Source organism: Schistocerca piceifrons, chromosome 8, assembly GCF_021461385.2.
Source record: "Schistocerca piceifrons isolate TAMUIC-IGC-003096 chromosome 8, iqSchPice1.1, whole genome shotgun sequence".
NCBI lineage: Eukaryota > Metazoa > Arthropoda > Insecta > Orthoptera > Acrididae > Schistocerca > Schistocerca piceifrons.
Genome location: NC_060145.1, coordinates 316,086,098 through 316,225,974, shown reverse-complemented (window position 1 = coordinate 316,225,974; position 139,877 = coordinate 316,086,098). Strand labels below are relative to the sequence as shown.

Here is a 139,877-nt window from a genome sequence, read left to right as displayed (position 1 = left end):
TCACTTTTGATGCATTACTAATGGCATCATCAGCAAACTGTCACAGATGGTCGTTCACTCTTCCATCAAATCATTTATATCTATAGACTGGCTTGCCATACATCCAAGATTAGCCTGAACAGTCACACATATATTATTACAAGGGAGACAGGGCAACCAAGAGTACAGGATGACGGCATCACCATCAAAGCAATTGGAAACTTGATAAACAACAAGCTGGAAGTCGAAAACATTTTCAATAATCATTTTTTAAATGTTGTAGAGAAAATAGGATCTAAATGTTCATTAGAAGACGCAAGGCAGTTAATGGAAGAGGCCTTACCCACACCATTTGATACAATTGAAATTTCACCCACCTCTCCTACTGAAATTAGGAAGATAACAAACTCTCTCAAGAAGAAAAGCTCACATGGAATTGATGGCATTTCCAGTAGGATAATAAAAGCTTGTTCCCAAGAAATAAGTGGGATTCTTAGCCACATATGTAATAGCTCTCTGAAGCAGAGTATTTTTCCAGATAGACCGAAGTATGTCATTGTTAAACCACTGCATAAAAAAGGGGATATGTCTGATGTCAACAAATACTGCCCAATATCTCTTCTGACTGCCTTATCCAAAATTCTTGAAAAAGTAATGTATTGTAGAGTAGCTTCACACCTTTGTAAAAATGAAGTTTTAACAAAATGTCAGTTTGGTTTCCAGAAGGGTTTTTCAATGGAAAATGCTACATATACTTTCACTAATGAAATATTAAATGCTCTGAGTAACCAGAAGTCACCCATTGGGATTTTTTGTAATCTATCAAAGGCTTTTGATTGTGTAAATCAGGGAATACTTCTAAATAAGCTCAAGTACTGTGGTATGGATGGGACAGTGCTTAAATGGTTTAAATCATACATAACTGGAAGAGTGCAGAAAGTTGAAATAAACAGTTCACATAATATACAAAAAACTGGTGATTTCTCAAACTGGGGAACAATCAAGAATGGGATGCCGCAAGGTTTGGTCCTGGGTCCTCTGCTGTTCTTAATATACATTAATGACTTGCCATTCTATATTCACGAAGATGCAAAGCTGGTACTTTTTGCCGATGATACAAGTATAGCTATCACACCCAACAGACAAGAATTAACTAGTGAAATTGTAAACGATGTTTTTCAGAAAATCATTAAGTGGTTCTCTGCAAATGGGCTCTTATAATTTGCAAGAAAGGGAGTAAGAAGGATTGTCATTTGACAAAACACAGTATATACAGTTCCACACAGTAAATGAAATGACACCATTAATAAACACAGACTTCGATCAGAAATTGGTAGCAAAGGTAGAATATTCAAAATTTCTAGGTGTATGCATTGATGAGGGGTTGAACAGGAAAAAATAAACTGAGGATCTGCTGAAACGTTGGAATTCAGCTGCTTATGCTATTAGGGTCATTGCAAATTTTGGCGATATACATCTGAGTAAATTAGCTTACCACACCTATTTTCATTCTCTGCTTTCGTATGGCATCATACTCTGGGGTAACTCATCATTGAGTAAAAGATTGTTCATTGCACAAAAGCATGTAATCAGAATAACTGCTGGAGCTCATCCAAGATCATCCTGCAGACACTTATTTAAAGAGCTAGAAATCTTCACTGTAGCCTCACAATATATATATTCACTTATGAAATTTGTTATTAACAATAAGAATGAATCTAAAAGTAATAGCAGTGTACATGGCTACAACACTAGGAGAAAGGATGATCTTCACTACTCAAGGTTAAATCTAACTTTGGCTCAGAAGGGGGTAAATTATGCTGCCACAAAAGTCTTTGGTCACTTACCTAATAGTGTCAAAAGTCTGACAGATAGCCATATAGCATTTAAAAGGAAATTAAAAGCATTTCTTAATGGCAACTCCTTCTACTCATTAGATGAATTTTTGGATATAGTAAGTGGGTAATTTCCCAACCACAACCGACCACACAGCCCCCCCCCCCAAAAAAAAAAAAAAAAAAAAAAAAAAAAAAAAAAAAAAAAAAAAAAAAAAAAAAAAAAAAAAGTGTCATGTAATATTTTGTGTAATGTAATATCTTGTATGTTGTTGTGGTCTTCAGTCCTGAGACTGGTTTGATGCAGCTCTCCATGCTACTCTATCCTGTGCAAGCTTTTTCATCTCCCAGTACCTACTGCAACCTACATCCTTCTGAATCTGCTTAGTGTATTCATCTCTTGGTCTCCCTCTACGATTTTTACCCTCCACGCTGCCCTCCAATACTAAATTGGTGATCCCTTGATGCCTCAGAACATGTTCTACCAACCGATCCCTTCTTCTGGTCAAGTTGTGCCACAAACTTCTCTTCTCCCCAATCCTATTCAATACTTCCTCATTAGTTATGTGATCTACCCATCTAATCTTCAGCATTCTTCTGTAGCACCACATTTCAAAAGCTTCTATTCTCTTCTTGTCCAAACTATTTATCGTCCATGTTTCACTGCCATACGTGGCTACACTCCATACGAATACTTTCAGAAATGACTTCCTAACACTTAAATCAATACTGGATGTTAACAAATTTCTCTTCTTCAGAAACGCTTTCCTTGCCATTGCCAGCCTACATTTTATATCCTCTCTACTTCGACCATCATCAGTTATTTTGCTCCCCAAATAGCAAAACTCCTTTACTACTTTAAGTGCCTCATTTTCTAATCTAATTCCCTCAGCATCACCTGACTTAATTAGACTACATTCCATTATCCTTGTTTTGCTTTTGTTGATGTTCATCTTATATCCTCCTTTCAAGACACTGTCCATTCCATTCAACTGCTCTTCCAAGTCCTTTGCTGTCTCTGACAGAATTACAATGTCATCGGCGATCCTCAAAGTTTTTATTTCTTCTCCATTAATTTTAATACCTTCTCCAAATTTTTCTTTTGTTTCCTTTACTGCTTGCTCAATATACAGATTGAACAACATCGGGGAGAGGCTACAACCCTGTCTTACTCCCTTCCCAACCACTGCTTCCCTTTCATGTCCCTCAACTCTTATAACTGCCATCTGGTTTCTGTACAAATTGTAAATAGCCTTTCGCTCCCTGTATTTTACCCCTGCCACCTTTAGAATTTGAAAGAGAGTATTCCAGTCAACATTGTCAAAAGCTTTCTCTAAGTCTACAAATGCTAGAAACGTAGGTTTGCCTTTCCTTAATCTTTCTTCTAAGATAAGTCGTAAGGTCAGTATTGCCTCACGTGTTCCAGTGTTTCTACGGAATCCAAACTGATCTTCCCCAAGGTTGGCTTCTACTACTTTTTCCATTCGTCTGTAAAGAATTCGTGTTAGTATTTTGCAGCTGTGACTTATTAAGCTGATAGTTCGGTAATTTTCACATCTGTCAACACCTGCTTTCTTTGGGATTGGAATTATTATATTCTTCTTGAAGTCTGAGGGTATTTCGCCTGTTTCATACATCTTGCTCACCAGATGGTAGAGTTTTGTCAGGACTGGCTCTCCCACGGCCGTCAGTAGTTCCAATGGAATATTGTCTACTCCGGGGGCCTTGTTTCGACTCAGGTCTTTCAGTGCTCTGTCAAACTCTTCACGCAGTATCATATCTCCCATTTCATCTTCATCTACATCCTCTTCCATTTCCATAATATTGTCCTCAAGTACATCGCCCTTGTATAGACCCTCTATATACTCCTTCCACCTTTCTGCTTTCCCTTCTTTGCTTAGAACTGGGTTTCCATCTGAGCTCTTGATATTCATACAAGTCGTTCTCTTATCTCCAAAGGTCTCTTTAATTTTCCTGTAGGCGTTATCTATCTTACCCCTAGTGAGATAGGCCTCTACATCCTTACATTTGTCCTCTAGCCATCCCTGCTTAGCCATTTTGCACTTCCTGTCGATCTCATTTTTGAGACGTTTGTATTCCTTTTTGCCTGTTTCACTTACTGCATTTTTATATTTTCTCCTTTCGTCAATTAAATTCAATATTTCTTCTGTTACCCAAGGATTTCTACTAGCCCTCATCTTTTTACCTACTTGATCCTCTGCTGCCTTCACTACTTCATCCCTCAAAGCTACCCTTCTTCTTCTACTGTATTTATTTCCCCCATTCCTGTCAATTGCTCCCTTATGCTCTCCCTGAATCTCTGTACAACCTCTGGTTCTTTTAGTTTATCCAGGTCCCATCTCCTTAAATTCCCACCTTTTTGCAGTTTCTTCAGTTTTAATCTACAGGTCATAACCAATAGATTGTGGTCAGAGTCCACATCTGCCCCTGGAAATGTCTTACAATTTAAAACCTGGTTCCTAAATCTCTGTCTTACCATTATATAATCTATCTGATACCTTTTAGTATCTCCAGGGTTCTTTCATGTATACAACCTTCTTTCATGATTCTTAAACCAAGTGTTAGTTACGATTATGTTGTGCTCTGTGCAAAATTCTACCAGGCGGCTTCCTCTTTCATTTCTGTCCCCCAATCCATATTCACCTACTATGTTTCCTTCTCTCCCTTTTCCTACACTCGAATTCCAGTCACCCATGACTATTAAATTTTCGTCTCCCTTCACAATCTGAATAATTTCTTTTATTTCATCATACATTGTATAGACACCTTTTATTAACCTGACACATTCCACATCATTACAAAGTGTCGTATTCATGATCTATGGAACAAGTACTAATCTAATCTAATCTAATCTAATCTAATCTAATAGTCTTTTCGTCATCTGGACAAACGTCTGTGGTTGTAAAAATGTCTGAGAGTTGAGAATTTCATGACTGACAAGGACCTTTTTTTAAATTTTAAGGCTGTATGTTTACACCGCATTTTTAAACATACTTTTACAGTCGTGCCTCTCTCAGGCAATCTTGGAGCAAATGCTGCTGTCAATGCAGAGGTGTGGCTACTGCTTGCACCACAACATTTCACTTATGTTTGTCATTTGGTAACACAACAGGGGCAATGTGTTTATGTTGTTCTTTTGTGTGAAGTGATTCATACACATGTTATCGATCATCTGTATACATTTTTTGTCTGTGTGTGTAGGAATGGATAAACTATAGTGTGTGTTTAATTATAACCTGCAACAGGAATACAAATTTTTTAGATTGTGTAAAGACAGTAGCAATGAATGTGTCTGTTGCACACAATCTATTGAAGAATTTTCTATTGTACAGTAAGGAAAAGGTGATATTAAAGATCACATGAAAATGGCTAAACATAGGACTGCTATTAATGTGACTGCTTCACCAAACAATAGAGGTTTTTAGGTCAATGATGAGAATTGTGATCAGGAGAATACTGTTAAAGATGATACATTTTCATACCACCCGCTTACATGTGAATTCAGTTTCAGAACTTCAGACTGCACTGTTTAAACACCTATCATCATCTTGAATAGTTGCCAGCCCCAGGCTGGGTCTGTTTGGAACATAAGCCTCACCATCTGCCCTATTTTCTCACCATCTTTCTATGGTGACCTGCTCCAGTGCTTGCCTCTTTTTTTTTCAAAACACTCCTCAACATCTTTCAGCCATCTATCCCTTGTTCTTTCTCTTGGTCATTTCCTTCACATCACCATTTGTTCTATCTTCGTAGATATCCTCTTGTTTTCCAATCTCTTTAAGTGCCCATACCATCCTGCACTTGATGTTTCTATCCTGCTCTACAAAGGTTCCTCTTTCACTATTTCCCATGCCCTTATGTTTCTCACATTTCACAGGAATTCTTCTGCCTGTCTGATACATTCACGAACCTCTTTCTCATTTGTTCCACTTTCCCCTATCACACTTCCCATGTACTTGACACTCTACGCCTTTTTCAACAGCTCACTCCTGATCCTTATTTCACCAGTTGATCTATCTTTCTTTCTAATAGTAACCAGGATTACACATTTGTTTGCATCAAATTTCTTCCTCTCCATGAAAATCAACTATTTCATCCTGTCTTCTCCAGTTTCTTATGCCACCTTAGTCTTTATCTCATCCATTGCTGGAACCTTTCATTTCCCACTTTCTCACAATTCAGACTTCCACTGCACATCTTCTCCACTCTGCTTGTTGTCTCTTTTTCCACTCCCTTCTTTTCTAGTGCTTCCCAGACCTTTGTTCTACATATGCTATGAAATGCCTTTTTTTATACCAAGGAACACCCAGATCCACAGTGGCGCTCCTAGAGCTGCCTCACCGCAAATATGATGTCAACAGTTGGCCTCTCAAGTCTGAAGCCATGCTGTTCCTCTCTCAATTTTCTGTTGACCCTTGTTTGGATTCTGGTCTCCAGCATCTTTTCACATACCTGAGCATGTGTGGTATCAGTTGGATTCCCCTGTAGTTTCTACAATCCTTCTTACTCCCTTTCTTGAATAGAGGGACAATTAGTGCCCTCCTTCAATCTTCTGGAGTTGTCTTATGATTCCACACCACCCTGATCATATGATACAGCCACAGTTTCCCAATACCCCCTGTTGCCTTCACCAGTTTGAAACTTACTTCATCCATAAATGGTGTCTTTCTCCTTTCATCTTGTCCAGTGCCATTTCCATTTCTTACTTCACCTCCCCGCCACTGCTGAGTTGTTTACTTCTAATCCTTTAGTCTATTATCCTCATCTCCTGTCCATTTGGATTTAGCAGGTTCTCAAAGTACTCCTTCCTCACTATCTTCAGTGCCTCCTTATTATCGACCTCTTTCCCATTTATATCCATCATTCTTACACCCTCTCTCAAACCTCTTCTCATACTTCTGACCATTCCATATAGTACTTTCTTACTTTCTCTGTTATCTTCCTTCATCAGGTTTATCCATTCTTCCATACACTTGTACTATAAATACATATAGAATCCAAAATTTTCATATGCTAGAACCAAACTTGAGGTAATTATTTTTAATGTTATTTTGATATTTATATTTGGTAAAACAGTTTGATCTCTGGAAAAAATTAATTATGTACCATTAATTATGGACAGCTCAAACAGAAGTGAAGTGAAACTCTGAAGGAGGGAATTCAAGTTAAATTTTCAAATTTCGATAAAGTGCCATGTGTAACTGCTCAAATTTTGATTCAGTATGGTTTGCAGTGTGTGAAAAAATACAAACTTCAAGAAAAATTGGTTCGTTACATTGGTGATAATACTCAAGTAATTTTGTTGGTATGAAGTGAAAGAGAAATAAAAATGAGATAAGAATTGTTCATAGTTATTTAATCAGATCTATTTTTAATTTAGAGTGTGCACAAACTATCTCTGAAAAGTTGTAAAGGGACATCCTCCTCTAGCATTACTTTACCTCAACAGTAGTGGTCGATACCAGTAACATTTTTCAAATTTTGGACAGGTCAATATTATCTCAGCTGTTTTTCTGAAAACTATAATCTAAATGTATACACAATATGTTATATTTCAAGTTAAAATTTATGAAAAGGAATTACTTTATTTTGGATGTTATAATCGATAAATACTAGTTCTGAATGTACAGTTAAAATTATTTGTTTCAGAAACATTTCATCACAAATTATTTGGCACACTTAAAATTCCTATTTTTAATTATGCAATCTAGTTTTGTTTATTATGTTTATTTCTGTATTCATTTATAAAATAATAATCTAAACTAATAGAAATTCATTTGTCAAGAAAAATTGTAGCCCTTTGGAATCTTGTTATTGCCGCAGAGTGAAGTAGTAGTAGGCATGCCTCTGATGTGATCGGACGTATTTTTGTACTTTGGATTAACAATGTAATTTCAGCTTTGTTAAAGTGAAAATTCAAAAGACAGTGTGATGAAGTAAAATGTGAGACAATAAATTATCACAAAAACAAAAATTCTGCAACGACACTCTTCAAAATTATTTAGATCAATTGAACCATGAGAACCTAAAATGTGAGAATTTCAGCTTCAAGAATCAGACCCCTAGACATAAAGAACTGGAACCAACTGTACGGGAAAAGATAAGCAAAAAGTTTATAGTAAATCTTACTCCTCTCCAATCTTCTGAAAAGACTTTACCATAGTGGACAGTAACAACATCAAGAAAGGAGGGGTAGATTCTATCTATCTGTCTATATCCAAATCCCGCTCCAGCTACTGCCGGTTCTGGGTGCTGATGAGTCCTCTCCATTTGGCTCGGTGCTCCACCACTTTTCTTCCTCCACTTGCTGCCAGGTCACTCCTCTCCTTTCTGCAGATATTCTCACTCCCATTTTCCACCGTGTTCTTTGGGTGCCCTCTAGGTCTTTTCCCATCCATCTTTAGTTCTTCCATAATTTTGGGGAGTCTCTGCCCATGTTTCCTCTTAACATGCCCATACCATCTTAATCTCTTTCTTTCAATTTCTTCTCTCACACTTACTTGTTTAAGATCCTTTCTAATCTCTACATTCCTTATTCTGTCCATTCTTCTTTTTCCCTTAATTGCTCTGAGAAATTTCATTTCCTCTGCTTGCAGTCTGCTCCAGTCCCTTTCTGTCATTGTCCATGTTTCTCCACCATAGGTGACAATAGGGATGTAATAATTCTTATACATAAGGAGTTTTGCTCTTTCTGAAACTTAATTATTCCAAATCAGGTGTTTTATTGTTTGGTAGAAATTGCCTCCCTTCTGTAACCTCCTATTAATTTCGTTAGTTATTCTTCCATCCCTAGATATTTTACTCCCTAAATAAGTGGAACTTTCTACCACTTTGAGGGGTTCTCCAGTCAAGGTAATATTTCCGTTGATCCCTTTCTCTCTTCCACATACCATTACTTCACTCTTATCTTTATTTATTTTTAATCCATACCTTTTCGTTACTTCCTTCCACGCATCAAGCTGTAACTGTACATCTACCTCTTTATCACCCCATATTACCATATCATCTGCAAAAATCATCTTTTTGTCTTTTTCTTTTACTATATCTTTAACTGCCCTATTCATTCCCACCATCACAACATTAAAAAGTTGATTGTGGCACCATACACAATCATTAACCCGGCTCCAGGGAGGTAGGGTGCCCTTCCCTATTCCTCCATTGGGGTAATTCTTGTCTGGCGCGTCCACATCGCGGGGGTGGGCATCCTACACTTCAGTAGGCCGGAGTGCCAGGATGGCTGAGTTCAGGCAGGGACCCAATCCCGTGGGGTATAACACGGAACCCATGCCCAGGGTTACGGGTGAAGACCTTAATGGCAGTGACGGCGGAGAAGGAAGACTTCAGAACGGCGTAGCTGGCAGATGAGGCAACCCTCCTTTCTGGGGATTAAATGAGAAGGGAACCACTGCCTTGTGGTGGAGGAGAAACTCCAACGGCTAAGGGAGACAACCCCAACAGAAAATCCTTCCTTGCGTTAGGCCTAGCAAGCCAGTAGGAAAGTCTTCATATATTGCTTTCAAAACACAGACGAGCCTTGGAACGAACCGCTCAGGATTTGACCCCACTGCTTCTTCAAGTACTGGTGCAAATGATGGGAGACCTGATTATATTCATCAGTACAAGAAGATGAAACCAACTGGACTAAAAAATAACCTAAAAAAAGGGGTAGATTACATAGTGAAAAGTACAACTGAACAAATAAAGTTTAATGTTTCAATACAGTGTTAAGATATTTAAGTAATTTCAAAACTATATTCTGGGTTGGATCTCAAGAATGTAGTAATATGTCCTGGATTAGACCCAATGAATGTGGTACACCTATTCATAGAGAAAAAGAGCAGCCTATCACACTTTCCCCTAGGTTACTCCAGGTGATACCCTTGTCTCTGATGAACATTCATCATTGAGGACAATGTATGGGATTCTATTACTCAAGAAGTCTTCAAGCCACTCACATACCTGGGAATCTATTCTGTGTGTTTGCAACTTCATTAACCATCTGCAGTGGGGCACATGTCAAACACTTTTCAGAAGTCTAGGAATCTCTTGCCCTTCATCCAAGGTTCACAGGATATGATGTGAGAAAAGGGCAAGCTGAGTTTTATACAGAAATACTCTCTAAAGCTGTGCTGGTTTGTGGACAGAAGCTTTTCTGTCTCAAGGAATTTCATTGTATCAAAATTGGAATATGTTAAAGAATTCTGCAGCATACCGATGTTATAGAGATGCATCTGTAATTTCATGGGTATGTTCTTTTTTCCTCTAGCAGATACAAACAAATACAAATCAGTTTCTTGGAACAATAGCCAGTAGTACAGGTTTAACAATCACTGAGGAGAAAATCATATTTATAAGCAACATAAAAGATGTACCTAAATTATACAAACAGACTTTTGTCAAATAGAAAAGGACAAAAATTTCCAGTATCTAGAATTAATAACTCAAGAAAATTATGGTTTAGAAAAATCTGCCATAAATGAAAGGAAACACAAAATTGAAAGGCCATATGGAATAACGAAAAAATATTTACAATACACGGTGCCACACAAAAATGCAAAAACAAGCATTACAGTATGGTGTTGAAACAAGAATGTCTCTATGCAAGTGAATGCCTAACATTGAGTTATAAATTAAACGAACTATAAATATTAGAGAGACGAAACACAAGGAAAATTTTAGACCGAATAAGAAGCACAGAAGTCTGGAAATTAAGATGCAGGTATTAAGTATATCAAAATATATAAAAACTAACAGGAACAATAAGCAAAAGAGGAATTATATTTTTTGGACATTTATTCAGGATGAATGAAAAGAGGCAGACAAAACAATTCTTCAAATACCTCTGGGAAAAACAATTAGTAACCAGCTGGATCTGAGAATTTAAAAAAGATTTAAAAATACATGATGTCAAAGTATAAGAAGCAGCAGGAGGGGATATTTTTAGAAGCAAGTGTTAAATTTAGGATTCCAAGGCAGAAGCAATAAAAGAACACATGCAATGTCGTCTGAAGTAAACATGATGAAAAGATGAAAGATTGCTGTAGGAAAAGAAAAGAACAGAGGAAAAGAATTTGAAATTGTGACGTGGTCTCTAGTTCAGCAACATGGAAACTTCAAAAATATAAAAATTAAAAAAGTAGAGATTACCAATATTATTTGAGATTTGTTTACCATAAAAGAAGAAAATATGGGACCATGACACACAAACAAAGGCAAACATTCACAACCATATTTTGAAACTTACACCACTTTGCTTTTAACAACCTCAGTTTTACTTTGAACTTACATGGATATTTAGTAACAATAACTTTATTATTATTGCCCCCATCTGTACTCTGCAAATGACTGCAAAGTGCATGGTAGAGATTACTTTCCACTCTACCGACACAGGTGATATGTTGTGGTTCACAGTGTATTCCTGGATTTCCCAGTTAATGATGGTTCTTGATGCTTTTAAGTAGGCTTTCATGGAACAGCAGTGTCTACCTTCAAGCACCTACCAGTTCAGATTTTCCGGCATCTCCTTGACGCTCCGCTATGGGACAACAAAACTGTGACCCTACATATTACTCTTGACTACAGCTTGCACTCAGAAATAGAGTCTTCTTTACGTACAAGATGCTTAGAGCTCAGAAATTATCCATGCCTTGTCCCCAATTCTGTCAAATTTTTACTTTGGTTTGGTTTTGTTACTTTTTGTATGTTCCATGCATCATATTTTTACAATTCACTATGATGTGTGACAGGACTAAGTTAAGAAATATAATATAATTTCTGTGTAAAAATGTCTAGATGCTCACCAGTTACATAACTGCATTTATTTCTTTTTATCTTCTTTAACCTTAATCTACAACAAAATTTGTGTACTTTGGTGGACAGCATAATCCCATTAACACTGTCTACAGCTGCTTCATGTATCATAAGGCATTTTCGGCCAGTGGCTGGTAATCTATCAATACTACTGGCTTCTTCTAGCAACATACATATGCCTAATTACAGTAATTTCCATGAAATATTTGGATAAGTACTACACTTTTGCTGACATTGTATCTGCATGCTCATTTTTTTTCCACTGTTGTTAACAAAACTCAGTGTTTATTTATGAGGCTTGAGGTATTCTGATAGCAGACACAAAATAAGGGTTCTTTATGATCCACAGCTTTGTTTTCAAGTCACAGTATACTGATTTGTTAGTTGTTCCAACTGAAACCATATTTATTCTGCATCTTTGGTTCCTGACAGAATTCTTCTCAAATATTGCATGTAGAATACTTTGGAAATGACTGGAGATAGGATGAATGCTGCTTTGGTTATAAATGCTTCTTGCAACCAGTCATCAAAATAGCCTGTTACCAGAATCTTTCGGAAGAAAAGCTCAATGCACATATGTGACCAAAAAAAAGGTAATGTATTAATCATACCCATGTGTGAATGCCCCTGTCTCCAGAGCAATTAACCAATCTCTGGATGAATGCATTCCATAGAATGCTTCACCAAGGGCTTATAATACTACTGAAAGAATCACATAATCTTCCCAAAAGTGCAAGGAGCCTGAGCAAATGGATCTGATTCATCATTGATTGTGTAATTGACATTACAGTGCAAACCAGTGGCTGTGCACCTACTATTACACACATCCTAACACGTAACCTTTTTTGCCAAGATTCATCATGAGACATCACTCAGCATTGCACACAATTTTAAAATACTGTTTATCTTGTCACCCAAAGAGTTTGGTATCTTATGACTACAATTTAGCAATAATACATTCTTGGTCTTCATCCTTCCCTTTATAGCCTGAGCTAGCACCACTTCTGAACCTGTAGGATGGTCTGCATGCTTTTGTCCATAGCCTCTGAAGAACTGAAACTACTGCAGATGTTTAAGCTGAATCTATTACGTTTGTATCATCTCCTAAATATTTTCACTGATTTTGGAGGCTTGTGTGTAAATCCGGTCCTCTGATCTAGCCAAACATAACTACTGTAAATTGCTGATCAAAATTGTGCTAACTGTTTTGGTAATGGCTTCTGAAGTTTAAAGATTTACTGCTCTTTTCCCAGTATTGTATAGCTAGAGTAATGCCTCTATGCATGTGACGTACACCATTCTGCATATAGTCTGTCATACAACATTCTCCATGAAAATACTAGGGATATTTATCACAGTGATTGCCATACCTGCTGATACTGACAAGTTTTGCATACTGGAGCATTTTGACAATAAAATATCCAGGGCTGGTTTAAGGTACAACTAATGAACTGTGAGAATTCTATAAAGCATAGGTACTCTCTGTTTTCCCCCATGAACCATGGACTCCATGCCAAGATTGGATGGCCTGTGTGGCTCACACATATGAATATGGTAAGTGCAACCACAATGGTGGGGTATCTGAGGAGAAGCCAGACTGATATGTATTTTCTGATGAGAGACAGCAGCCCTTTCAGCAGTTTCAGGAGCAACAGTCCGGATGATTGATTGATATAGGCTGGCAATATTTAGTCAACATGGACTTACTATGTTTGCCCTGCAAACAGATGATATCATGGGAAACATATAGATGTTATTTTTCTGAGACTTGCAGCTCTACTATGCAGCATAATGATGGTGATATCCTCTTTGGTAAAATATTCCGAAGGAAAGATTCCCCGATTCAGATCTCCAGATGGGAACTACTCAGAAGAATGTCATCATCAGAAATAATAAAACTCACATCCTACAGCTCAGAGTGTGGAATGTTAGATCCCTTCAGTGGGTAGGAGAAATTGAGAATTTGAAAAGGAAAATGGGTAAGATGAAGTTAGACACAGAGCGAATTAGTGAAGTGAGATTTCTGAAGGAACAAAACTTCTTGTAAGGTGAGCAAATGGTCATCACAAACAAGGGGTGATGCGGCAGTAAGTGTAACACTGAATATGAAAATAGGGACACGAGTAAGCTGCAATGAACAGCATAGTGGAAACATTATCGTACACAACATAGACTCAAAACCAACACTCACCTACTAGCTCCACGTGTGACAAAGAAGATGATAGCATGATGAGACAGGAGAAATTATTTACATCCTTACAGGAGATGAAAATTTATTTATATTGGGGAACTGTCACTTGGCACTAGAAAAGGGAAGTGGATGAAAAATAGTAGGAGAATAAAGACTGGGTGAAAGGAATAAAAGAAGAAGCTCCCTAGTAGAATTTTACACAGAGCACAATTTAACCATTGCAGACACTTGGTTTAGGAATCATGAAGGATGATTGTATGAGGGATGCTGAAAAAAAAGTGCGTCTGAATTTTTTTATGTGAAAACTGTTAAAGTCTTTTAAATATTATTTGGCATTCTCAGGATTGCCACAAGTTTCCCCAAGTGAAATTTCCTGATTTCCAGACAAGTTGTAGCATTTTTCCCTGACAAATTTTGAGATATCAAGGGTAAGTAAAGGCATAAGTTGACAAAAAAATGTAAGGACTTCTGCATTTCTAAACATGTGAGCAAAAATCTGAAGTACTAACAGCAACATCTTTTGTAATGAACTGTTTTTGGGTAAAGAAAGAAAGCTAAATGGTATATGTGTTTCATTAAGACCACTGATTCTTTTATTTCAATAAAACTAAACATGTCTGGTGACAAAAATACGCATTTCATTGGAGTTGCAAGACAGATTTAAAAGACCTTCACTGATTTCAGAATTACCTCAAAAAAAGCAACACTATATGTGACCACAAATAAAATTTTGGTTCTACTATGTTCGTTACTGTCGGTTATTACCCACTTTGTTATGTCTATTATTTTACAGGTATTGTGTTGTGTGATTTTTCTTTCAAGAAATACATGAGTACATAGCATACAAACTGCTAATGACTGCCACAATTTTCTTCTTCTTATCGTCCATACTTTCTAATATAAAAACTACTACTGAAGTGCCAAAATATACTAAAATAAATAAAATGTCTATAAAATGCCGCACTGTAAAATGTACTTGCTGTGAGACAGTTGCAATTCCTGAAATCCATCATTCATGCCATCTGGCCTGCTGAGGAGCACCACAGTCCTGGGTCCATGGATAAACCATGTAAATCCACCACATTATGCCACACACAAACAGACCTGGCCTGTAGGCAGATCAGTGAGACTAGATCCAACAGGCAGGGCCCACACATTCGTGGGAAACTATGGGCCCGATCCATTAGAGATACCCACAGAAATGGTCTGTGGTTTTAGCCCGTCATGGAAGTCCACTCATGTGCTCCTCTGCTCATATTCCACAGACACCATGTTGATAAAATGAGACCACAGTGATCAATCCATGCAACAGATAACTGGCACAAATACTCTGATAATCACTACTAATGAGGATATGTAGCAACTCTCTGTAAAGATGGTTGCTGCACCACAGACAAGCACGTATAAAAGACAATCACATTCTCACAACTAAATTTTTGGCCATAGCCTTTGTCAGAAAATGAGAGTGCACATCTATTCACACAATTACTCAGACAACTCATGCAAACATGACTGCCATCTCCGGCCACTGCATCAACAATCTCTGAGGATTAGATCCAAAAAACCAATTATCATGCCTCCCTGCCTCTCATTGGCAGCTGCTATGCTAGCAGCAAGAAGTGCTGGCAGCACTGACAGCAAGCAGAGGGGAGTGGTAAAAAGGGGAGAAGCAGCAAGAATGAGGGAGTAGGGAAGTGGGGCTCCCAGCCACCGACAAAGTGTGACATCTCAGTAAACAAGCCATTTCATCTACTGAGAGAAAAACAAGGTTTTCCCAGTGTTTTTTCAGATTTCCCTGATACATTTCAAATTCCCTGATATTCCCTGATTTCCAGAACTTGTGGCAACCCTGATTCTATATCTTTATTTCTCATGTCTTCTTATTCACAGCCCTGGGAAACACTGTGCTATAATCTAGTACTGAATTCAAAAATTTCATCCACAGATGCCGCACCCTCTCCTTCAGCAAGACAAAGCCTGACCACCCAAGAGTGCAGTGATATCTGCAACAATCTGATGGATGCTTTGGGTTCACTGTCATCAATAATCCTCCATACAGTCCTGCTTGGTCCCATCTAATTTTCATCTGTTTCCAAAGCTTAAAGAGCAGTTTTGAGGGCTCCAATTTGATACTGATGAAATGGTGAATGCAGAGATGAGGTTGTGGCTCTGTCAACAAATTCAAACATTTTACAGTGGCAGTATCAAATTACTGGTCCCTTGTGAGAAATATGCTCATCGGCAGGGTGACAATGTTGAGAAATATGTACTTACATATGAGGAATGAAGATGTATAATGTTAATAACATTTGTTTTATTTAAAAAGCTTTAGGTGTTGTCATATAAAAAATGTGAAAGCATTACTTTTCAACATACTCTCATACAAGCGGAAGAAACCCGGAGACACCGGATAGATTAAATATAATGGTAAGACAGAGGTCTAAATTCAGATTTTAAACAGCAAAACATTCCCAGATGCATATGTGGAGTCTAGCCGTAACTTATTGGTTATGGACTGTGGACTAAAACTTAATAGTGGTAAAAAAATCAAGAGATGAGGCCCGCATAAATTGAAAGAAGCACTGGTTGTTGAGAGTTTAAAAGGAAGCATTAGGCAACAACTGACTGAAACAATTAAAATGAATACAACAGAAGACAAATGGGTAACTTTGAGGGACAAAATAGTGAAGGCAACAGAGGAGCAAATAATAAGAAAGACAAAGCTCAGTAGAAGTCTGGATAATACATGAGGTACTGAATTAAACGGATGAAAGAAATAATACAAACTTGCAGCTAATGATGCAAGCAAAAGGGAACATAGACATCTAAAACCTATGATTTTGTCACTTGGACTGCAAAATAACTCACAATGAATGAAGTAGAGACAATATAAAAAGCAAATTTGCAATACTACGAATAAAGTCTGGAACATAACCAGTTTACAGAAAAAGAGAATGGAAGCTTCTGAAATACAGTATACAGAAGAGTACTAAAGACTGGATGGTTAGCTTCAATGTCTTACGAGGAGCTACTAAGTAAAATTGAGAAAAATAAATAAATTTATGGAGCACTCTGACTAGAAGAAGAGACTGGTTGACACATCACCTCATGAGGCAGCAAGGAATTGTCAGTTTGGTAATGAGGGAAGTATGGGGGATAAAAATTGTAGAGAGTTTGGGCTCGAATGCAGCAAGCAGCAGGATCAAATGGATGTAGGTTGCAGAGATGAAGAGATCTATACAGAATAAGTTAACATGCAAAGCTGCATGACCACAACAACAACACAATTCCTTAAATGTATTATTTTACTTGCACATAATGTGTACAGGTAGCATCTAGTAATACTTTATTTCTTTAATTTATGTATTACAGATGTTATGCTTATTGATGTCTGAACTGTTATTTGAGTATCTGTACCATAATGAAATAGTGAAGGCAGCAAAGGACCAAATAGAAAAAGGCAAAACCCACTAGAAGTCACTGGATAATGTTGTATCTGCTAGTTAAGCTGGCAAAGGTACCTAATTTTAAGCTTCCTTCCTAAAATCAAGGGAATTTTAGCATAAGACAAGAAATACATAATCATGACACTCGCTGTAAGAGGAACATTGAAGTACCAAGGTGTCACCTATCAAGTACACAAGACAGCTTTCCAATAGTCACCCTAAAAATGTACAATCAACTGCCTCCAGAAGTGAAATCCCTGCCACCTGAATTATTTCGGAAAAAAACTGCTCAGGACTTGAAACAACATCCACTATATTCATTGGAAGAGTTTTTCAACAGCGGTTCTACTGAATGGACAAAATAATAAATATTGTTATGTTTTACATATAATTTTGCCTAAATGTAATCTTCTTCTTATGTTAACTACACATTTAATTTTGTGTTTTACTTAAAGTACATATTTTGCCAAAATGAAACTTTGTGTGTGTGACATTTTGCTTTATGGTATTTTCATTTGCTGCTATGAAGTTTTACTTTCCTGTTTAGTTATATTTCATTCCTGCTATATTCTATGTGTTTTTGTGCACTGCATAAATATTTTCTTTTATTTGTAATATAAATTTTGTATATGGTGTTGTATAAATGTTAGTTGATAAGCATTGTATTTGTGACGCAGTCTGTCCAGCCATGGCTGGTAAATGACGAAGATATAGTAAAGTAAAGTATGTTCTTTGCTATGATGTTGTCATCTGTATTGTAGTCTTTCGTATGTATACAAACATGCAGTTAGTGAAATAAAGTGTGCAGTTTTTGTATCCATGTACTACTGAGTAATCCAATACAAAGCCTAAAATTAGCAATGAGAAATTAATGTGAAACTCACTGTAATTGCCTTTGTGTATAAATTTTAACTGATACAGTGGTGTGTCGGAAAAATTATCCAAATTAGCCACTGACTGCAGCATGTCAGAGACCGACAGTGAACACAAGCAACAAAGATGATTACAGCATCTGTGGCTAATCCTAGTGGCATTGTGATGCCCAAATTATCAAAACAAATACAGTGGGGTGTGTATATCTCAGTTATGAAAAATAAGTTAACCATGCACATCATTCCAAACAATCTGCGAATGAACTACCTATTGGGTCTTGTTGGATCTGAGTAATCAGCTCTCATCACAGACCTAGCATACCCTCAGAAGCCAGAGGACATGACTTTCGATGAAATAGTAAAAACAGTGAAAGACCATATAGAACCTGCACCTTCAGTGATTCAGGAGTGCTATAAGTTTCACACGAGAAACCAACTTCCATAAGAATCTATTCCAAAGCACATATCTCAGCTGAAATCTTTGGCACAACACTGCAACTTTACCATCTGCAAGAAGAGACAGATTAGTCTGTGGTTTAAGAAGTGAAACAATTTCAAAATAACTGTTTGAAGAACACAAACTGACATTCAATAAACATCAAGAAATTGCAGTGACTATGGAGACTGGCACAACTGAGCCTGCAATGGCTATCCATGGCTATAGAGGGCTTCTTCAAGCAGAGAGCATCAGCTGAGCTTGCAGTTTGGAAACCCACATTGTTATTGTTGTGGCAAACATGGACACATGAAGCCTCAGTGCTCACTTGAAGGTTCCACTAGTAAAATATGTGGTATCCATGGGCATGTTCCACAAATATGTCACAGAAGCAGTCCACAGTCAACCAGTTGTGGCTCAAAGGAAACCTGTGAGAGGAGAAGAAAGATGACAAACCAGGGAACAAGATAAAACCCAAAAAAGTCTACAAGTTGGTGTTGGAGGGTTCTGACATTGATTCAGAGGAATCAAATTCAAACAGTGGGGTAGATGAGGGGGAAGTAGTGTTATAAAATATCATACTTAGAAAATTGTGCATCGAATCAAATGTGTATCAAAAAATTTATCTAAATTAAGAAACTGTCAGTGTGTGCAAGTAGTATTGCAGTGCTGCAGTGTGTTCCACTGTAGCAGCGCAAGCTCCAGTGTGTAAAACTGGTGTCATTAAACAAGTAGATAATGATGCCTGACTTGTAGAGCTAGTTGTGGAAGGAAAGAAAATTTATTTTGAAGTGGTTACAGGTGCATGTGCCACTTTAAGTTGTGTAAATTCAATAGGCTACAAAAATTATTCAGTATGATAACACACATGTGAAGGGCTCTGTTACTTGGTTAATGTCACTGTTTCAAAGTAAGCTATTCAATGCCTTTACATGTTGTAAAGTCATCATCCAGTTCCACTATACTGGAAAGAAACTGACTAAGATTCATTCCACTTAACTGGGGCAATACTGTCAAAATACAAGGACTGAAACAATTAGGAGCTTTCCACCCAGAAATATACTCAGCAGAAATACTTATGAAGGCATATCCTGAGCTTTTCACAAAAAAGCCAGGGACCTTGAAAGGTACCAAAGGTACCATAACGGTAAAATAAGGGGCTCAACCCATTGCCCTCCAAGCCAGGTCAGTTCCTCTAGCTCACCAACTATTTTTAGAAAATAAAATACAGAATATGGTTGAGGAAAAAGCCCTTGCCAAGTTATCAGTTGAGGAATTAGCCAAAGCCAGGGATTTTAAGGCAACTGTCAATCCAAAGCTTTTCATTCCTGGGTCTACCTTAACAAAGATAGATGAGACTTTTGCTAAGCTAGGAGGAGGTGAGAAATTACAATAAGCCATTTCAAGATTTGCAAACCATTGTGACTCCTTGGGGGCCATATAAGTTTACTAGACTTGCTTTTGGAATTGACTCTGTCCCAGCTGTATGGGAACCAAAATCAGATAACAATCACATTGGTCTTGAGAAAACATATTGCTATCTTGATGACAGGCATACTAACATCACATGCTTCTCCCTGGCATAGCATTGGTTCCATTTAGTTGTATTAATGAAAAATATAAGAATGCAGAAATAACTGTGAAACTAAAGTTTTTTTTTTTTTTCCAAAATGATGCAGAATATTGTGCTCACATTATTGATAAAAATGGATTGGACAACAGTGATAGAAAAGTAGAAGCTGTGCAGAAAGACCAAAAGCCAACAAACCAAACTCACATCTTGTCATTTTGTGGTATGATGAACTATAATATAAATTTTTTATCAAATTTCTCTAGAGTTCTAAGTCCTCTGTATTCAACAGACAACAACACAAAGTTTGAATGGAATGCAAAGTGTAATAAAGCATTTAAAGAAGCTAAATGTATGTTGCTGTCACACACAGATTTCTGCCATTATGACTCATAATTGCCACTAGTTATAGCTTGTGATGCTGCTGAGTCAGGCACGGGTATATGTCTTTCTTGTGTATTTCCTCTGATATCTGTTAGTTCCACCTAGAGAAAAGCAGAACAAAATTATTGTATCTTGGATTAAGAACTTAGAGCCTTTTTATGGAGTGTAAAAAAGGTTGATCTGTACCTAAGAGGACGTCACTTCACTGTGATAACGATCATAAACCACTCATCTATTATTTCAGTCCCAGAGCTTCACTGTCTTCCATTTGTGATAGGAGGCAGCAAAGATGGGCTGAATTTTTATTCCAGTATGATTATGATATTAAATATCATAAAACCAATGTCAGTTGTAATGATGACTGTTTATCAACACTGCTGTTACCTGGACAGACTGGACCTGATGATTGTGCTGTACACATAAATTTTCTAATGCTTGTAGTGCCCTTGTTACAGCTAAAGACATTTCCAAAGAGACAGTCAAAAATAAAATACTATCTGTTGTATTGAACTGTGCCAAAAATAAACAATGGCCAAATAAGGTGCCACACATTCTTAAAGAGTATTCAAGGCACTGTAATGCGTACTCTATTGCTCATAATTGTACTGTTAGAGGGGGAAGAGTTATAATTCCAAATAATCTAGGACCTTGGATTTAAAGAAAAATACAGTTGGGCTGTTTAGGATCCACAAAAACAAAATCTGTAGCTTGAAGTTCATATGGTTGCCTCAATTGAATGATGGGAGAGAACAAATCACAGCTATTTGCAATATATGTTATAGACACAGAAGAGCTCTAGCCAAAGCCCTTAGCACTCACAGGAATGGCCTAGACAACTGTGGAAGAGGCTTCGTATTTTGCAAAGTTTTGGAAGGCAAAGTATCTCATAATAGTGGGCACACACAGCAAATGGCCAGAGGTAATCAACATGCCCTCTATCGACACTTCTACCATTGTGGATGTTTTAATCCCTTTGTTTGCTCAGTGCGATCTGCCTAAAGTGATTGGGTCAGACAATAGTCCCCAAATGGTTAATAAAGACGTATTATTTTGCGTAAAAATGGAATTAGGCATTACCATCCCAATTCGAATGCCCAAGCTGAGCAAGATGTCCAAAGTTTCTAGCAGGCACTGAAGGTAATTGTATGTTTTCTGAAACTTATATATCGGAATGCAGAACATGTATTTGCAAGCCAAAGCCCAGCCTTGTTTATTTTTGGGAGGGATCTGACGATTCTATTAAACCTAACCAAATAATTTGACATCCAGCAAAAGATCAGGCCTAAGTTGATATACATGAATCGTATAATCAATGTGGGAGATTTTGTATGTATGACGAATTGAATCAACTCTGGTGCATAGAAAGGGGACAGTTCTTAAAAGAGAAGGAAATGTAAAAGATCTTACTGGTAATATTCATAGGAAACAGGTGGACCAACTCCTGTCATCCATTTCTAGTTATAAGAGTGGCGTTTCTGAAACTAATGCAGTGGCAACAACTGATGATGTTGCAGCTGATTTCAACTCTGATTCTAAAACTGACAACACTTCTGGGACTGATCCATTAACTACCTCTAGTTGTAAATGAGCCACCTGTTGCCGTGCAGATTAATGAAACTGCTGTGACAGCAGATGCCCAGCATGAAGGCCAGGACGTTCCAGTGTTGCGTCGTAGCTCCTGGATTATTAAAAATCCAGCAAGACGATTAAGTTGTTCCTGGCTTAAGACAGGGCAGTTGTTATATCTGCTGGTTAAGTCGGCAAGTTTCGGTTGCCTCTTCTCATTTTTTTTCTATGGTACTATCATCTGTGTCGTCGTCTTTTGTGTATAGTAGTGTGTACAAGGATGTAGCAGCGGTATAAGATGTGTTGTTTTTTATTTACGTGTATTACTTAACAATCCAGTACAAAATCTGACAGCTAAAACACGTGATACTGAATTAAATCGACGAAAAAAATAATAAACATGCAGCGAATGAAGCAGGCAAAAGGGAATTCAGACATCTAAAACGTGGGATTTTACACCTGAGATGCAAAAGCACTCACAATGAATAAAGTACAGACGAGATAAAAAAAATAGATTGGCAACAGCGTGAATGACACTGAAACTAACCACTGCAGTTGACTTACGAGGTTCATTCACGCAGATAGGTGTAGTCGTTGTTTACATATTTATAAGTAACTCCATATAAAAGTTGAAATAAAATGTTTGGGCCAGTACAGACTGTGTATAAACTAGCAATGTCGGCTAGCGGTTCCTGCTCTTGTAAGATAAGCGCCATCCCATTGTCATCGCTCGAATTAGCGCCAAGCATAACTGATAGTTCTCAACATTTTAGGCGCTGACTTGTGCAAACGGTTTCTTATCGTTATTAAGTAAAATGCATTGTGTTGCAAATTTTATAACTCTAGATACAAAATTTCACTACAGTTTCTATAATTCTGTACTAACACTAGCCTAATATGTTCTATACGGTATCAACAAAACATTTTTTAAGAGAACATAGTTAACAATGGCAATAACAGAATCTATGTCGATAATACACTGTAGTGGCGCAAATTTGTAGCAACGTTCAGCAGATCGTGGTTGGGCAGAACACGCAAATGAAACTTTTGTGCCAGTTTGTAGTACGCAGAATGTGAGTAAAATAAAATTATGTCGATGGTATTCTTCGAACATTCAAAAATACACAATATTTTATGTCAGTGAGCTATTATTTCAGTACTTTAAAAAAACTGCATAAACATGCGCACAGGATCCTAAACACTGTTACTGTTTTTAATTCAAAATTGCTACTGCTTAATCTTCCGCGGAAGAAGTACCGTACGCTACACGCAGCTAGAGGACTGAAGTTGCGAGATATGGATTACCGCATCTGTTTATATTCGTAAGTCAGTTTTTTGGCCTTCTCTAGTACTAGTATCAACAAGAATAGGATACTAGTACTAGCGAAGGCAAAAAACGACCTATATAGGTCAACTGAACAAAAGGATATAACCGTTGTAGTTCAATTGAGATACAGAATGCCAGTTTTAGTAGGCTACGTCGCATTTTTTCTTTCGCTAATAAAAGCATCCTATTCTTCAGTTGGCCTACATTGTACGAGATACGAGTCTATTGCAGAGGAAACAGCAATTTCAACAACTAATAATATTTCTCTCTTAATAACGCTATCTTTTATTTCTATTTACGATTGTGATGCTTCGCCATAGAAGATAACCGATTATTATCTATGGCTCGAAAATAAAGAAATTAATATCTATTACAAAAATATGAGGTCACTGGTCAAAGCTGATGAGTTGTATCCCATTCTTTAGTTGAACCGATCTTTTGATAAAATACCGGTGGATGGCCTAATTGTCAGTGATAAAAGCATTAGGCAATTTAAATGTATCTTTTACGGATTACATGTTTCAAGTAGGCCTAATGAAACTTGTTTACGTGACAAAGCTAAAATCATTTAACAAAGATAATTTCATTTACGAAAGAAAATGAAAGCTATTTAGGGAGGATAATGTTCACGCTATCTGTAGGGTAATAAGGCTTATTCAGCAGACGAAAACGACTACTGCCACAGACGCGAATTTAGTGACTACGGTACCGCGCCATAATTTATAATCATTGAAAACTCGAGATAAATCATAATAATTTGTCACTCAGATCATATAAACTAACTTTGTGGACATTCAGGTGACGTAAAACTAGTAATTGCTTAAATAACATACCACTATCGTATGTAACAAAATAATCCCTAAACTGAAATTTCATCTTAGTCTTGGCTGTTGTGGCGTATTCTCATATTAGCTGTTATTTGCCATTTAAAGGTACGTTACAATTTCTACAGCTGTAGATGCACTTCAGTAAAACTTATATAAATATTGCATTGTCTACAGCGGCATCTAAACTATTAATTTAGCTATTGATAATCTGAGCAGGACATCAATAATAACACGTGATATCTAGTAACAACACTGATTATAAACGCTATACCAAGTGTTCCAATCGATCAATCTCTTTATTCAGCCATTAAGAAAATGTAAATTATGCATATAGTTAATTTCTAGCCAGGGTTAGTTACAATAAAACTTCTTATTTTAAGTTATTTACTATCTTACAAATAATCACTTTACTTCGATAATTGTAAATAATTTTTCTTTTCGACATTTAGAATGATGTTCTTTAATGTTATTAGAAGCTATGTATTGTTAAATATTGTTTTGGTTTTACCATCTGTTTATGGAATTCTGTAATTTTCTTTATTGTAGCGGGCAACGCGCGGAAAAATACACAGGGCGTGCAAAAATGAAACATTTTATTTGGTGTACCGAGATTAGGCCTACGCGTGACTTATCCATTGCTGCCCAGAGTGGTGCAGTTTCAAGCGGCGTTCACACCGATTGCGCCGCACAAAACCAAGGTGGTGAGACCCCGTTGGAAGTCAAACCACGCCGCTCTTTGCAGCAACAAGTTCCGCACCGTGTCGGCCGATTGTATGAGGCGCGCACCCATAGTAGAACATTGCTGCGCACCTAGGAACATTATTCGCTGTTCTGCCCTGTTCTGCGCTGTGCTTTTGTGCACTGAGTTCGATGTGAACGTGGCTTAAGCAAGCTGTTCGTTTCAGTGTAATAGGGACGCAATAGTGATTCCATGCTGCAACAGTTCCAAAGCATTCTTAGAACATAACATTTACGTAGATATTTTTTTTCAAACTCTCTAGATTGTAGTCACCATACTACGGCCCACGGGGTACATGCGTCCTGAATCAAGGGCGCTTGGTTCTCAGCCGTGTTATACACTGAAGAGCCAAAGAAACTGGTACACCTGCTTAATGTCGTGTAGGGCCCCCACGAGCATGCAGAACTGCCACAACAAGTGGCATGGACTCGACAACTGTCTCAAGTAATGCTGACACCATGAGTCCTGCAGAGCTGTCCATGAATCCGTAAGAGTACGAGGGGGTGGAGATCAATTCTGAACAGCACATTGCGAGGCATCCCAGATATGCTAAATAATGTTCATGTTTGGGAAGTTTGGTGGCTAGCGGAAGTGTTTAAACACAGAAGAGTGTTCCTGAAGCCACTCTGTAGCAATTCTGGACGTGTGGGGTGTCGCATTGTCCTGCTGGAATTGTCGAAGTCCTTCGGAATGCATTATGGACGTGAATGGATGCAGGTGATCAGACAGGATGCTTACATACGTGTCACATGTCAGAGTAATATCTAGGTGTGTCAGGGACCCATATCACGGCAATAGCACATTCTCCACACCATTACAGAGCCTCCACCAGCTTGATCAGTCCCCTGCTAACAGGCAGGATCCAGGACTCACGTGGGTGTCTCCATACCCGTTCATGTCCACCCTCTGGATGCAATTTGAAACGAGACTTGTCTGACCAGGCAACATGTTTCCAGTCATCAGCAGTCCAGTTCTGATGTTGACGGGCCCAGGCAAGGCGTAAAGCTTTGTGTTGTGCAGTGGTCGAGGGTACACAAGTGGGCTTTCGGTTCCAAAACCCCATATTGATGATGTTTTGTTGAATGGTTTGCATGCTAATACTGGTTGGTGGCCCAGCATTGAAATCTGCAGCAATTTGCGTTTTCTGTTACGGTGAACTATTCTCGTCAGTTGCTGTTGGTCCCGTTCTTGCAGGATCTTTTTCCGGCTACAGCGATGTTGGAGATTTGGTGTTTTACCGTATTTCTGATATTAGCTGTACACGGCGTCAAATGCTTGTATGAGAAAATCCACACTTCATTGCTATCTTGGAGGTGCTCTGTCCCATCGTTCGTGTGCCGACTATAACACCACATTCAAACTCACTTAAATCTTGATAACTGCCATTGTAGTAGCAGTAACTGATCCAACAACTGCGCCAGACAGTTGTTGTCTTATATAGACATTGCCGACCGCAGTGCTGTATTCTGCATGTTTACATATGTCGGTATTTCAATAGGCATGCCTATCGTAAGGAGTCAGCTGCCCCTTACGTATTGGGAAAAATATATCATTGCCTCATGCAGATCGCAGTAGGTAGTATCGATAGCCGAGCGCCCGGTGTGCCAGAGTAGTCAGTGTTGAGACTCCAGGCAAGTAAGTTGTTGGCTGCTAAGCAATCATGGCGGATTTTGGCGGGACGGCCGACCGGCAATTGTTTAACAGCTGTGTGTGCCACCCAGAACTGTGGGCCTGACCTCCAGAAAATACGTAAATGGTGTTGACCTCCAGCAAATACGTAAATGGTGTTAACTGAGTGATTTGTTGATGTATTTAAGTGTTCATTTGTGCACAGTGATTATGCAATAACTGCGCCGGGCACCCACGAGTTAGATTGCAGTGAGGATTGTGCATTCAGCGCTACATAAAGAATACTGGCTTTTGACAACATTAATAGGCGATCTGTGATGAGTTAACCGTTATTACTTTGTCAGATGAAGGGAGTAGCTGCCTCATTTTTGCTCTTTAAACAAAAGATAAAGAACATTAACAACAAGTATGCACCGATTATTTCTACCTGACATCCTAATTAGCTTTGTTGGATTTGATACGAAACAACTCCCATGCAAATATTAACCGATCAGCTTTTATCAGTTGCACATGGTCAAACGATTCCAAACTGTTCGGCTATAATCCATTAGTCAGTAAAGGTGGGTTATAAAGAAGTGTTTCACTATACCAGTTTCTTTGGTGCTTCAGTGTACAACGATATGCTTCTAGCATCTAACAGCAGAGTACAAAAGTATCAACTAATGTTAAGAGCACCTTAATCGCGTATTTTACTTGCTCAGCACCAAACAGAAATACTCGCAGAGACAATAATGTTTTGAGATGTGCTTTATATTAGTTGACATTGGTGAATTCGACCCACAGGCGGATTAATGAAGTTCTGTCGCTGGGGGTGGTTGCCTAGAAGAGAAATGATTCCTCCCATCGAAAATTAAGATAAAAACCTTCAAAAACTATTGTTTGAAGCTATTTTGATACTTAAAAATATCAAACTGCAAAAATGTGTTTTATTGTAGACATAAATGTTTTGAACTTTTTTATTGTGTAGCATTCACAACCATTTTCTGAGTAACTTCTTTCGTATAGTTGTTAACACATAGCAACAGGCTCATAAGAATTGATAAGCAAATTAAAAGCTAATAATGTTGCTTGACTAAGATTAATTCTGAAGTTAAGTACTATAGGAACAAAAAGCACTGGTCAACATAATACGCAAAGAGTCACTGACATGTTGTCTTCTGGTTTTAAGAGCACAAAGATGTTATTTCTGAAATTCGTTTCATGTCGCACAAAACAGAAAAACTCTACACCGTCAAGGCAATGTCCCCTTCACACTGAGTTACCACTGGCAGAACATTACGAGGGTTGACTGAAAAGCAATGCCTCCACCTTCATAATTCTTCAACAGTTGGCAGCATTGGCATGCATCAGGTACTGGCTTGTTCCGTAACCTCTTCTCTACAGCTCCAGTAGGCTGGGAGCCTTAGCATTCAATGGTTGTGTTGTTACAGTGTACAGTACAGAATCCTGTACAGACGGTCGGTCAATACGATCTAAGCAATATGCAGTCATTGAATTCTTGACAGCAGGAAGTGTCACCCCAAAGCAGATTCATCAGAGAATGAAAGCAGTTTATGGTGATTGGGTTGATGTGAGTACTGTGCGTCACTGGGCAAGTGTGTTTAAAGATGTTGAGGCGAGAACTGATCTGCGTGACAGAGTTGGACGTCCTGTGACAGCAACCACCCAGTTTCACATGCAAAATGATGACAGATTGATTCAGGACGATCATCGTATCACTCAGAGAGAAATTGCAAGCACAAGCAACACTTTACAAGAATGTATGGGTCACATCATTGTTTTGCTTGGCTACCAGAAGATCTGCGCACGATGGGTACCCCGGATGTTAACTCCTGACATGAAAGTGCACAGACTTGAAATTTGCCAAGAACTCCTCTCGCGTTACGAGAATGAAGGTGACGCCTTTCTCCATTTAGTTGTGACAGGTGATGAAACGTCGTTACACGATTATGGCTGAAGACAAAACATCAGTCAATGGAATATCGCCACAAAGACTTGCCCCAGAAAAAGAAATTCAAGATGCAGCCCTCAGCTGGAAAAATCATGTCCACAGTGTTCTGGGATGCAGATAGTATTATCCCTGTTGATTTCCTTGAACGAGCAACAACAATAAATTCAGAGCGTTATGTCACAATGGCCGGCCGCAGTGACCGACCGGTTCCAGGTGCTTCAGTCCGGAAACACGCAGCTGCTATCGTTGCAGGTTCGAATCCTGCCTCAGGCATGGATGTGTGTGATGTCCTTAGGTTAGTTAGTTTTAAATAGTTCTAAGTCCATTGCCAACGGCCTTGCCGTACTTGGATGGGTGACCATCCGGCCTGTCCAGTGCTGTTGGCAAGTGGGATCCACTCAGCCCTTGTGAGGCAAACTGAGGAGCTCCTCGATTGAGAAGTGGCGACTCCGGTCACGAAAACTGACAATGGCTGGGAGAGCGGCATGCTGACCACATGCCCCTCCATATCCGCATCCAGTGATGCCTGTAGGCTGAGGATGACATAGCGGCCAGTGGGTACCGTTGGACCTTCATGGTCTGTTTGGACAGAGTTTAGTTTTAGTTCTAAGTCTAGGGGACTGATGACCTCAGATGTTAAGTCCCATAGTGCTTAGAGCCATTTGAACATCACAACACTGCCAACTTTGAAATGATGGCTAACAAGGGTGTGATAGGAAACGGGAAATGTTTTCCTGCAGCATGACAATGCAAAACCACACACTTCACGTGCCACCACAGCAGAACTTCGGAGAATGAATCTCACCACCATACGGCATGCTCCATGAAGTCCAGATTTAGCACCATCTGACTTCCATCTGTTCCTGATAATGAAAGACAATCTGCAAGGACATCATTATGCTTCTGATGAAGACACTGAGAGAACTGTGAGACGGTGGTTGCGGAAACAATGTGTCGACTTCTTCCGTGACAGCTCCAGAAACCTTGTTCATCATTGGCAGAAATGTATCCAATTGGCTGGTGCTTAAGTGGAAAAGTGAACATTATTAATTAAAGATCACATTCTAAGGATTATTTCTGCGTTTGATTTATTAAAATATTTCCATCCAAACCCAGTTAATGAAGGTGGAGACATTACTTTTCATTCAACCCTCGTATTTCCAATAGCGGCCGCACATGGTGGTACTCAGTGGTGCATATGGCCAGCCAAGCCTCGGATCGCTTTCTATGAAAAGTCAGCATGTGATGTCAGCGTAGCAGTAGCAGTAACAGCACCAACAAAGCTGCTTGGGGTAGCATCAAAAGCTGATAGGTGACAGCAACAGCAGCCAGCAGCAACTGTTGTCACTGGCAGTGTACCACGCTGTGCAATGTCAATGCTCACGTGTGTAAGAGAGGCACTTCTCGGTGGCATCACGTGTAGTCACCCAAAATGTTTGGATATTGGTTAAGGAGATAGTGCCGTAAGATGCTGTCATACTAAGGCAATATAAGATAAGCAATATATCATAAACGACATACTATACACGACACGCACAGACAGATACTTCAGATCTAAAGGTAGGTGATAGAAAAGCAGCACGATTGCGTAAGTGACATATCTCCCCCAGTGCCGCTTGCCAGTCTCTGCAGCAAATAGTAGTATACGAAATTTCGAGCTATTAACATAACAGGGAGAAGAGATGACAATTCTGTACTTTGTTTCATTAATTTAGTGAAGGCTCATCAGTGCATCTGGAATTATTCCATTGCTGCATACAGTAAGACGGATGTGATGAGTGTGTGTGGAGGGAAATTTCATCACAAATAAAAGACACAGGTAAGTGCATTATTTGTTTATTTATTAAGTAAAAGACAAGTAAGTAATTAAATTTTAATATTATTAACTCATACTGTAAATATTTTGGAACCCTTACAAGAAATAAGCAGTTAAGTTACATTGCAAAAATTAATTATAATTCAGTTTGACAGAATTGACATTTACAAATATAAATATGAAGACAGTAACTGTTCTCGAAAGAACCTTCAGCTGCCGACAGGTGTTGTTGATATACCTCGACGTGGACAGCTGAAAATGTGTGCCCCGACCGAGACTAGAACCTGGGATCTCCTGCTTACATGGCAGATGCTCTATCCATCTGAGCCACCAAGGACACAGATGAATAGCGCGACTGCAGGGACTTATCCCTTGCACGCTTCCCGTGAGACTCACATTCCCAACTGTCCACAATTCTACATATGTAATGCACCTTATAGACATTTGCCCATTCACTCATTACTCGCGTACGCTTTGGCGATTCCCGTAAGAGTTTGGGCAACCTGTGCGCATTAGCACAGACGAAGGTCAATGGCTGGGTAGCCTTTAACTATATATATGAAGATAGTAACTGTTCTCAAAAGAACAGAGTACTGTTGATGACTGTGCAGCTTTTCCCTGGAATAAATGATGACTAACTGAAACCTTCAGCTGCCGACTGGTGTTGTTGATATACCTCGATATGGACAGCTGAAAATGTGTGCCCCAACTGGGACTCAAACCCGGGATCTCCTGCTTACATGGCAGACGCTCTATCCATCTGAGCCACCGAGGACACAGATGAATAGCGCGACTGCAGGGACTTATCCCTTGCACACTGTTCTTGAAAGAACAGAGTACTGTTGACGACCGTGCAGCTTTTCCCTGGAATAAATGATGACTATCTGAAACCTTCAGCTGCCGGCAGGTGTTGTTGATATACCTCGATGTGGACAGCTGAAAACGTGTGCCCCGACCGGGACTCGAACCTGGGATCTCCTGCTTACATGGCAGACACTCTATCCATCTGAGCCACCAAGGACACAGATGAATAGTGTGACTGCAGGGACTTATCCCTTCTTTCGAGAACAGTTACTGTCTTCATATATATAGTTGAAGGCTACCCAGCCATTGACCTTTGTCTGTGCGAATGCGCACAGCTTGCCGAAACTCTTACGGGAATCGCCAAAGTGTGCACGAGTAATGAGTGAATAGGCAAATGTCTATAAGGTGCATTACATATGTAGAATTGTGGACAGTTGGGAATGTGAGTCTCACGGGAAGCATGCAAGGGAATGCGCTATTCATCTGTGTCCTCGGTGGCTCAGATGGATAGAGCATCTGCCATGTAAGCAGGAGATCCCAGGTTCGAGTTCGGGTCGGGGCACACATTCTCAGCTGTCCACATCGAGGTATATCAACAACACCTGTCGGCAGCTGAAGGTTTCAGTTAGTTATCATTTACAAATATGTTGCTTCAAATTAAATTTTCATTAACGTGGTAAATTAAAGAACTTAATATTATTTTAAATTAACTAATGGTGCTCAATAATGAAGTACACCCAAATGTTTTATTTTAAATTTTCGTATTTTTTATTTTATTTTGAACTGTTTACAGGTATATAAAGGATTTGTTATACTAAATGGCTGGGTCTTATAAACCTACACATCTCCATTGTGTAGGGATTGCATTAGTTGGTTTCAGAAAGTATTCACCTAGTTTATTTCATAAGCAATTTGCTTCGTTGAAATTGTTGCTTTGAATGCACTGTAATCTGGTAATACTGGTATCACAGAACACTTATAAAATTGTTGTGGAACATACAATTGGCTTTCCCATCTGCTTATAAAATTATGATACACACATGATGCCTGAACAGTCTGAACAGTGATATAAATTGGTCGGTCAAATAAACGAAATTTTGAGGTTAGCATTCTAAAGCTGTATTCCACACTTTTTCTGCCTCTTGATAGTCGAAAGTTGAATATTCCTCTGTTGCTGGAGAGGCAATGCTTCATTTGGCACAAAGTAGAACAGAAAAGGATTGTCATTTGCCTCACCTGGCAAGGGAGTTGCATCAGGCATTCTCAATTTATAACTGTGCAATAATTCTCCGAGTGTCGATTTGTGGAACACAACACCGTCACTATTCCGTCTGTAGTCTCCAAACTCTATTGCAGTGAACATTCCAGCCATGTCAGACAAAGCCATTAGAACTACTGAAAAAGATCCTTTATAATCTGTGGACCTAGTATTTGGGGAACACTGAATGTGGAAATGTTTGCCATCGAGAGAACCAATACAGTTAGGTAAATTACATAACTCATAATAACATTTTAATATTTGCTTCCAAGTTTTCTCCCTTGGTTGTGGCATATACAGTGGTTGTAAGTGAGACCATACAGCAGCACAAGTCGAATGAAAAATGTAACTGACAGTTGATTTACCTCTGTAAAAGGGCAAGGAAAGATCCTGAAATCTGCTTCCAGAAGCTAGATACCTGTCAAAGTTACAAAAATTTTGTGTCATTTGCAACAAGTTTGACACTACAATAAAACCAAAATAAGAACTTTAACATATATATTAACTAAATTGAAGGTTTTAAATCGTAAATAGTTGCATAAGTCTCACAGTATTTTCATATGTATAAACAACAATGTACCTTCATTTTATTAAAGCACATTTGTAAATAAATCCTAATGATGTCTACTTTTTAAAAACTTGATTCAGAAAAGAACTGTTGAGAATGATGGAAGAATTTCAGAACAGCATATGTGCATTCACTCAGACCATCAAAGTCTGGTGCTAGCCATAATTCAAAGAATTGACTGAGCATTTAGTTTTTCTGCAACTGTATTTGAAAGGAGGAAATATGTCCAGCACACTTCGTGTTGAAGATACAGCAGTCAAGGAGCCCAATATTACTCAAAATGTTGAACGTGACACATTTGTTGAAGAGGAAATGCCTGACGAAGCTTCTTCCGTGCAATTACTTGAAAAACCAGGTCATAAAAGCTCAAGAGAAACACACAAAAAACGAAAGGGAAAAGACCAAGTCGATGATGGTTTTATAGAATGGATGAAGATGAAAAAATCTGCTGATAAAAGTGACCAAGATGCTGAACAGCAGTTCCTTCTTTCTCTTTTACCTGATCTGAAAAACCTTAGCATCATCAGAGGAGGATTTTCAAAATACAAACAATGTCTCTTTTACATAAGTTGTTGGAAGAGGACGAATGAGAGAATGTGGAATCCAGTGTTTCAGTTGGTTACAGTCCTTCTACTTGGAGTTCGTCATCCCATCATGACATCTTACAAACTCAGTCTAACGTGAGCAATATTGCAACAACTTCAGGATTCAATCTGATTACCCCACTGCCATAAGAAAGTGAAACTAATTGGTACAATTTGTAAGACATTATAAACCATTATAAAAATAAAACTACTCAATTTCATTAATACTGCTGTTTACATTTATTTCTATTTACCTTATAGTAATCAGAAGTTTTTCATCTGGAGAAATAGCGGAAGTTTTCAGGATTCATTCAATAAAACTCCCTGAATTTTGGTTCATGTTGAGACAGCTCTCGAGAAACAGCAGCCGAGCTGAGCTGCATGTTGGTAAGATTGTAGGGTTGTACGCCGTATTTCCTTTTTCTCATCCTATGCCTGAACCAATAAACCACTACAGTGTTTCCTAACTTGAGCTGATATTTGCAGCTGAAGTAATGAGACTTGTGTTCACACACCACAGTTTTATCACCCATGTTGTGCCGATTTATCACCCACTGTCACGAACCTTCCTAGAAATATATCATCGCAGTATACTTCTTACTATCTTATGTTGACTTAGTATGAACAGTGCCCAAGGAAAACATGAAATGTTTGCTGCTGTGGCAGATCAGAAAGCCATGCTAATATTTGGCAATCACAATTCGAACAGGAGGAGGAGCACAAGTCATCGGTGCAGATAGTACGTTCTCTTGGGCACACAAAGTAAGGTGATTAGGGAATACTGAATTAAATGACTAAATCCACTGACCAAGACTCTAAATTCGCATGCTTAACATCAGTGCACATTACAAAAATTACCATTTGATTTCAATTAGATTCTACCCCCCTTTAATCCACCCTTAATTTGACCATGAGCGAAGTAAAGTTGGTTGCTTATGTCAGAGACAAGAGTGGTATGCAGTGCGACCATTCCGTGGTTAACAGAAGTGAGAGGGAGAATATTTTACTGTTTGTCATCCAAAGCTGACACCTCATGAGCATCCTTAACTAGCACTAATCAGCTGCTATGATGTGTATGTCAAATGGAAGTAACATGGATTCATGAATGTGCATTATAGAGATGGTCATCTTCAAATGAGATGCTTGTTTGTAGCAAGTTATATGAAATCAAGTTGAAATACAATGCAATGGGAAAAAAAGATATTCAAAACTTTTAGTAAACATTTGTGATTGTGTCTCATATTGCAATTACTGATATTAATTAATTCAACTATCTAATTGATATATAATAAGACTGGCAGTGGAAGTTGTGGAAAAGTGGTCGGGACAGGAGAAGTGGATGTTGAATACTTTTTTTCTCCTGACCAGCACTGCTGCCTGCTGAAAAGTGGTCAGATTAGACCTGATATATTAGTACATCACCAGTGCTGTCAGTCAGGTTAACAGAGGAATTTTGTTCGTTAATCTTTAGTAAAAACTTTTTTGGTTTTGAGTTGTCTGATGCAAGATAAATCATTTGCTTTATTCTTGTTACCTCACTTGTATGAGGGTAATAATTTTTACACTGTCAGTGTTTAAACAATGTCTTTTGGCCTACAAATGTAGTTCCTTGTTATTTAATTCAGTTTAATAGATTTTTGTGTTGATCACTATGGTGTTCGATCAGGAAAATTGGCCACACTACTCACGGGGAAAAGTGGCTAAAGGATTCACCCAAATTAGACTTAGTTACTTCCAAAAAACATGTATAATACAACAGATAAAACTGATTACCAAATACTTTTACACAGAAAGCTTTCATCTGCTAGATTAGATTTACTTTCATTCCAGTTGATCCATAGGAGGTCCTCCAGGATGGAGAACATGTCAGAAAAACAACAATACATGACAAATATTTACAACTAAAACAAATAAGCTAATGTACCATTCCACAGGTTCCAAGTGGAATGCCTTTGTGACAGTTTTGAATTCATTAAGTTATATTGTTTAAAACCGTCTCTTTTATTTTGTTTTGGCCTCATACAAAAGTATGAATGAAAACAGTCTGCTGCAGGTGTTTTGTATTTGTTCATATACAATGGCATGAAGATGCCTGGTAATCAGAAAACAAACTTTGGCTCCTGCTACAATGGCCTTATCCACAGTACTTGCTTAGGTACAGAAAATTGTTTTGTGTGATGCCTTATGCATTGCACCCCTCTCCCCTTCTGCCTCACTGCCTCTTCAAATGTAGCCCAAGGTGTCGCCCTATAATGTCAGTATTGGCAGTCGTTGTCCTAAATGCTTTTCCCATCCCAAATGCTAATCCATCCACATACCTAGAAATTTTTTGGATGGAGCTTGTGCAATAGCTCAGTTCCACAATTCAACTCTTAATGCTGTTTCTGAGTTTACTTATGATATTACTGAAATTCGTCTGTACCATCTTTTCCTTATTTATAATCAAAGTGTTATCCCTGAACCATTTTTCTACCTCATTTATTGTCTTAGAGACTTTCCACCATAAACCATCATCAATACAAGCTTTTATAAAGACGTTTGTGTCATCAGCAAAAACCACTGTATCTGCTGGAATAAAATGGCCAGAGAAATCATTTATATATACCAGAAACAACAGAGGGGCTAACACAGAACCCTGGAGCACTCTGTAGCAATGTTTTGTTTAATCTTACTGATATGCCTTGCCTTGATGACATATTTGTTCTCTCAGTTGATCATCAGAGAGATAGGACTTGAATCATTTGAAGACCATCCCCCGGAGCCAAAACAATCTATTTTTATAAGCAGTAAATCATGGTTGATTGATCAAATTCTTTAGATGAATCCAAGAATATCCCACAGTGTAATATGTTATTTCCAAGGCATTTAGGACCAATTTCATGAAGTGGAAGACTGTTGTTTCTGTTGATCTGTACTACCTAAGCCCATTTTGAGCATCAGTCAATATTTTACTTTTTTCAGGAAATCAGCTATCCTTTCATACATTAACTTTCAGTTACTTTAGAAAAACCTGTCAATAGAGACACTGGTCTGCTATTATTTGTGTCAGATGTACTATAACTTTTGTAGTGTAGTTTTATTGATGATAGTGGAAGGAAGTAGTAATGATGTCAGTATGATGAGAATCTGTACTGCTGGAACTGTATTTGATTACCTCGACTGGCATTCCAGCAAAACCACCAGGCATTTTATTTTATTATTTTTTATTTATTAATAATATTTCTCACCTCAGATTCTATTAACTGGGCACTTTTCACAATGCCTGTTACAGACTTCTAGGGGGTGTAGAAGTGGCTTAGTAGATAAAGTTTTGATAAGGAACTGATGTCTAGAAATGCACCCTATGGATATTCAGTAAGTTAGAAAATCAGATTACTCATATGTCTCCCACCTCATGGCTTAATATATAACAATAGTGCAATACAACATGTGCATCAAGAACATTTTATGGGTCACCTCAGTCCATCACATGGGCACTACTATGTTTGTCCAACTACAGCAATGGCTGTGAGAAACTGGTACATTCCCAAATAGGATGGTTGATTGAGGTGTTTGTGGACTATGTGTACAAAAGCAAGCATCACAGTTATCTCTTGTGCAACAAATAACAGAGTTGCCACATGGAGAAGCTCCTGTAATCCAAGGAAGTAGGGCATACACGTCAGAGTGCATTGTCTTCACTGTGTGCATACCGTGAACTGGGGGATTTTAAAGTAAACCAATCTTCAAACTTAGTTTACATCGAAACAGTACATTTTCAGGCAAATGTTCTATGTCAGAAGTTTGTCTGCTAAGTTCCCTCAACAATCCCTAAAAGTTTGTAACAGGAATTTTGAAACACCCTCTATACACACAGCCCAAAGGCAAGGATGTTACAGTGACTAATTTTGCACATTTATCTGCTGACACCATAGTCACTCATCAAACCCAAATAGTAAAAATACCATTAAGCATTCCTACACATATTCCGATTTAGTGCAACTGAGTAACAAATTGTACATTTTAGGACCTGTTGGGTGACAGACAGGCCCATTTTACTTACCACACAGTCTGTTGGGGCAATGACAGCTATTTATTGTGTGAGAGCACATGAACACCCTAACTTTTGACACCATGTGGATCTATCAGTTATTGTTCTTTGAACACTGGTAAACATAGTGTAGATGCAGTAACTTGAAATATATGGTACCAAATCTACTGCCCTGTGCACCATTGCTCCTCTAGACTCAGTGAAACTTGTCATCTGGGTCGTGAGCACACTTTCACGTATGAACATTTTAAGGAGCTTCTGTACATACGCAACTGGCATGACATAATTGCCTTATTGGCCAAACACATACAGATTTGATAAATAATGTGCATGGTTTGTGGCGTGCACTGCTAGCCCTTACCACTCAACTACAAGTTCATGTCAGTGCCACCGGGTGGCAGCACACTGTAGCAGAGTTTTATCCACGTTCACATGGCATAACTCCCACTAGGTGGTAGCACACTCCACAGATATGCCAATTCACTCACTGTATAGTAAAATTAGATAAGTCATCAGTATATGTTATAGTTATACTAATAGAAAAACCTATTTTGTAGGATTCTGAATGACATATAGTACATTAAGTTTTGGATTTTATCATACAGTAATCCATCTGAGGTGCTGAGAACCATAAAGCACATCATTGTCGATTGTGACTGTAGCATTTATTCCTGTTTCTGACAGCTGTTGACCTTATGGATGATCAGGTTTATCCGTACTGAAGGCCCAAATTGTACATATATATGAACATTCACGAAAAGCTGCCTCACTGATTTCTCTGGTATTCACTTAAATATGGGGGCGGGGGAAGAAAGAAAATGGCGTTCTACGAATCCAAGTATGGAATGTCAGATCCCTTAATCGGGCAGGTAGGTTAGAAAATTTAGAAAAGGAAATGGATAGGTTAAAGTTAGATATAGTGGGACTTAGTGAAGTTCGGTGGCAGGAGGAGCAAGACTTTTGGTCAGGTGAATACAGAGTTATAAATACAAAATCAAATAGGGGTAATGCAGGAGTAGGTTTAATAATGAATAAAAAAATAGGAGTACGGGTAAGCTACTACAAATAGCATAGTGAACACATTATTGTGGCCAAGATAGACACGAAGCCCATGCCTACTACAGTAGTACAAGATTATATGCCAACTAGCTCTGCAGATGATGAAGAAATTGATGAAATGAAATGAAATGAAATGAGATAAATAAATTATTCAGATAGTGAAGGGAGACGCAAATTTAATAGTCATGGGTGACTGGAATTCAGTAGTAGGAAAAGGCAGAGAAGGAAACGTAGTAGGTGAATATGGATTGGGGGTAAGAAATGAAAGACGAAGCCGCCTGGTAGAATTTTGCACAGAGCATAACTTAATCAAAACTAACGCTTGGTTCAAGAAACTTGAAAGAAGGTTGTATACACGGAAGAAGCCTGGAGATACTAGAAGGTATCAGATAGATTATATAATGGTAAGACAGAGATTTAGGAACCAGGTTTTAAATTGTAAGACATTTCCAGGGGCAGATGAGGACTCTGACCACAATCTATTAGTTATGAACTGTAGATTAAGACTGAAGAAACTGCAAAAAGGTGGGAATTTAAGGAGATGGGACCTGGATAAACTGAAAGAACCAGATGTTGTACAAAGTTTCAGGGAGAGCATAAGGGAACAATTGACAGGAATGGGGAAAAGAAATACAGTAGAAGAAGAATGGGTAGCTTTGAGGGATGACATAGTGAAGGCAGCAGAGGATCAAATAGGTAAAAAGACGAGGGCTAGTAGAAACCCTTGGGTAACAGAAGAAGTATTGAATTTAACTGATGAAAGGAGAAAATATAAAAATGCAGTAAGTGAAGCAGGCAAAAAGAAATACAAATGTCTCAAAAATGAGATTGACAGGAAGTGGAAAATGGCTAAGCAGGGATGGCTAGAGGACAAATGTAAGGATGTAGAGGCTTATCTCATTAGGGGTAAGATAGATACTGCCTACAGGAAAATTAAAGAGACCTTTGGAGAAAGGGGAACCACTTGCATGAATATCAAGAGCTTTGATGGAGACCCAGTTCTAAGCAAAGAAGGGAAAAGCACAAAGGTGGAAGGAGTATGTTGAGGGTGTATACAAGGGCGATGTACTTGAGGACAATATTATGGAAATGGAATAGGATGTGGATGAAGATAAAATGGGACATATGATACTGTGTGAAGAGTTTGACAGAGCACTGAAAGACCTGAGTTGAAATAAGGCCCCAGGAGTAGACAACATTCCATTAGAGCTACTGACAGCCTTGGGAGAGCCAGTCCTGACAAAACTCTACCATCTGGTGAGCAAGGTGTATGAGACAGGCGAAATACCCTCAGACTTCAAGAAGAATATAATAATTCCAATCCCAAAGAAAGCAGGTGTTGACAGATGTGCAAATTACCGAACTATCAGTTTAATAAGTCACAGCTGCAAAATACTAACGTGAATTCTTTACAGATGAATGGAAAAACTGATAGAAGCCGACCTCAGGGAAGATCAGTTTGGATTCCGTAGAAATGTTGGAACACGTGAGGCAATACTGACCCTACGACTTATCTTAGAAAATAGATTAAGGAAAGGAAAACCTACATTTCTAGCATTTGTAGACTTAGAGAAAGCTTTTGACAATGTTGTTTGGAATACTCTCTTTCGAGTTCTGAATGTGGCAGGGGTAAAATACAGGGAGCGGAAGGCTATTTACAATTTGTACGGAAAGCAGATGGCAGTTATAAGAGTCGAGGGGTATGAAAGGGAAGCAATGGTTGGGAATGGAGTGAGACAGGGTTGTAGCCTATCCCCGATGTTATTCAATCTGTATATTGAGCAAGCAATAAAGGAAACAAAAGAAAAGTTCGGAGTAGGTATTAAAATCCATGGAGAAGAAATAAAAACTTCGAGGTTCGCCGATGACATTGTAATTCCGTCAGAGACAGCAAAGGACTTGGAAGAGCAGTTGAACGGAATGGACAGTGTCTTGAAAGGAGGGTAAAGATGAATGTCAACAAAAGCAAAATGAGGATAATGGAATGTAGTCGAATTAAGTCAGGTGATGCTGAGGGAATTAGATTAGGAAATGAGACACTTAAAGTAGTAAAGGAGTTTTGCTATTTGGGGAGCAAAATAACTGATGATAGTCGAAGTAGAGAGGATATAAAATGTAGACTGGCAATGGCAAGGAAAGCGTTTCTGAAGAAGAAAAATTTGTTAACATGGAGTATAGATTTAAATGTCAGGAAGTCGTTTCTGAAAGTATTTGTAGGGAGTGTAGCCATGTATGGAAGTGAAATGTGGATGATAAATAGTTTAGACAAGAAGAGAATAGAAGCTTTCGAAATGTGGTGCTACAGAAGAATGCTGAAGATTAGATGGGTAGATCACATAAGTAATGAGGAGGTATTGAATAGAATCGGGGAGAAGAGGAGTTTGTGGCACAACTTGACTAGAAGAAGGGATCGGTTGGTAGGACATGTTCTGAGGCATCAAGGGATCACCAATTTAGTACTGGAAGGCAGCGTGGAGGGTAAAAATCGTAGAGGGAGACCAAGAGATGAATACATTAAGCAGATTCAGAAGGATGTAGGTTGCAGTAGGTACTGGGAGATGAAGAAGCTTGCACAGGATAGAGTAGCATGGAGAGCTGCATCAAACCAGTCTCAGGACTGAAGACTACAACAGCAACAACATGGGTGGGTGAGAGGGGGGGGGGGGGGGGACGGTCAAAGGAGGTGTGCTTTTGATCCTTACAGCTCTCAGCACCTCATTTGTATTCTAGTCAAGTGATGGATAGTACTGCTTGAATTTAATAATTTCCACAAATGGCAGTTTGTGTTTGGAGTTGGTGGTTTACTGTGCAGGAATTGGCTTTCCTGTGCAGTGTCAACATCAACTCTGTTGAACCTGTATTGAGCACTAACAGAAAACAAAATTAGCCACAAAGAAAGTAAGGCCTCCCCGACCAGATCCATTGTCTGAGAAAGTGCGAAATCAAATAAGCATGACTACATGTAAATGTGTAACTAAGAAGTGTATAACAAATGTAAGTAAGAGTGCACAGTAAGAATGTCTGATTTTCAGCCCAGGAGTTAATTCATTAACTAATACATGAATTAGGGATCTTGTACATGTGTTCAAAAAAATAAACATAAAAAAAGCACAAAAACTCCCACTTACACAAAATTGTGAAATGGACAATAGCAAAAGCTTAAACATTATTTCATTCTTGCTATAAACTGTACTTAATTATGTGCAACACAACAAAATTCCACAAAAACAATTCTTCCTCTTTTCAGACAAGTTATGCATATTATTATTATATTACTGACAGCAGCTGAAGTTGTATAAATATGTTGATAAGCATAACTGCTATACAGCAGATGCTATTAATTTCACACTCTGATATTTATCTGTATTTAAAAATTTGTGAACACCCTACAAGCAACCACTGATTTGGGGCCTAACTACCCAGTAGCAAAACTCACAAACACCTCTCGTAAGAAATTTTCCAATATGAAGCATACCCTTGCTAACTACTCAACAACAACAATGACAGTAATAATAATAATAATAATAATAATATCAATAATAATAATATCAATAATAATAATAACTTTATTGTCATTCGGTCATTACAGTAATAGACAATGTCATACACTTAGTACAGACAACCTTCTCAGACAGAACCTGCTCAGGGATGGGGATGTGCGCCGGCTCTGGATTGACTCTTCCCATGAGATGAACAGTGAGGGCTGGTGTGCCGGCCAGCCTGGAAGTGGTTTTCAGGCAGTTTTCCACATCCAACAAGGTGAATACTAGGCTCTTACTTGGATTCCATCTCAGTTACATGATTCACAAACTTTTAGAAAATGTTCAAACACTTGAACATGCAATATCATTAGATGCAGAAAGCTGAAGTACACAAATTCCATCACAGGGGATCTAGTGGTGTCAGGAGGGGCATCTGCTCACCCACTACCACTAATGAAACAGTCTATTGTGAATCAGGAAGTTCATAAAACAAATGACAGGATTAAAGCTCTATGTAGTAAATTTCAGAATGTGTGTCTGGTAGATGTCAGCTCTCTAGAAAGGGAGCTGCACACATCTCATGGTTTGCACATGAACAAAAGAGGCAAAAAGATCATTAGTAGCAAAATTATTGAGGAAGTCAGGCGACATTGTTCACAAAGTGATGAAAAGAAGTCCATTGCCATAGGGTGGTACAACCCACCTCAACAAAATCTGCCACAACACCAGCCACTGCTGGCAAGCCAGGGAAACTTGTGAAGCCTGCTGGCCTCATTGCTAGTCCAAAATTATCCTCTAAGGTCCAGCAGGTAAATCTCGGCCTTAAAATCATACACCAGAATCTTGGTAGTCTTAGAAATAAGCATAATGATCTAGATGTAATTTCACGGATTGACAAACCCGATATATTAGTTGTAACTGAACATTGGTACAATGAAGTTCTGATTAGCATTAGTTAACCACTGTGTATGAAATTCTGCACAGCCTTCAGTAGAAAAGACAAGACTGGGGGAGGTGTAGCAATTTTCACTGTAAATGAAAGCAATTTTAATGTAATTGATGTGAGTGCCTTCAGCTTGGAAGGAGTCTCATAATTTACTGCAATAAACCTAAAATGGGGTAGAGATAACATAACAGTTATCGGTGTTTACAGGCCACCTGCAGCAAATACAGATACCTTTTTTGTAAATCTTTCTGACTTGCTTGTATATATAGACACAACATTTTCTGGGCCAAATGGTCATGTAAGTATTATAGTTACAGGGGATATAAATATAGATTTATTAACAAATGATGTCAGCACCAAAATTTACATGGTCTGTGTGATGAATTTAACCTGACTCCTCTCATTCAGGAACCCACTAGAGAAATTGGCAATAGTAAAACATGTCTTGACAACATAATAACAAACATGACCCACCTATTCCACAGCGCATCGGTTTTAAAACTAGTCATCTCAGATCATCATGCAGTACAGCTTAAATTGGAACTCCATGAGGCCCCCACTGCCACCACAAAACAACAGTTTGTAACTAAAAGAATAATGTAGAATGACAACATAAATGGACTAAACTGCATGCTAGCACAAATAAAATGGTTTGAAAATAATAGCTTTTCATATGATAGCTTTGCTGCTGACTTCTATTACTGCTTTGATACCACATGCCCAGTTGCAATCACAAAAATGAAACAAACAAAAAATATAAACAAACATATTTGGGTAAATAGTAATGTAACTGAAGTGAGGGAAAAATTAAAACTACTACACAGTGCAATGCTGAATAATAGAGAGATTCCTGAGCTAAAGGAAGCCTTCAAAATATATCAAGCACACTATAAGGACTTACTCACACAGACCAGGAGCAACTATGTTGCAAATAAGCTTCAAAACTCACACAACGTAACTGCTGGCATCTGGGCAGTCATAAACAGTTTTAGAACCTGCAATGACAAATCCTGTGTGGATTTTACTATTAACCACAACATGCTCATAAAAGACCAACTGGAAGTTGCAAATATTTTTAATGAATATTTTTCTTCCATAGGGGAAGCCATAAATAACAAACATAAAAACATGCACTACAGTTTTAAAGGTAATACATGTGATCATAGTATACATCTAGCCCCCACAAACTGTGCAGAAATAATGGGCATCATTAGCTCTCGAAAACCCTCTAATTCAGCTGGGCATGATGGCCTAAATACTAATGTTTTAAAAGCCTGTAACCAAAATGTGTCTGTACCTCTGTCTGCACCAGTCAACAATATAATAGAATCAGACACCTTTCCAGACAGACTAAAAATAGCACAGGTAACACCCATTTTTAAGAAAGGTGACAACACCAAAAGAGAAAACTACAGACCAGTCTCAATCCTTCCTGTCTTTTCCAAAATAGTTGAGAAAGTTATATACAACAGGATTATAAACTTTCTTAACAAACACAACCTGATGTTTGAAAATCAAAATGGATTCCTAAAGGGTAAATCAACTAGCACTGCAGCTGCTCAACTAATTGAAGAGGTGTTAGGGGAACATGTGGCAGGTGTATACCTAGACCTGGAAAAAGCCTTTGATTGTGTGAACGTTGACATCCTATTAGACAAGCTATGGAACATCGGCATTAGAGGTGCTGCTTATGACCTAATAAAGTGTTATATGAGCAATAGAAAACAGTTTGTTCTACTTAAAACGGAAAGTGGTGTCTACAAATCAGAGATCACTTGCATAAAATATGGTGAGCCCCAGAGCTCGGTGTTGGGCCCCCTTTTGTTCTTGATCTATGTAAATGATATTAAATACTGTACTATAAATTCCAAAATTGTTTTGTATGCTGACGACACGTCCATTGTATGTAAAAAAAAGATCATGTAATGAACTAGAGGCCGAGTGTAATAATGTGACAAAAGAAATTGTTCAGTTTTTTAATGAAAGCCACTTAAATGTAAGCACTAGTAAAACATGTTTGATGGAGTTTAACAAAAGTAGTTTGAATAATGAAATTAAATTGTACATGGGCAACGAATTAGTAAAGAAATATTCTAGTGTAAAATTCCTTGGCATAACAATCCAAAGCAACCTGAAATGGGACACACATATTGACTCCCTAGCAACTAAGTTGTCAAAAATATATTTGCAATCAGTACTATAGCAAGTTCTGTAGAGACACCGTAGTCCTAAAGACTGCATACCAAGCTCTTTTCTCCTCTCACTTGAACTACGGTATTGAAATTTGGGGGGCAACAACCAAAGCTAATCTAGATAAGCTGCTCATTCTTCAAAAAAGGGGTGTGAGAATAATCTGTGGAGCAAAATATAGGGAATCTTGTCGCAACTTGTTTCCAAAAACAGAGGTGTTAACTGTTATAAACACATACTTTCTAAAAGCCATATTGCTTGTGGAAAGACTGCACACAAACACTTATTCAGATTTCCACCAGTACAATACTAGAAATAAAGAAAGATTTTACATTGGCAGCCATAGAACAGCACTTTACGAAAAGGGGCCTCAGTACGTAGGTATAAAATTAGCTAATGCACTTCCTACAATTAAACTGAAACATCAGCTTAAGAAATTTTTAGTAAAACACCCTTTCTACACATTAGAAGAGTACCATACTTATATGAAGAACAACAAATGCTTTGTGAAATTATGTGAATAGAATTCAGTAAGCATCTTATTATAATTTTGTTGTAAATTAATGACATATTCAGAAGAATGTGTCTTGTGTATCGTACAAATAACTTTAATCATTACTGACGTATTCAGAAGAATGTGTCTTGCGTATTGTACGAATAACTTTAATCATTACTGTTTCTTTGTACATGTGCAGTGTACCATTCGATGTTGAATAAAGCTATTATTATTATTATTATTAGATCTGACATAACAGGTTGACCCTGTTGATACATGGGATAAGACCACAATACATGTGTCTGCATGGAAACATCTTTTGATTTGTATCTCCTGCAGCAATATTATATGTGGATTGCTATGCATGTTGATACAAATGTTCAATTTCTTGTACATAGGAAATTACAAGAAATGATAAGTGTATTGAGTTTTGCATGTCTGTCAGTTGGTTGCTCTGACCAACTGATAGCTGACTCCACATCATCTCACTGAACAAATTGTGCCATGTGTAGCACTGTCATCCTAACACAACAACACCACCATCACCACCACCACCACCGACACTACCACCAACAACATGTTTATTTCCATTAGGTCATTTCAGCAATAGACAATGTGACAAGCACAGTACAATACAATTGATAATTTAAAAAGACCAACAGGGTAGCTGTTAACATCACAGTATTACATTATAGTTAATAAATTAATTTATGGAATGTCATAGAACAGGTGTTTGACTAACAAATCAGGGCTTTCGAAACTCTCACGTGACTGTATACATCTTCTTTTCTTTTTGATTTGATTTCTTGTCAGTGAACTGTATCCTGCTTTTTTTTTTTTTTTTTTTTTTTTTTTTTTTTTTTTTTACAGATGGATAGAAATTGAATATAATAAATAAAATTGTAATTTCTCTTGTTGTTGTAATCTGGTTTCAAAATTAGTAACTATTAATATAATCACCATTTTCAAAAATTTATTCAGCAGTCAGGTGTTTTATATTGTGTGCAGTTTCCATCGACTGATACTGCGATATCACCCAGAGGAGCCAGGTGCTGATGCTGACACAGAACGAATCTTTTATCAGATAGCAGAGGCATATGATGTTCTTCGAGATCCCCAACGACGAGCTGTGTATGACCATTATGGCATTAAAGGCCTTCGTGAAGGAGTCCCTGGGCCTGAAGAGTATATTAAAGCTTATCACTATCATGGTGATCCAATGAGAACATACCGGTACAAGCAATATTCTATCAATCTTTTTTTAAGCTAAGTACATTTAAGATTTTTGACACTTTATTTATATGTAGATATTTTTACATTAATTACTTTCTGAGGAATATAATACTATCTTAATCAGATCATATTACTGTTAATGCAAATGACTATGCCAGTTTTGGCACATTTGTGCCACTTTTCATTTGATCTGCAATGAAACATATTTTATAAAATCAGTTGGTACTGAGGGAGTGAAATTAAGAAATGAGGCACTAAAAGTAGTTGATGAGTTTTGCTATTTGGGCAACAAAATAACTGGCAGTGGCAGAAGTAGAGATGACATAAAATGCAGACTGGCAATAACTAGAAAATGGTTTCTGAAAAGGAGAAAGTTGTTCAAATATGAATTTAAGTACTAGAGAGTCTTCTCTGAAAGTATCTGTGTGCAGTGTAGTCTTGTGCAGAAGTGAAATTGGGTGATAATAGCTGAGACAAGAAGAAAATAGAAGCTTTTGAAATGTGATACTACAGAAGAATACTAAAGATAAGATTGGTAGATTGAGTAACTTATAATGAGGTACCTAATCAAACTGGGGGAAAATGAAATGTATGCTGGAGTTTGACTAAAAGAAGGGACCAGTTTATAGAGATGAAAATTTCTCGGAACGGAATAGAAAAAAAGCACTTACATCACTCAAACATTTTTTATTTTTCAATGTATCCTGGAGATAGTAAAAGGTATCAGATAGATTATATAATGGTAAGACAGAGATTTAGGAACCAGGTTTTAAATTGTAAGACATTTCCAGGGGCAAATGTGGATTCTGACCACAATCTATTGGTTATGAACTGCAGATTGAAACTGAAGAAACTGCAAAAGGTGGGAATTTAAGGAGATGGGACCTGGATAAATTGAAAGAACCAGAGGTTGTAGAGAGTTTCAGGGAGAGCATAAGGGAACAATTGACAGGAATGGGGGAAAGAAATACAGTAGAAGAAGAATGGGTAGCTCTGAGGGATGAAGTAGTGAAGGCAGCAGAGGATCAAGTAGGTAAAAAGACGAGGGCTAATAGAAACCCTTGGGTAACAGAAGAAATACTGAATTTAATTGATGAAAGGAGAAAATATAAAAATGCAGTAAATGAAGCAGGCAAAAAGGAATACAAACGTCTCAAAAATGAGATCGACAGGAAGTGCAAAATGGGTAAGCAGGGATGGCTAGAGGAAAAATGTAAGGCTGTAGAGGCTTGTCTCACTAGGGGTAAGATAGATACTGCCTACAGGAAAATTAAAGAGACCTTCGGAGAGAAGAGAACCACTTGTATGAATATCAAGAGCTCGGATGGAAACCCAGTTCTAAGCAAAGAAGGGAAGGCAGAAAGGTGGAAGGAGTATATAGAGGGTTTATACAAGGGCGATGTACTTGAGGACAATATTATGGAAATGGAAGAGGATGTAGATGAAGATGAAATGGGAGATAAGATACTGCGTGAAGAGTTTGACAGAGCACTGAAAGACCTGAGTCGAAACAAGGCCCCGGGAGTAGACAACATTCCATTAGAACTACTGATGGCCTTGGGAGAGCCAGTCATGACAAAACTCTACCATCTGGTGAGCAAGATGTATGAGACAGGCGAAATACCCACAGACTTCAAGAAGAATATAATAATTCCAATCCCAAAGAAAGCAGGTGTTGACAGATGTGAAAATTACCGGACTATCAGTTTAATAAGTCACAGCTGCAAAATACTAACGCGAATTCTTTACAGACGAATGGATAAACTGGTAGAAGCGGACCTCGGGGAAGATCAGTTTGGATTCCGCAGAAATGTTGGAACACGTGAGGCAATACTAACCTTATGACTTATCTTAGAAGAAAGATTAAGAAAAGGCAAACCTACGTTTCTAGCATTTGTAGACTTAGAGAAAGCTTTTGACAACGTTAACTGGAATACTCTCTTTCAAATTCTGAAGGTGGCAGGGGTGAAATACAGGGAGCGAAAGGCTATTTACAATTTGTACAGAAACCAGATGGCAGTTATAAGAGTCGAGGGGCATGAAAGGGAAGCAGTGGTTGGGAAGGGAGTAAGACAGGGTTGTAGCCTCTCCCCGATGTTATTCAATCTGTATATTGAGCAAGCAGTAAAGGAAACAAAAGAAAAGTTTGGAGTAGGTATTAAAGTCCATGGAGAAGAAATAAAAACTTTGAGGTTCGCTGATGACATTGTAATTCTGTCAGAGACAGCAAAGGACTTGGAAGAGCAGTTGAACGGAATGGACAGTGTCTTGAAAGGAGGATATAAGATGAACATCAACAAAAGCAAAACGAGGATAATGGAATGTAGTCAAATTAAATCGGGTGATGCTGAGGGGATTAGATTAGGAAATGAGACACTTAAAGTAGTAAAGGAGTTTTGCTATTTAGGGAGTAAAATAACTGATGATGGTCGAAGTAGAGAGGATATAAAATGTAGACTGGCAATGGCAAGGAAATCGTTTCTGAAGAAAAGGAATTTGTTAACATCGAGTATAGATTTAAGTGTCAGGAAGTTGTTTCTGAAAGTATTTGTATGGAGTGTAGCCATGTATGGAAGTGAAACATGGATGATAACCAGTTTTGACAAGAAGAGAATAGAAGCTTTCGAAATGTGGTGCTACAGAAGAATGCTGAAGATAAGGTGGGTAGATCACGTAACTAATGAGGAGGTATTGAATAGGATTGGGGAGAAGAGAAGTTTGTGGCACAACTTGACTAGAAGAAGGGATCGGTTGGTAGGACATGTTTTGAGGCATCAAGGGATCACAAATTTAGCATTGGAGGGCAGTGTGGAGGGTAAAAATCGTAGAGGGAGACCAAGAGATGAATACACTAAGCAGATTCAGTTGGATGTAGGTTGCAGTAGGTACTGGGAGATGAAGAAGCTTGCACAGGATAGAGTAGCATGGAGAGCTGCATCAAACCAGTCTCAGGACTGAAGACCACAACAACAACAACAACAATGTAGTCTCCTTGTAGATTAATGCACTTGGTACAGCGATGTAACAGCATCTTGATCACATCTCAAAAATGAGTTTCCTCCAGGCCTGCAAAATAGTTGTCAATTCAGGCTTCAAATTTGTCATTTGAAATGAATCTTCATCCACCAACAAAAATTTTCAGTTTTGGCAAGAGATGGAAGTCTTGTGTACCCATATCAGGTGAATACGGTGGGTGTGGCAACAATTCATACCTTAATTCACGTAATTTTGCCATGGCGATGGCACGTGTGCAGGTGTGCATTGTCTTGATGGAGGATGACTTTCATCTTTGCTAAACCTGGCCTTTTTTCACATACCTTTTGATGCAATTTGTCCAAGAGGTTAGCATAGTATTCTCCAGTAATTGTTTGCCCAGTGGGGAGATAATCTACAAACAGAATCCCCTTTGCATCCCAGAACACTATTGCCATAACCTTTCCCGCCAAAGGAATTGTCTTTTTGCTTTCTTTAGTGGCAGAGAATCAGCATGTTTCCACTGCTTTGACTGTTGTTTCGTCTCTGGGGTATAGTAGTGCACCCAAGTTTCACCTGTGGTCACAAACTGGTGCAAAAATTCTTATTCATTTCTCCTAAAACGAGCCAAACATTGTTCTGATATGCCCATTCTCATGCGTTTTTGATCCAGAATCAAGAGTCACAGCACCAATCTTGCAGATAATTTTTTTCACTTCTAATTCTTCAGTTAAAATGTGATATAGCCTTTCAGATGACATATGGCAAGCATGAGCAATTTCACACACTTTCAATTGGCGATCCTCCATGACCATTTTGTGTACTTTTGCAATGATTTCTGGAGTAGTGTCACTCTTGGCTGACCACTGCACAGATCATCATCTAAGCTCTTCTGACCAAACTGAAATTCATTTGTCCACTTGGCAACAGTTGAATATGAAGGAGCAGAGTCCCCCAGTGTATTCTGGAAAGCAACATGAATGTCCTTTGCCTTCATACCTTTCTTTACGAAGTACTTAATCACTGTTCAAATCTCGATTATTTTCCATCTTTGCAAATCACTACGTGGGAACAACAACAGAGCCATGTCACCACCACAGCTCTCTTCCAAGAGCACTGACATGGCACGTGGCACGTGTTTACAGACAACAGTCCAATGAATATAATGTGAACAATTTGCGCTAGTGCTGACCTCTCATGGTGATTCTGTGAACTTTTCAAACCACCCTCATAACAAACCCTTGTATATCATCCAAGCTCTATTTGACAGAATGCTCAGCCAGATTAGAGCCATTTTTGCTGTCATATGTAGCCACTCTTTTCACTGCACACCCTGTATACACCCAATTCTTGAAGACTGTGTTTTATAAAGGAAACTTTGAATATATAAAGTGAGTGGGAGATACAATACTGTAAGAAGAATTTCAAAGAGCACTGAAATATTGAAGTCAAAACTTCTTGAGTAGACAAATGAATGACCCAAGTGCTCTACCTGGTATGCAAGATACATTAGACAGGCTAAATGTCTTCTAATTCCAAATAGGTTGTCATCATTATCTTTGTTTCTCCATTATCCAGCATCAGGCTGGCTTGGGGTATTTATGGTACTTCTTCACTTTCCACTGTGTTTCCATCATCCCTCTTCTATAACCGTTTTGTTCCAGGCCAGATTCTGTCTTCTTAAACTTGTCTTTTGAGTCAACCCATCTTGCTCTAAGTCTCCCTCTTGCCCTCTGACTTCATCTCCCCCAACTTGTTTTGATATTCTTCCATCTTCTACAGTCTTTACATGTCCAAACCATTTTAACCTTTTCCTCTCAATTCTTTCAGCTCTCCAATTTCAGTCCCAACATTCTCATTTCTCAATCCATCTCTCCTCATTTTCCCTAACATAATTCTTTCAAATTTCATTTCACTGGATTGGATTCTACTCCTCTTTCTTCTTGTCACTGTCCACGTCTTCAATGCATATATCAGCATGGTGGTGAAGTATGCCTTGTACAGCACATTCTTACACTTTATTGGCACCTCCCTTCCACATACTAACACCCTCACACACTAGTAGAGTCTGTGCAGGATATGGTGGCTGATGAGCAGTGACGAATTTATGTCCGAAGCACTGAGCGAGTTCGTTCATTTGCCCAGAAGTGGAGGCCAACAGTGTTTGCCACATTTTGGTTGATTGACAATGACAGAATCAAGGTGCATGCCCTACAAGCATTCTCAAATGATTTTACAGAAACAATTCAGTAAAAAAATCATTTTTGCATTACTTATAGCTTTATATGTCAGGTTCATGATGATGTGACCATCATTTCATTAATGATCATAGTTATTGTGATATCTGCGTGGAAGTAAGACACTGCAAGAAATACAAAAAAGTTTGAAAACTAAAATTAGGGGTTGCTAAGATTTTGCATTCAGTGCAAATTACATAATATGCTGCTTCATATGAAATTTGGCTAATATACCAAATTTTTCTTTATACTTGGGTAGAGGTCTCAATCTGTCACCAATCTCAAGAAAATTATGTGATGTAGCACACTCATTTGCATTCGTGTTGTGCCAGCGCTAAGACCAGAGTGAAATATCCACAATATTCCTCATATTTCAAAAACAATTTGAGATTTTGGCAAATGACAGTATCCAAAGAGGAGAGAATTTTTTCAGATGTTTATTATTCGAAACTTCCTTATCTACCACATTATTCTGCTAACTAGAGACTTCTTTAAAGAAAGAATTTAATTTTTTAGGGCCATCAATAGCTGGTGAAACAAGAAGGCTATGGGTTTGGGAGCAACATAATTGAAGTCACTACATGTTTATTTTGTACAGAGGGTGTGCTTTTATGTAAGCTATTACCCTTACTTTTCCTCAGGTCATCTCTTAATACACTGTTTCAGAATTCTCTCACAACTGTGTCTGTTCAACATGTTAGTGAGACGTCATTTTGTAAACTCCATTGTGTTTTTGCAAAAGAAGCACATTTTAACATGGCAACCAGGGAAATTTGTGGGTTTTACTCAAAAATCACCACTCACGATGCTTCTCTGTAAGTCACAAATAGTTAACAAGCCAAGCGAAAATAAATCACTGCATTTTCAGTGGAATTGTTTTTATACACTAACCAAAGCAGATGTGACAGATCTTTTTGAATGGTCACCATGAAAGTGTGGGCATGGAGGGGCTCCACTTAATATTTACAAAAAATGTGAGTTTCAGTTTAGAACGGCACTTCCCCTCCAGTGCTCAGCATTTCCCCTACAGTGCCAGCCCATACCCCCACCACTACCACTCTCTCCACACATGTCTTACTGACTGTACATCTACCAGCCATAGTATTTTTTGTGGACTATAAAATGCATTACTCTGTTGTATCCTTTTGCTGACTTCTGCCTCAATTCTTGCATTCTTCATTATAACACTACTTAGATATTTGAAGTTATCCTCAATGTCAGTATCCTGTCTTTGATGTTAAACTGTCACTTGCAATCTCTGTCCCTCTGGTTACCACCATAGTCTTTCTTTTCTCCTCACTGCATTTCATTCCAAAGAAAGCAAGTGCTGATAGGGGTGAATTTATTTATTTATTGCTTCCAACAGAACTGTTGTATATGTTTATGTGATAGTTCATGTTTTTAATAGTTTTTGGAGTTGTAAATCTAGTGATTTATTACAAAGTTTTGGCTCAGCTCATTAGTAATAATAATAATAACGCAAAATTTTAAACATGGTTGAAGCAGCAACTGTTAAAATTCTTCACGATAAATGATAACAGCCAAACAGTTGCAGAATAAAGATTTATTGAAATTCTTATCTTGCAACTGTTTGGCCGTTATCATTTACCGTGAAGATTTTTAACAGTTGCTGCTTCAACCATGTTTAAAATTTCAGGATAAAGATTTATTGAAATCCTTATCCTGCAACTGTCTGGTATGTTATCATTTACCACGAATAATAATAATGATTTAGTAACTGTATAAAACATTATGTATTAGTCAAAATATTAAGAAAGAGAATACTTTAGGAGTGAAAGAGATCACTCATCAAAAAGCAGGAACACTTATTCATTGACATACACACTCAAAAAAGAAAGAAGACTGGCCAGATTTTGGAGCAATACTGTGAGCTAGAGTACAGATACATACAGAAAACATATACACATGCACACACACACATTTGCAAGTTTTCTTTCTTTTTTGTGCATGCTTGCTGGCATCTCAACACTTCTGCTCTTTGGTGAATGGTCTCCTTTACTCTTAAAATACATGGTCCAGTCACATAAATGTGACCACCACCTATTTTCAACATCAGTAACTACGAACTATGGCAGGTGGTAGCACTAGCAGTGGAGGGTATATTAAGCGTGTTGGGGGGATGTGGAAAACAGTGCATTCATTGTTATAGTGTGGGAACAGAGAGATTTATGTGAAGTCTAAAACAGCAAGATTATTGGCTTTTGGGTGAAGGGTGGAAGTATTTCCAAAGTGTCTATGTTTGTAAACTGTTCACCTGGTGCTGTGGTTAAAGTATACCATGCATGGCAAAATGGTATTATCCAAAACTAGTGCTAAGACAACTGTGATGCACCACAGGTCATAGATCACAGGGATGAACAGGAGCTGTGGGAATGTGTACAGGTGAATAGACATGCAGCTGTTGACCAACTGACTGCCCAGATGAAGCTAGGGACTACCAACAGTGCCTCCTCAATGACCATCCAGGGAATGTTGCTGCGTGTGGACCTCAGCAGTTGATGCATCTGTGCTGACTACACCAATATTGCAACTGGGCCTCACTGAGTGGCAAGAGATGGCCTTTTCAGGTGACAGATGGCCTGTGGTGTGTATGGCAAGAAACGTCCACAAGTAGACATCCTGCAACTATCATCGGAAGAGTACGGGGTGCAGAAGGGAGCGTTATGGTCTGGGGATTGTTTTTGTGGCATTCCATGAGTGATCTCATGATTCTGGAAGGCACACTGGATCAACACAAGCATGCATCTATCCTTGGGAACCATGTCCATCCCTACATGCAATTTGTTTTTCCTTGGCCTAAGGCACCTACCAGCATGATAATGCAATGTATCAAACAGCTTGCATTGTATGCGCATGGTTTGAAGAGCAGCAGACTGAGTTTACTGTACTTCTCTGGCCATCAAACTCTTGGATTTAAACCCAGTCAAGAATCTGTGGGACCACCGCGTTCTGGCTGTTGTCACAATGGATCGTCAGCCAAGAACCCTACTGGAGCTGACCACGGCACTGGAGTTGGCATAGCTCCACATCCCTGTCGGTACCTTTCACAACCTCACTGACTTTCTTTCTGCATGTGTTGCAGTGGTCCTCACTGCAAAATGTGGTTGTTCAGGCTTTTGATAAGTGGTCACATTAATGAGACTGGATAGTGCATTTACATTCACAAGGTTAAGTGTAGAGTCTTGTATTGCAAAGAAGCTGTGTTATTATTAGTGGCTGGTATCCTCTGTCATCAACACAAATGCACATGTGGATTAATACGGTTCTTTACTAACATGGACTGGAATCTTTTACTTAACTTGAATAGAATCCATGTTTTGTGGTACAGGCTCATCAGTAATAGTCCTCTTGCAGACTGATGTATGTCTCACTACTAGTGAAGTACAATTCTGATTGAGGTAAACTAGTCCTGCTATAGTCACTAATCTGTTTGCTATGTACTGTTGTAGCCCATGGCGAATTAAAGTCGCTCTACGAGTAAGTTGGCAGATGCCAAACTGGATGATTGAGTGAATTGGGCCCTCTGGTCAGTGGTGGCAGCCTAAATACATGCTGTCGAGAGGTTGTTGGCGGCATGTTGCTTGTGGGTGTGTCTCTGGTCTCTCTCATGATGGGCGTGCTTGATCCAGTGATATTTGCTCCACCTTTGCCAAGCAGTGTGCTGGTGACAGCTGACACCAGCACATTCCTGTCCCTGAAATGTGACACTGTTGTCGTGTAGGGAGGATGTGAACAACAATGGGAAGGGAAGCAGGGCACTAGATATAGAGATGAGCCAGGAGCCTTGACTGGAGGATGGCATGCTCCCAACCGTACCCCACCATATGGCTTGCAAGGAACAGGAACATCCTCCGTAAAACTGCTGCCAGGACACAGGTCCAGGCCTGAAGGTGTGCCCTGGGACAATGACGGTGATGGTGATGGTGACAACGGGGCCCACATCCGTCAGATTGACGTATAGGGATGGGGGGGTGGGGGGCGCATTGTCCATCTGCTCCTCCTGGGGTGCCCCGGTGGTGCCAGCAGATGACTGCGAAGGCTGTATGGTCCTGTGAGGCCATGAATCTGGGGGAAGAAAAACAGCAGAATCACAGGGCAAATGACGTGCATAAATATGTTTCTGGTGGCAGTGCTGCAAATCATCAGGATCTGCAATCAAGTACATAAAAGATCCAATGTGTTTCTGGATCGTGCCTTTTTTCCAGCACCCATGGTTACCATAAACCCTGAAAAGAACAAGATCGCATGGTGCAAAGTGATACTTGCAGACCATTGATGGCGACAGATGCTGCGGTGGGTGTAGCAAGTGTATCAGCTTCTGATGGAGGCGACCATGCAGAAGTGATTGTCCATCTCAAGGGTGGGAGCAATAGGAGGCAAGAAAGAGTTGTAGCACCTGTTCCCACGTGTGGATGGTGCAAAGCTTGGTCATCTGTTGTTTAAAAGTGTGTACAAAGCATTCTGCTTCTCCATTGGACTTGTGGTGAAACAGAGCACTTGCTAGGTGATGAATGCCATTTCATTCACAAAACTATTCAAAATCGTGTGATGTGAATTGTGGTCGATTTTCCGACACAAGTACTTCTGGCAAACCTTCTGTGCAAAATATGGAGGACAACACTTGAATGGAGCTGTGTGACATGGTAGAATTCATAGTCACTGCAAATGAGAACTTACTAAAAGAGTTTACCATTATGAGCCAACAAGTGTTCCAAAATAGTCCTGCAAAGTCTATGTGCACTCTTTGCAATGGGGATTGAGTCTTAGACCAAGCTGAGAAAGTCTGTGGCAGAGGCAATTGGTTTTCTGCGCATGTGCAACACTGTGATGTCATCTGTTCAATGTGGGCATCCATGCCCTCGCAAATATAGTGCCGGCATGCTAACTGTTAGTGCAAACAGTTCCCCAAAATCCTTGCTGAAACAATCGCAACACATACTTTTGCAACACTTTGGGAGTAAACACATGTGATTGTCCACTGCCATTTTGAACTAGAATCACACCCTGTTGAACTGAAAGTTTATGCCAACATGCAAAATATCAGCGTACAACTGAGTTCTGGATAATGTTCAATGAACGAGTCCAAGATGTGCGAATGTAATGCAACACAATCTTGAGATCTGAGTCCGCTTCTGTGGCCTGTGCAATTTTTCCGTAATGCAAGGGGAAAGATTCCAGCAATTCAGAGTCCTGCACATTGATCTGGCAACAAGATGCAGCAGATGCATCAAAATTGGAGTCTGGATGAATTGGCAGGTGAGATAGGGTGTCTGCATTGCCATGCTTTGTCATAGGTCTGTACACAGTTTCATACTGATACTGTGAAAGCAACAAAGCCCAGCATTGCAATTTTTTAGCATTGGATGTAGGAACCAGCTTTGAGGATGAAATAAGAACTGCAAGGGCTAAAAAGAACTTGTGAGCAAACAGATAATAGTGAAATTTTGTTATCCCAAACGCATAGCAAGAGCTCTTTTTTCTATTTGAGTTCGAGTTAACATCTCTGAGGCAAAAGCAATAGGTCTGTCTTGTGCACCAATTATGTGCAAAAGCACAGCACCGATTCCATGGAAATATATGTTGACTTGCAAAACTATTGGCTTGACAGGATCAAGATGCACTAAACATCTGTCACCAAGCAAAGAATTTTTGAGTTCATGAAATGCATCTTAACAGTCTTTAGTCCACACAGAAGATACATTTTTGCGACACAAGCAATGCAATGGAGCCATGATCTGGGCAGCATTCGGTATAAACCAAATGTAGTACATCATATTGCCTAATACTGACTGCAGTTGAGACACATTGCAAGGAATAGGTAGGTCATAGATAGAAGGCAAATGAGATTGGAGGAGGGTGCACATCCTGACTGTTGATCACTTGACCCAAGTACTGTAGTACAGTCTGTGAAAAGTCACACTTTCAAGATGACTCTTGAGTCCTGCTTCTGACAATGCTTGAAAAAGAGTGTGCAAATTGGCAATTTGTTCCTCTGGTGTACGACCTGAGATGACAATATCATCAAGGCAGTTTGGACAAAATGGCACTTTTGCAGTCAGATGTTCCAAGTAACATTGAAAAATAATGGGTGCAGATGCACTGCCGAAGGGCAAATGCAAATACTTGAACAGTCCTAAGTGTGTATTTACAACAAACACTTTCTGTGAGTTCTTCACCCAATGGAATTTGCAAGTAAGCATCACGCAAATCTATCTTAGAAAGGTAATGACACTGTACCACGGTTGTCCATGAGTTCCGCATGGCAAGGTAACAGATAAGTGTCAACTATTGTCTATGGGTTGACTGCAACTTGCAGTCAACACAAATGCAAATGCGTCCAGAAGGCTTAGGCAACAAAATGAGAGGACTCACCCGTTGTCTAGCTTGAATGGGAGCAAATACACCATTACCTTGCAATTCTTTCAATTTACTGGCTACTTTGTCTCTTAAAGCAATTGGAATGGGATGGACCCAGAAAAACTCTAACACTATGCGACAATAAGAAGCGGTATGACTTAGGATTGCAAGCAAAATCCACACCTGTCTCACATCAGTTGACTTACTTGATATGCACAGCCGATCTTCTCTGGATAGCCAACTACGTCAATCTCCAAAACCACCTCCTCTGAAGAAAATGCTGGTTACGGGAATTTATAAGACACTTTCTCTCTCTCTCTGCTCGTGAAATAAGTGGATACTCGCAGAATACTTTTAGTGTAGCCTTGGTATATTTCAACTTCCACAAGGAACAAATTCACCACTTCTCACATAAATATTCGGTTTGCAAGTCAACCAATTCATCTAGCATTAGATTTGATTAAAACATTTTTAGCATAGTTTTTGCAACCACATAATTATGAACATGTCTTACTTCTAGTGAGTCCAGCACATGAAATTCAATTAAGTGTCTATAATCAATTGTTCAGTATTCTGTAACAACAATTACAGACACTTAAACTGCAAGGGTTACTACATGATTACTTCTTGCTCATGACTCCTTTCCAGCCTGCACACACAAACGTGTCACGCACTATGTACATTCTCTCACACTTATATCGTGTGTTCAAGATGATAGAAGGACGAGTGGTTCTGGAATTAATGCAAAAATTCTCGAAGCACTACATATCCATCCCCTCAGCTCGAACACACGATATTTTATACATACTCATTATGTACATTAGTATTACATAGAATAACAATTCATAATTCCATTTTTTTACTAACTGTGCATAACCCTTTTATTTACTATTTAGCTTTTCTTGTTTCATTTTACTTTGATTATAAAATGGGAGTATTTCATTCCATGTTGGAGTCAATTCTTTTATATCTAGGAGTCGTGGGACCTTTGGGTTTCCAACTGTAAGCTCCAGGTGTTCATGACACTTGAGTATTTTACTCTTTATTCTAATTCTTTGTACTTCTTCTTTAGTACATAATAGCCTCGTTAAGTATGGGCTGTTTGTGGTGTGGCGGAACTCTGGGCAAACGAAAGTGTTCTTCTCGAAACTTGTAAACTCACATAAAACATAATAATGCTAGTGGAATATAGAATTCAAACTTACCAGAATATTTCCTAATAAATATGTGACTTCTGTCACGATATTGTCCTTTTCCCCTAATATCAGCATCTATACCTTACACCTGGTTGACCCTATGAGTGCACTTCCTCCTTCCATTTCATTAGGTACTCCCCTCTTAATTCCTATTCTCCTATGGTACAGGTCAATCCCCTTTGTGGTACCCCTGTCCGCACAGTATTGGTCAGCCTTTCTTAGGTCTACCTATCTGCCTTTTATATTCAATAAATGCTTGGTGCACCCCCCTTATCCTTCCCATGGAGACCTCATGGTTCATTGCCCTAGTATACATCTTTATGTACACTATTATTAAATATTTCCTGGAAAAAATAAAAGTCTATTTCACACTTCACACTCACTTCTTAATACTTCATTTAATACCCTAGGGTCCTCCTCTACTTTTCAACTTCTGTAATCTTTAGTAGATACTATGTCTACCCATATTATTCAACTCACAGTAGATACTATGTCTACACCTAATGATCACGTCCCACTACTCTCTGACTCTTCACTCCATCGGAGTATTTGCTACACTAAGTTTACGTAATTAAGCATCATAATTAACTCCAATCTGGCTTGCATCCTCCTTCATTACTCATGCCTCCTTCTTATGTATACTCTTTGTAAAATCGTCATAGTTTTTCTATACTTTGTATATATGTGATACAAAATCATCATAGTTGTCACATTCAACATGGGAAAAATATATTATGAGGTTTACATGGGAAGGATAAGGGGGACGCACCCAGCATTTATTGAATATAAAAGGCAGACCTAAGAAAGGCTGACCAATACTGTGTGGACAGGGGTACCAAGAAGGGGATTGACACAAATAAGTTATAGGTTATTGGAACCCATGGAAAATGAGAAGCACTTCAGCGATAGAAGTAGATGAATATGGAATGAGGGAAAAAATAGGCAGGTACTCAAAAGAGAAGCAAGAAAGGAAAAAACAGAAGTCGTTGCTAAGATCAAAGAAGAGAAAGAAGATAGCCCCAAAGACAGGAAACTCTTCCCACCCCCTTTGCCAGGATCCCTATTTCACCGGTGCTTGAGTGAGAAGCTGGAGGAGGTATGATGTTAAACTTCTCCAACAGAACAGACATTATCGCCTTTGCCTTTGAAGTCCCCAAAGAAAATTTTAGCAACCCCTATGGAATGGCAAATGGTGAAGAATCAGTCACACTTGTCTGTGAGGGTTGTCGGGAAGGTGTGATGTGTGTTCTGTCTTAGCCATGATTTATTAGTTAGTATAAATCATGCTTTAATCTATAACATCTATCCCTTCCAGAACCAATACAAATCTTCCCCTTTACCTCCTATCTCAGAAAAGGTATAAAATGTTCTATAAAAATAGAAAATTATACGCTACAATCAAATAATTGTTCAGTTAATCACTTTACACTATATTTTATACACACACAAAATACTCTGTTCAGTTTACATCTTCTAGACATAACTCAGTTTAAATAGTACCATCATTTTAGACCTTTCACTCAAATAATATTTTATTTGTATCATTTCATGTCTTGAGATCGCTGTTCATGTGTGATTCTCTTAAATTGGTCCTAATCTTGTAGTCATATCCGGTTTCATAATTACTAACATTATAGGATAGTTTAAGAATTCAAGAATAGATTACAGAATAGTTTACACTCCGCCCGTTAACACAGAATGTTAACATCCTTGAGGGACAGATGTGGCTCTGCCCACATCCCATGGATCTGACATTAACCTCACTCGATTACTTATGGACCAATACTTCTTGTTAAATTCTGTGTGAAAGTCTCCTCACAAGAAACTTTCTTCAGTAACACAGCATTAGGTAAAGTTATTCTATGTTCTAATCTGTCCTGGACAAGTTTGAATTCTTCACACAAGTTGTCTGTAACCTTGTTGGTATCATTAGGTTAGGAAAAAGCAACAGTCGCAACGTTTCCAGAGATTATACTCTCAGTAATTTCTCAATCTATAATTAGCTCAAAAGGTTCTGCCAGACTACTTACATCTTTAATGTAAAGATTGATTATTTTTTCTTTGAAATTTTGTTCGACATTATTTGCTCATGAACTGACAGGTCATGTAGCAACACCTGGAATTTTTGATTGAATAATCGAAATTACTTCTTTAGGTTGACCTGTGCTCTCTTTCAAAGTATTCATTTCATATCTCACAGAATTAAATTTAACATTTCATACATTTTTACAAAATTTTAATTTTTCACTAAATTCAGATTCTACATTATTATTATTATATTTGATGTCACATTCAGTCTCCAAAGTAACTATGCCTTCACCTTGACTACTAGATTCTTTGCTTTGAGTGTCTATTTTGATGGGCAACAAACCTATATTTGTCATTTGAATATTTAAAGTTTCATTCTGCCCCTGATTAAAGTCAGTGACCAGTTGATTTATGAGAGTGTGCACAGAACTAGTCAATTCATTCTTTAAATCTATCTTAAAATTCTCTGCTTTAGTATATAAAGCATCAAATTCAGTCTTCAAATTTCCCATGCCTTCAAATAGACTACTAAATTCTTTACTTTGTGAATCTCCCTTGGCACTTAACAATCCTAAAGTTTCATTCTGAATGTCAAATTTAGCATTTAAAGTTGTGCTCTGAGCATCTAATTTATCAGTTAAAGTTGTACTCTGAGCATCTAATTTAGCATTTAACTGCAGACTCTGAGCATTTAAAGCTTCATTTAATTGAGCATTTACTGAGTCTAACTTAATATTCTGAGCATTGATTGATTTACTAACTCAGACCAGTCAGGCCCTTCATTAGTAATTCTCATAGCCATGGCTGGTTCTGATGTCTCTCCAACTTGTTGTATACTGACTGTCCATGCTTCTATAGACTTTGGCTCTTGTGAGCACTTAATACTAATTTCAGTTATACCAATTACACAGTAAAAGTTCACCCCATAGTATTTTGTAACACTTCTTACTAGAGTAATAAAGTTTTTCATGTTCACCTGGCATAGAATTCTAGCTGCACTGGTGAGCGGATGGGTAATCAGCGCTGGTGAACAACACTGGCACCGGCAGCATCGATTGCTGGTTTCAGCGTCAGTGTTGGTGAGTGTATGTGGAATCAGCACTGGTGATCAGTGGCTGGTGCTGTTGTCGTAGAACTTATGCTGGTTTCCACATCTGCGTCCCCGTGCCGCTTACTCCCCACACTGAATCTTCTTCAGTGAATTATTCTTGTCGTATTTCTTCTTAGTCTAATATCTCAGAATCTTCTCTCTTTTCTTTTACCATAATATCTTTCTAGTGTCTTCTCTTTTATTGCATTTATTACTTTTCACCATTTGAGCTTTTAAACCAAATCCAATTCCATGAAACAGTCTTGTTATACCTGGTTGCTATGGCAACACATCATATCTTCTGCTTCAAATTCCTCTCAAAATTCCCATTGTTTTGAGTCCTTTTGACTGGTCACCATGTTCTAATGCTTTTTTGGATGACAGAAAATAATATCTTCTTATTTTTGTAATCTATTGATCACGTACATGAACTTTAGTGTCAGTGTACTTGTTGATTAACAATGTATTAGAACTGCTATGCAGAACAAAATTCTCTTCTTGGACATATAAATATCTTTGTCATCTTCCTCATATCTCAAGCTTTAGAAATAATTAAGTACGTTGAGACATAAGAGTTGGTTTAAAAATCATATGAAAATATGAACATGCATCTTGACTTCCCTGAGTCCAAGACATGAATTACAATTAAATGTCTATTATCAGTTGTTCATTTTTCTTTAACAATAATCACAGACACCAAAACAGCAAGGAATACTACATGATTACTTCTTGCTCTTCCAATACAGCTTCCGTGGTGCAAGTGGCAAACACTTGTCGATGCCGTTCGACCGTTGTGTCTACTTTGTGCTTGTGACTCCTTTACAGCCTGCACACGCAAACATGTGTCCAAGATGGTAGAAGGATGAGTGGTTCTGGAAGTTATGTGGAAATTCTCAAAGCACTACAAAACTTAGGCTGTGCTTTGTCTTTAAGTGTGTAACATGTGCTACAAAACTATTAGCTTTTCCCATTACTTCGGAAAATAGTACAGGAAATTCTTTAAGCAAGCACTGTCTTTTGGTGCAAAAGCAGGTACTGAAAGTACATTGTCTTGACTGCTAAGTCCATACAAATCAAAGGCATCAAAACCGAATATGTTCTCACTGCCTCTTGAATTCAACATGGTAAATTCACTGTCCTAGTGTGAGATTTGTAAGTGGCAAGCAAACTACACTGGAATTTCTTGTCCTTTGTAAGCCTTGAGGTGCTTGCTAGATTTAGAAGGCGTGGTGAGCCTAGCTGTTGTACATGGCGTCTGTGTCTAACTGAAAGGTCACACAATGGCCAGCAATTTGTAATGAGGCAAATAATTTGTTAGAATATCGTTGCACAGCACTAGGGCAAGAAGGAGGCACAACCTTAATCTTACTTTTGTCAGAACCTGTTGTAGGTTTTGAAAACACAGCATTCACTGCATGTGCATGAGATTGTTTTTTCTGGGTGCAGACAAAACTGATGTTTTTGTACCATTGCAAACAATTTGCTTGGACATGGCCTTTTTTCCCCACACCTGTAACACATTGCATCACTTTATGGCAGTCCTCTCTTTTATGGTGAGCAAAACATCAAGGGCAAGACTTCATTAAATTCACAGGTCTGTCTACATGTATATGTAGCTGTCCGTGTGGCTGTGTATGTGCTTGTTGTTGTGGCTGCTTGGGGCAGTCATGAATGAGGGGTGACTTGACCCAGCAAACTGGGGCCTGGTCAAATTTATCGGCCTCTATGACACCCAAATCATATTGTTCTAAGATTTGCAATACTTGGGGAAGTGATGGATCAGAGCACTTTAAGATATGTCCCCGTATTCTTCTATCTGGGACACTGAATATTATTGCATCACATGTCATTAAATCACTGTAGAAGTTGCCACAACTACACTTAAATTTACACTTTCTAGTCATATTTTTTAATTCTGTATACCATTGGTGGTATGTCTGTTACTTTTTAATTCTGTATACCACTGGTGGTATGTCTGTTCCAGCTTTTCCTGTAAATGAAAGAACTGATATTTAGCTGCAGCTACTTGGAGTTGCTGGTTTATAGTATTGAGTTAATGCAGCAATTACTTGGTCATTGATGAGTTTGTCGGGAGACTTGATTGGGAATATTTTTTGTATTAGCCTGAACACTGGGGACCCCGCAGTCAAAAGGAAATATTGTAACTCTACAGTACCTTGAACATGATGAACTTGACAATGTTCTTGGAACTGAGTCAGGTATTCAATCCATTCCTTCTCTGTTTCCTTAAACTACCAGAACATTGTATACTGGTCGGGGGCACTTGTTGGGATGGTTGGTTGGTCGGTTGTGGTCCTGCAGCCAATGCAGTTTGCACAACCAGTAGTTGTTGAACTGTCATCAGTAAGGAAGTGATTTGATTGAAAAACTTATGTTACATCCATCACATTGGCTGTCTATGGCTGAGTGCAGGGGCAGGGTATGGAGAGGGTTGGGAATTCGTGGTTTACACAAATATGTTATATCAAAACGCAAGCAAAGCCTCTGAAAAGAGAAATTTGATTAGTTCTGTGACTCTCCTTCTGAAATACATGCAAGAACACATCAACAAATTAGCAAATAGAAAGACTTGAAGATGATCACCCCTTAGGCCAAGTGGATTATCTTCTATCTTCACTGAATTATCATCATTTGCCACTGTAGAGTCTTGCATCTCAAAGAAGCAAGGGAGAGGAGTTGTTATGAGTGGCTGGTATCCTCTGTCAACAACACAAATGCACATGTGGATTAATACGGTTCTTTACTTACAAAAACTGGAAAGTTTTTCTTAACTTGAATAGTGTCCATGTTTTGTGGTACAAGCTGATCAGTTATAGGCCTCTTGCAGACTAATGTAATGTCTCAATGCTACTGAAGTAGAATTCTGATTGAGGTAAACTAGTCCTGCTATAGTCACTAATCTGGTCACTATGTACTGTGACATACTAAATCTACTCTGCGAGTAAACTGGCAGATGCCGAACTGAATGATTGAATGAGTGGGGCCCTAGCAACAGTGGCCTTAATACATACTGTCAACACATTGGAAGTGTGCTGCTTGTTGATGTGTCTTTGGCCTCTCTCACGATAGGCGCGCTCAATCCAGTGCGTTTTTATTTATTTATTTCATGTTCCGTAGATCTCGTATTGTGAGCACGTCACATGAGATGTGGAATGAGTCAAACATACAAAACAACAAACATACAAAAAGATACAAAACAGTCTTCATTAAATACATAAAAAAATGTTCTACATAACTGCATATAGTTAATACAAAGTTTAGAGGAAAAACAGATATTGTACATATAACAGCAGATTTCTTTGAGTGTTAATACAAAATTTCATGTTTTAATTTGGAGAAAAATTGCAAGCACATTTCTTTGTTAACAAGATGGATAATTCTATCTAAATGCTATTTCCCTTTTTGCATCATAAAACTCTTCTAATGTACAAACAGACATATTTAACAAATATTCCTTTAGTTTTGTTTTAAAAAGAGATTCATTTTCTCTTAAACATTTTATCTGGTCAGGGAGATGGTTAAAAATTTTTGTTCCTGACCATTTGACACCTCTCTGAACAACTGTCAGGTTCTTAAGTTCACAAATGAGGATTTTATTTCCCTCTTGTATTATATTTGTGATAGTTCTTATTTGATGGAAATTGTGCAGGGTTCTTAATTACAAAACACATCAGCGAATATATGTACTGGGATACAGTGGTCATTATTTGAAGCTTTTTGAAAAGATAATGGCATGATGCCCTAGGGGGTACTCTGCACATAATTGTAATAGCCCTGTTCTGGGCCACAAATTTTCTTTGCCAAAGCTAAATTTCCCTAGAAGATAATTCCGTAACACATAACGGAGTGAAAATACCCATAGTATGCGGACTTCATAGTAGTTAAATCTCCAATGGAAGACATCATTCTGATAGCATACACAGCCGAGCTCAATTTTTTTAGGGTCTGTTGTATAAGATCTTCACCTCATCTTTGACGACTGGTGCACTGGCAACAGCTTACACCAGCACAACATGTATATGTATTGGTTACAAATTTTTAAAAAACAAGGAAATTCACAAAAGTAATGAATATTGGACAAGATTCAACAGTAAAAGACTTTTTAAACATGCATCTAAATATGAGAGTGAAGGGCAGAGAGGAGCAGCTAGATTGAATACCCTCATTCTGTAAAGTTATGAGAGCACATGGCACTGTATTTCACTTCATGTGCTAAACTCATCCTTCTGATAGGCTACTCCTCATCCCCACAGCTAAGGTGGAACTGGATGTTGTGCTGGTATTGGGCTGATATGATACTGTGGGTTCTGCCTAGAGTAGCACCATAATCTGCATTGCTTATGCACATTCTCCAGCATAATACTCGCATTCTTAAGCAAAACATCTTATAGGGGTCTTCTTCAGAATTGACTGATCATTCTTGTTTAACAGATATCATCATATTGTAGTTTAGCTGTACGAATAGAGCTTCCTCAGTCACCTTCCCAAACTAGTCTTCTTCTCTCCTGAAAAGCACGATTTGTTATATGAGTCAAGCATCAGCTCTCAAGCACATCCTCCTAATGCGGCATATTATCCACAGTCCGAAGTTCGATATGGCATTACCTGTTTGTGAGCAATTTTTTTCTTTTCTTTTATCTTCTACTGTTGCAGCCATAATCCATCAACTGCAGTTGACTCTTACATGGCTACATAGATGGAAGAAGAAAGCAGGTTTCAGTTTTCATGTGAGAAAACTGCATGTGTTTATTTTGACCACCATCTTTCTTAATTGCGCCTGCTAAGGCTAAAACTGAGGGCTACCATTCTTGACTGCCTCATCTGGAACCTTCAAAGTCTGAAAATTTTACAATGTCAGAATGAGAAGAACTGGAGAGGCAGAAAGATCATGTTACTTAATATTTTACTGGGATTTTGTTTGGCCCTGTTGCATTATGGCTGTATCATATATGGGTCAGCATTCCTTCATACCCAAAAATGCCTTATTCACTGCACCGTAATGGCATCAGGTTGGCTACTGAGAGTTATAAGAGCTTAGCCCTATCAGCAGTCTACATGAAGAGGATGCAGAGCCACAGCTAGACATCTAGTTGCAACTCCTCGTGGTGTAAAATGCTTAAAATCACAGTATACATTCACAATCACCTGCTTCTACTGCTGTTAACTGTGGACATTTAGAGTTTGTGTACAACTGGCTACCATGAACCACACATGTGTTTGGAGTCAGAGCACATTTATGATGTCCGAACAATGAATAAAAATGAAAAGTGACAAAAATATTCATCACCTGTTCTAATTCATTAGGTGCTTTGCAGGCCATGCAGCAGCTGTACTCGGCAGACATCCACAAGTGACAATTACGATAACTTTTTAACTGATTTCTTGGGTATATTCAATGAATGCTTCCCTTTTGTAACAGTGAGGACCAGGTCCCAAAAAAGTAGATCCTGGGTAACAAAAGGAATTAGTGTGTTTAGTGCTACTAAGAGGAAACTGCATATGGAGGCTAAAGTAAATCAAAGCCCTCAATTTCTTAAGTATGTAGGCACATAAAAAAAAAAAAAAAAAAAAAAAGAAGAAGAAAAAAAAACATCGACAAAATGGTTAAACTAGCAAAACGTACTGCAAATAATGACTTCATTTCAAATGCAAAAAACAAATCAAAAGGTGTTTGGTCTTTTATAAGAAGCAAAGTTGGCAGTGAGGCAGAGAGAAAATACCCTTCTAAAATAGTGATAAATGGTAGAGCTGTTACAGAACCCATTGCCATTTGTGAATCAGTCAATGACTTTTTCATAAACTGTAACAAATTTGGTGACTGTTCGCCACCAAAAACAAAGCCCAATATGACAGACAGCAATTGCCCATGTCTTAAGTTTTCTCATGTTTCCATCTCAGATGTCATCAAAATCATAATGTCCCTAAAAAATTCAAAATCTGCGGGATAGGATGAGGTCCCCACTGAAATAATAAAAATAGCCCATCACTGTATTCCATATCCACTCTCTTTCATAATCAACCAATTTTTGATGAGAGATGTTTCCCAGATCGATTAAAATATGCAGAAGTTCGGCCCATACATAAAAAAGGCAAACAAGATGAATTGGGCAACTATAGGCCAATCTCACTGTTACCAATTTTCTCAAAAATATTTGAAAGAGCTGCATGTGATCAGATCAAAAATCACAATTCATCTAACAGCATTATCTTAGGCAATCAACATGGTTTCAGAAAATTCCAGCAACAATCCATGCAATAAATGAATAGAATGTGTATGTCAGGCATCTTTTATGACCTGTCCAAAGCCTCTGACACAGAAAATCATGACCTGCTTCTCCAAAAATTGGCACGCTATGGTTTTCAAGGCAAATCTCTTAGCTGGATGTCATCATACTAGGCAAACAGAAAACAAAGAGTACTTATTAACATCAATGGCAAAAAATTTCTCTCTGGCTGGAAACACACTTAATTAGGTGCTCCCCAAATTCAATATTAGGGCCACTACTTTTTCTGTATTATATTAATGATATGCCATGCCAGGTCCAGTCTGATACTATCCTCTATGCAGATGACTCAAAACCTGTAGTCTGTTGTAAAAATGAGGTAGACCTAATTCGTCATATTGAACAAACACTTGGTGAAGTGGAGGTGTGGGTCAAAAACAATAACTTGACATTAAATTTTACAAAAACAGAAACTGTTCATTTCACCACAAAACAATCTGCACAGTCTTTAAGTGAAATAAGGTATATGGACAAAAAATTAGAGACTGCAGACTGTGTCAAATTCCTTGGCGTATTAGTCAATAAAAACCTGTTATGGAGTCACCATGTGGACAACATACTGGGTCGACTGAATTGCCTTGTATATACTATGAATATCTTGTATAGTATTACTGATTTAGCTGTAAGAAAAACTGTATATATAATGCATATTTTGTTTCAGTCATTAGGTATAGTATAATTTTCTGGGGGTCTGAAAAAACAAATTTACTTGGAGCTTTTAGACTACAAAAAAGAACCATCTGAACAATGGTGGGAGAAAAACCAAAGCAACATTGTAAACCTTTATTTGTAAAACTAGATCAAATCCCCCCCACATGAACCATGGACCTTGCCATTGCTGGGGAGGCTTGCGTGCCTCAATGATACAGATAGCTGTACCGTAGGTGCAACCACAACAGAGTGGTATATGTTGAGAGGCCAGACAAACGTGTGGTTCCTGAAGAGGGGCAGCAGCCTTTTCAGTAGTTGCAGAGGCAACAGTCTGGATGATTGACTCATCTGGCCTTGTAACAATAACCAAAATGGCCTTGCTGTGCTGGTACTGTGAACGGCTGAAAGCAAGGGGAAACTACAGCCGTGATTTTTCCTGAGGGCATGCAGTTTTACTGTATGATTAAATGATGATATCGTCCTCTTGGGTAAAATATTCCAGAGGTAAAATAGTCCCCCATTCGGATCTCCGGGCGGGGACTACTCAAGAGGAAGTCGTTATCAGGAAAAAGAAAACTGGCATTCTACGGATCGGAGCTGGAATGTCAGATCCCTTAATCGGACAGGTAGGTTAGAAAATTTAAAAAGGGATATGGATAGGCTAAAGTTAGATGTAGTGGGAAATAGTAAAGTTCGGTGGCAGGAGGAACAAGACTTTTGGTCAGGTGAATACAGGGTTATAAATACAAAATCAAATAGGGGTAATGCAGAAGTGGGTTTAATAATTAACAAAAAAAAAAATAGGAGTGCGGGTAAGCTACTACAAACAGCATAGTGAATGCATTATTGTGGCCAAGATAGACACGAAGCCCACGCCTACTGCAGTAGTACTAGTTTATATGCCAACTAGCTCTGCAGATAATGAAGAAATTGATGATATGTATGATGAGATAAAAGAAATTATTCAGGTAGTGAAGGGAGACGAAAATTTAATAGTCATGGGTGAGTGGAATTCGACAGTAGGAAAAGGAAGAAAAGGAAACATAGTACGTGAATATGGATTGGTGCTAAGAAATGCAAGAGGAAGCCGCCTTGTAGAATTTTGCACAGAGCATAACTTCATCATAGCTAACACTTGGTTCAAGAATCATGAAAGAAGGTTGTATACATGGAAGAACCCTGGAGATTTCGGAACCAGATTTTAAATTGTAAGACATTTCCAGGGGCAGTTGTGGACTCTGACCACAATCTTTTGGTTATGAACTGTAGATTAAAACTGAAGAAACTGCAAAAAGGTGGGAATTTAAGGGGATGGAACCTGGATAAACTGACTAAACCAGAGGTTGTACAGAGTTTCAGAGAGAGCATAAGGGAACAATTGACAGGAATGGGGGAAAGAAATACAGAAGAAGAAGAATGGGTTGCTTTGAGGAATGAAATAGTGAAAGCAGCAGAGGATCAAGTAGGTAAAAAGACGAGCGCTAGTGGAAATCCATGGGTAAGAGAAGAGATAGTGAATTTAATTGATGAAAGGATAACATATAAAAACGCAGTAAGTGAAGCAGGCAAAAAGGAATAGAAACGTCTCAAAAATGAGGTCGACAGGAAGTGCAAAATGGCTAAGCAGGGATTGCTAGAGGACAAATGTAAAGATGTAGAGGCTTATCTCATGAGGGGTAGGATAGATACTGCCTATAGGAAAATTAAAGAGACCTTTGGATAAAAGAGAACCACCTGCATGAATATCAAATGCTCAGATGGAAACCCAGTTCTAAGCAAAGAAGGGAAAGCAGAAAGATGGAAGGAGTATATAGAGGGTCTATACAGGGGCGATGTTCTTGAGGACAATATTATGGAAATTGAAGAGGAGGTAGTGGAAGATGAAATGAGAGTTATGATACTGCATGAAGAGTTTGACAGAGCACTGAAAGACCTAAGTCGAAACAAGGCCCAGGGAGTAGACAACATTCCATTAGAACTACTGACAGCCTTGGGAGAGCTAGCCCTGACAAAACTCTACCATCTGGTGAGCAAGATGTATGAGACAGGCGAAATTCCCTCAGACTTCAAGAAGAATATAATAATTCCAATCCCAAAGAAAGCAGGTGTTGACAGAAGTGAAAATTACTGAACTATGAGTTTAATAAGTCACAGCTGCAAAATACTAACGCAAATTCTTTATACACGAATGGAAAAACTGATAGAAGCCGACCTCGGCGAAGATCAGTTTGGATTCTGTAGAAATGTTGGAACATGTGAGGCAATACTGACCCTACGACTTATCTTAGAAGAAAGATTAAGGAAAGGGAAACCTATGTTTCTAGCATTTGTAGACTTAGAGAAATCTTTTTACAATGTTGACTGGAATACTCTCTTTCAAATTCTGAAGGTGGCAGGGGTAAAAATACAGGGAGCAAAAGGCTATTTACAATTTGTACAGAAACCAGATGGCAGTTATAAGAGTCGAAGGGCATGAAAGGGAAGCAGTGGTTGGGAAGGGAGTGAGACCGGGTTGTAGCCTATCCCCAATGTTATTCAATCTGTATATTGACGAAGCAGTAAAGGAAACAAAAGAAAAGGGTAGGAATTAAAATCCATGGAGAAGAAATAAAAACTTTGAGGTTCACCGATGACATTGTAATTCTGTCAGAGACAGCAAAGGACTTGGAAGAGCAGTTGAATGGAATGGACAGTGTCTTGAAAGGAGGGTATAAGATGAACATGAACAAAAGCAAAACTAGGATAATGGAATGTAGTCGAATTAAGTCGAGTGATGCTGAGGGAATTAGATTAGTGAATGAGACACTTAAAGTAGTAAAGGAGTTTTGCTACTTAAAGTAGTAAAGGAGTTTTGCTATTTGAGGAGCAAAATAACTGATGATGGTCGAAGTAGAGAGGATATAAAATGTAGACTGGCAATGGCAAGGACAGTGTTTCTGAAGGAGAGAAATTTGTTAATATCGAGTATAGATTTACGTATCAGGAAGTCGTTTCTGAAAGTATTTGTATGGAGTTGTAGCCATGTATGGAAGTGCAACATGGACGATAAATAGTTTAGACAAGAAGAGAATAGAAGCTTTCGAAATGTGGTGCTACAGAAGAATGCTGAATGTTAGATGGGTAGATCACATAACTAATGAGAAGGTATTGAATAGAATTGGGGAGAAGAGGAGTTTGTGGCACAACTTGACCAGAAGAAGGGATCGGTTGTTAGGACATGTTCTGAGGCATGAAGGGATCAGCAATTTAGGACTGGAGGGCAACGTGGAGGGTAAAAATCGTAAAGTCGAGACCAAGGGATGAATACACTAAACAGATTCAGAAGGATGTAGGCTGCAGTAGGTACTGGGAGATGAAGAAGCTTGCACAGGATAGAGTAGCATGGAGAGCTGCATCAAACCAGTCTCAGGACTGAAGACTACAACAACAACAACAGATCTAATGAGCATTCCAAGCATATACATCTATGAAACTCTCACTTTCACGAAAGAAACCCACAACTTTTGAGGGCAACTTCTTCTTGCATCAATATGATACTAGATATAGAACGAGCTACATGTTACCTACCCACCGTTTAAAATCGTATGAAAAAACCCCATACTATATGGGCATGAAATTTGTAAATAAAATATGGAAAGATATGGATGACCCAAATGTAAAAGGTATCAAAAGAGATCTGGAAAAATATCTGAAAGATAAATGTCACTATAGTGTAGAAGATTTCGTGAATGGCAACAATGCATTATAATTGTAATTAAAATACCTCTTTGAAGATGTTACACCATATATATTATTAGTTTATTGTCTATTTTTAGTATTATTATATATGGTGTATAACTGACAAGTCACCTATGTCACAATCTTTGATTGTATAAGGCATGTTATGTGATACTAAAAATTGAATTGAATTGAATAGCATCCAAGATGCTCTCTTTCTGTTGAAAACACTGAGAAAAGTGATCTATTATATTGAGTACCAAGTCATGTGGGAAACAGGAGAAATCAGCTTCCAGATACATCACGTGAAAAAGGATGAGGACTGAGTAATTTGTATTTTCACTTTACCAAAACACTTTAAGATCCACTTTCTTTGCACCAAGGGTGTGTTTCCATTCATCTTATTATTTACTTGCAATTGCTGGCAACTTAAAGTAAACAAAAGAAAAATAAATGAATGGCTACACAATTTAGTCATGAGAGCATAATATAATCACAACTGGATCACATTATCATAAATGCCTATTCAGTTATTAAAGTTCAAACAATGTAAACCATTTTTTGGGACAACTTGTGTATCTCACTCCCATTGCCTACAACAAATGTTATTACAGATGAGGAAACATGTCATGTGTCAGTAGAAGAATGAGTGTCTCAAGCTATGGTTTATCAAATCAACATCACTGTAGAATACTTACTTCAAGCCAAAGAGACATGCTGAACTATGTCTCTCCACATATTGAATAGAGCACTCCCTGTTGACACATGGGCCCCTCCTCCAGTGAAAGGCCCTCAAGTATGTAGTGCTTGTAGCCTACTACTTTATATGTAAGTCACATTTCAGTTCATCGCACCAAATTTTCTGACAAGATATCATCCCTGCAATTATCCAAAGGCTTGTTTCTACTTCGAGTGGTGACAGGATGGGTATAGAATGAGTTTTGCAATTTTGCATCATTGTTGGGGCATAGATTTTAATGTGTGTCTGAGTCAGTAGTCCACCAACCGTGCATATCTTTACATCAGTTTTAAATACTGTCATTTTACTATTTCTACCAAGAATTAAGACACATTAGTCTGCTTTATATATTTTCACTTTATTATTGGAATTTTAATTGAGATGTATTTTATCTCAGACTAAAAGCTGTTACTTCACCATATCAAAAAGAATACTCTTATTCACTTCAGCTCACCCACCCAAGAAATATTGGGACTGAAGTTGAGTGCCTTAAACATAAAGCAACCAACTGACATTTAACTGTCAACTGCACCTTTGATGTGGTCTCATTTCTGTGGTTCAGGGAACGTAACAGAAGAATCACACTGTGGCAAATTGTAGGACCATCATATCCCACATACACATAAAGATGTTGCTTTTAACTCTTTGCACTAAGTTCACTAACACTACATTTTTTAATTATAGCCACTTCTTCCCATAACTCCAAACACACAACTGCAAGCTAAAATCTGATTAAAAACTATATGTATCACTACAATCCCACAGCCCATTTCCCCCCCTTTTTTTTTGTTAAACTAAGCTTCTGCTCCATCTGCAATGGTTTCAGTGTTGCTGGTATTTTCCTGTCCAAAGAGATATAGCCTATATCATAAACAAACTCAATTTTACACAGGAAAGTTATCCATTTTAGTCCATTCTAGAATACTGTACAGCATGTATACATACAAATTTCATTACTGCGATATAGTCTCCCATCTCCATATGTCTATTACAAAAAAGAAAATTATTACAATACATGTAAATATAATGAGCAAAGTTCTGGTAGAATGTGAGTTAGGAGCAAAGGAAACCACTCACCAAACAGCAGAAGCAAAGCACTGAGAATTGTCAGGCTCCCAAAAGAGAATGAAAACTTTGTTAGCTTTCAGAAGAAATCCTTTGACAAAATACAACACATGCACAAACACACACACGCGCGCGCACCCACAAGCGCGCGCGCCCATCCACACACACACACACACACACACACACGAGTGCACTTAGTAAGTGGTACTTCAGTACACCATCTTAGGATTTTAGCATATACTACCAGCAGAGAGGAAAATAATATTTTTCATGGTAAAACTGCCATGCAGCTCATTGTAAATAAAGTTAGAAGATAAACACTACTTTCACAATTAATAAACATAACAATAATATTTATAGTAGTATATTCCATCTGTTTTCTTCTATCACACATCATAATATATATAGATTGTAATAGAATGCACAGTTACATAATGTCAACAGATATCTGAATGGATATGTATGTAATGACTTTGTGTGCCATGTGGAGGTTCTTGCGCACATAAATTATTAAACACACTTGTTAACCTGAGCTCTGTTCATTATCTGAGGCATGTGTATCACACTTCAGTTCCTTCCTGGTTCTGGGTTGTTGTTACAACTTTGTGTTCTCAGGTAATTGGGAAATGATTAAGTGGGAGTGTGGGAGAGGTCACTAGGGATAGGATATAAATTAATAGGCACTTTGAGACAGGAGTAGGATGTCAGAAATTTGAAAACTTTTGTAAGCGGTGCCAGTTATTAGAGGGTAAGAGTTTTAGTTTTGGAGGTGGAGTGTAGATAATTGGAGTTCCATAGTAATAATGTCATCACAAACAAGTATGTGGTACCCTGTCAGAGGCAGAACCACCTATCAAAGCATTCTTATAATATACCAGCTGTGATAGCTGTGTTCGGATGAGGGCTGAGTTGGCATCCCTTCGCTCACAGCTGCAAGCAGCGCTGACTTCAGTCATGCAGCTTGAGGCTGTTGCCAATGGGCACCACTGTGGGAAGCCGGACTTGGGTATCACGGGGATGTCAACCTCGTCCCGTCTGTTCCCAGATCGGTCTGCCGCTGTGGTTGCCCTGGTTGCTGCCCGAAAGACATCCCCGGAGGCTGATCAGAAAGCCTCCCCGGTCCATCTGACAAACAGGTTTCAGGCACTGTCTCTGGCTGAGCCAGATGCAGCTGCCAGCCCTGTTTCAGAGGATGATTCTCAGCCTTCAAGGTCCGGGCAATCACAGAGGGTAGTTGGGAGCTCCAATGTTAGGTGCGTAATGGGGCCCCTTAGGGATATGGCGGCTAAGGAGGGGAAGAAATCCAGTGTGCACTCTGTGTGCATTCCGGGTGGAGTCATTCCTGATGTGGAAAGGGTCATTCCAGATGCCATGAAGAGCACAGGGTGCAGCCAGTTGCAGGTGGTGGCACATGTCGGCACTAATGACATGTGTCGCTTTGGATCTGAGGAAATTCTCTCTGGATTCCAGCGGCTAGCTGATTTGGTGAAGGCTGCCGGTCTTGCTTATGAGATGAAGGCAGAGCTCACCATCTGCAGCATCGTTGACAGAACTGACTGCGGACCTTTGGTGCAGAGCTGGTTGGAGGGTCTGAATCAGAGGCTCAGACGGTTTTGTGACCGTGTTGGCTGCAGATTCCTTGACTTGCGCCATAGGGTGGTGGGGTTTCGGGTTCCGCTGAATAGGTCAGGAGTTCACTACACTCAGTTGGCAGCTACACGGGTAGCAGAGGCTGTGTGGTGTGGACTGGGCGGTTTTTTTAGGTTAGAAGGCCTCGGGCAAGTACGGGGTGGGTTGCAATCTCAAAGGGTGCATGGCAAATACAAGACGTGCTTGGATCAAGGAACAGTCGGAATTGTAGTTGTAAATTGTTGTAGTTGTGCTGGGAAAGTCCCTGAGTTTCAAGCGCTAATAGAAAGCACAGAAGCTGAAATCGTTATAGGTACAGAAAGCTGGCTAAAGCCTGAAGTAAGTTCTGCAGAAATTCTTACGAAGTCTCAGACGGTGTTCAGGAAAGATAGATTAGGCAGAATTGGTGGTGGAGTGTTTGTGTCTGTCAGTGGTGGTTTATCTTGTAGTGAAGTCGAAGTAGATACTCCGTGCGAATTGGTATGGGTGGAGGTTATACTTAGCAGCCGAACTAAGTTAATAATTGGCTCCTTCTACCGACCCCCAGACTCCGATGATATAGTTGCTGAACAGTTCAGAGAAAATTTGAGTCTCGTAACAAATAAATACCCCACTCATATGGTTATAGTTGGTGGGGACTTCAACCTTCCCTCAATATGTTGGCAAAAATACTTGTTCAAAACCGGTGGTAGGCAGAAAACATCTTCCGAGATTGTCCTAAATGTTTTCTCCGAAAATTTTTTCGAGCAGTTAGTCCACGAACCCACGCGAATTGTAAATGGTTGCGAAAACACACTTGACCTCTTAGCCACAAACAATCCAGAGCTGATAGAGAGCATCATGACTGATACAGGGATTAGTGATCACAAGGTCGTTGTAGCTAGGCTCAATACCATTTCTTCCAAATCCACCAGAAAAAAACGCAAAATAATTTTATTTAAAAAAGCAGATAAAGTGTCACTAGAAGCCTTCCTAAGAGACAATCTCCATTCCTTCCCAACTGGCTATGCAAATGTAGACGAGATGTGACTCAAATTCAAAGATATAGTAGCAACAGCAATTGAAAGATTCATACCTCATAAATTGGTAAGAGATGGAACTGATTCCCCATGGTACATGCAATAGGTCCAAATGCTGTTGCAGAGGCAACGGAAAAAGCATGCGAAGTTCAGAAGAACGCGAAATCCCGAAGATTGGCTAAAATTTACAGACGCGTGAAATTTGGCACGGACTTCGATGCGAGATGCCTTTAATAGGTTCCACAACGAAAAAATTGTCTCGAAATTTGGTAGAAAATCTGAAGAAATTTTGGTCATGTGTAAAGTACACAAGCAGCAAGATGCAGTCAATACCTTCAGTGCACAGTGTCGATGGTACTGTTACCGACGACTGTGCTGCTAAAGCGGAGTTATTGAACGCAGTTTTCTGAAATTCCTTCACCAGGGAAGACGAATGGAATATTCCAGAATTTGAAACACGAACAGCTGCTAGCATGAGTTTCTTAGAAGTAGATACCTTAGGGGTTGTGACACAACTCAAATCGCTTGATAAGGGCAAGTCTTCAGGTCCAGATTGTATACTGATTAGGTTCCTTTCAGATTACGCTGATACAATAGCTTCCTACTTAGCAATCATATACATCTGCTCGCTCACCGATAGATCTGTACCTACAGATTGGAAAATTGCGCAGGTCGCACCAGTGTTTAAGAAGGGTAGTAGGAGTAATCCATCGAACTACAGACCTATATCATTGAAGTCGGTTTGCAGTAGGGTTTTGGAGCATATACTGTATTCAAACATTATGAATCACCTCGAAGGGAACAATCTATTGGTACATAATCAGCATGGTTTCAGAAAACATCGTTCTTGTGCAACGCAGATAGCTCTTTATTCGCACGAAGTAATGGCCGCTATCAACAGGGGATCTCAAGTTGATTCCGTATTTCTAGATTTCCGGAAAGCTTTTGACAGCGTTCTTCACAAGCGACTTCTAATCAAGCTGCGGGCCTATGGGGTATCGTCTCAGTTGTGCAACTGAATTCGTGATTTCCTGTCAGGAAGGTCGCAGTTCATAGTAATAGAGGCAAATCATCGAGTAAAACTGAAGTGATATCAGGTGTTCCCCAGGGAAGCGTCCTGGGACCTCTGCTGTTCCTGATATATATAAATGACCTGGGTGACAATCTGAGCTCTTCTCTTAGCTTGTTCGCAGATGATGCTGTAATTTACTGTCTAGTAATGTCATCCGAAGACCAGTATCAGTTGCAAAGCGATTTAGAAAAGATTGCTGTATGGTGTGGCAGGTGGCAGTTGACGCTAAATAACGAAAAGTGTGAGGTGATCCACATGACTTCCAAAAGAGATCCGTTGGAATTCGACTACTCAATAAATAGTACAATTCTCAAGGCTGTCAATTCAACTAAGTACCTGGGTGTTTAAGTTACGAACAACTTCAGTTGGAAAGACCACATAGATAATATTGTGGGGAAGGCGAGCCAAAGGTTGCGTTTCATTGGCAGGACACTCAGAAGATGCAAAAAGCCCACTAAAGAGACAGCTTACACTACACTCGTTCGTCCTCTGTTAGAATATTGCTGCACGGTGTGGGATCCTTACCAGGTGGGACTGACGGAGGACATCGAAAGGGTGCAAAAAAAGGCAGCTCGTTTCGTATTATCACGTAATAGGGGAGAGAGTGTGGCAGATATGATACGCGAGTTGGGATGGAAGTCATTAAACCGAAGACGTTTTTCATCGCGGCGAGATCTATTTACGAAATTTCAGTCACCAACTTTCTCTTCCAAATGCAAAAATATTTTGTTGAGCCCAACCTACAAAGGTAGGAATGATCATCAAAATAAAATAAGAGAAATCAGAGCTCGAACAGAAAGGTTTAGGTGTTCGTTTTTCCCGCGAGCTGTTCGGGAGTGGAATGGTAGAGAGATAGTATGATTGTGGTTCGATGAACCCTCTGTCAAGCACTTAAATGTGAATTGCAGAGTAGTCATGTAGATGTAGATGTAGATACTGTAACATCTGTATGGCACATTGCCATGAAATAACTGTCCACTAACTGATATGTTAACCTGTGGCCAAGAGCAGAGTTGACTATCCACTGGTGGGACAGGCTGGAAGCACAACTTGCTTGACTTCAATTGTTACTTCACAATTTGTGTCACCCAGATCCTCCCTGCTCCCTACCCCAATACCAGATCCTCTGAACTGCATAGACAGGTATTGTCCTTATAACAAGTTCTTTGATCCCACAATACCCCTGGTTTCACTAGCAAATGTCCCACAACCATCCCCAGCTCTGTCCCCAATGCCTTGCTTCACTGTTTCTACACTTACACCCTCCTCTCCATAGTGTCTGTCTTTCTCTGTTTTATCTCCTCCTTCCCAGACCAGTCCGCTATAGCATTGTGCCTCTCACTCAATTTCCTCTGTTTGTATCAGAGTGGGCTCACCAATGCTACATTTTCATCTTGTGCACTTACTGTTTCTCTCTCCCAGCTGTTCTTCCTTGAAGCCTTCTCTGTCACTCTTTGAATTCTTTCTTCCCTCAGTCACTCCATCTGATACAGCCCCTCACCACACTTGATATGCAGTGCCAGTTCACAGTAGTCACTCATGATATGTTGTCATGCAGGTATATGCAATCCTGTATAGTCACACAAGAAACAGTGGAAATATCTTAAACTTCCTAAAGACATTTTTTACATGGGCAGCGCAAATCTGTATGTATAACTACCTTAAGTTTATTGAAGTCTGCTTTGGACTGACTTTGCCAGATATAATATGTTAATGGTCAAAGAACTTTTAGCATTGTACTCAATAATGGCACAAAAGTTGAAACCTAGCTAGTACACTAGATAAATACAGTAATACACAGTCAAATGGTTGTTTTTTCTTACAAAAAATATTGCATGACTGTGGCTGAAAAATATCAAAAACTTTTTAAAAAGCTTTTGCCTGGTTGCAGCATTCTCTGTAGTGTAATTTATTCAAACATGTTTTATATTCTTTTGTTGAAAGACTCAGTATTTTGCTTTTCATAATCACACTCTTATTCAGTATTTTGCTTTAATATAAGTGTAAGTGCTTCATGAGGGTCATTATTTTTATACAGTTGATGAATTTTGAACAGCAGCTTAAAACTCAACCACCCATCCATGAGTCTGGAGATTTTTGCAAAGGTGGTGGTAAATTATTCGCTGCAGACAGAAAAGAAGGTGATATTATTAAGTTAATGTAGAAGTACTAATTATCCAGTTTTGTCATTCAATTTAGCAACCTTTTGGAAGACTTTCATTTATTGAAATTTGTAGTTTTATAATATCCTTCAAAAGTCACTCTTTTGTCTAAAGCAAAAGTATTCAGAAAAAATAAAGTAGCAAAACCAAAATTTTCAATTTGGCAGATGAAGATACAAAATGGTTCAAAATTCTTAAGTTGTAACATGAAAAATTCATACAATAAAAGAACATGAAAGTTCTTAGTTATATATACTATATTCTGACAATTTATGAAGAAAGTAATAAATATCATATAAAAATGTGAACAGTGATAGGGAGACAGAAGCAAAGTAATAATGGAAAAAATGAAGGAAAGAAACCTGAGGAAGGGAATGATGAAATGGACAGGAAAGAAAATAGTATAAACTAAAATCATGTTAATAGAAAGACTTACATATATGTTGGATCTGTGGAGTCCCAATTGCCAGAAAAGGTCGTTCACTGCTTTAAGAAACTTCACTATAAATTGTATCTTCACAGGGAATTTTTTGGTACAGATAGTCCTTTTGCTGACTTACTAGATGCTGTCACATTCCCAAAGCCAATATACAGGACGCCTGAGCTCTGCGGTTATAAGAAGAAAGAAGACACCATATACAGGCCTCTACATCTGACTCTGGAAGAAGTAAGTTACTTCAACCTACATAAATACAAAAAATCTTTTATTAAAATGTGAAACACTCTGCTATTTCTGTGTGATACAATAAACTGCATTAACATAATTTAGTAATAACTACGATCTTACTAACATTTAATTTTTTCGCAGGCTAAACAATTTTGTAGTGGCACAGGGAAATATGGTAATATTGTCTCATTGCTAATTAGTTTTTCAATAGTATGCTTTATGTTTGTTCCCAAGACAGATGAGGAATCCATAAACAAAGCCAAGTTTGTTGTGAGTGGAACACTGAATAAACACCAATAACAATGACTAGAAATTCAATGCCCATAGCAGATAGGGCACATACTAAAGAAGACTGATTCACAGCTGTTTGCCTAGCCCCATTGCTGCGAGCAACTGGGCCTATGTAACTCGATGCTCACACCTGTGGTGGCTCTCATCAGTCACAAGTTGTAGTGCCACCAAACATCTGGCAGGGGCATTAAAATATCTAATGTCCAAACTAATGTTATTTTTGGCTATGTCATATGTAAGATCACCAGGTGGTATCATTATTTATTTCACAACATCTTACTGAACTGAACTGCTTTTCAGGAAATGGTTGGTGTCATAGCCTTAGCACAAAGTGCTGTAACATAGTAAAATGTTTTATTATATGATATTCCCCTTATTCTATGTCTACCATTTTTAATTCTACTTAACTTGTGTGAAATTTTAGTGCATAGTGATCTTCCCACAACATTTTTATTCAATGACCCCAATATGTAACCACAGATTGTTTTGTATTTTGTATTCACACTATGTTATGCCTGGTATGTACTTGAAACTCACTTAAAATGACTACAAAGCCAAAATTGTACAGTACTGTTAGCTGCAAAATAAAAGGATATTTAGTCCAACCACAGACATCAGTCATTGAAACAGATTGTTGTAATTCATAAAATTTGTTTTAATAATTGCCCCTGTTGCAGTTAAAATATTGGCAGGTTCTATGTTGAAGTTACAAGTCCTTCAGCATGCAATAATTATTATTCTACTTCCATGTCAAAAATGTGAAATAAATTACTCACTTTCACAAAAAATTTAATTTAAAAAAATATTATTTTCACTGTTAGATTGTACATAATTTGTACTAGGATCATTTTAAGTTTGTAGCCACCACCACATACATTGATTCTCATAGTCATGCAAGTAAACATCATTTGCACCATCCGGTGAAGCTGTTGAGTGAAGTGGTATAGTGTCTGTGAAGTTGTGATGTATGTTAACAACTGAGTCATGGCAATCACTGGATTCTGCATTTGCCACTGTGTTTTCCTGTGTTTTATCTGCTTCTGTTTACTCTTTGAATTTTATAATTTTTTTATGTTCTTTTGTTGTCAGATTTTGGAGTTGCTCTTAGCAACTAAGCCTTTCTAGCTCTCTAATTGATTCACATTACAATAAAGTTGCATCAGGTATATTTTTGGTACACACAACTGAACATTATTTCAAGTATGGGAGTAAACACCTTATGGTGCAGCCAACTGATGTTGCAAGTAAAGGTGATTATTGCTATGCAAACAAAGGTGCATCTGGGTGCTATTGCAGAATTGGCAGACCACACTCATGAAGCTATCACTCTGAGCCAGGATAGTGCTGTGTCAATGCCAGGTAGTACCACGATGCGGCACCTCTTCATAAGAAAGGGGACAAGAGTGACTTAAATAATTGTAGATCAATCTCATTGCTCACTTCATTTTCTAAAATATTCGAAAAAGTTATGTATTGAAGAGTAGTCTCACATTTAAATGAAAATAATTTACTCAGCATGTCACATCTCGGATTCCGGATGGGTTACTCGACTGAGAATGCTATCTACACATTTACCCATAAAATAGTACTAGCCCTAAATAATAAATTATCGCCAGTTGGTATTTTTTGTGATCTCTCCAAGGCATTTGACTGTGTGGATCATGTCACACTCTTAGAAAAACTAAGGTTTTATGCAATTGGAGGCTATACACACAGCTGGTTTGAATCATATTTAATGAACAGAAAGCAAAAAGTTATGCTGAATAGCACAAATACGTTGGTAGGGTGGGAAATTGTAGTGAATGGGGAGTTATCACAAAGGGAGTCCCACAGGGTTCAATTTTAAGTCCTCTGCTGTTCCTTATTCATGTGAATGACCTCCCACTTAACGTTCAGCAAGTGGAACTAGTACTTTTTGCAGATGACACGAGTCTTATTATAAATCCCATTCCAGAAAAAGCAGCTGAAGATATTATTAAGGATGCCTTTCAAAGAATTATTAAGTGGTTCTCAGAAAATAGGCTCTCTCTTAGTTTTGAAAAAACTCACTATATTCAGTTCTGTACACCAAATAGAGTCATACCAACAATTGATGTAGCATATGAACAGGGCTCAGTTAACAGGGTAGTTTTCTCCAAATTTTTGGGTGTTCACATTGATGACAACTTAAACTGGAAGAAGCATATTACTGAGCTTCTCAAACAACTAAGTTTAGCTTCTTCCACTCTTTGTATAATCACTAGTCTTGGTAATAAACAGATCAGCCTCCTAACGTACTTTGCAAATATCCACACAGACAGCAGTGGTCAGTAATTGGTGCCACTGACTGGCTGACAGCATAACAACATGTGTTCATAACTGGCAGAGTATCTGCTTGGCTTCAACCTGAGTATTCTGACGATGCCAGTGCATTGTTGTATCCCACCAACAGCATGTTGTCTGTTCACAGCAAGCAAATCTGCCATTGCAGTATACGGTAGACAATGAGAGGTTTTAAACTTAGGACTACACTGTCAGTTTTTGTGGGATTTTACAGTATGTTTTTGCACACTACGAACTCTAACCAGGTCTGGCCTACATTCAATTAGAGGACAGTGTTACAGGTCTTGCAGCCACTGGGTACCATCGTAACACTAGAGAACATGATGTCAAGGTAATACAGGTCATTGACAAAGCATACCACTCATTACTCCCAGAGTTTCCGACCTTGGTGGGACCTCCAGGGACACCACAACAAGTCTTACATGACACTTTACATCACATAGAAATGACAGATGACCTGCCTGTGTCTTGTTGGCTTAGAAGGTTAGCACCATGATGCCTTGCCATCACCAAGGCTTAATTTAACATCAGACCTTCAAATAGCCCATGGGCATCTGCTGTGCATGTAGTTCCTAAAAAAGGGAGGAGCCTGCCATTCACATGATGATTATCATACACTGCATGCTCAAACCATATCTGATTGCTATCACATGTGATTGTTGACGGACTACAACTATGCATTGCACTAGGTGACAATATTCATTATATCAATTGTGCAAAGGCCTAGACTCAGATTCCTGCGGCAGCAGAGGATATACCAAAGACCATAAGCATCATGCCATGTGGGTTATTTGATAGCAAAATCATGAAATTTGGACTCTGCAATGCTGTGCAAACCTGGCAGTGATTTATCGACTCCATCTTTCATGGGCTCCTGTTTTGCTTTGTGTTCTTAGATGATGTGCTTGTGTTTTTGTCATGCATGGACCATCATCTCAGAAAGGTTTTCCAGCATTTATAATGTTACAGTGAGTTGTTTAACATGGCCAAATGCATGTGTGAATGGCCAGACATTGAATTTCTCGGACACCAAATATCCACCGCAGGCACATTTTCACTGAAATGAAAGCTTGGAGCCATTTTGTAGCTTACTAGACTGACTACAACTAAAGAACTTCATAGATTCTTGTTTAATTTTTGCCATCAGCATTTACCACGGGTGGTGAAACAAAAGAAACCATTGATCACAGCACTGGCTGCGCCAAAAGTCAAGACCAGTTCCCCAGTGCAGTGAGCCAAGGAGATGCACTCAGTGTTCAAAGTGATGAAACCATGCTTGACAAAAACAGTACTGTTGACATACCCCAAACTTGAGGTTCCTCTAGCAGTAGTGGTGGATACCAGTTGGTGAGCTATTGGCACAACTCTTCAACAATGGGTAGACAATGCATGGCAGCCACTTGTGTATTTTTCTCACAAAGTTACCACCAACACAACAGAAATTGAGTACCTATTATTGAGAGCTCTTGGCTATTTATGATGCCGACAAACATTTCAGATTGCAGATCAAATCAAGGGAATTTGTCATATACATCAATCGTAAGCCATCAACCAGTTTTAAACATGGCTGTTACTCAGCAACCATATACTAGTTTCAACATAGGATTATGCAGCCAAGGGTCTGTAGTTTTTGGATCCTTCATGCACTGTCTCATGTCAAAATATGATTTAACATAACTTGGCAAAAGTTTATTAAAATCGATAGCTACACCTGTGTTTAACAATTTTCTTCTTACGCCTTTGTACTTTGACACAGCGTTAGACACCTGGGCCAGTAGAATTCTTACAGTTTTAAACATGGCTGTTACTCAGCAACCGTATACTAGTTTCAATGTAGGATTATACAACCAACGAGTTGCAGATAATTTAGGTGCAGTGACCTAGGTTTCGACACCTACAAAGGGTACATCCATCAGAATGAACCTTTTGATAAACCCTATAAACCAATACATAGAAAATTTAGCATGGAAAAGTATATTAACCAAGATGACAATTGTCATGATGTATAATGGTTACTTACATAAAATTATATTGCAAGAAAGCAAAGATCAGAAATTAGAGCAGCTATGTTCAAATCAAAAACAAAATAAAACGTTCCAGCCTTTGCCACTTACACATTCAAGAGGAACATTACCACCTGCTCTCTGCATCAGTACAACCACTAGGAATTTATTTGCCAATTCAGCACTGATGTTCATCACATTTTCGGCATTAACAATTTTGTGGTAGACTGTTTGTCTCAAGTAGCCAGAATATCACGGCCTCTGGATGTTACAGAACTTGCTAAGGCTCAACAAGAGGATCCCAAGTTATGAAACCTGCTGCATGATGACACTGCAGACCTAAAGTTGTAACTATTCAACATTCCTGGAGAAGAAATTCATCTATACTGTGAATTAGTACACAGACAATCTTACCTCTTTGGACCAGTTGTATTCCTAAGGCAGGTGTTCAACAGTCTGCACAGCAACTGTCATCCCAGAGTGTGACCAATGTTCAAGTTGGTGTCACAGTGTTTTGTGTGGCCAGAAATGAAACAGTACTGCTGTGAGTGGACACAAACATGCCAACCCTGTAAGACTTCCCACCATGTGCATGTGCCGACAGGTGATTTTCCAGATGCGTACTCACCTTTCACTCCTGTTCACCTTGTTATTGCAGGATCGCCTCCCCTGTCAGTTGGCCAGTGATATTTACTGACTCTGATGGAGAGGTATAAATGATGCCCAGAGGCACTTCTGACTGATAACATATTGGCAGAAACTCTACCCTTCATGTTTGTATTGACACGGCTAGTGTGTTACAGTACCTAGCATGTTACAAATGTCCATTGCACACCACCACCAACAGGGGCCCACAGTTTGCATCAGACTTGTTTGCCCAGCTGGTGAAATTTTGTGGCTATATACACCATAAAAGAGCAAGTTATCATCCAGACAGCAACAGCATGATTGAAAGATGGTATTTGAACAATGAAGGCAGTGCTCCTGTGCCAGGCAAGTTCATGGACATCAGCACTTCCCATAGTTATGCTCAGCCTACAAATCACCTATAAACTTGACATAGACTCACCTGAGGCAGAGCTTGTTTACAGCATGACACTGTGCCTGCCTGGAGAGTCCTTTGACTCCTACTCTCTTAAGAGTGCAACACAGAATCAGTTTTTGCATTGTTTGCAAGAGCATATCAACCTGATCAAACCTCCCAAGGCCTCCAGGCTGGTTCTCCATCAACTTTTGCACACAGTGATCTCAAGAACTGTTCATATATAGTGCTGTGGTCAGACTCCCTATAGTGGACCCTTTTGCATTCTATGCGGAAGTATGTAGACTCTGGAAATAGGAGTGAACTCTTTGGAGTGTTAATTTTGTTATCTTTTTGTATGTTCTTTTCCTGTCAGGTTTTGTCGTTGGTCTTAGAAACTAAATGTGTATCACTCTCTAATTGATCAACATTACAGTAACATTCGATCCAGGATATTTTTGGCATACGTAACTGAACATTATTCCAAGTTCAGGAGCCTTCGGTACAATTAACCCATCAAGTCTTTGAAGATCTGACAATTGGTGCTGATTACAATAAAACTACTTGCAGTGTGAGATTTTTTGTTTATCAATGAATAAATATTACTTTAAAGCAGCATGAATTGCATCATTTGAACTCATATTCATACCTATGTGTCAGTTTGATTACTGTTGTAGTTAAAAAATTTACTTATTTTTGTACAATAGTTGTAAGCTATCTAAAGTAATTACTTCATTTTCTCACAATACTAATTGTAGGGTAGGAAAATACCAGTTGTTCCTCTGGTCTAGCATTTGTCCTTGAGTCTGGAAGTCACTTTAACTGTGAGTCAATAAGTGAGACATATGTTCATGTGAGCTGATTCTTGCTTAGTAAGTATGCAACTTCATGCTGACTTATGACCATGGAAGAAGGAAGGAAATAAGATTAGGGTTTAATGTTCTTTTGACAGTGCTCAATAAAGATGGAGCACAAGCTCAGATTGTTGTGTGGAGGGGAAGGATATCGGCTATGCCCTTCTGAAGGAACCATCCTGGCATTTACCTGGCACAGTTTAGGAAAATCACAGAAAACCTAAATCAGGATTATCACACACGTATTTGAACTGTTGTCCTTCCAAATGTGAGTCCATTGGACTAACCACTGCTCCACCTCACTAGGTACTTATGACCATGTCTACCAAACTACTACAAGGATTTTTTATGCAGATGATGGTGTGAAGAACTAAGTCTGTTGGATTGTAATGGTAATATGGTCTATCATGAGCAAAATGAATTTTAATTTGAAAAGGAACTACCAGATGCATGATAAAATACTAAATCAATCAGTAAAAAATATTTAATAGGAAGAAATGAAATGATTCAAGTAAGACAGGAAGGCTTCAGTGATATGACATATGTCGTAATGTATTCATATCAGGAGGAGAGAAAGTTTTGTTTGTCATAAATATCATTATCCTTCAAGTTAAAGGATAAAATGGCTATATCTGGAAAACTGCTCCTCTGTTCTGCATTAGGAAAAGTCGGAGAAGACTGTTCTGTCTTCAGTCTACAGTATACATTAAGTGTTAGATCTTGAAGAGTCATTCAGGCTAATCTTACCAGTCAAAATATTTGCCCCCCCCCCCCCCCTCCACCGACACCCCATTTCCCCTCTATAACAGCACACAGGTGAAGTGGTGTGTGTGTCTCAGTTGTACAATAGTTGTAAGCTGTATAAAGTAATTACTTTATTTTCTCACAATACTAATTGTAGGGTAGGAAAATACCAGTTGTTCCTCTGGTCTAGCATTTGTCCTTGAGTCTGGAAGTCACTTGGGACAACTGGAGTCAGCACTGTAAGAGGCATTGATATGGAAAAAAAACTATAATGGCAGGATGGAGCTATGATGATTGGATGTGCCCACAGCCACAATGTGAATGAAGCTGCCTGATTTGGCAAGCAGTGAGAAACTGCTTTGAGTGAGAGTGTTTGGTGCCATGTACCAGAGAGACCAAAGATACCTTAATTACTATCCTCTCTCAGGGACAATGTGTCCTCTGCAGAAAGTACAGGATTTATCATCACTTGTCCACCTGATTATAAACAGTGTGACATTGATAGGTCTGGGTTCCTGTACAAGGAAGGGAGCTGGGATAACTTGGGGTATTACCTGTTGTTGTTGATGTGGTCTTCAGTCCTGAAACTGGTTTGATGCAGCTCTCCAAGCTACTCTATCCTGTGCAAGCTTCTTCATCTCCCAGTACCTACTGCAACCTACATCCGTCTGAATCTGCTTAGTATATTCATCTCTTGGTCTCCCTCTCTGATTTTTACCCTCCACGCTGCCCTCCAGTACTAAATTGGTGATCCCTTGATGCCTCAGAACATGTCCTACCAACCAGTCCCTTCTTCTTGTCAAGTTGTGTCACAAACTCCTCTTCTATCCAATTCTATTCAATACCTCCTCATTAGTTATGTGATCTACCCATCTAATCTTCAGCATTCTTCTGTAGCACCACATTTTGAAAGCTTCTATTCTCTTCTTGTCTAAACTCTTTATCATCCATGTTGCACTTCCATACATGGCTACACTCCATACAAATACTTTCAGAAATGACTTCCTGACACTTAAATCTATACTCGATGTTAACAAATTTCTCTTCTTCAGAAACACTTTCCTTGCCATTGCCAGTCTACATTTAATATCCTCTATCCTTTGACAATCATCAGTTATTTTGCTCCCCAAATAGCAAAACTCTTTTACTACTCACTTCTTAATGTAATTCCCTCAGCATCACCCGATGTAATTCGACTACATTCCATTATCCTCGTTTTGTTTTTGTTGATATTCATCTTATATCCTCCTTTCAAGACACTGTCCATTCCGTTCAACTGCTCTTCCAAGTCCTTTTCTGTCTCTGTCAGTATTACAATGTCATCGGCGAACCTCAAAGTTTTTATTTCTTCTCCATGGATTTTAATACCTACTCCGAATTTTTCTTTTGTTTCCTTTACTGCTTGCTCAATATACAGATTGAATAACATCAGAGAGAGGCTACAACCCTGTCTCACTCACTTCCCAACCACTGTTTCCCTTTCATGTCCCCCGACTCTTACAACTACCATCTGGTTTCTGTACAAATTGTAAATAGCCTTTCGCTCCCTGTATTTTACCCCTGCCACCTTCAGAATTTGATAGAGAGTATTCCAGTCAACACCGTCAAAAGCTTTCTCTAAGTCTACAAATGCTAGAAATGTAGGTTTGCCTTTCCTTAATCTATTTTCTAAGATAAGTTGTAGGGTCAGTATTGACTCACATGTTCCAACATTTGTACGGAATTCAAACTGATCTTCCCCAAGGTCAGCTTCTATCAGTTTTTCCATTCGTCTGTAAAGAATTCGTGTTAGTATTTTGCAGGTGTGACTCATTAAACTGATAGTTTAGTAATTTTCACATCTGTCAACACCTGCTTTCTTTGGGATTGGAATTATTATATTCTTCTTGAAGTCTGAGGGAATTTCGTCTGTCTCATACATCTTGCTCACCAGATGATAGAGTTTTGCCAGGACTGGCTCCCCCAAGGCTGACAGTAGTTCTAATGGAATGTTGTCCACTCCCGGAGTCTTGTTGGAATGTTGTCCACTCCCGGGGCCTTGTTTCGTCTCAGGTCTTTCAGTGCTCTGTCCAACTCTTCACGCAGTATCATATCTCCCATTTCATCTTCATCTACATCCTCTTCCATTTCCATAATATTGTCCTCAAGTACATCGTCCTTGTATAGACCCTCTTTATACTCCTTCCACCTTTCTGCTTTCCCTTCTTTGCTTAGAATTGGGTTTCCATCTGAGCTCTTGATATTCATACAAATGGTTCTCTTTTCTCCATAGGTCTGTTTAATTTTCATGTAGGCAGTATCTACCTTACCTCTAGTGAGATAAGCCTCTACATCCTTACATTTGTCCTCTAGCCATCCCTGCTTAGCCATTTTGCACTTCCTGTCGATATCATTTTTGAGACATTTGTATTCCTTTTTGCCTGCGTCACTTACTGCATTTTTATATTTTCTCCTTTCATCAATTAAATTGATCCTCTGCTGCTTTCATTACTTCATCCCTCAAAGCTACCCATTCTTCTTCTACTGTATTTCTTTCCCCCATTCCTATCAATTGTTCTCTTATGCTCTCCCTGAAACTCTGTACAACCTCTGGTTTAGTCAGTTTATCCAGGTCCCATCTACTTACATTCACACATTTTTGCAGTTTCTTCAGTTTTAATCTACAGTTCATAACCAATAGATTGTGGTCAGAGTCCACATCTACCCCTGGTAATGTCTTCCAATTTAAAACCTGGTTCCTAAATCTCTGTCTTACCATTATATAATCTATCTGATGCCTTCTAGTATCTCCAGGTTTCTTCCATGTATACAACCTTCTTTCAAGTTTCTTGAACCAAGTGTTAGTTATGATTAAATTATGCTCTGTGCAAAATTCTACCAGGCAGCTTCCTCTTTCATTTCTTACCCTCAATCCATATTCACCTACTACGTTTCCTTCTCTCCCTTTTCCTACTACTGAATTCCAGTCACCCATGACTATTAAATTTGCGTTTCCCTTCACTATCTGAATAATTTATTTATCTCATCATACATCTCATCAGCTTCTTCGTCATCTGCAGAGCTAGTTGGCATATAAACTTGTACTACTGTAGTAGGCGTGGGCTTCGTGTCTATCTTGGCCACAATAATGCGTTCACTATGCTGTTTGTAGTAGCTTACCCACACTCCTATTTTTTTATTCATTATTAAACCTACTCCTGCATTACCCCTGTTTGATTTTGTATTTATAACCCTGTATTCACCTGACCAAAAGTCTTGTTCCTCCTGCCACCGAACTTCACTAATGCCCATTAGATCTAACTTTAGCCTATCCATTTCCCTTTTTAAATTTTCTAACGTACCTGCCCGATTAAGGGATCTGACATTCCAGCTCCGATCCGTAGAACGCCAGTTTTCTTTTTCCTGATAATGATGTCCTATTGAGTAGTCCCCGCCCAGATATCTGAATGGGGGACTATTTTACCTCCGGAATATTTTACCCAAGAGGACGCCATCATCATTTAACCATACAGTAAAGCTGCATACCCTTGGGAAAAATTACGGTTGTAGTTTCCCCTTGTTCTCAGCTGTTCGCAGTACCAGCACTGCAAGGCCATTTTGGTTAATGTTACATGGCCAGATGAGTCAATCATCCAGACTGTTGGCCCTGCAACTACTGAAACGGCTGCTGCCCCTCTTCAGGAACCACACATTTGTCTGGCCTCTCAGCAGATACCCCTCCATTGTGGTTGCACCTATCATACGCCTACCTGTATTGCTGAGGCACACAAGCCTCCCCACCAACGGCAAGGTCCATGGTTCATGGACAAATTTGAGCTGCTGTCTTCCACTGAAACTAAAACAGCCAGTGAGACACACTTCACTTGTAGGGAAATCTGCAATGTCTAAAACAAGGAAAAAGTAAATGTAAAAAGTTAGGGGTTTGGTAATTGCCACCAGGTCAGACATGCAGCAAATAATTGTGCCCCTTAGGAAACGGCAGCAGTGGATGAGATGGATCATCTTTGTCTCAGTGTTGTATGCCTGAAGGCATCTTTTAACATGCTGAAGAATTCATTTTGGTAGCCATTGAGAGAACTGGATGAAACCAACTGCAGAATGTGGTATACTTTTGGATGAACAACACGTATTGTCTGTGTTCCAAGGTCATACTTGGTTCCTTCCCATGACTGGAAGAGAAGGCCAGCCTTTCTCAGAGAGTTTTAACAAAGCTCATAGTCTGGAATACTGTTCCCAGGGCTGACCAGTGCCATTGTTTCTTAGGCAAGTGGAAGGCTTGAACTAGAGGCTTCAAACATTCTCTGACAAGCTAGGTTTTGACTTCTTGGATATGTGTCATAGGGTTGAGAGTAGCAGGGTTCTCCAAAGCGGGTCAGATGCACTACACATGAGAGGCTATTGCCCAATTAATTTACACTTTGTTGGGTGCACACAAGTTTTTGGTTAGCTTAGACAACTATCCCTCCATTTTAGATAATGATAGCTTTAAGGCACTTTGTAGTATTAGTGTAAGACCTAAAGAAATGACCCCCACAGATGAAACAATTGAAAAATCCCAACAAATCCAGAAGTTGAAGCAGTACTGAAAAGCACTGTATCTCATATAATACTAGATGCAGAGAGATGTCTATAATCAAAATTGACAGCAGTAAAACTTTTTGAGCAAATCTAAGAATATGTCAGAAGGATAAGGTAATGAGAAACACTGGTGGTGTATTTGTCACAGTAGACAAGAAACTGAAATCCACATGTATAGGAATTGAAGCTGCATGGAAGATTATTTGGGCAAGACTCAGTATCAACATGGGTGGCAATAAAATTCCCTTTTTTTTAGATTAGATTAGATTTACTTTCATTCCAATTGATCCGTAGTGAGGAGGTCCTCCTGGATGTGGAACATGTCAGAAAAACAACAATACATGACAAATATTTACAACTAAAACAAATAAGCTAATGTACCATTCCACAGGTCCCAAGTGGAATGATCGTCATTTTTAATGAACACTAAGAGTCATTTTACAAATACTAATGCACTGAATTTAAAATAAAAAACGTTTTTTATTTATTTATAAGGTAATAAACATGTAATACAACTACTGTAATACTTATTTACAATGAACACATTACTGCACTGAAATGGTGCAGAAGTTAGATTATACTTACACACACACACACACACACACACAAATTTTCAGTGAACACATTACTGCACTGAAATTGTGCAGAAGTTATGTTGTACTTATATACAAATCAGTTGGTTTTACTAAGAAATTCATCAATGGAGTAGAAGGAGTTGGCCACCAATAAATCCTTTAGGCTTCTCTTAAACTGAATTTCATTGGTTGTTAAGCTTTTTATGGCTGCTGGCAAGTTATTGAAAATGTGTGTTCCTGAATAATGCACACCTTTTTGTACAAGACTAAGTGACTTTAAATTCTTGTGAAGATTATTCTTATTTCTAGTATTGATTCCATGAATTGAGCTGTTGGTTTGAAAAAGTGATATATTTTTAATGACAAATTTCATTAAGGAATAAATATACTGGGAAGCTGTAGTTAGTATCCCTAGTTCCCTAAACAGGCTTCTGCAGGATGTTCTTGAGTTCACACCACATATAATTCTTACTGCACGTTTTTGTGCCCGGAAAACTTTAGCTTGGCTTGATGAATTACCCCAAAAAATAATCCCATATGACATTATGGAATGAAAGTAAGCATAGTATGCCAGCTTTTTCATTTTTATATCCCCTACGTCTGACAAAATTCGCATTGCAAACAGAGATTTGTTAAGACGCTTCAGCAGTTCTGTGGTGTGCTCCTCCCAATTGAATTTATTATCAAGCTGTAATCCCAAGAATTTAACACTGTCCACTTCTTCTATCTTCTTGTCATCATATGTTAGACATATACTCTTGGGACACCCCTTACAAGTTCTGAACTGCATGTAGTGTGTTTTTTCAAAGTTTAGTGACAAAGAATTGGCTAGGAACCAGTGATTAATGTCCACAAATATTTTATTGGCTGATCTTTCTAAGACTACACTTGATTTGCTATTTATTGCAATGTTTGTATCATCGGCAAACAAAACAAACTTGGCATCTGGTAATGTTACTGATGAAAGGTCATTGATATACACAAGAAAAAGTAAGGGCCCCAAAATGGAACCTTGTGGGACCCCACATGTAATTAGTTCCCAGTTGGATGATGCCTGATAGACATGTATCAAGCTCTTTCCTAATAACACCCTTTGTTTCCTGCCAGAGATATAAGATTTGAACCATTTTGCAGCATTTCCTGTTACACTATAATATTCTAGTTTACTTAAAAGGATATTGTGATTTACACAGTCAAATGCCTTTGATAGATCACAAAATATACCAGTTGCCTGCAATTTTTTGTCTAATGAATTAAGCACATTTTCACTGTAAGTGAAGATAGCCTTCTCAATATCAGAACCTTTTAGAAATCCAAACTGTGACTTTGACAGTATGTTATTTGAGATAAGATGGTTATAAAGACGACGGTACATTACTTTTTCGAAAATTTTTGAGAATGCTGGTAACAGTGAAATTGGACGGAAATTTGATGCTATTTCTTTATCTCCCTTCTTAAACAGTGGCTTAACTTCAGCATATTTCAGCCATTCAGGAAATATTCCACTGATAAACGACTGGTTACACAGATAGCTTAATATGTTACTTAGCTCAGAATCACATTCTTTAATTAACTTTGTTGATATTTCATCATACCCACTAGATGTTTTTGATTTTAAAGATTTTATGATGGACATTATTTCTGTTGGGGTAGTGAGGGTCAAATTCATATTATGGAAATTACTTGAAATGTCTGGTCTAAGGTAATCCATAGCAGCATCTACCGAACCTGACAACCCCATCTTTTCAGTAACAGTTATAAAATGTTTGTTAAAAAGTTCTGCAACACTATACACATCTGTCACCAATGTATCATTTACTCTTAATGCTATTTGTTCCTCTTCATGTCTGGTCCTACCGGTCTCCTCCTTCACTATATCCCATATTGTCTTTATTTTGTTATCTGATATGACTATCTTTTCCTTGTAATATATTTGCTTTGACATCCATATTACAGTCTTTAATATTTTGCAGTATTTCTTATAATGTGCTATAGCATCAACATTGGAAATGTTTCGGATTGACAGATACAGTTTTCTTTTTGTTTTACAAGATACCCTTATTCCTCGAGTAATCCATGGCTTCTTTGTAGATTTTCCTCTAACCTTGGTAAGTTTTGGGGGAAAGCAGTGTTCAAATAAGGTAAGCACTTTATTAGCAAAAATGTTATATTTTTCATTCATGCCTTGAGCACTGTAAACATCAGTCCAGTGAATGTCTCTGAGGAGTGTCCTAAAATAATCAATTTTTGGCTTACTGATTACCCTCTTGAGCTCAGATTTAACAGATTTTATATCCTGTTCAGTATTAACATTTAACAGAAGGAACTGCATGTCATGGTCTGAGAGGCCATTGGCTATTGGTTTTGTAATATAATTTTGTTCATTGGACTTTTCTATAAAGATATTATCAATGGCTGTTTGTGAGCAAGTGGCTATCCTAGTGGGGAACTTTACTGTGGGAATCAAGTTGAATGATAGTGTTACTAACTCAAATAAGTTCTTATTCGGAGAGTCTTTAAGGAAATCTACATTGAAATCACCAGCAACCACTATTTCTTTGTTTTTGGTTATTAAATGGGCCAGTACAGCTTCAAGGTGGTTTACAAACAGATTAAAGTTACCTGCAGGTGCTCGATATGGGACAAGACATATTTAGGAATAATGTTAAATGTTTTCTTCAAAAAATATTTGGAACAGAATGTTTGGAAGCCTTAGTGGCTTCCAAACATTCTGATGGAACTATATGTACAGGAATTATGTCCAAGTTTAAAGAATAGCTGGCCACACACTAGACAGATATGTATCTAGTAGAATAGTTCATGCTGCAAGGGAGCCTTCATAGTATATGGGGTGAGTCACTAACTATTGCCACCAAGAATAACTCCAAAAGTGTGATAGGAGCTGAAAAGTTTGGGGGACAAAAGTTGCATGGGACAACTGGGGCCACAATATGACATTGGTTTTTTGTTGCTAGGTGTGGTCACTTCAGTCAACTTTGTTTTTCTAAATAGGATGCTATAGTTTGGTACTTATTTTCTGATAGAAGCTATCAAGATGAATCCAATGATGTGTAACATTAAGGTCTTTGAAGGTCAGCCAAGGTCAAAAAGGTGGCATGAATGTCCATTTACAGAAGATGTTTAAAGTGATGACCATTGGTATCAATGCAGTTCTGCAATCTTCTTATCATGGACTGATTGGTATTCCTTATCACTTCAGCACTTATTGAAGCACATGCTCTGACAATTCTCTCTTGTATATTGCGCAAATAGTAAATATTCGCCAAATATGCCATATCCATCTAATGTGCCATTGACATGTAAACATATTTGACAGTTTCACAATACAACACTAATATAAACAGTAAGGCTAGTATCATCAAATCAAGCAAATGTGAATGATGTATTCCTCCAAAGAACAATTCGATATGCTTCTCATTTATGGAAAATGCCAACGAAATTCAGTGGGAGCTAGAGACTTATACACTGAAAGATATCCTCAGTGTACTCGCCCTACACATCATACATTTACATATGTGTATGATAAATTGAGAACAACTGGATCTTTAACACATCAGAAACAAATCTGGCAAAGGAAAGTTACTAACTGCGAGATGTAAATTGGTACTCTTGCCACTGTGGTTCGAGATCCTTGTGTTAGTTCACGTCAAATCGCAAGGGAAACTGGCCTCAGCCAGAGTAGCGTTGCTCGTGTTCTGCATTGCCATAAATATCATCCTTACCATATCAGTCTCCACCAAGGATTAACTGATACGGATTGTATTCGTCACATTGAATTCTGCCGATGGGCTCAACTTCAGATTCAGAGGGATGACACATTTATTAATTTGATTTTATTTACTGACGAGGCTATATTCACAGACAACAGAAATGTTAATTTGCATAACATGCATTATTGGGCAACTGAAAATCCATGTTGGCTGTGGCAAGCTGAACACCAAAAACTGTGGTTGGTGAATGTATGGTGTAGGATTCTGGAGGACAGAATTATAAGCCCCTATTTCATCCAAGGAAGTCTTCATGGTAGGAAGTACACCACATTCTGGCAAGAAACATTAGGTCTGTTGTTGGAAGAAATAACTTTACGAACAAGAAACAGAATGTGGTATGAGGGGTGTCCAGCATATTTTACAATGAAGGCTAGAAATGAGTTGCAGAGACAATTCCCAGATCGTTGGATTGGATGAGGAGAAGATGTGTGGTGGCTGGCTTGTTCTCCAGACTTGACACCTCTGGATTTTTTCTTGTGGGGATTTGTAAAAGACATTGTTTATAAAGATGTTACAACTACACCTGAAGATATGCGTGACAGAATTGTCAGAGCATGTGCCTCAATACGTGCTGATGTGATGGGGAATACCACTCAATCCATGATAAGAAGATTGTAGCACTGCATTGATACCAATGGTCATCACTTCGAACACCTTCTGTATATAGTTGACCTTCATATCTCTGACCATGACCCAACCTAGCAACAAAAAACCAATGTCATATTGTGGCCCCCTTTGTCACATGCAACATTTGTCCCACAAACTTTTCAACTACTATCATACATTTGGAATTATTCTAGGAGGTAATAGTGACACAACCTCTATAGTCAATGTACTGGCATAGGGCTATATATAAAGAAGTGCTGAATAAAACATGTTTGGCTGTTTGGAGGGGAAAGTATGAAACCTTCACTGATTGTAATAGGAGATATTTAAAGATCTGCCACAAAAACCAAAGGAATTCTGATCATGTGTAAAGGCTATCAATGGCACTAAAATTAATGTTCAGACACTCATGGATGAAACAGGAAATGAAATTGATGGTAAAAAATCAGAACTGGAAGTTCTGTTGAACTCTGTTTTCAAATATTCCTTTACAAAGGAAGAGACAGAAGTACTGCCCCAATTAAATCCTGAAACCACTGTAAAATGAGTGATGTATATATTAGTGTCAAAGGCATTGAGAAGCAACTGAAATTAAACAAGGCACCAGCACTTGATTGGAATCCCTGTCAGTCTCTATACTGAATTTTCTGCTGACTTATCTATTATCTTAGATATAATATGCAGTAGATGTCTCACACCTGTCTACAAGAAGGGTAACAGATGTGATCCACAAAACAGCTATCCAATATTCATGATATCCATTTGTTGTAGAATCTTAGAGTGTATTTTGAGCTCAAACATAATGTATCTTGAACAGAGTGACCTACATGCCAACCGGCATGGATTCTGGAAACGTAGATCATCTGAAACCCAACACACAGTTTTCTCACATGACATCCTGAAAGACAAGGATCAAAGCAGTCAGATAGATGCAGTATTTCCTGAATTCCAATAAAACATTAGACACAATGAGTATCATCCAAAATTTGTGACTGTATTGAGGAAGTTTTGGTAAGAAGGATGCACCATGTGATCTTTGATGGAAAGTTATCGTCGGATGTACTTATAGATGTAATTACAGACATATTCCAGGAAATTGTTGTATACTATTGACCTTGCAGATAATATTAATGATAAATTCAGACTTCCTGCAGATGATATACAAGGGTTTGAACTTAATCACCAGCGTTGTGTAGAACCTGTTGCCAGTGATGTGGAAGGCGTAGTATACCATTTGCAGAGCCTGTTCTGTTAATGGTGTGAATGGAGCAGTCTACTGCCTGTTGAATCTCTGGAACAGTTCTGAAGCGAATGTCACTAAGTGGTTCCTTCATCTCTGGAATCAACTGGAAGTCACAAGGACTTAAGTGCGGGGAGTGCGGTGGATGGTACAGTACTTCTGAGTCCCATCAACCAAACAGAGTGGCCACAGCTTGCGCAGTATACGCCCTTGCATTGTCGTGGAAAATGATGGGTGGGTTGTGCAGAAAGTGTCATCACTTCTTTCACAAAGCTGGTCATAGATGATGCTCCAAAAATGATCAATGATACTGTGCATTGATGGTCTGCCATGGAGGAATGTAATGTGTTAGAATAACACCATCACAGTCGTACACGAGAATCACCCTAACTTTCACCATACTGGGGATCTGATGCACTTTCAACTTTCATGGTGACCCACAATGACGCCATTTTCTGGATTGGCATTTAAGTTTTGGCTCATACAATGTGGCCCATGTCTCATCCAGTGTTACAATACGGCATAAGAAAGCCTCTCCTTCATGCCCATGGCGCTCCAAGTGCATCTGAGCAACATTGTAACACATCCATTTCTGCATTTCCATCAAGTCATGCAGAACCCATCGTGATGCAATTTTTTGCATGCCCAAGTGTTCTTTCAGGATGCGAAGCACAGTCGTATGTGCTAATCCGGTTTCGTGGGTGAGCTCACTCATTGTATGCCATCGATCACTGTTCACTAATGTGGCAACAGCATGCACTACTTCTTCAGAGATGCTAGAACAACCTGCCCGATGCATGTCTGCCCCAGTTTGCTGACCTTCGTTGAAGGCTTTTACCTAATGCACCACTGTTCCGTACAGCAATGCCAGTTCCCCGCATGCCTCTTGAAAACCTTGATGACACTGTCGTGCTGTACGACCTCTGGTACATTCAGTCTTGATCCAACTCTGTTGTTCCTGTGTTGAAAACGTAGTGTCTCCGTTATGTTAGACCACTCGCTCACAAGTGACTGTGTTTCCCTCAATTGTGCGCATGCCAGTGACACGGGATGAGCGAATCCATTTGCTTGGAGGTAAGGTAGGTATGTCAACAACGTGTGCTATCAGCGACAACTTTAGATTCCTTCGCATAGTGTCTTCACAGCAGTGTTGTCACTATTTAAGTTCCAACCTACGTAGTTATTTGTAATGAAGTACAGTCTGAAAGAAGCAGCATGAAAGTTTAGTCAGATCTCAATAACATTTTAAATTGGTGCAAAGACTGGCAGCCTATTAGTTTGCCCAAACACAAATACTCTCATAGCTCCCTTGATGACCTTTTTGTCATCCCGGTAATAGTACCTGCTCACTAATCCCTCTCTCACTGATGATGCTCTCAAAGAGATTAGGTCCTATTGTGTTTCTTTCATAAGTGTGCTGTTAGACTAGTCTGAGGCAGTTGTCTGAGAAAGTATTCAGCATTAGTTTACAACACTGTTTTCCTTACCACTAGTAAGTGCAGTTTTGCCATCTGACATTAGACAAATTAAAAGTCACAATTTACTACAGCCATGTGCTTGGGGTCTTTGCATTTTATCAAGTTTAGGATATATTTGAATGATTATGAGATATCTTTCTGGATCTAGTGGCTGCTGGAAACAAATATTTATTAATCTAGTCCACCAATTGAAATTACTCTTCTGCATGTGACTTGACAGTCAGACACATTTTAAACATTTACATCTACATACATAGTCCATAAGGTGCCACACAGTGCACGGCAGAGGGTACCTTGTACCACTGCCAGTCAGTCTCTTTCCCATTCCAGTCACAAAAAATAAATAAATAAATGGTGTGTGACGAGGACCTCCCGTTGGGTAGACCGCTCGCCTGGTGCAAGTCTTTCGATTTGTCGCCACTTCGGCGACTTGCACGTTGATGGGGATGAAATGATGATGATTAGGACAACACAACACCCAGTCCCTGAGCAGAGAAAATCTCCGACCCAGCCGGGAATCGAACCCGGGCCCTTAGGATTGACAGTCTGTCGCGCTGACCATTCAGCTACCGGGGTCAGACATTCCAGTCACAATTAGGCCAAGGGTAAAACAACTGTCTATATGCCTCTGTAGGAGCTTTAATTTTTCTTATCTGATCTTTATGGTCCTTATGCAAGATGTACTTTGATAGCAGTACAGTTGTTCTTCAGTCAGTCACGAATGCCACTTCTCTAAACTTCCTCAATAGTGTTTCACTAAAAGATTGTTGTCTTTCCTCCAGGATCTCCCACTTGAATTCATGGAGCATTTACATAACTTGCAAGTTGATCAAACCTACCGGTAACAAATCTAGCAGCATGCCCTGAATTGCTTCAAGCTCTTCCTTTAATCTAACCTGGGGGGTGACTCAAACAACTGAGCAGTACTCTACAATGGGTTGCACAAGTGTTCTATATAGTGTTTCCTTTGTAGGTGGGCTACACTTCCATAGAATTCTTCCAAAGTCAAATAGTCACCTTCCATAGGGCTGACCTTATTTGCTCATTCCATTTCATACCTCTTTGCAATGTTACACCTAGATATTTAATTGACACATAGCTGTGTGAAGCAGTACATCACTAGCATTGTATCCAAATATCCCAGCATTGTTTTGTCCTACTCATCTCCATAAGTTTACATTTTCCAATTTTATATCAAGCTAATATTTATCAAACCAAATATCATTTATGTCAAAGTCATCATATAGTCCTCCTACAGTCCATCAATGATGACACTCTTCTGTACACTACAGTATTGTCAGTAAACAGTCAGAGATTGCTGCTCACCCTACCTGTCGGATCATATATGTACACAGAACAGGAGTGGTGCTATCACATCGCCCTGGGGCACTTCTGACAATACATAAATGAAATGTTGTATAAAACACTACATACTGACAACATACTGAGTTGCATTACTCTAAAAAATCTGTAAAAACTCAAATAAGGAAATCATTGCCAAGTAAAGACCTACTTTACCACTTCCAGTTTTCCTTTTTCAACAACTTCTGGGAAGATGGCCAAATAGTGCACTGCCTCATTTTCAGCAGTGTATGTGTCAACTGGCTCTTAGTATGGCTTTTATAAAAAAGACTTTTCAGTGACCGATGTATATGACCTCACAAGTAAAGTTCCAGCAGTACTAAATTACAAAACTATCCTTTTATATTCTGTGATATTTTGGAGGCTTTCACATACTAAATAAAGTGATATGTGAAAATTACTTGGGATCTAGCTGGATAACATTCAAGAACAGAACATGAAAAAGATAAACTAACCAAGAAGTTTAGACAAGCAGTTTTGTACTTAGACGTACCTCACTTTATGTTGGCTGAAAAGTCAGGGGTATGGCATATTTTTCAGATCAGTCACTGTAATCTTGTATTATTAAGCTAAAGTGAGCAGTTAGAGTTCTACATAAAGTAGGAAATCAGTCATCTTGCAGAAGCTTCTTTAAACATCTTGGAAATCTATGATTTGTTTGTTTATTTGTAGCCCAGAAATCTTATACTGTGTCATATTCACAGAGACATGGGACTGATGGTAGTTGCATTTTTACATATTATATTTGTGAACAACAGTAGATGTTTAGTAATGACAGCAATAACCTAATATTTTTCTTAATCGGCTAAGTAGATGACAATATATATGAAAATTCAACACAAATATTGTACAAAATAAAATAATGGCTACAATAGCATGAATGACAAGACTCAGTGTCTATTTTAATACACTGAACTGTATGGAGGATACATGACAGTATCTTAATAGATCTTATTACACATTAGTAAAAGGATATTATTTCTGTACAACTCTATGAGACATTGATAAATAGAAATTCTGTCTTACCTGACAGACTAGCATAAAAGTGTGCTTCTTCAGTTTTTCCCAGCGTATTTCTTGCTCAAACAGTCCACAGGTGTATTGCCGGTCCATAGTGTCCAACGGGCACAATATTTCGGTGATCAGACATGTCACCATCATCAGGTGCACTGACGAACTGAGCTCCTGAGGGTGGGCGGCAGTAAGTCCCCTCCCCTCGCGAGGCATTCTCTCTGTGGTTCGCACCCGCGTGTCAGCAGTTGGTGAGACACTGGCGTCGACGTCTGTGGTGGCATTGGTGTAATTGCCTTGTCTGCCCTAGTTGCCCCTTCATTTCCTTTGCTGAGCATCTTTTTAATTAGACTAAATGCTGGTTCCCATGCCCTGCTGAGGTTGTATTTGCAATCTCGGTTGATGAGTCTGTCCCTGATATGAATTTCAATAGCCTCTCTAACGACGCTTTCCCAGTATTTAGTTGTCTTAGGGGCTGACAAAAGCAATTTCCCGTAAGGACTACATTGAGAAGATGCAGAGGCTGATAAATGATGAATCTTACAGGAAGATCAATGCTGACCCTACAAAGAAGGTGGAGAACAAGACTAGAGCTCTTCTCAAGGACATAGATTTAGCAGAGGGTGTCACCAAGAAATTGACACCTCAAGGACCTGTACTGCCAAGACTTTATGGACTCCCTAAAGTCCACAAAGAAGGGATGCTGTTATGCCCAATTGTCAGCAACATTAGGGCACCTACATATTTGCTGGCCAAATATCTGGCAGAATTACCAAGCCCTTATGTGGGTAAATGCCCTCATCACATTCATAATTCTGTGGATTTCGTAAAACATCTTGACAACTTCTTGACAACTTCAAGCTGAAAGACTCAGATATCCTGGTGAGTTTTGATGTTGTTTCATTATTCATCAGCGTGCCTCTTCGAGAGTCAGTTGAGCTTATTGCACAGAATTTTGACAAGAAGACGAACGACTTTTTCTGGCATGTTCTGACCTCCACATATTTTCTCTTTAATGGAGAATACTATGAACAAACAGAAGGAATTGCAATGGGGAGACCACTCTTGCCTGTGGTCATGAATTTCTATATGGAGCACTTTGAGGAGAAAGCTTTGGCATTGTCCAAATGGAAACCTACTTGTTTTCTACGTCATGTGGATGACATGTTCATGATCTGGCCCCATGGAAGGGACAAGCTCCTAGACTTCCTTACACACCTGAACTCTGTACATCTAAACATCAAATTCTCTATGGAGACTGAAGCAGAGGAAAGATTACCATTCCTGGACATCATGGTCAAAAGAAGAGCGAATGGCTTCTTGGGCCACGAGGTATACAGGAAGAAAACACACACCAACCTGTATTTGCAAGCAGATAGCTGCTACCATCCGGCGCAGAGGAATGGGATGCTAAAAACACTGGTGCACAGGGTGCGCACCATCTCTGATGTAAAGAGTCTGCTCCAAGAACTGGAACACATCAAAACTGTATTCCGGAAAAACGGGTACTCCAAATGGCGGATCAGACGCGCTCACCGCCCCACCTCTACAGTACAGCATGTGGAGACAGAGGAAGTCACGGAGAAAGAGATAGCCACTGCCTATATACCATATACTGGCACACCGTCGGGGAAAATAGGATGAATATTGAGGAAACATCGAGTATGAACTGCCTTTTGACCACCAAATAAAACGCAAGCATTATTGGGAAGTGTCAAAGATGATCTCAGTTTGTGGAAGTCCAGATTCCATGTCAGTGTGGGAAGACATATTGGACAGACAGTGTGCACCATCAAAGATCATTGTTGAGAACATCAGAGACACACTCAACTTTGGTACCCCAACAAGTCGGCAGTCGCAGAGCACTGTTTGTCCGAAAATCACGAAATGGACTACCAACATACCAGGGTCCTGGCATAGACATCTAAATACTGGGACAGCGTCATTAGAGAGGCTATTGAAATTCATACCAGGGATGGATTCATCAACTGAGACTGCGGCTACAACCTCAGCAGGGCGCAGGAACCAGCACTGAGTCTAATTAAAAAGATGCTCAACAAAGGAAACGAACGGGGCAACTAGGGCAGACGAGGCAATTACACCAACGCCATTGCAGATGCTGATGCCAGTGTCTCACTGACCGCTGACACATGGGTGCAGACCGCAGAGAGAACGCCTCACAAGGGGAGGGGATTTAAGATGGCTGCCCACCCTCAGGAGCTCAGTTCGTCAGTGCACCTGACAATGGTGACATGTCTGATTGCCGAAATATTGTGACCATTGGACGCTATGGACCAGCAATACACCTGTGGACTGTTCGAGCAAGCATAAAAGTAATTGTAAGAACTGTTGAGTAATGGGAGGTAGAGAACAAGATCAAGTATTTAATGTAAGTTTGCCTTCAGGTACTCATCAACAGAATAAGAATTATGCTTAATTAGTAAATCCGTCACTTTCTTCCTTAGGATATTTCCTTCGTTTCTAATTGATATGGGTTGTTTGTTGCAAAGTAGGCTGCCCATATTTCTCACCCTGTTATGACTTCTACTTAATCTTTGTATCACCAGATGAATGTTAGCTTTTGTTCTTGTGACATGGCTATAGATATTTCCATTTGTTGTAAAGAGATTCAGGGGCTTTCTTTTTGATGAAAGAAACTACTGGCAGTATATTAACTCTTTGAAAATGGGTTTGTGGAAGATTATTTTGGTACTCTCTTCATTATTTTTAATATTATTTTTTGCATTATCAAAGGTTTTTGTGAGTAATCTCCAAGAAACGGATCCCACATGCTATTATTGAGTGGGCAAGCCTATGATAAACAGAAGCCTATGATAAACAGTTTTTAGTATGTTTATATCACAATTTCCCAAAAATAACAGATATTAAGGTGATCATTAAGATGCTAAGCAAACAATAACATATAAATACTGGCTATTTTATACATCTGAGGAAACAGCAGCTATTCTTCCTCTGCCCCCCATGTATTGCTGTTGCTAGTACGTTTACTGTGTTAACTTTGGACTGAGTAAGTACAAATAGTTATACCACTTGATGAATATTTAATTACTAATATACCAGTTTTACATTCTGTGTGTATCTTAGCTTGTTCAGCATCCCTCAAGGTTCTCTTACATGATGAAATCTATGGAACATAAGAAATTATTGAATTAAATGAATATACCACAAATTTGTATCACACTTTTGTGGGAAGCATAAAGGTGTTTAATGGTCTCGTTCATTGTCATCTTGGAACAGGTATTCCATGGGGGAATAAAGAAACTGAAAATGACCAGACTTGTACTTCGAGAGGACCAGATTACTACAGAAGCACAGGAACAAGTGCTGAGAGTAAATATACAGCGAGGGATTCTACCAGGAAGTGAATTCTGCTTCCCTGAAGCAGGGAATCAGGGGCATACTATTATTCCAGGTATGCACCTGTAGCTTCCACTTTGTCTCATAGTGTTCACTCAGTCTCTAATCATTGTAGAGAAACTAGAGCAATTTTTTATTACTTTCTTGTAACATGAATCCACAGCTTCAGCAAATTTTTAAAATTATGTCACATTTGTTTTTAGCTGTTACTGTTTTTATTTTACTATTGCAGTTTCGACATTTGTGCCATTTCCATTAATAAGATTTCTGAGAGCAGTTTGATGTTGGGCAAATATAACAATATCAACTTGTATCTTAAAAAACTTATGCTTGAAAATTGAACAAATGCTGAAATTGCAATAGTAAAATAAAAACAGTAACAGCTAAAAGCAACTATGACATCATTTTAAAATGTTTTTTCTTAATTTTGTCTCATTGACTATACTATTCCACGAAGAACTGATCTGTACAGTAACATAAATATTGTCAAAGACAATTTCGTGGTTAATTACTTTAGATAGCTGAAACCTAGGGTCAGTTGGAGAACATTTTGACACACAAGAGATATATCAAATTGTGCAGTCTGGTGCCCCATATATCTGCTTGTGTCACTTGTACCTTAAAGCAGTTCTGCTGAAATTACAGGTGCCTGAACTGTTTTAAGGAGCACAAATGCATTTATTACACTTTCACTTTGAAACATCACCTTGTGATAGTGCTTAATGTATCTATAAATTACTTTCATAATTATATATTTTTTGTTTCCTTTCATAGTAATTATTCTTCTTGGATGAGTTTTAATAACTAACACAAGTTCTCATTCTGTACTTCAGTTTTGATTTATGTGGCATGACAACATGATCATTTGCTTTGAACAGAAGGGAAATGTATAGAAAGGAGAAGAAGTCATTGCTAGCATGACAATAAAAATGTATGATCTGTATTATCTATTGACATCTGCAGCCAGAATATTTAAAATACCTATAGGGTATTCCACAACACGATCATCAATCATGTTATACTTCATAACAAAGCACTCTAAGACAGCACAAACAAAAAAGCAACAAACTAAAATAAATATCTATCCTGATATGGATGGTTATTTACATCCAAGGATCCCATGAACAAAACTTAAATTATTTACAGGGATTGATCAAATTAGTGTTAACAAAATGAGAATATTGTTTATAGATAGCATTGGTATCTAAAATAGTCTGAATCATTCTGGAGGAAAATACATATGCAGCCTAAATGGTATGCTACTGGATTACACATCATTCTTCACAAAAAAGCTATCCATTTCTTCCAGTGATCCTGGAGATGGATAACAGACCCTGAATTGCTTTTTCAACACAGACCACAATGCCTTGATAATATTCAGATCTAGTGCCTATGGAAGCCAGAGAATATAGTTTATTTTGGGTATTTCCTCTAAGAGGCATCAGATTCATTTGCTCTAGTGTTCAGCAGATAGCTGCAAATTTTATTTCTACTATATGCAGGTGGGGTTACCTCAAACAAACTCGCTCATTGTGTGTTCCATGTGACACTCAGTGTCCATAGAAGAGTTTAGTTTATTTCTTGTTAATAATTTTTAAAGTGGAATTTTGTGTGCCTAGTTAATAACTCTGTCCCAAATTAGTCTAGTGTGATATTCAGCTTAACAATGTGTTTTAACTAGCAGTCTAGCAGCAACTGAGTGGCAAGGCTGCATAGCAATAGCAAACAGACAGTGTGACACGAGTTGGCACACAAGATAGGGAAAGCTGAGCAATGAAGAAGTGACAAATATATATTTACAAGATTGAAAATTGCTTGATGATACAGGTTCTCATTGTTTTTAATCCCAAGGTATAGTAAAATACATTAGATACTATCATGTTAGGGTATGGAAACATCACCACACTGTTCTGTGAAAATATCTTGAAAATGATACTGTCCTGGGATGTATTAGCACTGCCTTTAAACTCTAATGCAGTCAGAAATAACAACAGGCACCGTATAATTGTTTTGCGAAGACTTCATGGCATGACTTGAGGCGTTTTGTGTGCTGGCTTGCATCACACTGTCTGCCAGCTATTGCTGTACAGCAATGCTGCCCCATTACTGCTGGAATACTGGTTATTCTTTGGGTTTTGCTGTTCTTACAAAATCATGTTGTTAAACCAAATATTGCATCAGACTAATATGGGACTATTGTATTGAATGGGCCCATAAAATTCCTTTTTGAAAAATATTCTGTTTGTAATTCAAAAGACAGTGAAGTTCCCCAGTGATGCTGAGTATCACAGGAAACATGTAATGAATCTTATTTGTTTCACCTGACTCCTTCTACACAATGCAAAAATGAAATTACAGATATGTATAGAAGCATCGAAGAAAATGTGCAAGACAACTCTTATCAGAGACAAATGGGATAAAAATTGCAAAAATGTGCAAAAACACTAGAAGAAATGTGCATGAGGGCTCTTAGTAAAGGCTGTTTGGGCAATGTTGGGAAATTATTGATGAATGTGAAATAGCTGTCCTCTTAAGCTCATCATTCACTTTCTTTGAAATACTTAATAATGTCCATTATACTCTCCTCCTCCCATTCTTCCTTGTAGTTCTTGTATGTTACTAGTCATTAAATACCTGTAAACCAGGACTGTCTCTGGTGTATCAGCAAACTTAGTAGCCCAGATTTAGGACTTCGAAAATTTTGAATTTTATGCCTCTTCACATTTTTTAGCAGATTGCCTCTTGACATACATATCAATGCATAAGAACAATTTTTGTGGCCACACAACATATGTAACTTTGAAATGCTACTACAGCACTATTAATTCATGCCATCTTCTGTCTGTTGTGACACTGAAAAACAAGGTTACAAGAAATCCACAGTTTATTAGCTCATGGAGCAACAGCATAACAGTTTCAGGTCGCAGAGTGGCAGCGTACAAAACAGATACAGATTACAGATGAGTATAGGCGGACAGGTACAGACAAATGATGACTGATGAGTGCAGACTTGTTGATGCATACAGACTAGTTAGTACAGAATAGTAACAAGGACATACTACTGGCTGAGTCACCTGGATCGGTGTGGAATGCACCCACGTTGATGCAGGAGGCACTTTCAGAAGGTAAGAGGTGCCCATGTAGGTGCAGGTGGCACCTGCACCAGAGTAGAAGGCATCCTCCACATGTGGGTGGGCCATCTGGCAGGAAGATGGGTGGGTGCAGCCTTAGCAGTGTGCTGCCACAGTGAAGTGTGATGTCAGTGGATGCCATTGCAGAAGCAAAGTCATGAGAGGATATGAAATGAAGAAACACTGTGCAAGGGAGGCCTTCAACAGAAGAAATGTATAACAGTGCTGTGAGAGTCGCCTATACTGCGGTAGATGGGCAACTAACAACATAAGGAAACATGGAGGGCATCAAATGACCAACATCCAAAAGTGTCCAAGAAGGTACAGCAAAGGCAATAAGAATTTTGTCCCAAGGCAATGTAGGTGCCAGCCAAGCGAGGAAAAGCAGTGTGAGGTGCTGAAAGTAGACTGTGGCAGGCTCCAACCAAGAACAGAAAAATGCTGTTTGTGTAGCTTACTAGATGGCATTTGATTGGCACTAACAATAGGGAGCCCATCCATGTGTATAGTTGCAAGTTGAAGAGCGAAACAGCTGCTCTGGTGTCCACATGCAGCTCTCTCATGTTGCACAAAGTGAGAGAGACAAGACAATAGTTCAGCAGTCAAGAATGGAGTTACACTGACAAACATCTTCATTGGGTGTTAGGGGAAGGTATGTTTCCCTCAGCATGGAGCAGGCAGATCATGGCATGAAGAAAAACTCGAGGCAAGTGGCTGTAACATGGGTACGTACGTGATTGATGAATGACTGAAGCCAGTCCCAAATGGAGTGCTTATTGACACAACAACAGAGAGAAAGAGGCCGGGTGCTAAAAAGGGTACCAATGAACAAAGAAAGGGACGCCAGGTCCTGAAAAAGAGAGCAACAAACATAACAAGAGGAGGGAGGCCATTCCTGGAAAAAGAGGCCATAACAAAAACAAGGCATTACCAGTGTCCATGTCTGTTACTTGAAAGACAATGAAGTGTTGGCAGAGCTTAGGTAGGGGCTTACCAAACCAGAAATATGCTAAACACATGGCAAAGGCTTGCCAATATGCGGCAGAGTCATCAGGCAGAGGAACACTGTGATGCTACACCGAGGAACAGTGAAGCACATACTGTCAAAGTATCCACGAAATGGTTGAAGGCAGCCATAAGGAAGCTGCCATTGCCTTTGAAGCACAAGAAAGTTCTGTAGTGAAACATACTGTAATTTGACTCATTGGCAGTTGTATTATATGGCAGATGAGGTTAGAGAAAACAACTGCAAGGATGAACACATGTGAGAAACAGACTTGTTGCCATTTGTGTTGTGACTTGGAAGACAATGAAAAATACGAGTACTAGAAATTCACAGTTTATTAGATTACAGAGTGACATCACAACAGTTTTTAGGTCATGGGGTGAGAGCATATAAGAACAGGTACAGACTAAAGACAAGTACAGACAAATGACTAGTAGAGATTTTTTGATGCATACAGTCGATGGGAGACAAGAATCCATTCTCACTCCCTCTTGGCTAATAATATGCTCCAGGTGAGTAACTTGTGATTGGGCAAAATGACATTTGTCAATGCTTAATTTGACGTGAGCTGCTTTCATTATATTCAGTACTGCACCTAGATGCTCTACATGTTCATCTAGATCTTTTGAAAAAACATCATCGAAATAGATGATGCATTTTCTTCAGTTTTAACCCTTGCAAGATTTCATCTAAGTGCTGAGATGCTGCATCTGCATTTTTTAACCCAAAAGGCATTCTGCAGTACTGGTAGTGACTGGATGATGTTGTAAAAGCTGTTTTTGGCATATAATCTGAACATACTTCAATCTTGTGAGACTTATTCCTTAAATCTATCATAGAAAAAAGTTTATGCTGTCCCAGGTTATCCAAAGTTTCAGATATTAAGAACTGGATATGCATCAGTTACTTACATTCATCTAAAATCTATAACACAAGAGAATCTATTTTTTTCTTGTTCCATCAGGTGACTTCTTTTGCACGATTACTATACTCGCTGACCAAGTACCATCATTGTGCTCTAATATGCCTTCTTTAAGCTGTTGATCTCTGAACTGTTCTATTAACTGCTGTAGATGTTGTGGTAACCTAAACTGTTTACTGTGCACTTGTACCTGACTACCTATTGGAAAATGGTACTGTGTTATGGGTGTGGCTGGTAAAGGACCATCTGATTTAAACAAATCTCTATACCAAAATAACAATGACTCCATAACTGATCGATCATCACCCTTTAAGTGACTAACCTTGTTACATAACGCAGGTGAGCTGACAGTTTGCTTGACCTCGTGTACTATGTCTGACCCATCAATATCTTCGTAATTAAATACCTGTAGAGTAGATACAACCGATCCCTATATTCATTCAGGAATTATCCATGCTTACTGGCACCATAACCTGGCCATTTATTTCCCTAGCATGTGCTGCATTTTCATATAAAACAGTGCTGTTCATTCAGCATGTCACTACTTGATAGAGGTTCTGTTAAATATAAAGCTTGTTGTGAAACATCAACATCTGTCATTATCCCAGTTAATCATCATGCAGAACAGTTTGTAATGTATACACACTTAGTTAAGTTGGTGCCACCTTAGCAGTGGGTGTATCTTGTGACACAGAAACATTTGCAACTGTTGCACTCATTGGAAACAAATTCCTCTCGAGGTCAACTGTTTGTTGCTAAAGGTTGGTTTTAGCATGATGCCTAACCAGATAGTCTTATCAGAATATTGTGGAAAATCTATGTTACAGAGTTGGCAACACTTCCATTTACATTAGAAACCATGTGTTTCCTACCGTAAGCTTAAGCTGTGCTGTCCCCAGTGAATATGGTTTGTTATTCCCTATTGTGTGCAATTTCAATTTCAGTGTTTTCAATCTCATCTTGTTCATGAAGTCCAGACACACAACCGATATGTGTACCCAGTATCTGCTAAAAACATCTACTGCCTTTTATTTACCCAAGCTATCAAGCAACAGTCCATCTCTGCATATGTTTTACTGGTACTGAGATTTACTGGGAATGCTTCTTGATGGAAGAAACATTCCTGTTGGTGTTTAGTTTTTTTTTTGGATTGTACTTGCACTGCTTTCTAAATTCACAATTCTGAGCCTTATAGCTGAAATGTCAGCAATTGCAACATTGTGGCTGGTGACACTGTGCCTTTAAATGCCTCTGCAGACCACCACTGTGACATTCTTCACCAGACCTGAATATCTTCTGTTCAGTAAACATCCCAGTTGCATTATCCACTTCTTCTAAATGCGTAGTAATGCGAAGCGCTGTTTGCCTGTGAACAATCTGGGTGGACCTCTCTGAGGAACATGTCCAATGCTCTATTCTCTGTTTTCTGCTTCTTTAAGCAAAGCTCTATCTGTATCTGGCTTGTGTGTGAGCTCACAAGTCTGTGCACCGATTTTCCATATTCTGTCAGAAAATGATTCCACTTCTTCATTCGCCTTGTGTTTTAAACTATTCAATTTCTTTCTAAAAAAAACATGTACTGTTCTGTCTTCTATATCTCTAACCCTCTGCTAACTCACTGAATGTGGGTATCTTATTAAGCAGTTCATGATACGAGATATAGGGTTTTGCTTTACTCGTGATAGATAACTAGGCCATCTGCAAGCATGTTTCATCTGTACAGCTACTCAATGTGACCAAGGCTAATACAACATCTATAAACATATTAACGTCCTCTGTTATTTTCACAGAGAAGGGAGTTACTAGATTTGTGGCTGAAGGACCAATGGATGAAAGGAGAACATTAACCACAGTTTTAACTTCGTTCAGTCCTGACTGTCACTGCTGTTCCACCAATAAAGCTTGTAACTGCTGACTCAGCTATTCATTAAGTGCTTTCTGTTGTTCATTAACCTCTAACAATTTGGGTACTTGCTTTGTAAGCTGATCATATAGGTGCCATGCTTGTGCAATTTACCTTTCTCACTTGTACACACATTAAGCTAGTATTACTTCCAGTAATAACTCAATAGCAACAGTTGCAAAAATAAAACAATAACATCTAATTCAGATTCCTAATCATTAACCAATGACACTCTGAACAATCATCTGCCAAGTGACTGTATTTTCTTGTGCACTATGTCCTGTTAAATTACAAGTTCTGCAAAGTGTTGGAACAAGATATTCTTGGTCACTATTACCTTTGAATTGTGATAAATCTGCCAGTTCTCTTGGTCTGTACATGGTAACTTCAAAGTCTTTAAGTACTAACTTGGACATGGCAAAGAATACAGTTTTTTCTTTTGGGAACAACTACCAAAGCCTTCTCTTTGACTCTTCCTCTGTGAGAGTTCCTGATGCTGGTGTACTGTGTCATTTCCCTCCAACTTGTATTGGTGATAGGCTGGAGAACTTTTGACCACAAATCTGTAGGGGTCACCAACTGCAGGTCGGAAGCCCCTACTGTTTTGTCAGGATGCAGACCAAGGACCTGTGTGGTGGTGTTAGAGGCAATAAAGCAGTACTCAAGATTATTCCATTTATCACTCAAATACAGGTCATTGCCACATCTTTTACAACAGTTACTGGCTACATAATTCAGAGAGAAATCTGCTGAATCCAACAGTGGACTCAAGGCTGCCCAGGATGTTGCATCGGTGCAGTGGTTTGCTGCTCACTGGCAAGGTAGGCACACTTCAGCAGTAGACATGCTTGGAGATAGAAGTGACTGCAGTATGTTTGTTTGATTCACACACCTTTTCATGGAGTATTCAATCCCTCCCAAATCATTGCCTGCATTGTTCCGTCAGGGGGACCACAATGTTGAATACTGTGATGTCATGTTGAATGCTGCACCTGGCCTGCCAGTATGGTAGGCCATCAGACTCATGCAATGCTCGAGTTTCAGGGTAGCTTCTGCCCTGGACCTCTGGAGGCAATAAAGCAGTACTCAAGATTATCCATTAATGGATTATCCATTAATGCTGGTTGCTGTACTGACTTCAGTACTGGACACTGGACTTCATCATCCATGGCCACAAATTGCTGATCTTCTAGTTCACCAGCAAGTGTGAGACCAACACTAGAACAGTGTCATACTCACAAAATGTTACCATTAGAACCAGAGAATCGAGTGCAAATGACTTGAACGCCATCGATCCTGCTGATCATGTGCTCTAGGCTAGTGGGGGTGGAGTACAGGTATTTATGTCCTCGAGGAGAGGAGTCCACTCTGTGACATCATTTGTAAAGACCACATCAGTTCTGCTCTTTTTGAAATATCAGTGGTCTTCAGTTCCACTACATTTTCTTAACAAATTTGTTGTGGTATCTTTACTGTTTAGTCAGACCCTTGCTAGATGATGTTTTGTCCTGCCTAGAGTCTCTTACATAACATTATGAAGGCAGCTTGGTCTACACTTTTCTAACAATTTTCTGCTGGGTTCACTCACAATCTTGCTCAAGAGTGTCAAGGTTGTTGTCTTGCTGACCGAGTAACAGCACTGATATGTTTATGCTTCCCAGCTAGCAGCTGTTGATACTTCAACATGATTGAGTAAGGCTGGCTGTTCAAACTTCCTGTTCAAACCTAGAAAATTTTACTTCCCAGTTCCCCTCCACTTTAATAAGATTTGTCCTGAATTTTATCATTTTATGTCTGCTTGGTTAAATATCTTACCTATTTACATCTACTTTGAACCTTTTGTTCCTTTAAGCAGAAAGAAAATCTTATCCTAGCTTAACATTATTTTTACATTTTATTCTAAAATCTCTTACTTACTAGTATGGATCTATTTCAAAAGCATTTCATGGACAGTTCTTCCCCATGCTACAAGGGTGACACCTGGCCAGTGGTCTTCAGCAGGCAGCTAACATCCTCTGTGTTGAGGGTAAACCCTGGAAGATGATGTGTTCATAGGTGGACAACCAGTTAATAACACTATCATTAATGACATGTCACTAAATGACAGTGTCACACTATTATTCAGTCATTTTTGTTTGCAGTCTGTAAAGTACCACTGTATTTCTGCTTCTTATCAAATTTCTCTCTTATTGAAACTATTTTCTTCTGTTGTTTACAAGTATTCTTTATTGCCATTTATTTCATAGTGGATCCTGGTTATTTTCACCAGCACTGCTTTACCTTTGCCATTGGATTGCTAATGACATAATTTTGCCTACTTCATTCCCTTGTTTATTTATTCTGGGCAAACTGTCTGTTTGTGCAGAATACAGCCTTTTCTTTGTAATAGGAAATCTTGTTTATTTTTTCATTATGGCTTTGTTATTTATATATGTTTGTAATTAATAGACAGACATCATCTTGGACAGTAATAGTTGAAACTGCACAAATATTTACAGAAGTATCAAAATGATTCTTGAATTTTTTTAGCATAACTGCCTATTCAATACAGAACCATTTTTATAAAATAGCATATAGGCTGTTGAAAAACTGATATAAATTTACATTCAGAGTATAGTATTAAAATTACTAAAATAAGACATGTATTTCAGCTGACATAATGTTTGTGACTGAAGATCGTCCCCATGAGAGATTCAGAAGAGAGGGCACTGACCTCATCATGGTGGCTCATATATCACTGCTTGATGCCCTAATAGGCTTAACAATCACAGTCAACACACTAGATGGGCGAACACTTCATGTTCCTATTACTGATGTTGTACAGTAAGTACAGTCAAATAATTCTTCATGAAAAATATTGTGTGGTCTATGATTGGAGGAGCAGTATTTTACTTACAAGACAATACCAAATCACAGTATTCTTCACTTCAACTGAACATGTATTCTGGATATCTGTATGTACTGGAATTTACTAAATTAATATTCAAAGGTAATTAACATTTTGCATAGCAACTTTAGGCACCCAAAACAATCTTGATACTTAAAATGTGCACAGTGAATGTTTAAATCAATTTGAAAGTTCAGGAGAAGCGGTTTTGGGTACACTTACTATCTGTCAATATCATTACATATTTTGGCTATCTTCACACTGATACTGAATTACCATATTTACTCGACTATATGAAAACCCTGAAGATAAGTGCTGCACTCTCGCACGCGCATTCCTCCTCTTTTTTTTTTTTTTTTGAAAAAATGGAGACTCCTTGAGAAATGTATTTTTTAACTCTCTCTGAGTAATCAAAATTACAAACTGTTTTATTGGTATTAAGTACGTGCCTAAAGAAATTAACATTTTACCTATTCCAAATTGTGCCTTTTATTGTTTATCCACTGCTTTGGTGATACAAGCAGGAATAAAGTAAAAACTAAAAGAATTTGTTTACATTGATTGTTATTTTCACTTCCCCTGTTGCTTATTGTCTAAGCCAATACTGATTGGTAGCAGTATTTTTTTTACTACTACTACTACTACTACTACTAAGACGGTGGTTTGAAAAGTTTTCGGAATCACCAAGGAGGTCAGCGCTAATGCAACGAGTTGTCGGCGTGATATTCATTGGACTGTTGCCTGTAAACATGTGCCATGTCAGTACTCTTGGAAGAGAGCTATGGCAGTGATGTGGCTCTGTTGTTGTTCCTGTGTATTGATTTGTGAAGATGGAAAAAAAATCGAGATTCGAGCAGTGATTAAGTACTTCGTAAAGAAAAGTATGAAAGCAAAGGACATCCATGCCAATTTCCAGAACACACTGGGGGACTCTGTTCCTTCATAGTCAACTGTTGCCAAGTGGACAAGTGAATTTAAATTTGGTTGGGAGAGTTAAGATGATGATCCACGCAGTGGTCGGCCAAGATGTGTCACTACTCCAGAAACCATTGCAAAAGTGCACAAAATGGTCATGGAGGATCGCCGATTGAAAGTGTGTGAAATTAATCATGCTTGCCAGATGTCATCTGAAAGGCTGTATCACATTTTAACTGAAGAATTAGAAATGAAACAATTATCTGCAAGATGTGTGCCATGACTCTTGACACGTGCCGTTGCCATGCTAAAATTACACGAACTAAGGTATGAATTGTTGCCAGACCCATCTTATTCATGTGATATGGCTCCGACAGACTTCCATCTCTTCCCAAAACTGAACATTTTTCTTGGTGGGTGAAGATTCACTTCAAACAAAGAATTGATAGCTGGAGTTGACAACTATTTTGCAGGCCTGGAGGAAACTCATTTTCATTATGGGTTCAAGGCACTGGAACATCATTGGAGCAAATGCATTAATCTACGAGGAAACTACATTGAAAAATAAAAGAAGTTTCATTGATGTAAGTACTTTTTTCTGTTCCCTTCCGAGAACTTTTCAAACCACCCTTGTTCTAGTACTAGTACTAGTAGTAGTAGTAGTAGTAGTAGTACTAGGAGTGGTGGTGGTGATAATCATCATCATTGTAGTCATCTGACACTCTTCTCATATTATGCCGTCATCTGAATCTTCATGGCATTGGACATGCACTACTCTTTTGGTACCTTCATTATAGTTTCAGGTCATTTGTCACCCATCACTTTTCTTGACACCTAAAGAGGAGTCCTGCTTGCAGTTTTCTTTTGGTATAGTTTTTCTGCAGAGAATCACATATAGGGGCAGCTTCCTTCCATTTCATAGTGCACCCAGCATTACTGTTACTCTATCTTTTTGTTGTTATAACTTCTTATATGAACACTTTTAAAACCTGTCACACTCGAAGACATATCAAAATAAACAGGTGTCTGATGAGGATTGCCCAAATGTCCTACCAAACGTATTTTTAGAATGATTATACGATGCTGATACACAAATAGTTTTTTGTCAGAAACCTTGTGAAGTCCTTGAACTAGCATTGTTCTGTGTCACAACATAAACTACACTCTCTTCATTATCCTCATCCACTAGCCAGTACTTGCTTTGAATTTTGCAATGCATGTAGTTGGAAGATTCCACTTTACCTCCAGCATCTTCATTCATACAGTTTCTCAAGTAATTGGGAAGCATAACTTGTGTTTCTCACATACATAATGAACAACCCACTGCTCCCATTCATGAAACGTTCCTTGCTTGTCCCCTGAAAATTTGCTGCATAGAACAGACATTCTTTAATTTATTTTTAATTTGAATCCACCTGTGAATATTAGCTTCTGTGGCACCAACATTTTTTTCCTGTTGCACTGTCATTTGTGGTTTCTCTTCATGAATCACAGTTAACTTAGAATTAGCATTGTGTTGTTTGCATGAATCAGTTATAAACAGTGAACTCATACATCTACGTTACCCAACAGAGTCATGGCATCCATTATCATTTGGTGAAATTTACAGTTCTTACAGCGTTGACAATATATGCAAGTTGAATGACAGCAATATGCTGTCAAATCAGTTCCCTACAGCTAAATTGGGAGAAATTGTGCGATTTTAGGTTAACAGGGCATGTCATCATGTGTTGTTAACCTTCAAAATCAACAGTGCTGTAGAGCAGTAGCTGTATTAGCACTATTTTTGCAGCTCATGTTTCATTTGTCATTCCACATTTCAAGTGTCCAGTGGAAACATTTTTTGTTTTGTTTTTAGCATTAATTTATCTCCTACAAACAACTTTCTGGGGAGTGCAACCACAGCTCAGAGGCATTGTGAATAAGTATAGAAAACTCTCAGCACACAATAACCATTCAAATTGTCACAGGAATTATAACAATTGAAAAAGTCAAGACTGATAAAGAATTTCCAAAAGCCACATAGCTGTATGAAGGTGCTTTATTCACAACTACAGTTTCACATCAGGTTCTTCAGGTTCGTAATGGTTATACTTTCATAATGATGATGGACAGTTACAGAGTCTCAGCAATTGGGAAGTTATTCACGTTAAGAGTCAAGCCACATTGGTGGGTTGTCATAATAAAATTGAGAAGTATTGTTAGCCTCCATAGGCTGCTTACAACACATCGGCCTGTTACCAATATCATGGAACTACACACATCACACAGAACTAAGTTTTACTTACATTGGTTTTATGCATCTGGTGTCAACCAAATCCTGTAATATATCCTATGGGATGTTACTCAGCCTGGCTCATTCAGCAGTTATGCTTTGTACATTTTGATAAACATCTTTTGGGTGTACTCAATTTGACAGCCCACCAATGTGATTTGATTGTTAAATGTGAATAACTTCCTGAAAGATGGGGCTCCATAATTGGCCATCTACATTATGAAAACATGACCATTATAAACCTGAAGATGCATCTATACTTATGTGAAACCGATAGATGCAAATAAAGAAATTTCATAGAGGTATGTAGCTTCTGGAAACACCTCATCATTCTTGAATTTTTTAATCTTTATAATTTTTGTGACAATTTGAAAGGTTATTGAAAGCTGAGTGTTTTTTACTGCTATTCATAATTTGTCTCCTGCAAAAATGTATACCATTGTTAAGTATTTGTCCATTTGTAAAGTCAGTTCAATTCCAGCTACCATTCACAGTTTAGGCAAACTACAGTTTAAACATGACAGATATCCACAAAGCTCAATGTACATGGGGTACATTCCCCAGGGTTGCCAGTATGACAAAACTTACTGCCTACTCGTGACTCCCCTCCCCACATTTGTCCTAGTGCTTGGTCCAGCTAGTGCCACTGTCCCAATCTTTCAAAATCTGGATTTGAGTTCAATTGCCAGAGCTTCAGCTGTGAATGTAAGACAATCCTGTATTTTTTTTAATGACAAATTTTGCAAAACCCTCATCTCATGGTCAGTCTGTGGGGCTGGATGTGATTTCAGTTTGCAAAGATTTTTTTTCCAGCAGTAGGAGGAGACAACTGCCCTCCCCTGCGCCTCACTATCTCCTTGGAGCAAAATCTTGGATTGGGCAAGGATGCAGCACGAAATTAATCATGGCATTTAGAAGGTACCATCCTACCATTTGCATCAAGTGATTTGTGGAATTCGCAGAAACCTGAATTGGGCAGGTATATAAACATGGTTCCTCCCAAACACTGCAATATTTTTCCTTGCATGCTCATATTTTTCCAAAGAATTTATTGTGGTACTTAAGACCCTCAACACAGCTATTACACCGTGTTTCACACATAATTCACTACATTCAAACAATGGCTGACCCAGCTTTGTTGTATGGGAGCAGGACTTTGATGATAAAGTGTAGAGATGAAACCTAGATGCAAGCAGCAGAAATAAGATTCCTAACAGCAATTAAGGGCTGTTCCAAAAGAGACTACATAAAAATAAGGATGTACCTGATGACCTAAAACATTACAACAAGTATCCTTCATGACGCCGAATGCCACTTGTGTCACTGCAGGCACATGATGTAGCTAGGAAACTATATAAGCAGAGAGGAGACAAATGGGGAATCACCCTAGCGATGACACAGACCACAAATGGGGAAACCTGCTGATATAAGCGACTTTGACAAAGGGCAGATTGTTATGGACCGAGGAATAAGAATCTCAGAAGCAGCAGAGGAAGCTGGCTATTCATCAGCTACTGTTGTGAACAAAGTGTATAAAGAACAGTGAAACTATGAGCAGGCAACAAGGTGTTAGACATCCACACCTCAACTCAAAATGTGAAGGTTCCAAGCTTACCATGTCTATAAAACAGGATAGGTAGTAGTATGCTGTATGTCCGATGGCAGAGTACAGTGTTGCTGCAGGCACCAGCATTTTGAAGCTTATGATTCAATACACATTGCTCAACATAAATCTCTGCAACAGGGGAACTCTACATGTTCCAATGTTGCACCAAATGACATCGTTGCTTATGATTGTAGTGGGCACAGGATCATTGGAATTGGACTGCAGATCAGTGGGATTGTGTCACCTGGTTTGATGAATTAAATTTCTTGTTACACCACATAGATGGTCATATACAGATATGCTGTCATCTAGGTGAATGGTGTAGCACTCTCCATCAATCTGCTGTTGTCGAAACATCTTTGGATGTTAGTTATTATTTCAACTTCCTATTTCCAACATTACTACTTATCCGCACTGTTTCTGATTTTGTATTATTTCTATTGAATTGGAAATGAAATGTTAAATAGCTTTTAAATCACAATTTATGCTTTGTAATATTTCATAATCGAACCATCTGCCATCCAGAGATACAGTTTGCCACTTTCTTATGATTATCACTGAGTATTACACATGCTATTGTGGAAATCACTTTAGTTTTTTTATTAACAACATTTAATAATAATTAAATGATCTTGAATGTTTGTGTTTTGTATATAGAGAAAAGGAGGGTTGAGCCTATAATCACTCTCACAACTAAAATGTCCATGATTTTTATAGTTCGTCACTCAAGGATATTATAGCAAGGGGACTATGGTCCATTACTATACTTCAATACAGTCATTCAAACTTTGTATGCTTTTACTTTCACAAAGCTAAGTGTCCAATTCCATTCTTCGTATAGTCTACAGATCATATTATCAGTTATGAAGCATGTAGTAGAGTTTAATACTGAGCGCTACTTTCTCTCGCACATGCAATTCCTCAGATATTCTTAATCTGTGATATTATGGCAAAGATGTACCTAAAGTCTGTCCCATATAAATTAACTATAGTCACTTTTCTTGCAGCTTAACAGAAGTGCCTTGATCCCTTCCGTAGCACATTACACGGAAATGCCAGCTATATCGATAGGTGCAGCTACGTAGACTTAGAGTGCAGAAAACAAGACGAGAGCTAACAGTACCCATGCATGGTTTATATAGTATAATTTAAAAACAAAAGTAGCTGCATTCAACCCTCTTTGATTTCCCTGAGGTGCTACTTTGCTGTGGGCATTATTCTGATGAGAGATTATATATCAATAATTTTAATTAAAACTTTTTCAGTGCTATTAATTATTTCCAATATTAGAATGAACCTGATAATATTGTTCTCAATTAAAAGAACGGTTGTAATAGTTGCTCAAAATACGTACAATGCCATGCCATGGGGTCAGTATTAATTGATGAGGGGAACATTCACCTAGGCTTCTATGATCCTTATGGTAGTAATCAAAGGCATCATGACAACTGTGGACTATGTGAACATTATTGTGTACCACCTCCATCACTTCATGCTTGATCTCTTCCCATAGGCAATGGCATCTTCCAACAGGATAGCTGTCAGTGTCACATGGCCAGAATCTTGCTGCTGTGGTTCCAGGAGCATTATGGGGAATTCATGTTGATGCCTTAGCCGCAAAAGTCACCTAATCTAAAGCCAATAGAATACACCTGGGACACTATTAGTGCCTGCACTGTGCCTCCAAATCACCAGCCCATAATTTATGAGAATTGCATGACTGGAGCAAAGGCAGCTGGTGCCACATAATTCCAGCAGCCTACCGAGGATCTGACAAGTCCATGCAAAGTAGAACCACTGCTGAATTGCATTCCAAAGCTGGACCAACATGCTATCAAGTGGGGGTCATAATGTTTTGGCTTATCAGAATATATAAATGATTAATGAAAAGTTAGCTTCAAAATTTTTATGTGAAAACTCTTAAAGCTTTTTAAATAAAACAAACGTTATTAAAGTTCTAAGAACATTGAATGAAAAGTAATGCCTCCACCTTCATTAACTGGTTTTGGATGGGAATATTTTCATAAATCAAATGTAGAAATAATCCTTGGAATTTTGTCTTTAATTACCAGTATTCACTTTTCCACATAATCACCAGCCAGTTGGATACATTTCTGCCAACAATTACCAAGTTTTCTGAAGCTGTCATGGAAGAAGTCAACACTCTGTCTCTACAACCACAGTTTCACAGTTCTGTCATAATGGTGTACCCACATTTCATCTCCTGTCACAGTTGAAAGGAGAAAGGCGTCACCTTCATTCTCGTAACATGAGAGAAATTCCTGCAAATTTCAAGTCTGTGCACTTTCATTTCAGGAGTCAGCATCTAGGGTACCCATCATGCACAGATCTTCTGATAGAAAAGCAATAATGTGACCCACACATTCTTGTGAAATGCTGATTGTGCTTGCAGTTTCTCTCCGAGTGATACGACGATTGTCCTGAATCAGTCTGTCGACACTTTGCTTGTGAAACTTGGTGGTTGCTCTCACAGGACATCCAGCTCTTTGTCAGGCAGGCAGGTCAGATGGTACTGCCTCAACATCCTTAAACTTACTCGCCCAACGACGCACAGTACTCACATCAACACAATCACCATGAACTGCTTTCATTCTCTGATGGATCTCCTTTGGAGTGACATCTTCTGCTGTCAAGAATTCAGTGACTGCACATTGCTTAAATCGCATTGACCGACCATCTGCGCAGGGTTCCATACTTTACGCTGTAACAACACAACTGTTTAATACTAAGGCTTCCTGCCAACTGAATCTGTAGAAAATTGGCTATGGAACAAGCCAGTACCTGCTGCATACCAATGTCGCCAACTGTTGAAGAGTTACGAAGGTTTAGGCATTACTTTTCAGTCAACCCTCGTACATCGTTGTTCTTCAAGTCCACATATTTGGACCTTCTCCCACTAGAGCGCTCCAAATTGTAACGTGTAACATGGCCGTGTGTAATGTAACTATGTTGGTTTGTGAGAAAAACCTTCTGTAATCAAGTATCAAATTCAAAGAGTTTGTACACACAAGGGGTACCCTCTCATTCAGGATGATAATATGAAACCACTCACAAATCTGCAACAATCCAATGCCTTGGGTTCACTGTCATTGATCAACTTTCATACAGTCCATCTTGATGCCATCCAATTTCCACCTGTTTCCAAAACTTAAAGTACACCTTCAAAGACTTCACTTTGGTAGTGATGAAGCGGTGCAAGTAGAGGCGAGGTTGTGGCTCCATCAACAAAGTCAAACATTCTAGTCTCTTGTTGGGAGAAATGTGTTCATCACCAGGGTAACAATGTTGGGAAATAAATATGTAGACATGAAGAATACAGATGTAGAATCTTAAAAATGTAAATAAAATCTGTTTTAGTTTAAAGGTGCTTTAAGAGTTCTCACATAAAAAGTTCAGAGACATTACTTTTCAGCACACTCTCATATTACATAAGTAAAAGAGAGCAAAATAATGATAAAAAAATGTATTAGTAATGGCATTTATAGCAGGTGAATTGATTCCACCTTAATACATTTCAAAACTTGTTTTATGGTTCTTAAACCAAGTGTTGTCAATGCTGAAGCTGTATTCTGTGCAAAATTATTTTTTTTCCTTTTCCCCGTCCAGGTTCTCCTAGTACATTTCCCTTTTCTATTATCAGATACCAATTCCCCATCACAAATTTTCATCGCTTGTAATGATCTGGATAATTTCTTTTACCTTATATTTTATTTTAATATCTTCATCATCAGTACTGTGCTGGATACTGGATAGGGGGTCTGTCTTGACTGTGATAATGTGTTCCGCGTGCTGTTCATAGTACCTTATCTGCATCCCTATTTTCTTATTCATTTTTAGATGTAGTCCTGCATAACCCTTATTTGATTTTGTATTCATAACTCTATACTCACCTGACCAAAGTTCTGTTCTTCGTGCCACTGCATTTCTTTAATTCCCCTATACCTAACTTCAGCCTATGTATTTGTCTTTCTGTGACTTCTCTAGCCTACTTATTAAGATATCTAATATTCTAACCGACAACCAATAGAATGATAATTTTGTTTTTCTTGATAACAACATCCTGCTGAGTAGTCTCCAGTTGTAACATGTAATTGGGAACTGTAACATAGTCCCTCTGTGATTTTAGGAATATTGACATCCCGTACAGAAAGTTAAGTCCTAATCTTCGTCAATTATTTATAACAACACAAGTAGTGTTACACTGACAGGAAAAAATTGCAACACCAAAAAATAATTAATGCACAGTAACAAAATTTCGGGAATACATTTGTCTAGGTATAACAAACGTCAGGGATTAACATTGGAAGATCACAGGGTAAAGTAAGTGTGAGAGAGCCATTGCAGATATGAAATGCTGGTACTTTAATAACTTGTGTAACCACCAGAATGTTGAATGCAAACATGCAAATGTGTGCACATTGTGCTGTACGGATGCCCGATGTCAGTTTGTGGGACAGAGTTTCGTGCCTGTTGCATTTGGTTGGTCAGTATAGGAATGGTTATTGCTGTTTGTGAATGATGCTGGAGATGTCATCCAGTGATGTCCCATATGTGCTTGACTGGAAACAGATCTGGTGATTGAGCAGGCCAAGGCAACATGTCGACACACTGTAAAGCATGTTGGGTAAGCATTAACCTGTTAAAAACAAGCCCTGGAATGCTGTTCATGAGTGGCAGCACAGCAGGTTGAATTGCCAGATTGACATACAAATTTCACGTCACAGTGCATGGGATAACAATGAGAGTGCTGCTGCTGTCATATGAAATCATACTGCAAACCACAGTACAGTATGTTTAGCACGCAAACAGGTTGGTTGTAGGCCCTTACCTGGCCACCTTCTAACCACCACACAGCTATCACTGGCACCAAGGCAGAACAAGCTTTCATCTGACAATACAACATACCTCCACCATGCCCTCCATTGAGCTCTCACTTGACACCATTGAAGTCACAAATGGCTATGGTTTGGGGTCAGTATAATCCACACTACATAGCATCTGGCTCAGAGCTGTTCTTGAAGTAACCAATTTGGAACAGTTCATTGTGTCACTATGGTGTCAACTGCTCCTCAGATTGCTGCAGGTGCAGTACAATGTGAGAGAGTCACATGCCAAACACAATGGCCTTCCCTCTCAGTAGGCCCATGTGGTCATCTGGAAACTGGTCTTCTTGTGACGATACATTCTTGTGACCAGTGCTGCCAGCAGTCATGTATAGTGGCTACATTCCTACCAAGTCTTTGTGCAGTATCACAGAAGGAACAACCAGCTTCCTGTAACTCTATTATATGACGTTGTTCAAAGTCAGTGAGGTGTTGATAATGGGATCTTTGTCACCTTAAAGGCATTCTGGACTAACATCAACTCACTACGTCCAAATGGCTCTGGGCACTATGGGACTTAACTGCTGAGGTCATCAGTCCCCTAGAACTTAGAACTACTTAAACCTAACTAAACTAAGGACATCATACACATCCATGCCAGAAGCAGGATTCTAACCTGTGACCGTAGCAGTCACGCAGTTCCAGACTGTAGTGCCAAGAAACCCCTCGGCCACTTCGGCCGGTCACCATGTCCAATCTCAAAGGTAAATAATGCTTATGACCATTACAGCACGTATTTAAAGCATCCTTATAGTGACACTACTAGTGCCACTCATGTCACTGGGACAAAATTTTAATAGACGTAATCTTTCATCTTTAAAATACAGAAACGCACCTACCAACTTTTGTTTATGTCGCACAACTCCTTCTTGGTGTGGCAATTTTTTTTCCATCACTGTTTAAGACAGTTGCTAATTAAAATCATAGGCAGAAAAATATTTTGCTTGCCATCACTGAAAGTGATTTTTTAAACAGCTTTCTGATTTCTGAAACCCAGATAATGTGGCAATTTTAACATCTGTTCTAACCTGTTGCCTAAGAGACAGACATAGTAATACTATACAAACCTAAAAGGAAAAAAAGAAAAAGAAAAAAAGGAAAAAGAAAAAAAGGAAAAAGAAAAAAAGGAAAAAGAAAAAAAAGGAAAAAGAAAAAAAGGAAAAAGAAAAAAAGGAAAAAGAAAGAAAAGTAAGTTTGTGTTCTGCCTTATGGCAGGTCTTGTCATGGAAGAAGCCTTGTCAGAGAGGTCTACCACATGAGTGTCCAGGGAAGTGATTCCAGTGGTGGTTTCTCACTGCCTTCCACTGATGATGATGAGGACAACACTACACCCAGTCCCTGAGCGGAGAAAATCTCTGACCCAGCCAGGAATCAAACCCGGGCCCTTTAGCGTGACAGACCACCGCACTGACACTTGGCTATCAGGGCAGACTATAGAAACCTACTCACTAATTTACTGTCATTCCTGGTTTCAAGAGGGAGCTATCAGTCTCATCTTCCTAAGAGGCAGACTTCTTGCTCAGACCACCAAATTACTTACAAAGTGAGACAGTACGGTGTGCACACAGGATTCCTTTTCTTTTTTTCTCCAAGAAATCCAGATACTAATAACTGAAGGAGATCCTGAAATATTAATGCAAGATCCAAAGAAGTGCCTCCCACAAACAGACTATTATAAAATCCTAGTCATCAACTGCTGAAGCATTCATAACAAAGTGCCTGTGTTTGAAATGCTCCTAAAGAGCTGTAGAACTCACATAATACTAGATACATAAAGATAGCTAAGACCTGAACTTGACAACAGTGAGATTTTTTGGGTAAATCTAAGTGTATATTGATAGGATAGGCTAATGGGAAATAGAGGTGCCATATTGGCTAAGACAAGAAAATCAGTCCAAAAATACAGGAGTTAAAGCACCATGCAAAATTGTCTGGAGGGAACTTAGCATCATCAAGGGAAGTGAATAGAGCAGACTTTAATAATCCAACAGTTGACTGGAATAATTACAGTTTTGTAAGTCATGGGCACTACAAGACATCCTGCAAAACAATACTAAAAGCATTCTTTGATAAGTGCCTAACCTAGATAATTGGGAAATCTCCTCATGACAGAAATATGTTAGATCTGATGGTAATAAATAGACCTGATCTCTTCAAAAGGCCACATACTCAAACTGGCATTTACGACTGTGAGCTAATTGTAACAACAGTTATCATCAAAGTACAAAGATGAACTAAAATAAGTACTAAAGTTGCACATTTTTAGTAAACCACATAAAGAAGAAATAGTGTCACATCTCTGGGAGCAACTCTGTAACATTTAACTCTGGGCAGGAGCATGTAGAGGAATTGTGGCTGAAGTTTAGAAGAACAGATGACCAAGAACTGGATCCATATATATCTAGTAGTTCATGATGGGAGGGACACAGACCACATGGTGCACAACCTCTGTAAAAAAAACATCTACAGAAACAGTGACTTCTGCACAACACGTGTAAAACAAAGCATAGGGTTGTAGATAAAGAAATGCTAAATGAAATAAGTTTGACTGTCAAAATGGCAATGCGTGAAAGCTTCAATTACTACTTTAGCAGAATCTTTTCAAAAGACCTCTCAAAAAACTCATATGTGAAAATTGTCGGTGGGTGGCACCAAAATTAGTGCCCAGGCATTCAAGGATGAGACAGAAACAGAAACCTATGGTAGCAAAGTAAAAGCAGAAATGCTGAACTGATCTCAGATGTTTCTTTACACAGGATAATCTAGGAATTTGTATAAATCTCCCCAGAGAGCACCCAAGCTGATATGTCACCACGATGCAAGCACTGGCTTGGCACCCCCATCTAATGTTGAAGTTAGCCTGACTAGCTAATCCAGACCAAGGTTTCAAAAATTGTCTGGATACTGTTTTTGGAATCTGTAGTTTTTATCACATTTACAACACCAAAACATAGAATTAGTCATTTAATTTTAAAAACAACAAAAATATTTACAGAAGTGCTAGTTTCTTACCTTCAGTGTTCACAAAATCCTTGATAATTCCATTAATTTCAATGCATCATAAAGATGGGCACAATAAAACGTGAATTACAAGTGTTTCAATTCCTGTTATGCATAAAATAAATCTGTTATCCACATAGATGAAGCATTGAGTGGCAGGCAGGCACATTGAAAGCAGACTGCTTGGTATTTTCAGTTACCTGAAAGTCTTTCATCGGCTGCAGAAAAAATACACATGCATGCGAATGCACACGCACATGCACACAGTGTCATATCCACATACTAAGGCCCATCTGTCGAGACACGACATGTGTGTGGTGTTTGTTTGTTTGTTTATTTATTTATTTAGCAGCTTATGATGTACATCTATGGAGTAAGTCTAAGTACATATTTGCTCTGTCAGTTTCCTAATAAAATACATTACTTTGACTGATTCTAACTACAGTTTTGCTAAGATAACTAATAAATTTTAGCTACAACATTTCTGGAAATTAATGTCATAGTTACAAAATTTTAGATACTGTAAACTGAACGGATTTTATGGGGCATACATAATCTATGAACCTAAATTACAGAACATTTAATTGCAATAGTTCTATACTATGGGTCCATCATTTTATATATATGGTATAGTACAGTCATATAGCACATACATATTCTAGGTCCCGTTTTGTTTACATTTATAAAAAAAATTTAACAGCAATAATACTGTAGAAAACAAAATATTTAAATAAAACAATGCTGTTAAGAAGTTAAAACATTTTAGTTTTTCTCTATACCTGTGTACATTTTTTTTGGTGTGCTATGCCTGTTTGCTTCAGTTATTTTCATTTGAAAGAAATTCTCTGATTGAATATAAAGAGGTTTCTAATAGCAGTTGTTCGATTGACAGTTTAAACTTATCCTTCGATTTGGCATTAGTGATGTGTGGTGGTAAAGAGTTGTACAACTTTACTGTCATGTAACCACTGCTTCTCCCATATTGAGTTGTGTTATGCTGCGGAATTCTTAATTTCTTTGTGTTTCTGGTGTGGTGGTGGTGTACATCTTCATTTTTGTTGAATTTATCTTTATGATCCCAAGCAGAATTTTATATATGTACAAGCTGTAAGAGGTTAGAATCTTATATTTTTTGAAAAGAGGCTTGCAACTATCTCTTGTTCTTTTGTTTCCTATTATTCTAATTGCCCTCTTTTGTAATTTGAATATTTTAATTGCCTCAGTCTTGTGGCACCAGATTTCTATACCATAGCTCATTATAGCATTGAAGTATGAAAAACACACCATGCGCACATCATCTTCAGTTACTAGTGGCTTAATTTATCTAACAGAAAAAGCAGCACTGCTAAGTTGATTGCTTATATTGGAAATATGATCTTTCCATCCTAAACAACTGTCCACAGTGATCCCTAAAAATTTAGCACTTTCAACTACTCTTACATCTAGCTCTTGCAAATTTGTCAGTTCATTTGTTTTTCTTTTGTTGTTCCTAAATAGGATTGCATTAGTTTTCTCATAATTGAGAATTAACCTATTCACTTCAAGCCAGTGGGTGATCATTTCAACCATTTGATTACTTTTACTTATGGCCTCCTGTAAGCTCAGTCTCACAGTTATGCTTGTTGTGTCATCTGCGAAGAGTATCAATTCACTTTCTACGTTAGAAGGTAAATCATTTACACATGTAAGGAAAAGGAGGGGGTCCTAGAATACTACCCTGTGGCACCCCATGTTTTATATCTTTTAGTTCTGATAGTTGTTTCCCTTGATTGTGTGACACTTACACTGCTTGTTTTCTGTTCTGCAGAAATGACTTTATGATATCAAGAGCAGTTCCTCTAATCCATAGTGGTGTAGCTTCATTATTAATATGTGGTGATAGACAAGATCAAGAGCTTTAGATAAGTCACAAATAGCACCAACTTGGATTTGGCCTTGATCTAGGCCTGCAGAGATTATATCAATAAGTTCAAATGCAGCTGACACTGTAAATTTTTCCTTCTCGAGCCCAAACTGTCTACCATTTATGATACAGTTTTTATCTAACCTAACAAATATTATTCTTTCTAGGATCTTTGACAAAATGGGAAGGAGGCTAACTGGTATGTAATTATCTGGTTACATGTGATCACCTTTTTTGAATAGTGGTAGTACTCTAGCAATCTTCATTCTATCTGGGAAGATTCCTTTTTCGACACGAGTTGACTAAGTGACAGAGGGGTTTAGCAATTTCACTAGTAGTTAGCTTAAAAATTTTATTTGATAGGCCATTTATGTCTGTGGGTGCTTTATTTTTTAGTTTCTCTATAATTTTTATTATCTCTTGTTCAGTTGCAGGATACAGGTAACATGAGTTACTGAGCGACTTTTGTTTATTCTAAACTAGTTTTTGGGCTTGCAGAGAATCACTATTGTTACCCTGTGTAAGTTGTTGGCAAATGCTGGTAAAATATTGGTTGAAAGTGTTGCTAATGATTATTGGATCTTCTGTTACAACATTATTGATTTGTAGGCTTAAGCTTTTATTGTTATTTCCTGATGACTTTCCTGTTTGTCTATTTATATCTTCCAAGGGCTTCTGACTTTGTTGGGTGCTTGTGTAATAACATTTCCATTATAGAGTTTTTTGCAGCTATTAAAGCTTTACTGTAAATCTTTTTATAGGCTCTATAATCAACAAAATGAATAGGCCTATCTGGAGCTTTCCAAATTGCATGAAGAAGTTTCAACATTTTTCAGGATACTAATAGACCTTTTGTTAGCCATGGCAGATTTCCTCACTTTTTCTTTATTGATTTGGTTTTGGTTGGCAAACACTCTTCAATGATTTTTAAATAGATATCTAGGAAACTGTTACATTTATTATTAACACTATTAGATAAGTACCTATCTGGCCACTTTTCATTTTGTAGTTTTACCTTTAGGTCTGTTATGTTAGAACGTCTCATATCTCTGTAAGGGATAAAGCTGAGTGAATCTAATTTCCCTACTTCTTTTATTATTACTGTCTGTGAGTTGTGATCCGATAAATTCATGTCTTCTATAAGGCAATTATATCTGCCAGACTGAATATTTGTAATTATGTAATCAATGGCAGTTTGAGTGTTCATAATAATGTAAATGCGTGAATGTTGTGAATGTGTGTGCGTGTGTGTTTTTTTTGTCTACATCCAATGAGGAACTTAGTATAAAGCAGACTTCTTTCAGTGTGCCTGCCTGCCACTCAGCACAACTCTATGTAATTTGTAGCAGCCACCATACTTTATACTGTTGTATTACATCCCAGATTTTCTGTTGTTTGAATCTGTTGTTCATGTTTATATGCCAAATAAAACAGTAATACAGTAACTTTAAGTACAAATCAAAAATTAATATAGTGATTGATCGTGTGCTCAGCCTTCAGCCTCCCCCCCCCCCCCCTTTTAGTTGGCACTCAAGAGTGCAGTGCACCCCTTTCATCTACATCTACATCTGTGCACATACTCCACAAGCCGTCATATGGTGTATGGTGGAGGGTGCCATGTACACTACTAGTCATTTGCTTTCCTATTCCTCTAACAAATTGAGCGAGGGAATATGACTGTCTATATTCCTCCATACAGACCCTAATTTCCTTGTCTTAACTTTGCAGTCCTAATGAAAAATTCATTTAGTGTCAGTAGAAACATACTACATTCAGGTGCAAATGCTTGTTCTCTAAATTTTCTCACTAGTGTCATACTAAAAGAATGCCGTCTTCCCTCCAGGGATTCCCATTTGAGTTTGTGAAACACCTCTGTAATACTCATATGTTCATCAAACCTACCAGTAACAAATTTAGCAACACACCTCTGAATTTCTTTAATGTAGTCCTTTAAAACAAACTGGTGCAGATTCCAAACAATTGAGTAGCACTCAAGAATAGGTTGCGCAAGTATTTTATATGATATCTCCTTCACAGATGAGCTACACATCCCCTAAAATTCTCCCAATAAACCGAAGTTGACCATTCGTTTTCTCCACTACCATCCTTACATGCTTGTTCCATTTCATTACACTCTGCAGTGTTATTCCTAGATATTTAATCAACCTAACTGTTTCAAACAGCACACCACTAATACCGTAATTGAACATTACAGACTTGTTTTCCCTACTCACTTGCATTAACTTATTTTTCTGTATTCAGAGCAAGCCACCATTCATCACACTAAATAGAAATTCTGCCTAAGTCATTCTGTATCCTCCTACAATCACTCAATGATGATACATTCCTGTATTATTATCAACAAAGACTTGCAATTTTCTGCTCACCCTATCTGTCAGATCATTTGCATATATAGATAACAAGAGCAGTCTTATTCACACTTCCTGGGGCATTCCTAATGACACTCTTGTCTCTGATGAACACTCACCATTGAGGACAATATACTGGGTTCTGTTAGTTAAAAAATATTTGGGCCGGTCATATATCTGGGAACCTATTCTGTATGCTTGGACCTCCGTTAACAATCTGTAGTGGGATACCATGTCAAATGTTTTAAGTAAATCTATGAATATTGGATCTGCCTGTTGCCCTTCAGCGATGGTTCACAGGATATCATGCGAGAAAGGGGCAAACGGTATTTTGCACAAGCAAAATTCATGCTGATTACTGGACAGGAGCTTTTCTGTCTCAAGGAAGTTTGAGCTTTTCTGTCTCAAGGAAGTTTATTATTTTAACTTAAAACATACTCAAGAATTCCGCATGATACTGACATTAAGGATGTGGGTCTGTAATTTGCAAGTCCATTCTTTTACCCTCTACATCTGCACCTGTTTCCAGTCACTTGGGACTTTGTCCTGGGTGAGATATTTGTGATAAATGCAGGCTACATAAGGGGCCAGTGTTGCAGAGTACTCTTTGCAAAACTGATTTGGGTTTCTGTCCAGACCTGGCAACTTATTTGTTTTCAACTCTTTCTGTTGCTTCTCAATGCCAGAGATACCTATTTCTCTGCCCTCCATACTGGAATTTGTGCAACAGTCAAACGATGGTACTTCTATACAATTCTGCAATGATTTTTTAAATACAAAATTTAAAACCTCTTGCCTTCTTTTTGCTGTCTTTTGTTGACAAACCAGACTGGTTGACAAGTGACTGGATATAAGCCTTCCACCTACTTAGTGATTTTACAAAGGACCAGAATTTTCTCAGACTCTCAGCAAGATCCTTCACTAAGGTATGATGGTGGAAGTAGCTGCATGATTTGCACATTGATTAGCTATCTTGCCTCCACATTGGTTTTAATGCATGTGAGAGTGCCTGTGCGATTGTCATTGTGTGGTCATTTTGTGTGCATGCGTGTACGACAGTTTTCATTCTTATCCACATTTGTTTGTTTTCATCGATGTCAAGGCACTGATAACCTCACCGTTGGGTGCCCATAAGTTCCCAAACCACATACACACACACACACACACACACACACACACACCCACACACACACACACACACACACACACACACACACGCACACACACACACACACACACAATTTTTTATAGACACACAGATTTCTACTAACTTTTGCCTGTCAGCATTTCCACATTCTCTTTTGATCTGAAAGTGCAACCATCTTGTTTACTCAGCATGTCCGAATTTAGTAATTAGACTGCGGTGTGTTCTTTCTGTCCTTAATCTATCTACTTACTTCACATATTTCCCCAGAGCGTGGTTTATAATCAGTTTAAACTTTGCCCATAATTCTTCTATGTCACACAGATAAATGATGTTAGCCAAAACTCTCAAATCTTGCAACTTTAAAAGTTTGTTTTATGTAAGAGACTCCACAGTTCATATCTAATTCAGCAGCAATGATAGAACATATTATTAATAGTGGTGTTTACAAAATTACTTGCATTGACTGTAACAGATTGTTTATTGATCAAACATGCAGGCCTATATCAGCTAGAGATTATGTAAGTCAGACTCCACTCTTTATGAACATGTGCTGAAGGAATGTCATAGATATAAAGTCCACACAGAAGTACTACATAGAGCCAACAAAGGGAAAGAAATTTAGCCTATTAGAAATTAGAAGTAATTGAGATAAATAAATATTTAGCTCAATATCCCCAACTGGTTCTGAATGATCAGTTACTTCTGAGCACATCTCCACAATTAAGCTTCACATGATTCTTTCAAGCACCTACACACTCCCAGACTTTTTTTTCCCAATCGGAGCCGTACCAAGACAATCCCAGGACCCCTAATAGAACTGTCCCCCCCCCCCCCCCCCTCTACTCAGAAAAATTATCATTCTACAATTTTTTCTATACAGATTTTGGAAATTTTGTAACTTGTAACGTTGATTTAATAAAAATAAAGCATTATTGAATAATATTACTTAAATGAGCTACATATATGAAAAATGTTGCACACAACAAATTAAGTCTGTCATTCCAGTATATAAAACAATGGAAACTGCAGGTTGCAATAACAATAAATTCAGAAAAGGATAGAGTGCTACTCACCATGTGCAGAGAGGCACAAGGAAAAGACTATTATACATCTTGCATTCGGCCAAAGCCTTCTTCAGAAAAGAAAAAACATGAACATTCACACAAGCAAGCACACCTCACATACACATGACCTCCATCTCCAGCAGCTGGGACCGGAATTCCAAAAAATAAGTTACAAATTGTATAAATATCCTAAAAAATTGAAAGTAAAAGAAAATGTATGTCTTATTGTGTATGACAGTTACTGTACATTTATTTTATTATTATGTATAGCAAAGGACAGATTTTATTTGCTCCTCAAATTATTAATAGCGCAGAAACCATTAAAAGAAAAATAAGTGTTGATAGCTCATTTCTTTCTAAGAATTGTTTGTATTACAATTTTACTCTTCATTTCTTTGCTTTGAGTGAAGCAAACTCATATATTATGTCACTGAAGTAAAACTTAGCAGTCATGACATTCTGTCGACACAAAAGCTCAATCTGACAGTCTTCTTCACCTATACTTCATCTTAAGTAGCTTTGTACCATCTTTAATTTGCTGAAATTGAGATGATAAGATGCTGAAGCCAATGGAATTATCATAAATGACCTCAAAACTATTTCAATGTTTGGATAAAGATCTCTTACACCATATTTTGGAGAAGGGGAGAAAAAGACCTTCAAAATACCCAAATGGGAACTGGCATCAGTGCTCTCAACCAGCTCTTTCCACTGCAATTTGAAAGCCAGTATTCTGATAACTAACTCAGTTGTCTCAATACTTCTGCTATATTTAGCACCAAAATCTGCTGAATACTTTTCAAAACAAGATACAGAGCTTTCATCCAAGGTGTTACTGACAGGAAATTTAATGAGATGAAATGGTGTGTTACATGTGAGATTTGGTTCCCATTTGACTTACTATTCTAGCAAATATTTTCAAGCACTTAAGCTTAAAGAGTTCCACACCAGTTATCAGTTGGCAGAAATCGGTAAAACTCAGAAGCCTTCATCAAACGGCATATTTGTTTTACCACCTGCTCACCAACCTTTGAGATTCTACAATACTGTAGTGAGATAGCAGCAAAAACTCCATTATTAAACATGACTTTACTAGTATACCTTTGCAATTTGTTTACTTTAACATTTTTTGCTTTCATTATTGTCTGTCTTTCACATTATCCATATTGTTAATTTTAATTTGACATGGTTGAAGCATAACATGAAAGATCAGTGCTCGATTTGACATTTCTCACATAATATCTTGATCAAAGTTCCTATGTGTACTGAAAAAAATCTTTGTTCCTCATGTTAGGTTCCCTTCAGAGTATTATTTCTTGTGGACACTAATCAGTTGTTTCCTGACAATGTCACAATAAGACAAAAAGTGTTCAAAATAAACAACTATTAATATAACAGAAACATAGTTTGTTTAGTTTTCTGACTTTAAATATGAAACTGTTCTACCCAAGAAATGAATGAAGAATCCATAAATATAACCATTCTTCTCATACTACATATGCCAATGGAATTACAAGAAGTCCAATAAGTGGTACAACTGGAAATAAGCTCTGCCATGCACTGGTTTGTAGAGTACAGATGTAGGCATGATTTTTGTATCATTCATTTGGTATGCCCTTCTCATTGTTTTCACTTCCATTCAAGAATATAAAAAATATATACTCCTGAAAGAGATGCATTAGGTAAAATAAAACAACATCAAAGTATACACATGACAGGCTACAAAAACACTTAAACATAACTATGCCATAAATGTTGTCATCCTCATGACACAGTACGAGGTGCATTCAAGTTCTAAGGCCTCCGATTTTTTTTCTAATTAACTACTCACCCGAAATCGATGAAACTGGCGTTACTTCTTGACGTAATCGCCCTGCAGACGTACACATTTTTCACAACGCTGACGTCATGATTCCATGGCAGCGACGAAGGCTTCTTTAGGAGCCTGTTTTGGCCACTGGAAAATCACTGAGGCAATAGCAGCACAGCTGGTGAATGTGCAGCGCGGATAGTGTCTTTCATTGTTGGAAAAAGCCAAAAGTCACTAGGAGCCAGATCAGGTGAGTAGGGAGCATGAGGAATCACTTCAAAGTTGTTATCATGAAGAAACTGTTGCGTAACGTTAGCTTGATGTGTGGGTGCGTTGTCTTGGTGAAACAGGACACGCGCAGCCCTTCCCGGACGTTTTTGTTGCAGTGCAGGAAGGAATTTGTTTTTCAGAACATTTTTGTAGGATGCACCTGTTACCATAGTGCCCTTTGGAACGCAATGGGTAAGGATTACGCCCTCGCTGTCCCAGAACATGGACACCATCATTTTTTCAGCACTGGCGGTTACCCGAAATTTTTTTGGTGGCAGTGAATCTGTGTGCTTCCATTGAGCTGACTGGCGCTTTGTTTCTGGATTGAAAAATGGCATCCACGTCTCATCCATTTTCACAACCGATGAAAAGAAAGTCCCATTCATGCTGTCATTGCGCGTCAACATTGCTTGGCAACATGCCACACGGGCAGCCATGTGGTCGTCCGTCAGCATTCGTGGCACCCACCTGGATGACACTTTTCGCATTTTCAGGTCGTCATGCAGGATTGTGTGCAAAGAACCCACAGAAATGCCAACTCTGGAGGGTATCTGTTCAACAGTCATTTGGCGATTCCCCAAAACAATTCTCTCCACTTTCTCGATCATGTCGTCAGACTGGTTTGTGCGAGCCCGAGGTTGTTTCGGTTTGTTGTCACACAATGTTCTGCCTTCATTAAACTGTCGCACCCACGAAGGCACTTTCGACACATCCATAACTCCATCACCACATGTCTCCTTCAACTGTCGATGAATTTCAATTGGTTTCACACCACGCAAATTCAGAAAACGAATGATTGCACGCTGTTCAAGTAAGGAAAACGTTGCCATTTTAAGTATTTAAAACAGTTCTCATTCTCGCCGCTGGCGGTAAAATTCCATCTGCCATACAGTGCTGCCATCTCTGGGACATATTGACAAAGAACGCGGCCCCATTTTAAAACAATGCGCATGTTTCTATCTCTTTCCAATCCGGAGAAAAAAAATCGGAGGCCTTAGAACTTGAATGCACCTCGTACCATGATCTCAAACTGATATGCTTTTCATTTCTAACAGACCAGGTTACATCAAAATTGTGGACAGTGAGGGGATGCCTTTAATGGAAGATCCCGACAAACGTGGAAATCTGCAGATCCATTTTGACATTGAATTCCCAAAGTATATACCCCGTCCTGGTAAGGTACTCCTGCGCAAGGCATGGGATGCAATTACTAAAGGTGGTCTCCAAGGTGGACCAGAAGATATTAACAGACTCATACTGCACGACAAAATGAGACGTATGCGGCCTATGGAAAAGCTTCCTCCAACAATATAGAGGGTATATACTGTAAAATATAAGAGCTGTTGGGAAATAATTAATAATAAATTAAATAACTGGAATCTATTATTTTATATAAATGATGTATCAATGTCAAGAGCGACACAAAATTCCTACAACTGAGTGTCCAGATTCCAAAAATTTGTAAGTCACAAATCAATCACTCATAACAATGAAATTAAAGTGGTTGGCAGAAAAAATAGCAAGAAACTTCCAC

General features: G+C 38.6%; 1 protein-coding gene across 1 annotated transcript; it reads left to right on the top strand.

Annotated features, from left to right (window-relative positions):
- Positions 1-40,885: 40,885 nt before the first annotated feature.
- LOC124712311 (dnaJ homolog subfamily B member 13-like) lies at positions 40,886-139,657 on the top strand (the record flags this gene model as incomplete). The annotated part of the gene is made up of 6 exons (XM_047242603.1): positions 40,886-40,899; positions 46,825-47,049; positions 81,833-81,977; positions 107,112-107,286; positions 116,845-117,016; positions 139,399-139,657. Coding segments are annotated over 6 exons (990 nt in total), but the record flags the coding sequence as incomplete, so codon positions are not given.
- Positions 139,658-139,877: the final 220 nt, after the last annotated feature.